This window comes from Astatotilapia calliptera, chromosome 6 (genome assembly GCF_964374335.1).
Source record: "Astatotilapia calliptera chromosome 6, fAstCal68.1, whole genome shotgun sequence".
NCBI classification, from domain to species: Eukaryota; Metazoa; Chordata; class Actinopteri; order Cichliformes; family Cichlidae; genus Astatotilapia; species Astatotilapia calliptera.
The window spans coordinates 32,359,748-32,470,921 of NC_137427.1; the positions used below are offsets into that span (position 1 = coordinate 32,359,748).

Sequence of the window (111,174 nt, forward strand, 5' to 3'; positions counted from 1 at the left end):
CTTAACTTAGTAACATTTTTGCCCTTAAGAACTAAACACTGGTTAAACACCAGACCCTGCTCTCTGACTTCCTCCTGAGGTTCATTCGAAGAGTTCCTGCAGTGGGAAATTACCTAAGTTAAGCAGATTTCTTGGGCAAAGTTGCAAAAATGAACCCATCCATGTAAAACAAACTAGTTAATAATGTAAATGTAAACTAGTACGCTATTTTATAAATGAAGCAACCCAAGGAATTATATCACCTTCAGCTTACTATGCACACACAATTACTTTTTTTTTTTTTTTTAAGCAGCAACATTTTGTACAGCAAGAATGGCAGTCATTTAATGTGGAGCAGCACACTCTGGGAGCAGTGGGCCGGACCAGTCAAACGCCCTTTCTGTCAGTGTAAAGATGTCCTGTTTATTTTTTTTGTTACTGTTGGCCTAATGTTTAAAAATATATAGTGTAAATTGAAAAAAACAAACACTATAAGCACTGTTTCCTGTCATTGTCAATGGGGGATGTGTCCATCTGTAGGCAAAGCTGTAAAGCTAATGTGAATAAAGTTAAAAGTACAAAATCTAGCATGCCAGTGTATATATTTTCCAAAAGCCGAGTGGGCCGGATTGGAGTCTTTGCCGGAAGATTCTGGGCCCCGGGCCTTAAGTTTGTCACCCTTGCTGTAGAGCAGTATACATGTGGGATCTCCATCCTTACTTTAACCCTTGCTTGCACAGCAGGCAGTGATTCGTTACTAATGGAAAATTTCGAAGCGGAAAAAACCCCAGAAACGGGATACAGTTGGCAGTCTCGAGGCTGCTCCGCCCCTCCGTTCTGCGAGCTGCAGGCAGACGCCGGTGCTCACTGCAGTCACTCCGCAGTGCATCCAGCATCAGACTGCAGTCTCCTCACACCGCGCCTCCCTGCGCTCCCCTGGCAGGTGGACACTTATAGAAGCACGCGGGGTCGCGACCATGTAAGTATCATCTCGAGTATCTTCTAGTTTAAGAAACCGTTCGGTGATGGTGATGTTTGTGATAGTAGTTGACTGTTATTTTGCAGGAGTTTTTGCGGCGTTGCGCACAGGTAAAGTTGATTTGTTTGCGTCATCGTTTATCGGCTGCAGGAAAATGCATTTCAAGCTGCTCTAATACATCAGTGTTAATAATAATAATAATAATAATAATAATAAAAACAACAACAATGAAGATCACCGATGAGCTCATTTGGATACAGTCCGCCCGGTTACTACATCACCTGTATCTGTGAAACGCCCTTCCTCTTTAACGCCTTTTTTGTAAAGTTGGAATAAAATTAGGATCTGAACAGGTTGTGATCACAGCGGGATGCGATGAGCTGCCGATCCCGGTTCTTCCTTGACCTCGAAATGCCTTTGGATTGATTTAGAAAAGACCCAGCCTGATGATGCAGCAGATTCCTTCGCTCTCTCCCTGTTTGCGTCGCACTGAGGCAGGAAAACGTGTCCTGTTTCACCTCCGCAGTGCAAACACGCCGGGATGCAGCACAGCAGGCCAACTCCGATTTCTGCAGTCTAGCACCTTTAAAAAAAAAAAAAAAAATCTGTCGTTATCATTGTCTTTCATTTTAGAACAGCAGTCCTTTGATTATTTAGAGAAACTGTAGAGTTATTTTACCCACACAACATCCTTTCGCTACAAAATCATTAATGCTGTTTCTTTCTTCATCACTCTTGTACACAGACAGTTCTCTTAGTTGTTTCCCATCAAATGATTCTTTGATACTCATGAGACTTTTTCCTCTTTGTTATGTAAATCATTTGCAAACATCATTGCCTTGTGTGTCCTCCCACAGGGCTTTCATCTCAATCTTTGCTATTCTGGCCCTTGTGGTCTCAGCTGAAGGCAGTGTTGGGTAGGTGGAACGCTTCGTGCAGATTGCATTACAAACCTATGATGGCACTGAAATGTTCCGGTTTCAGTTCCACGCTATGGTTTTCAAACATGGCTTTAAAGTGGAGGTTTGTGTCCTCTCAAGGAGGAAACTTTATTCTTTTATCAGTTATTTACAAGTTTCTGACCACTTATAAAATGTGTTCAATGTGCTGCCCATTGTGTTGGATTGTCAATGCAACCTTCTTCTCCCACTCTGCACACACTGATAGCAACACCGCAGGAGAAATGCCAGCACAGGCATCCAGTATCTGTAGTTTCAGGTGCTGCACATCTTCACACCGTAGACAATTGCCTTCAGATGACCCCAAAGATAAAAGTCTAAGGGGGTCAGATCAGGAGACCTTAGGGGCCATTCAACTGGCCCACGACGACCAGTCCACTTTCCAGGAAACTGTTCATCTAGGAATGCTTGGACCTGGCACCCATAATGTGGTGGTGCACCATCCTGCTGGAAAAACTCAGGGAACGTGCCAGCTTCAGTGCATAAAGAGGGAAACACATCATCATGTAGCAATTTCAAATATCCAGTGGCCTTGAGGTTTCCATTGATGAAGAATGGACCCACTATCGTTGTACCCCATATACCACACCAAACCATCACCTCTGTTGTTCTAACAGTTTTGGAGGGATCCATCCAATGTGGGTTAGTGTCAGACCAATAGCGGTGGTTTGGTTGGTTAACTTCACCATTCACATAAAAGTTTGCCTCATCACTGAACAAAATCTTCTGCATGAACTGAGGGTCATCCTCGTTGAGATGCTGCAGTAGCTGGAGTTTGTAAGGGTGCCATTTGTGAGTAGCTAATATCCGCTGAAGGGATGTTCGACTAATGCCACTCTCCAGTGACATGCGGCGAGTGCTACGCTGTGGGCTCTTGCTGAATGAAGCTAGGACAGCCACTGATGTTTCTTCATTAGTGACAGTTTTCTTGCGTCCACATTTTGGCAAATCCAACACTGAACCAGTTTCACGAAACTTAGCAAGCAGTTTGCTAACTGTAGCATGGGAGATGGGTGGTCTCGTAGGGTGTCTTGCATTGAAATCTGCTGCAATGACCCGGTTACTGCGTTCACCAGATATCAACACAATTTCGATCCGCTCCTCACGTGTTAACCTGTTCGACATGTCAATGGCTGTGAACAAAGAGAAACTTGTAAATAACTCATGAAAGAATAAAGTTACGTTGAAACCAAGCACACCATTGTTTTTCTTGTGACATTACCAATAAGTTTGATGTGTCACATGGCCCTCTTCCTATTGAAAAAACAAAAGTTGTATCCAAGATGGCCGACTTCCAAATGGCCACCATGGTCACCACCCACCTTGAGGAGTTTGCCCCCTCACATACACTAATGTGCCACAAACAGGACTTTAATATTACCAACCATTCCAATGTTATTATGGTGTATCCATATAAATGGCCCACCCTGTACATTGAATGTTTATGGAGCTTCATAGTAGGCACAAGTCAGCTGAATTCATCCCCAGTTTCTTTATGAACCTGACTTTTTCTGACCACGTAGCGCTGCTGGACAATTAATGTAATTTATCAGTGTTCTTGTTGCAGACCCAGTACCAACAGCAGCTACTGCACAGAGTCAAAGGAATGTCTGGAATATGAACTGATCTGCAAAACGGATGAATATGAAGTGAGTGAAAGCTCTCAGCAGACAGCAGTGCAACACGCGTTTCCGACTCGTCAAGCTCGTATTTCTCACATACCGTGTGCTTATGCGCGTTCGTGTCCAGGTGCGGCACTACAGCCCCACTCGCTGGGTGTCAACAGATGCTGAAGCCTATTTCATGGGAGTGGGTGCGGCCATGGCTTTCAGGAGACTCTTCCAGTATATTACCGGAAGCAACGAAGGAGGTAAGAAGTCGATATACAGGAGGTCAAATTGAGCTTTGATGAAGTGCATCAGTGTTTGGAATGATGATGACGGTGGTCATTCAGGTGTCCAGATGGACATGACCGCTCCTGTCCTGGTCAAGATCCCAGAGAAGACCAAGATGTGGGAGCCTGCTATCTACACGCTCAACTTCCCACTGCCGTCAGCCTATCAGGACAACCCTCCAGCACCCACTAATGACAAGGTAAGCCCTCGAATTGCCCTTGCCTCTACTGAGGTCAAACGCTGTTTATCCTGCCGGTAACTGTGTAATTCAATCAGTGATTTTCAGCTTTCAGATCAATAGAGATCATTGACGAGTGCGCGGTACTTAGTGCGGCTGGCCCTGCTGCTGCTCTCACTCAGCAGAATAGAAATGCATAGTGCTGAGTCAGCAAGGCGCCAGTGCTCTCTGTGTTTTCTGATTCTTAACAGACGAATCAGCCAATCACATGGCAGGAACTCATGCGTGTAAGCATGTAGAGATGGCATCCGAATTTAAGTGAGCCAGACTACTTCAAGCTGACAGGAAGGCAACAGTAACTTAAATAACCGCTTGTTACAATCAAGGTTTTCAGAAGAGCATCTCTGAATGTACGTCACACTGAATCTTGAAGCAGATGCGCTATAGCAACACAAGACCACACCTGAAGTGCCATTCCTGTCAGCTAACAAATGGACACTGATCTGATCTCTGATCTGATGAGTCTCCATTTCTGCTGTAACATTCAGATGTTTGTTGTAAAAAAACACGAACACATGGATCCATCCCCCCCTGTGTCAGTGGTTTAGGGTGGTGGTTATGTGTGGGGGATACTTCTGTGCTGGAAAGAATTGGGGCGCAGTATAAGCAAGGTGTACCTACTAAGGCTTCCAGGTAGTGTGTGTGTATAACGTTACAATGATCAACACACTTGTTTCAAGCAGTTTATTTTTAAACTATCGACTCTGTGTGCTGTCAGTGACAGCAGATGGTCGTCTTAGTTCCACAGCTCTTGAGGACACGGGAGGCTTTTTAAGGCCCAGTGTAACAATTATTTTGAACAGTGTATCGTGCAAAATTTCTCTAGTTGATCCCACAAATAAAAGGATCAAATTGTATATAAGTGTAAGAGTTTCTATTATATATCTAAAGCTACTCTGCTGCCCTTCCACTTTGTTTTCCACATGTATTTCACTGTGCTGGATTCTTCTCTGCATCCATCGCACAGCTGTATTTCACTGAGATGCCAGAGATGGACGTGTACGTGAGGAGTTACGGAGGCTGGATGCTGTCGGTCACCTCCAGACTTCACGCCCACCTGCTGACCAAAGAGCTAACCAGAGTTCGAGCTTTGTACAACCACAGCTATCACTACGGAGTCGGCTACGACAGGTGCTACGCATGTCTCATTTCTAATTTTCTTTGAGGGAATCGCTCATGACTGTGTCATCATGTGGTTCTTTTTGCTCTAGTCCATGTTGTGCACTCATTAAACAGTATTATCTGGACTTGTACTGCTGCACAAGGCATCGTCGCCTACTTCCAACTTTTATGTTCATGTCTCTTCTTCGTTTCTTGTGCGTAGCCCCTTGAAGCTGTTGAACAGGCACAACGAGGTGTGGTACGTGGCCGAGGGCGAGCCAGTTTGCTCAGATCCACACGAGCCGACACCTGCGCACACACCCCGTCCGACTCCCACCAACTCGCCCACAGACTTCCCCTTCGAGCCTCTCCCAGACAGCCTCTCTGATTCCCCCTCACTCACTCCCTCCGACCTGTCCTCAAACACCACGTCCAACTCCACCTCACAGATGCCCTCTGACACACCCACTCTGTCCCCATCAAACACTCCACCCAGTTCTCCATCTGATCTGCCTGCTCAAGCTGCATTCAGCAATCCCCAAACGTCCACCCAGAACCTGCTGGAACCGGCATCCAACTCCTCCGATCCCACCTCTGTGAGCCCGTCGCTGGAGCCCCAGTCTGGCACCACTCTGTCGAACAGCGTGGCTACCAGCCCCGAGGAGACACCGGCCGACACTGAGCCTGTGGTCGAGCCAAACGATGCTCATTAGCAGCAGTCAGATGTGATTCAAGCAGCTTTTCCAGATATATTTCTATGTAATCTAAACAGAAAGCAAACAGTGGAGGTGCTTGAGTCTGCGTGTGACAGACGGACCTGCTGTTCCTCTCCTTTTCCTCCTTTTCTCACTATACCCCTACTTATGGCACCGAGTGTTTAACTGTGTGTTCTATCGCAGCTTTGCACCTGCAGCTTCTCGAATCACTGATCACGTGCACTTCCACTTTGTCATTCCAATCTTATCCCACCGCTCCAGCGTAGATTTAAGTGAAATCTATGTATTAGTTAGAAGGTTAGTAATCTGAGTTATTGTGCTGGTTGATAGATGAAATGCTGGAACGAATTAATAGGCCAGACTTAATTATCTCAATGCTCAGTTTCACACTGAAGTTCTTAATATTTACTGCCTGGGTGCAACTTTCTAAAAGTTCATGCGTTCAACTTCTTCATCACTTTCGTGATGTATGTGGCAACATATTCATTTTGCATTTTCATTGGGATCTTTCTTGCAATCTTAGACACTAACTAATAATACAAACAGCTCCCAGATTATGACTTTGTATTTCACTTTTCTTTCCAGTATGTTGGCCCAGAAGAACCCCCAAAACTGCAGCCATATGATTTGTCAGCTCCAAACTTAGATCTGTGCAATCAAATATTTACCAAAAATACCTTTCTTTTGCAATACATTTAACCAGTATGTTATGGGAATTTATAGAGTAATCAAATTTCAACATTTATACCTGAACAGTATGATTGTTGAAAGTAAAACTGGACTCCTTGGCTCTGGCCTTTAGTTTTTCGATTAATGTTTCAAAACCTTTAAAATTACTTTCCCTGCTAAACTTGACCAAAAATAAGAAATGTTTTGTATGTTCTGTTACTTTAAAGTGGTCAGAAGTGTTTCTCACCACTAGGGGTTGCTGTAGAGCAGTGCTACGTCTCAAACTCTCTGAGCAATCTTGGTTCTGACAAGGTGGAACTACTGAAGTGGCCAGTTAGTGTATTTCTGGTAATCTCTACACATGTCCATATAGTACATGGTACTGTAAGCAAGGGTGATACAACAAGAGTGGTAACGGCTAATAATAATAATATGCCACATCTTTATCAGTAAAGAAGAAAGTCACTATCATTATGTTAACGTAAGCAGCTATTTAGCTTTGTGTGTGTTTTAGGGAGTAGGAGATCAGTGTTTCAGCCATCAAGGATGTAAACGTCTTGGTAAGAAATACTGAAAGTTAAAACTGTGTTTATCTGTAAAGGAAATTGTTATATTTAATGTAATTTAGCACTGTGTAGAAATTAAGAAGTTCAGTCTGCCCTCATGTAAAATCTTGATTAGTCATATTTTCTCTAGAAAATCACTCCACAACCACGTTGCTGTAGCCATGTCTGTGTGGGTTCTCTCTGTTTAGCTTTTAGCCCAGCAGTGGCACTGCTTTGCGTCTGCTTAAGTGTGACCTACAGTTTCAACCAACTGCAGTAAGACTGCTCCAAAGATCTCAAAGAATCCCAGTTGATCAAACCAACGCAATAAAATTGACATGTTAATGAATTACATCCTCTATTGATGCATCTCCGAGCTACGTGCTGTATATATACACAATATATATACATTCTGTTTCTGATGAAGATGCAATAAAATAAACATGAACTCATGTTGGACTCATTTTGTTGCTGATGGTCTGGACTCCACTGACTAAAATGTTCAATTTTCCTTTTATTCATTTGTCAGTGAGCACAACTGAAGGGGAATCGACCCAAATGGTCTCCCACATGTATTCTGGTTCTGTTCACATGGAACGGCATCTCCCTTGCAACCAGGAGAAATGGATCAAAACCTATAAAAAAGCAAGGCTGGAGCGCACCTGCAGCCCTGTAGCAACTTTGTCAATATTTGTGAATGAGAATTTTATGAATGAATGAGAATAGTATTATATCGTTAGCAATGTATTGTGATAATATCATATCATGGGGTGTTTGGTGATTCCCACGTCAAAGCCAAGCACTGAGGTTGGCAACCTGCGGCTCACGAGCCACTGTACCGTAACCGTAAGCCTATTTATACATTTACTATGTATCATTAATACATGTACATTAATCTATCCTGTCCTAATTACATGTAACATCCTTGTTACCCGAGATTGCTGCTCTTTTTCTCCCTTCATTTGGAAGGAGCCACAACAGCGCTTTTGAAGCTGAAGGTTGCTAATGGCTGGCCTAGCCAATAGCGAGGCTCTAAAAGAGCCAATAAGCGACTTTAGGTCAGTTATATGAAATGATCTTGTCTTCTCAGTAAGATGAGGTCACATGCTGTAAGTGTGAGAAACGACAACAATGAAAAGTTTGATCAGTGGAGTTTAATCCAGTTTGTTATTTCATACATGTATGCTGGTTTGAAAGAGACCAGTTTCACTGTGTGCACTCAACCAAGAGCAGAGAACCGTTTCAGTAACATTCAGTCCATTCTGACTTCACCTTAACAAATGCTTTTGAATCCCTAATGAATCTTTTTAGGTGTTTTGGTGCTTAAACATACTGCCCTGTGACATTCATCAACTGTATAGAGATTTTCCTTTTTTGCTGCAATGGGAAGTTTCTACTGCAGAAGGTGTGTCATTATAATGAAATGACTGCTGGCCATCTTTGAATATGACAGACCACGTGTGGTGTAAAACCAGCAAAAGGTAATTCACTTGTCCTTCTCATAAAACAAGACACGAGTTCCTTCTTTAATATTATGAACAGCAGGTAAATATTTAAAGCAACGGTGTCATCTTGCAAATAGTGCGTTTCACTGTTGTTTCTTTGCTATGTAGCAAAATTGCTCTGCTATGTTCATTCTCGCAGTGTTCAATCGTTTCCCTGAGTCACTGACCAGGTTTCTGTCTTCTAATGTCCATGTAATTGTGTTAACTATGGAGGGACAAGGAAAATGAAGTGTGGTGTGGTCTGGCCACCGGCCTTACACTTGTTTTATTTTATTAAGCATCAAATATTTAAAATGGGGTTTAAAAAATGTTTATTTTTAAATTAATACTGGGAAATTTTTGTTGTTTTTTTTTTTTTAAACAAAAGAAATGGGACACATCTGTGTGGGCTCCATTAAAGCTGAATGATATATACAGACCTTTTCCCCATTTTCAAGAAAGACCTTAGAGTTTCTCAGTCAAAGAGTGGTCCGATTGCATTAATAAAGCATGGCTCCACGGTAGAAGTTCAGGTGGCTTAGCTGGCCTGCCTGCAGTCCAGACCTGCCACATTATGAAACAAAAAATAAAGAAAGAATAGAATAGAATAGAAAAGAACAGAAAATATGACAGAGGCTCTGAACTGTTGAGAAGTTCAAGGTCTACATCAACCTAGAAAATATTTTGCTTCCAACACAGTTCAAAGAGCATAATTTATAGATGAGCTTATGCAATGCAACCCACGATTTGTAAGCAATTTCATTTTTTTGTTATTTAGGCTTTATGCATTTCTTTATGCGTTGGGTGTCAGAATGTGTGGCAGCTGATGTGATCTAGTTGCAAAATGGTCTCCAGTTTATTGTTAGTTTCACAAATGTGAAAGACTTTCTTTATTTTAATGAAAGATTCATTAGGGAATACAAAGATGGCAACGCTTGGAACTCCAGTCTGTATCAATCTCTTCCCAAGAGCACAACAATTCAGGTATTTCTAGACATAAGCTTGTTTATGACACGCCATTCTCAAGATTTGATAAGTCCAAATATACAAAAGTTGTTTAAATTGGCATCTAATGCTCACATACCATCAATATAGTTTCATCAAAACCACAAGTTTCCACTGTGATCTTATTTTGAAATAAGCTTATACCACGTACAGTAAATAACCATTCATGCTGTGGTAATCATCTCTGAGAACCGCTACACATTTACAGATGTCCAAAAGAAAAAGCTCGCCTCTGCTATATGTATCACATGGTTATGGCTATCTTTCATCTTGCAAAACAAATGTGCTTTATCCACCCACTAAGAGTTACTGGTAGAATTAACGTCATACACAACGAAGGTCCCGTCAGACACTCTGACGTGAAGGCATTTTCTCTGTCGTTTGGCTTTGTGTAAAAAACTGGTGTTTTACTTAAGGGGAGGACTGGCTAGCAATCGGTAATTTCATGAAGTTTTTCAGGAAACAACTATTTTCTTTCAAAAGAAAAAAACATGTTTGTATTTTCAAACAATGAAAGTGTACGTAAGGAGACTTTTTAAAAGTAACTAATCCTTGAGTAATTACAAAACCTTCCTCTGTGTCAGTGTGCTGCTCCTGTCTCAAAGTTGTGCTGTTGACACTTTCGTGCACATGAAGGGGAGTACAAATCGCTCCAATTTCTTTTTTTCTATTTCTTGTAAAATCTGAGGCCAACAGAGGTAAGGTGTTTTTTACAGGCCTGTCAGTGTGCACGTATGTTTTTCGTGTTTCACTTCAGTTTGACTGTAATTACAGTGTATTTAGAGTGTTTTCATCATCCATGTGCCACTGTGTGTACTGGATCTCACTTGGAAGTGACAGCCTTCTTAGTAACACTTGCTCTCCTGCTTCCTCCACCTCCCGCTCCTCCTCCTTGCCAGAGATGGCTGGGGATGGTGAAGGCGTCCACGCTCATGCCCATCGTTTTAGAGGGGATGGCACTAAACTGCTTCCTGTCTGAGCTGTATTTGTAGATGGACTCCACCTGAATGGAGCTAACCGTCCGTGGGCCCACCCCAGCCAATCGCGCAAGCTCCTGGGTGTCAGGGTTCATGGTGTAAACGCCTCGAAACTGGCAGCTGGAATCGCGGAAGAGGATGAGGAAGTGGTTGGCAGGACTCTTCTCCATTTCCTGAAGTTGGAAAAACATGAATAAAAGATGCAGTAAGCACATGTTGCATCTGTGAGTATGGTCTACACCAGGCATGTCTAAAGTCTGGCCCGGGGGCTGATCACAGACATCGGTCAGATTTTACACGGCCCTCGCTGCTACCTTTAAAATGCATTATTTATGGCCTGCCACCACTAACAGAATTAATAAAGTGTCATTTCTTCTCACCTCAGTGTAGCAACCTCAGTAAGTCACTGAGCTACTGATATTCAGCTTCAGGAGATAATTCTGTTATTCTACTCTCTATATGTGAATGAAAAGCAGATTTATTTTGTTAAGGCTTCAAAACCAGATCACCATAATGAAAATGTTTGTGTTAGTAAAGTAAAATGTAAAAAACAGCACAATGTTTATGCTTCAAAAAAGGACGTGAAGGATTATGGGTGATTTTAATAAATATGGCGCCTACAGTTACAGAAATAGCAGAATTCACAATGAGCTTGATTAAAAGTGAAGTAAAATGAGTCCTCTACCTCAACAATCTTGTTTTTTTGAGACTCGTTGACCTTCCCTGCGAGGCAGCAGCGAGAGAGCGCGTTGTGAATGATGAATTTATTGGACTTGAAACTTGGTTCCTTGAAGAGTTTTGGACCTGAAATGTAAAAAAACAAAACAGACACGCTGGTTTTTGCAGACCAACTACAGCTGAAAGCACTTGGCTATTGCTTACAAGTACAAAGGAACCGAGTGATCGCGTTGGACCTGCTTAACGTTGTACCTGAGTATTCTGGGGCAGGTGAAGTTCCATTTGAACCACTCTCCGAGTCCTTCTCTCCATTTGTCAGTCTGCTTGGTGTTACACAACCTGAAGGTGAATCAGGGCGGGTGCTGCAGAGAAACCAAGAGTGCCCTGGTCGCATTATGACATCATAATAGACAGCAGAGGTAGGCAGATTGATCCAAATATCGTTAGTATCAATATGAATGTTGATACTGTATTTAAAATCTCGCTGTGTTGATAAACTGCCCTATAAGACGCTCGTGAAAAAACAACAAATTGTTGCATTATTGATGTCAACAGATTTGCCAGCATCAGGAAGTACAGGTAGTATATTTTCTAGCATGCTGGCTACTTCCTGATGGATTGGAGCAATGTATTGAACATAGAGGATAGAAACAAACTAAATTATTGAAAAACTATAAATAAATCTGCAATCCACAACCAGAATTTTCTTTTCTGAAAATTTTGAGTTAGTAAGTTAAATAACTCAAAGGTAGGTATCAATATTTAAGTTAATAAGAACAAAAACAAATCCTATTTTTTCTGACTTTCTAACTTTATCACTGGAATTTCTGATATTTCACTCGGATGCAAACACCTGGCCAACTAACCAATGCTGCAATTTCTTAAGCTATGCTTGTGCTGCTGCGACCTGACAATGCAGCAGTGTACCTGCGGAGTCGCTTTGTGGGGTCACCACCATTGTTTCCTGGTTCGTCTGTGGCTGCCAGGTTGAGTGAGGAGTGAGAATAGACTCTGGTCAACTTAGTACCTGGGGAAGCAAATGGTAGAACATAAAAATATTTCAGTCATTCAAATAGTGTAGAAATACTTTTTTCGAAACTATTTTGGCTTTACCAGTCGCTCCCTTGGCGGGACTCAGAGATAGCTGCGTTTCCTCTCTGGTCATGCTGCGAGGCCGGGAGCGGCTTTTCTTAGTGGGAGTTCGTCCTTGGTTAGTCGATTTTTGCTTAAGAACTTTGTCCAGGTCCTCCATGAGTCTGAGTTGTTGCCGCCATGCGTACTCCCCCCGTGTAAAATCTCCACGGCGAGCTGGAGTAGCCGGAGGTGTAGGAGAAGGTGAGGTCGTGGCTGCAGGAGGTGTGCTGGAAGGTGATGCCGCTTTTTTTTCTGAGGATGCTAGTCTAAACCCAACCAAACAAATTTAGGTTAATTTTACACACGTGCAGCTCAAATTTGGACTTGTTAATCAACAAATTCAAGAAAAGCAAATCTGTGGGGATTTACTTTGTATAGTTGCTTTCACAAATTTATAGAAACACTACCTGATTTCCCTTTCTTGCTCATTCCACTGTCTCCTCTTCTTTAGTTCCTCTGTTCTCTTCTGCTGTCGTTCTAACAGTACCGCTCTACGTTGAGCCATCTCCCCTTCACTGTGAACCTCGTCCTACAAACAAAGAAGCATGTAATTCATGTGCATCCAAAATACACTTTTCCTTGTCCATTCTCTTTTGCAAGAACTCACCTTGAAAAAAAATCCAATTCCTCCTTTGGCTCCCACTTCGTTCTGCTCTTCACCTGGTTCTAACATCTCCGCCTCTCTTGCATCTCCGCCTTTCGATCCAATTTGTTCTTTTGGCACATCGCTGTCTTCTATTGCCAAATTTAGTCGCTCTATTGGATCCAAAGGTTCGGCAGGGAGTCGTTCTGCAGGTTCCACAGCGGATTCTGTGTGGTCGCTCATGGAATCGGAGGAGAACTCCTGCCCCTCATCAGTTGGTTCATCGCTTCCCCCCTCTGGTCCCCCAAGAGATGATAATGATACTTCAATCAGGCTGCATTGCTTTCCCGCACCCGCGGCTCTTCCTCCTTCACCTCCTGTGCTGTACGCAGCAGACATGGACAAAGTCTCACTTTCAAATGAGCACTCAGAAGGAGCACCAGAGCTGCTCCCTCCAGCAGCTCTTAGACGATCTTGCCTGGGTTGCGGCAACCCTCCAATGACCCCTGTGTCTTCCTGCTCCAACTCCAGGCTAAACTGGGTGGGTGTTTCACTTGAGCCTGTGTCCGAGGTGCTCTCAGCGGCCTGTGGCTGCTGGGTAGCCTGGGGAGACTCCTGGGGAGTCCGGGGTCCACCGATACGGAAGGAAGAAGAGGTCTGTACCTGACACTTGCTGGGCGACACGCGCCGCAGGTGTGGGAGTGTGTCCACAGTTTGGGTTGGTGTCAAGACGCGATTGAGCGGAGGGAATTTAAGTTCGGAAGGCCGTGGGTGAGGCTGGTGTTGGATACGTGGATGGTGTTTGGGGCTACGGGGAGTGGACTGACTCTTAGTGCGAGAAGCTGGGCAGGAGGAAGATATAATAGTTTTTGGTGATGTGGAAGAGGAAACAAGATGAGACCGGCGTGATGGGGAAGAAGCAGATGGAGCATTGGAACCAGCAGGAATCACCCAAGCTTTACTGGTAGTCCTGGTTGGGGTTTTTGTCGGAGTTCTTGGTGGTGTTTTTGTTGGAGTGTGAGGAGGGGTTTTGGATGGTGTTTTGGTATTACTTCTAGTTGTTGATTTTGGAGTTGTTCTGAGCATATTTTTGGGTCTTTGGTTGCTCATGAGTTGCTGTTGCTGCTCGGTAAGTTTCTGCATGTCCTTCTGTAGCGACTGCAGAGCCTCACTGAGTTTCTGCACCACCTCGTTGTATTCCACTAAAACGGCTTCCCCCACTTTCTCTGTTCCTTTTTCTATCTCTGATCCTTTCTTACTTTCAATAGAGAATGTGACCTGTTTCTCTAACCGCGGAGGATTGGAAACAGATGGCTTTTCTTTCTCCTCCTCCTGTTTCAGTTGTTCCTCCATGCGAGTGAGACGCTCATCAAGGGTCAGATTATCATCCGCTGCCTCACCTCCTCCTTCTCCTTGCTCTCTTTTCAGTTGAAGGAAAGCAGTTTTTCCAAGCCGCTGCCTGTGCTTGGCAAAAATAGCTTCGATACGTCTTTTTTGAGCTTCGATGCTTTTGCGTTTTTCCTCAAGACGAACTCCCAGTTCCCAGGCCTCAGAGCCAGGTTCCGGACCTCTGGGACCTGGGCTGTCCTGGCACCCTACTGCACCTGCTGGGGTGGAGGGTGTGTTTGGAGTTGCTGGGGTTGTTGGAGTCTGAGCAGAAGCCGACTCTTCCCCAGTAGCAGCAGGGTGTCTTCTTCGGTTGTCTCGTCGCTCAGCAAAGCTCGTCATGCGTGGACTGTTGCTGGTGCTGTGGTTTCCCTGACGACCGCTACTGGGTCGTATGTTACCCGGGGCGTTTCTGGGCATATCGTCCGATGCTTCCGAGGAGTCGACGCTGCCATCTCGCAGTACAGAGTCGTCATCACGTGACATATCAGAACGTCCTGACCTCTCCCGGCTTTCTCTCCTTCCTTGCCTTTCATTGCCGCCCACTTCTCCTCCAACTGGCCGGTAGAGGATTCCGGAGCGACACGGAGCAGAGCTGCTGAGCTGGGGATTATCCTCTTCAGGCGAGTGCAAAAAGAAACCTGCTGGAGCTCCTTCAGGACGTAACCTGGGCTCTGGCCTGTCTGCCAAAGCTCCTTTCCCACCTTTCTCAGGTACCCTTCCCTTCTTCTGGTCTTTGCTGCCCGGTCTATGGACGACCTGCATCGCCTCCTCAATGGTCGGCAGCTCTCCCATTTGTGCAGTGTGTGCATATGGACCCCAGGAAGAGCGCTGCGATGGGGCTGAAGCGCTGACCAGGTGGCTGAGATCCTCCGGAGGGCTGTACGGGACACGAGTCATCCCTGCTGATGTCATCGGGGACGTCATTGCCGGGATGGCGGTGGCGAGGCTGTCAGTGCTGACGGAGCGAAAGACAGAATCTATTGGGTTTCCCATGACAATGTCAACATCACTGTCCAGGCCAAATGGGATGCTGAAAGTCACTGCTGACAGAGGACGACTGCAGAGAGGTGGGTGACAACGGAATGATGGATAAATGGATGAGTTGCACCAACAAGTATGGAAAAGCAGAGTCCACGGAAGCCAAAGTAAGAAGATTAAAAAAATTAAGATAAAATATGAGAGCAACACAACACTTACGATAGAAACCACATAAAGGGTTTAAGGATATCTACCTGATTTGTTTCTTTGTCCAGCTTTTGTTTTCTGCAAAGAAAATAACTCATAAGTCTCACACAACGGCTAATTGCACGCAAATGCAAAATAGCAATAGGCATAAAAGATGCGTGCCCAGTAACTGTTACCTGGTGAAACTGGAGAGGAGATGGGTACAAATGGTTGTTTAAAGATGAAAGAAGGAGAACCGCTGAAAAGGGACAACAGTGTTACACAACACAGCCAATTTTTGTCTGTGGCCCATCTGTTTGACTCAACAAATGGCTTGATTAGGTCCTGTTTGACTGTATTCAGATTTATTTCAGTTGAGTGTTATTTCCTACCCTGTAGTAATTTGGGTTTAGTGACTGGTCTTTTTTTTAATAATATTTCTAACCACTTTTTGTATATGTACTTGTATGTGTGGCATGCTGGTACCTGTTGCTGTTACCAGTGACGGGACTAATACAGTCAGTTAACCCTGAGACATCTGAAAGGTACAGAATGCAGTGTTACAGTCAGTGAACAAATGTGCACAAAGCCAGTAAAGCAAAGAAGTTCTTATTAACGTGGTGAAGTCACAAACCTGTGAGGTCAATGGGCTGTACGGGCTGGACAAAATCAGGTTTCTTGATCTCAAACCACTCCAGCAGCTCTGCTATGAAGCTCATGATGTTAAGCTGAGGAAAAGAGTGTGTTAGCGTGACATATGGACATTATGAAGACAGCATCAGCACTGAATACATTGCTTTAATGTCACGCCTCAGATTCAAGATAACTATATTACTATAACGATAAGATAGACCTTTCAGACATAACATTATGACCACCTGCCCAGTATGGTGTTGTTCCGCTTTGCTGCCAAAACAGCCCTGACTTGTTGAGGCACGGACTCTACTAGGCCCCTGAAGCTGTGGTATCTGCACCAAGATGTTAGCAACAGATCCGTTTACTCATGTAAGTTGCAATGTGCCTCCATGGATCAGACTTGTTTGTCCAGCACATCCCACAGGAGCTTGATTGGACTGAGATCTGGGGAATTTGGAGGCCAAGTCAACACCTCAAACTCACTGCTGTGTGCCTCCAGCCATTCCTGAATCATTTTTGTGACAGGCCATCAGGTAATGTCATGCTACAATGCTTAGGTACCTGGTACGAGTCAAAGTAACATCCACATGGATGTTAGGACCAAAGGTTTCCCAGCAGAACGTTGCTCAAAGCATCACGTTGCCTCTGCCGGCTTGGCTTCTTCCCTCACACACCATCATCCACTTGATATAAAAGAAAACGTGATTCATCAGACCAAGCCATATTCTACCATTGCTCCATGGTCCAGTTCTAATGTTCATGTGTTCATTGTTGGTGCTCTCAGTGGTGGACAGCGACCCTGACTGGTCTGCAGCTATGCAGCCGCATACACAACAAACTGTGATGAAGTCTGTACCCTGACACCTTTCTATCAGGGCGATTGTGGCTTAAGAGTTGGGAGTTCGCCTTGTAATCGGAAGGTTGCTGGTTCGAGCCCCGGCTTGGACAGTCTTGGTCGTTGTGTCCTTGGGCAAGACACTTCACCCGTTGCCTACTGGTGGTGGTCAGTGTCCGGCAGCCTCGCCTCTGTCAGTGCGCCCCAGGGTGGCTGTGGCTACAATGTAGCTGCCATCACCAGTGTGTGAATGTGTGTGTGAATGGGTGGATGAGAGGTTGTGTAAAGCGCTTTGGGGTCCTTAGGGACTAGAAAAGCACTATACAAATACAGGCCATTTTACCATCAGAACCAGCAGAAAGTTATTTGGCAATTTCGTAATGGACTGGTTCTTATACAGTGCTTTTCTACTCTATCTGATATTAGGCATGCAGACTGTAGCAGATCGAACCAACAACCTTCCAGTTAGTAGGTGATCCACTCTACCACCTGACCTACAATAGTTCGTCTGTTGGATCAGACCACACAGACCAGCCTTCACTCTTCACATGCATCAGGTGGCCTTGGCCGCCCATGACCCTGTTGCTGGTTCACACATTTTGACAGATACTGATCACTGCAGACTAGAAACACCCAACATGAATTTAGATGCTTTTTAAACCCTTTTTAAAGTTTAGCAGACGCTGTGGCCCAATCATGCAGCCATCACAATATAGCCCTTCGCTCAAATCTGTACCCTTGCCCATTTTTCTCTTGCTAACCCATTAACTTTGAAGCCAAAGTCTTTACTTCCTCTCTAGTATATCCCACCAACTCACGCTATGATGAAGAGACGATCGGTTTAATTCACTTCACCTGTCAGTGGTCATAATGTTATACCTTTTCGCTCTAAAAGCTGGCTTCTGTTGCCCTCTAGTGGTTTAAATTGAAACCAACTGGTTTACATTCAGACCACAAACATTTTTCAGCCTATAGAAAGGATTAAGTTAGGAGTAAACACCCATACAAAGTTTCTCTGTTAACTAACAACAGTTTAATGTCAGAGACCGTGACGCTTACATGCAGAGTCAGTGGCGCGTAGAGCATATCCTCCACAGCAAGGGGGCAGCAGCTCTGCAAGCTGCTCTCACAGAACTCTTTGATCAGCTGCAGGTTGTAGAGAGAGTCAGCTACTGACATGGTATCCTTCAGACACACATCTGGAAGGAGTAAACAATGAAAAACAATGGAACAATGCTGCTTCCAGATGTTTGTCAAAGAACTTTAAATATATTTGCTTCAAATCAAGATAAAAGATGCTTTTTTTTAAAGGCAAAATCTAAATAGAGAACATGAGAGGCACTATTGCGTTTTGTGACTATACTGATGTACTAAAAGTTACACGAAATGCATTAACAAGCAACATTTACAGGAAATTGTATTTTAAATTACAGCCCTATCACTTAAGCTGTTGAGTATTTTGAAGCGCACATTAACTAAATATAAATATTTCATCATCCTATCTGTACATCTATGCACATCTATGAATGTGTGTTAGTGTCTGAGTTAACGTGTACCCTCTAGAGGCAGCAAGCTGGGGCAGTAATAGTGCAGCACAGCAGCTATTGCGCAGCCGTTAGACAGATCTTTGACCGCAGAAACCAGAGGGAAAGTGGGAGTCAACTTAGACTGCACTTTGTCCTTCCTATAGCGGATCTGGATAAGAAAAGAGAGGGAAGGAGAAGAAAATTGACATAGGGGGGAAAAAGAACGTTTTGCAAAAAAAATAAAATAAGTGAGACTAAGAGTATACAGGCAGGGAAACGGGTTGTTTTTAAAGGGATTCAGAGAGAGACTCAGAAGTAGCAAAGGAAATATAAAATCAGCCAGCGTTGTGTTTCCGTCAGACAAGAAACAAAAGCATTGACTTAAAGTGTGAAGCCAGCCAAACGCCAGGAAAAACTGCAAAGAGAAGAAAAGCCCATAGAAACAAAGCACAAGACCAATGATGCCTCAAGTTTGTACACATATAGACACAGCAACCAGAAGGTGCAGTGCAACAATTAAAAAGGGACATTGCAAACAAAGAAAAAAGACTGAAAGAAAGACGTGAAAAGGAGGATGTTTGTTTCTCGGTGTCCATGCAGTGGTAATGGGCACTGATGACACTGTGAGCCTTTGCTTCTAATTGGCATTGATTAAATGAAAAAAGTAAAAGAAGAGAAAGAAAAGGTGAGTCTCGCAGCTCAGACGCCGCATCAGTCTTTGACGTCCACATGAGATAAACAAACCCAAAAACAAGGCATCTGTAACGTAAGCTGACTGTTCCACAGCCTTGTTGGAGCAGGACAAAGAAGGCGCGTTCAGCTTCAAAGGGTAGCACGCAGTGGCGCCGTGCCTCCTATAACAAGGCTCTGTAACACACAACGATAACTATGGAGAAGTTGTGTTAAAGGCTAATGAGTTTTAAAGTGATCCATCCAGCCTCGAGGTTGGAGTGGTGGTTAGCTCGCAGTCAGCTGTACGGTCAGTCACTGGTCGACAGCGTGGTAGGTGAGGTGTGGCGATTGGTCGGTTTGTCGGTCAGTCGAGTGCAATGGTACGGGAAGCGGGGGTGGGGGGAGAGGGTGAGAGAAGAGCGAGGTGTTATACGTTACCACTGGCGGCTTATTCCCCGACTCCTTCAAACAAAAAGCGATAGCATGCTGGATGGGGGATGGCAGAGAGAGGGAAACAAGCATAAATGACAAGGGGGCCGCTCATCATGGGAACCGCCACACCAAAAAACGTCTGCTCAGGGGGGAGAGGACAGAGCGATGGAGGAGGAGGAGAGGAAGGGGACAAACCAAGGGAGCACAGATGTCTTTTAATAACCACTTAATAAAGGTCACTTCACCTCTGTCGCCTCCTTCTTCAGCAACTCCTCCTCCACCTCGCCTCTAAAAATCTGGCTCATTTTGAGATGAAACTGATGACTGAATGTAGCAACGTCAGAAACACCCAGTGTCCAAAACAGCATCAGTTGACAATAATAAGGAGTTTCGGGACATAATGGGGCAACAGATCGGTCAGCTGGTATTAAGATAAGTCTACTGGACACTTTTTATGAGGAGACAGGTAAAAGGTATGTGTGGGCATTTCCAGCAGGCACAATAATGTCAGCCGTAGCAGATGGACAGACAAAGAGGACAACAGAGAAGAGAAGAGTACACTTACGGGGACTAGTTTCCAGTACCACCGGGTGGACTGACACTGCCAGAGATCAAGGAGTGACAGAAACAAACCGAGGGGAGAAAACAGAAGAAGGGCAAGGTCAATGTTTGAAGCTGCAGCAACATAGCAATGAGGCACATACATGCTTTATTACAAGTCATCAAGCATGTGAGTATTTATGTGTTTGTTGGCGGTATTTTACCGAGTCCTGAACAGGCTGCAAGTCTGTGCAATTCTGTGACTTAGGCGGCTCTTCTTCTTCTGTGCTTTCTCTTAGCTTCTGGTTCAACTGCAAATGTAAGACAAACACTATTACAGTAGAACTCACATGATTTCAAAGTTACAATGTTTTATCACAAGAAATAAAATGTTTCTTAGCCAATGCTAGCTAACGTGCTAGCATTAGCTGATAATGAAATTATAATGATAATTTCTTTAGCTTAATTAGCAAGTTTCACTATCCCAGCTGTCATGGCGTGAGAGATGGGGGACATCATGGACTGTAAACAAGTCTGCCCATTTTACAAGATTCGTTCATTCCACGAGTCAGAAACAACAATTATCCAAGATACGTTCACAGGCTAACAACATGTGATTGACACGTCGTCCTCCCCTCTCTTGTCACGCCCAGAATCAAAACACCATTCAGTGATTGTGGAAATAGTGATGCTTTAAACCAGTAGAAACCAGTGGTTGTCATCATAGTAGTTATGTCCGTCTCTTGACAGCATCCATCTGAGGATGAAATGGTCATGTAAATCTGCATAACTTTGAATCTCAATACAATTTCATCTAGTGAGGTTTTTTTATGTCTTCTCTGCTACAGAGACCAACGCTTCTTTGTGTCAGGTTGTAAACGTGTTTATTTTTGTTGTAAAGCTGGACATTTTAACAGTCGGTGTGGATTGATTCGCTTTTGGAGCTAACCTCAGGTTGCCACTGGAGACAATGCAGAGTCTGTGGTATTTCAGCATTCAGATTCTCATGACTAGTCCTGTCAGTGATGTTGTGTTATGTGTGATAACTTAATCTAAGGCTTTAAACCAATAAAAACCATGAACTGGGACAGAAGTTGAATCTGCTGAGACCAGCAGAAATCACCGATGTTGTGTTCTCACCCTGTTGACCCAGAAGAGCAGTCCATTCTCCCACGGCGCTCCAACACCCATCTGCTCCGCCTCCACCGCCATTTTCACCTGACCCACCGTCTCTTTGGTAGCCAGTGACATCAGCGAGTCAATAAGGGCGAGGTGGGCTTTCTGCACCAATCAGGGAGAAGAAGGACCATTTAAGCACCTGAGTAGCTGGTATGACTGAGACTGAAATGTTGGCACAGTTGGAAAGGCCAGTCTGAAGATCTGACTCTTTTCCTTCCTGTAAATGATCCAATCTTACATTGGAAACCTCCTATAAAAAATGTTTTTAAATTGTATTTAAGTGACTATTCAAATGCTACCTGAGATGCTGAAAGCATTCAACCACTTGCAGGTTGAATTTAAAGTAGAAAATACGCCATCATACAAATACACAACACACACCGTTTTAATAGGGCTACTGCTAAGGTCCTCCTCTGTGACATCGGCATCCTGGACCTTCGGAGCGAAACCTTTCTTAATGAGGAACTGCAGGAGGGCAGAGTTATCAGCTGGAGACCCCTGCGATGCTGGCTGAGAGACCCCGTGTGCCTGGGCAAGCAGTGCCTGAGCTCTGCAGTAGATCTCCGGGGAGAGAAGCAGCTTGGAGACAGCCGGCTTGAGGTGCTCTTGTTCATACTGGTCCTTATAGAGCGGATCGCGCAACTCCACCGGAACGTTCTCTGAAAAGAAAAGGACATTCTCACTTTGGTTTTTGGAAGAAGAGTCCATATTAGCAAATATTAGCAGCCAACAGGTCTTCTCCTGTTGGCTGCTCTCTTTAGGGGTCACCACAGTGGATCACCTGCCTCGCTCTCATTCACATGGTGGTCAGAGCTCACTTCACAGGCCAGATTTACTAACACACTGTTCCATCACAAACTGGGTTTTTGTTGGAATTTACTAAGAGAGCACAGTGACAAGAGGTGGGAACGTAGAGCTTTTTGCAACTGACCCTGTCGCATTTGTGATTCTGGAAGTTACTCTTTCAAGGCACAAAATATAGAGAAGGGACTATTTAAATCAAGCAGATATTCTTAATTGTACAGATATTTAACACTGAATCACACCTATTACAAGGTAGCTGTAGCTAAGGAGGTAGAGCAGGTCATCTGCTGATTGGAAGGTTGGTAGTTTGATCCCTGGCTCCCTTCAGTCTGCATGCCAAATATCCTTGGGCAAGATACTAACCCGAAGTTCTTTGCTGATACATCCAATGGAGTATGAAAGCTAGTTAAAAAGCATAGAAAAAAACGTATTTGAGATTTGACTTCCACGCTATTTTGGCCTGTTCAGTAAATCTGACCTTAAATCTTCTTACAATTAGCATATTAGCTTAATGGATGCTGCTAGCATGCAAAGGTAAAGAGAAAAATTCTTTATGAAATATTTTTAACTGCCAGTTTGACCAGTAGCAGCTTTTGAAAAAGAGGTTTGAGATTAAAGCACCAACTTCTAGCTCCTCTTTACACACCGATCAGGCATTACATCATGACCACGTGTCCAATAAGGTGTTGTTCCCCTTTTGCTGGAAAAACAGCCCCGACCTTTTGAGGCATGGACCACTGAAGGTGTGCTGTGGTATCTGGCACCATGTTGTTGTCAACAGATCCTTTATCCTGCTGAAAGAGGCCACAGCCAACAGGGAATGCCGTTTCCATGAAAGGGTGTACCTGATCTGCAACAATGCTTATGCTTAAAGAAACGACGCTAGATGCAAAAGATACAACTGTGTTTAGAAATTCAAAGGACGGTCACTGAATGGTGCAAGCTGTACACTCATCTATTATCTCCAAGCCGAGATCATTGAGAATAAGAACTTGTCCACTTTATACAAGAGCTACATCTCTTAGGTGCATGTGAGCCGATATATATGAGGAGAAAACACTGAGCTTTCCTGTGCTGTGCTCTGGGAACGGTAAAAACTGCCAGATGGAATTCTGATGCAGAGAAAGGCTTTATGAAAACACTGCCCAATGTAAAATAAAGGCCGCAGCAGTCACACAGGCTGTTTGCAGCCAGCCTTGTCACATAAACTGTGGAAAAATATAAATAACTTATGGAACACACTGAAGACGTATTCCCACAATGGAAATCTGTGACGGAAAGCTACAGAATCTGACTGCAGGAGGCAATAATGTCATCATCTTCATGTACAGCTCAGCTAGGTTACCCAGACAAGAGAGTGTGTGTTTGTGAACATGTCCAGTCCACTAGGAGTTGGTCAGTTCATAGACACATACACACTGTGACCACAAAAACACACAATTCCCTGACTGACCCATATTCCAACTTGGCATGATCTGGAAGACTGGAGTAGATTTGAAGGAACTCTCAGAGCTCGCATGACTTCCGTTCACTCTGCAGTCAGTCCCTGATCTCTTTAAGTCTCTGCCATTATTTTCTACCCCCTCACTTCTTGATCCGTCCACACACATTTTCAGAGTGACCTGCAATGAGCGCCACAACTACTCTCCACTGTCGTAAGGCTTACTTATGTAACTGAAACTCCTCCTTCCTATGCTGTGGCCCATTTCTCTGAGGAGAGGAGACAAAAGATTTGACGAGCACATCGATTACACTGAGCACACACTGCAGTGCAGTGTGACACACGCGCACTGTTTTTGGGGTTGGACCCCTTTGCCTTTCAGACTCTGTAAAGAGAGCTGGGAGGAAACAGGACTTCGGTCACTATGGGAACGATGAAAATGGAAAGTGGCCATTTGTCCCAATCACAGCTGAGGCAATGAGACTGGACTGCAGAGTAGGGAACATTACAAACAGGACTGTGGAGCTATCCATTTAAATCTTTCTACCACAGTGCAAACACGTGTTTAGGGAAGCAGATATGGATTATTTTCTCCATGGATTGACCTGCTAATCATTCTAAAAACAATGAACAATGTCCAGGATAGATTTCCAGAGCCAATCTCAGACTCTTCAGACTCTTCAGATTGTTTCCTTGTGCAACCATTATCCCAGAACATGAAAAACATCCTGTTCTATCAAAGAAAAGCAGAATATTCCACGAGTTAAAATGGGAATTTGTAACATATAAGCTTGAAAACTGAGAGAAGGTACTAATGTGCTTGAATTCAAATGGTTCCTCTGTTTAGACGAATTTAAATTCATGTTGAGTTAAAGTCCACTCATCATTTCAGGGTTACATTTGCTGAAATTGATGATTTCCTTACTACCAGGGAAACCTATGAATGTCTTTCAGGACATAAATTTAAGTCACCATTATTTTGGGTTGCATCTGAAAAAGTTGAATGGTTGCTAAATCCCCAGCACTCACAGAAGGTGGTTCAGTTCTAGTTGGTGTAGACCAAACACAGAGCTAAAACTGATGTGAACACATACGCATGTGGTGACTCTCGGTTTGTCACTTCTCGTGAGTTAGAAATATTTTATTGATGATGCGTGACTCCTGCTCAGACAGGACAATCCTGCCAAAGAGGACTGACTCTCAGTGAGGCCATTTCCTGGTTAAATAAAGGTCACGGAGTCTTTACTAGAAGACTATTACCTAACTTGACTTGGAAACCACATGATACCAAGAAAAAAATACAACTGGTTTCATAATGTCTCTGTTTGTTTTAAAGTGACACAATCATTAGATAACAGCTCTCTGCGGTCCTGTCCACTGTTTGGGTGGAATAATAAACCTCGTCAGTGTGAGGACTGTGACCGGTGCATGAATCTCATGTGCGGCTTTATTAGTGCCATTTTCTTCGGGGCTTCCATTAAAAATTCGACAAGACACCCCAGTGGACATTTTCCAGTTGACGGATAACAATGAAGCCTCCCTGCTGAGAGGCTTACAGCTCATCTCTCCTCCTCTCTGCTGTCCTGCACTGACGGGGAGGCCAGACACAAATGTGATATGAAATTCTGTCTAAAGCCATTACTGCAGCAGATAACCTGGATTATTACATGCGCAGGTTTACTACTGCTTAGTTAGCCTGCTGTGTGACATCACTGCATTAGCCAGCACAGTCTGAACCTTCCTACATGCACATTATGTGAGATTGGGTCTTGTCACATTTATCATGCTAACAGGAGGCCGGAGGTAGCCACAACACTAACCAGAGCAATAGCAGCTGGCAGGATACTGAACTGCTTCAAAATCAAATACGGTTTTGTTTTGGTCGGTTGGTCTGATCAAATGACAAAACTGCTGATTGCAGACCCAGCCACGCAGCATGATGTCATCCGATACAGAGCAGGCATAAAGTGCACAAAGACCAAAGCTGACCTAACATTTCTTTCACAGTGTAACCAAAATCTAAACAACGTGGTCTTCGTGAGAGGTGGTTTATCGCAGCAGGATGCTGCACCTACACCTGCTTACAGCATTCAGAAACCCTCTGCATTCTTTGGCCTGTTAATGCAGGGAGGAGGTGGCACTTGTGCCGGGTTTATTCAGAACTTCTTCAGGGAATGAATGCGTGTGGTGCAAGAAAGCCATCCATTGTCTTAGCAGCCCCACTGTGTCACCTTCACCACACCGTGCGTGCGTAACAGTGACACAAATATTATGCGGTCTTGACCCATTTAGAGCAGGCCCACGCATGAGCTATACATACACATTTCCCAAATCCACAAAAAAACCCAACAAATAAATTTGCCCGTCGTTACAAATCTCTCCACAGGCCTGACTGAGCCCGGCTCTGACAAAGGCTTTGTTGTCCGGTTCCTCCACGCATCACGCACCACTGAGGAGATTCCTTCTGACAAGCTTCGTGCTCACGTCAAATAATTGGCTAATATGATAACCTGCACGCGCTGTGGAAACTGCACACCCGATAGAGGGGGGAGACGCTGGCCCAGGTTGACCACGAGCATCGTCGGGGCAGAGGATGATAATGATGGATGACGCGGAGAAGGGCTTTCCTTTGAAGGCAGATAGCGGGGTTAGACGGACTCGGAGCTGCATATGGAGCGGGATACAGCGGGATAAATTATTAAGCGCCCCACCCAAGATGCGCCTCAGCTGTGGGTAGAGGCTGGAGGGTACCTGCAGAGCCGTAGGATTTCGACAGCAGCCACCGAACGCTGGCGCAGATCTTGGCTCGATTGAAGTCGTACTGGTCCAGCGGTTTGATCTCCGGCACCGAGAAGGTCTTCTTCATCGCGCTGGGAGAGTCCACCATGGCTGCGGTGTACCGCACCGAAGACACGGAGGCAGCAGCAGCAGCACCGGGGAAATGTGAGGAGGAGGGATGGAGAAGGAGGCGGGGGAGGAGGGGAAACGGAGGAGGGCTCTGCGATTTAGACTGAAGACAAACAAATGAATGATAATAAATCAGTTATCACAAACAGAGGGTTGATAATAGAAACGTGGTCTGCTGACAGATTTGTTTCTTTTAAAAAATAAATGTCACACTGGTGCCACCAAGCCGGCTCCACGCCCCCCTAAACGTCACAAATCAGCCAATGAGGATGTTTCTCAGATCGGCGATGCTCTCCGCAGCAGCACAAACAGCACTAACAAACCTCCGCTCCGGTTCACAAGAGCACATTGATGGAATTACCCGACGCCACTTTTCAGCCTGTAGACTCGGCATAAACGCGAGTAACAGCCTCCTTCCTCCACACGGCGGCGCCCTTGAGCAAGGCATCAACTCGATCACTCACACGATCACTCACTACATCTGGAAAGTATTCACAGCGCTTCGTTTGTTCCACATTGTGTCATGTTACAGCCTTATTCACGTTCATTTTCACACCGTATTCTAACGCAGTAACCTCAAAGAGAAAGTGAAAAGTTTGCGTGAAATTCTTGCAAATTTTACCCAAGCGTCACACAAATGAGTAGCTTTACCAAACCAAACTACAGAAACAAACAAAAGATTTTATGATAAAAACAAACTGAAGCACTCTGACACCCCCATGAACCTGTGAACCGAGGGCTAGACCTTACATAGATTTGTCACCCTAAGACCCTTACATGGTCCTGTTATTGATAAGTTTTTCCTCCCATGTGATAGTTAACCTAAAAACCACAGTCTGATGCTCTTATCTGGTTGGGCCCTTGGAGGTTGAAGGTTTGCATGACCACAAATTATGAAACAGCTGCCTGCAGACAGAAGAAAATGCTGAAATTCATTCAGTGCCAGCTCGGCACCCTATGAATTTAGACAACCAAAACATTTTAGCGAATATAACCAGTGTTAGGTGTTACAAACTCAGGAAACAGGAAACCACCCTGACAATCAAAACATCAGCAATGTGCTGCTAAAAAAGCCATGCTGCAGCACAGCTTAAGTCTTAACACACAAAATCTCAAAGAATCTTCGTTTTATGGAAGCATTTCTCTTGCGGCATCCAGGAAACACAAGAAAACCGTTTAAGCTTGAATGTTTTAGAAAGCTTTTGCACTGTGTAAGAAACTGCAGGAGCTAGATCTCGTGTGAGCAAACATCATGCCCAGAAACCTGCAAACTGCATCAGGAATCTGGTTGAAATGAAACTGGGTGACTCTGAGATTTCTGAGCAGAGAGGATAAAGCCGAACAAGAGAGAGTGAGAATGTGAATGATTTATCTTCTGGATCAGCGAGCTTCCGTTTTATTTCAGTTCAAACCTTCTGTGACACAGGACCCAGGGTGAGGGGGTGCTTGACATTGTGCTCAGTTGTTGTTGAAGTTCATCCAAAAAGAAAAAAAAAACCCAAACAGAAAAGCACAAAGTTCAACATTGATCCACAGGGCACTCCGGTTAAATGTAAATGGACAGTTGTGTAAGTGCAAAACTGTAATCAGCAAACATACATGTCATATTCATAAGTGTCCATAATGGATTTTTAAGAGGGAGACATGCCTCTTTGACATAGCAGAAACACAAGCAGAGTCAGCTCTGGAGAATGTCACAGAACAGGTTGGTTCTTCCAGGTTTTTCTGTCTGTGTTTGGTGCATGATCACATGAAAAAAGCCCAGTCTTTGTCACAGTCAGGAGGACAGCGGTGTTATCTGATGTTGATTCTTAAGAGACTTTCCATAAGGGTAAGTGTTGTGTAAATGTTCGTTATAAGCAAGTCTCAGGTTTAAACTTGGCACAGACGACACAGAAAGTCATCCAAAACATTTGTTCGGTCTGACTGTGGAGAGCACTCGCGGTACGTAGACTTCATTACCCTGGCTTTCTGCCTGGAGGTTTTAGTATCAGATAATATAGTATGAAGAGGAACTGATCTTTGTTATACTTCTTTTACCTTTTGAAATATAAAAGTTGTCAGTTTTGATAACTCTTTCTGTTGTACTTCTACTACCAAAGCTACTTATTGTATGTGACAGTCATTGTTGCAAATAGCAGAGACTGAAGTGATAGTCCAGAGTGGAGTAACATTAGTTTGAACAGTGATACTATTTATATGTGCATTTTGAGTGAAACCTTAAACCCTAACCCTAAGTAAATGTGACAGGAAAGTGTAATCAACACATCTTCAATGTGTGGTTTCTGGTCTGTGAATAGTATGGTAATTTCCATATATGGCTTGTGAAATTACCATACTATTCATATAAATCACCAAACTAGAAATTTAAAAGCACACTATATTTCTGTATATCTACACCTATATAAATACCTATCTATATTTACACTGGTCAAAAAATTAAAGGAACACTTAGACATCAGATCTCAATTGTAAAAAAAATAATAATAAAATCTTCTGGATATCTATACTGATACGGACTGGATCATGTGTTATGAAGGAAAGGAAACTACAGAGGGCTGAAGTTAAAGATACTGAATATCAAAGTGGAAAAACTATGCAGGCTAGTCCACTCTACTGAAATTTACTTGCAGTAACTCAAATTTGTCTTGCCCTCACGTGCTTGTACACATGCCTTATAACATTGTAGCATGCACCCAATGAGACAACAGATGCACCCCCCCAGCTGGATCAGGGCATCACTTAGCTCCTGGACAGTCTGAGGTTCCACCTGGCTCCAATGGTGGAGCTGCCACTTATGGTATTTTATGGTAACTGCCAATCAGCTGTCACAGTGCTGGGCAGGAGCCCACTAGAGGATGTTGAGCCTTGTTGGGCGTCTTTACCTTAGATCACCATCATTAATTAACTTTCTCCTTGACTGAGAACTAAACTCTGTAATATAATCAAATTAACCAGATGAGTAGGTAATAATCAAATACAGCCCTTTTCTAAGACCTAACACTGAAATACATTTAACCACCATCAGCTTGGAATGACCCTGCTGATGTTTTCAAATTTTGCTTATCCCAAAACTCCAAATATACTTACACATTCTTACCTGGATGACTGCGCATGCATCAAGACACAGTTACACGTTAGGAGTTTTTATTTAAACAATCTTAAAATCTAGCTTTCAAATTGTTTAGGTATTATGTATGAGGTATATTTATAGCTGTGTTAAACTGTTGTAAAAAGCTGCCAGAACAAACTTGTGCGTTTGTGCTGATCACATTTTACTTCTTCCTGCAGGTCAGCAATGGGTGGCTCCTCCTCAAAAACAACCATCTTTTGGCCGAAGAAGAAGAAATCACCTCTGAAAAAGACCTGGAGTCAACTGAAGAGGGTGCTGCCTCATAAGAAACGCAAAAAGAACGCTCTGTCGCTGGACAAACTGAGTGTGAAAAAGTCGAGGAAGGACAAGCATTCCAAGAAGAAACCGTCACTGACAGCAAACAAGAAAGTGCCGACATTGCTGAAAGGACTCTCGATGGATTACACAAAGAAAGAGACGAGTCAAACTGGTTCACCGGGAAGGAAGGAGAAGGACAAAGGGGGGCTGGAAAGAGTTGGAGAGCAAATAAAAAAGAAACTTTCCAAGGATGAGAAGAAAGACATTACCAGTCAGACAGACACTGTTCCTCGATCTAAGGAAAATAAGGCAAATGATCCAACAAGTGAGGCAAAGGTGCCTAAAAAGAAACTCAATGAGATCATACGATCCATTCGTCCAGCTGCAAACAGATAACAACCGCCTCCAATCTGGAAGGAAGACGTGACAACTCTGTAAACAGGCCACAGTCAGCAAGATACACGTTTTTAATGGCATCACTCAGAGAGCAGATTATAATGGCAGAAAACATGTTACAGCCGTCAACGGTTCTTTTAAACATGTCAGTTTCTCCCAAAAATCAATATTAATCAGCTGCAATATTTTACTCAAAAGCTTTACTCACTTTACTCAGCAATAAAAACATTTGTGGATTATCATCCTGCTGACAAATGATGGGCTTCATCCCCCCGTAAATTACTACTGAATACTGTTACAATATCAACCATTACAATGTCATTGCAAATTTAAGTTGTATATTTCTATGACAAACATTGTAAGTGAACATTGTTTCCACTGAGCAGAGACAATTTACATTATGCAAACACAAGCAGCATGCAGTGAGTGGAAAAAAAAAAACTATAAATAAAAACAACAACTTGCATCTCATTCTTATATCACACTGGCTGTATATTAAAAAGAAACGCAACATTTGTAACCACATTTTTCACTGGCTGTAGATTTACAAGGCACGGCGCTCATTTTGACGAATAAAAGAAAACGAAAACTGTGCGTCATAACAGGCACGTATACCTTGAGGGATTTAAAAACAACAACAATCCATATAACATTTGTGACAGGAACACCATCTACAAATGTTAGCAAGAGAGAAAAAAAAAAAAAAAGGTGCTGCTGATTGGACAAAAAGTGTAAGAAACCCACTAAAATAGTTTTAAATCTTTGAACTAGTTTAAAAATATCAAACCTGATTAATCTATAACTTTAATGTTACTAAAATACTTATTAATGCCCTCAGAGTGGCCATTGGGCCCCTGTCTGAAACTATATCTGCATACACAACAGCTGACTGTTTACTCAAAATAACACAGGCCAATAAAATCCATCCTCCAGGACTTTACTGTTTACTTTTTAAATCAATCCACGTTATAAAAGTCGTGTTTCTAGTATTTTATTCACATTCTCTCTCTCTCACACACACACACACACACACACACACAGCTTTCTGGTCATGCAATTAAATAAACACCCCGGAATTTATTAAGGAGGACTTACTGCACTAGTGGTAACAACTTGGATCACATTAACTTAAGCTAAGAGTAGCCAGCAAACTACTCTTGTGTGGCTCATAACTAAAGCACAGAGCGCATTCTTTATGATTGCACATTTTCACACATTTATTCCACGGTCTGCTGTGTAGCTTTCCAGGTGTTGCTCTTCCATCACTGTTGTCACTGAGGGGAAAAAAAAACAAAAAAAAACAAACAAAAAAAACAACAAAAAACTGCCGAGTCACTCATGTCTCAACAGGAAACTCTCACGTGTGTCTCCCATGTTGTCCAAGTGATCCCAACAATGTGTACGCGTCTGTGCAGGGGAGGTGTTGATGGCGGGCTTGTGTTTAAATGAGAAGATCAAGCTGCTGTTATGAAGCTTCCAGCCAAAGAGTGTATCTCTTCTACCAGTAGCTGCAGAAACTGTAAACCCACAGCAGAGGTAAAACCCTTTATATAAAAAAAAAAAAAAAAGAAAAAAAAAAAAAAAAAATCTACATAATCCTTGAAGAACCAGCTCAAGGCTCATTTTTGTGTACATACACAGATAAGTTCACTTAGATATGTATGTGTGCATGCCTCGAAATTTCTCAGCTGGTCTCAGTTAATCAGACTTGCAGGGATGTCCTCTGAGCTGGCACGGATGAGAGGCGCCCCGTTGCTCCTCTCTTTCGCCTTGGGGATACGAGACTTACCATTCTAGAGACAAAGGTGGAGAAACAGACAAGAGTGTGAGAAACTGAAAATGAGGTCAAAGAACCAGGAGGGTGAAGGGTTTAAAAATTATTAACAAAAAAAAAATCATGACAATGATAAGAAATGGGGATTAGATGCAACGGGGAGAATGTGAAAAATAGAGAGGGGGGAGGTGGGTGGGTTAGTCATATGAAAACTAGCAAAAAATAAAAAATAAAACCCACAAACAAACAAGCAGTTAGAAAGAGATGAATTTCATGTTCATACCCAAAGGAGCGTTTCCACACGACCTGCCATGTTTCTAAATTGCAAATTTCAGCAGTTACCGCAAAGCAACAGACACACACACGACCAAACAAATTGCAGACGTACACAGATGGTGCATTTATTCTTATTAGTTGTAACAATGTACAAAATTTAAAACAAAACAAAAAAAGCCCAAAAATCACGTAAAAAACTTCCTGAATTGCTGGAACAACACCAAGGAAAAAACAAAAACAAAAAAGTACGCCTATAATATAACAATCGGTTAAAACTTTGATTCAATTAAAATCTAAATGACAAGAGGTATAATTAGGATATATATGTATAAACAGACACAATGCTGTGCTCTTTGAGAGCGCTTACAGTTAACGCGCTCTATTAAAGATGCAACTTCCTTTCAGTGGCCCAAATGCCTCTCTTTGATCTTTATGTCCCCCCCCCCAAAAAAAAACAAAGACAATGTTTCTGTGAATTATTTCTCACTCAAGAATGCATGTGCACACTAACAAGATAACACACTCCTTGCAGCACTTCCTCTGTACCGAGAATGTATTCTTTGAACACACATGCCAGAGTAACAAGTCAGAGGAAATGTGGCAAGAAGCATGACCCGCTAACCACCAACACACATCTGGACTGGTTTAAACACTACCACAACATGAGCTACAAAACACATGGATTAATGAAGTGCACGCAGGACACAGAAATGTTACGGTCAGCATAAACTAGAGTAATAGTTGCATCAGGCAACAGGATAATTCCAGGCATTTGGGTAATTACCAAATCTGTTTATAGCATAAGGCAGAGAGGTGATTTAACCTCACTGATTGGGATTTTGAGGAGCTATGTGAAGGTCACTCCTTGACCTTCGGTTAAAAAGTTGGCCTGGAAAATTTGGTGGCTGGATAAAAGTGCATATGCATGGAATTATATTTGTGGCCTTTATTCTACATGAATGATGGGACACAGTGTGAACACAGATGTTTTGCGCATACACAACCAAATTTTGAACAGGTTAAGACAGAACTGAAGGTTCAAACCGTAATTCTAAGCTTTGAAGTTTGCGATATCGAGCTTAAATATTAACGACGGCAAATCAGAAACCTAAATGGGAGGGTTAGGGTTAGGGCTAGGAGTTTCTTACTATGCAACAAACTTTGTGACGCAAAAATAAAGTCAGTGCCGAAGTGCCAAAAACTGCAGTTCTTCAAATGGACACTTGACGCCAATTCCAAGACAGTAAGTCCGCAAAGACTCCAAATTTAAATTTAAAAAAAAAAAAAAGTTGTGTTGGTGGACTTTTGAATGGAATAATCTAACAACTAGCATGACTTGCTGTGCAGTTAATTGCACCAATAGCCTGAAAGTCTGTCTAAAATCATTGTAGCAACTTAAAATCTATCAGAATACATGTTTGCCTGTTTTATTTTTCAATTTTGTTTTAGTGTCCATGTTTAACAGATGTTGAGACAGAATTTCAGCATGATCAACAATTATTAATATAATTTTTGGCACTCCTATAAGACATCCAGTCAAAGACGCTTATTTCAGCACTACTGACACACAGGAAAGCTTATACAGTAATGTCCCTACTGGTGGCAGTTAATTAGCATGCTAAGTGGCTAATAAAGTGGCTATTTACAAAATACTTTATTTTATTTTTTTTCACGGAATGATTGATTTATTTTGAACATGACTATGTTGACTATAACAACAAAATGCACTTTAAACAATAATGAGACAAAGAAAGGGTTGGTACAGACTTAAAGGTAAACTCATTTGATCCTACCTCAATATGCAATATACATGTATAATTACATACAATTATATAAGTCTACAAACAGATATCACGCATAAAAATCCTAATAATGATGAAGCTAAACGTTGGGTTTAATTGTGCCTGTCTGTAGAATAAATGAAATGTTTTGAATATTAAAAAAAAAAAAAAAAAAAAGGTCATGTATCTCATTTACAGTGACAGAGGTTTTTTTTCCTTTTTTTCCCCTTCACAAAATACTTTAAGTGTCAATTTGTGAATTATGTTTGCGTCTTAATTTTTGAATTTTGTTTTTACACAGAAAAACTGCCTACAGCACTGTGTAGCTATTTAGGTAAATCTTTAGTTTTCCCAACATTTTGTAGAGTCAACTGAACAAGGAACAAACTCAACATAACATTTTTGCAGCCCTGTTGTTTCTGTCTTTAGCTCGCATTCAAAAACTTTCATCGCTCTTTGGCTGTGTGCCTCTTTCTTCCCAGCTTCCACCCACTTGTCAACTCTTCAGCTCTTGACCTCCTCCATCAACAGCATCACACAGCAGTGTGTACTCTCTCAACACGTGCGGTACACATTCGAGCATGGGTTTAGATGTCGCACGTTTTCAGATTTAATACCAAAGTTAGCAAAGTCGGCTTACATTTGACAGTGAAACGGAAGGTAAATGCAAAGCAGTCGCAAACAAGACCCCACATAAATCATAGTTTAGTCTGATTTGGCCAGGTGCAACGCGCACACACAAAAGAAGTGGGGGATTTCTGAATGATGGTGACGAGTCTGCAGCTGTGAGCTGAACAGAAACAGAAAGGCCATTTGCTTTACCAGTTTCCACATTACTGACTGACACAGTCTGCCACAAATCCACACAGAGAATTTAGTGGCAGGATTAAAGTGTGAGAAACAAGAACTGAAAGAAGCACACAACCAACAGATCCTAGATTAAAAAATAATAATAATTAAAAAAAGAAACATTGTAGAATATCAAAGTTTAAGTTATGGAACATTTGACACAAAGTCACTGTGTTGAATGAGTTCTGTGTTTTGGACCTCTGTTGGAGGTTTTCTCTGAATGTGTTTTTTCTCACATCCTTACTAAAAGAAATTCTACAAGTGCAGTGTTTGTTTACGCCTCAATAAATGCTGTGATGTGACCAATCGCCATGAACTAAACCATCTCTTGGACCAGTCAACACTGATACTACAGCGCAACAAAAAAAGCACATTTGTTTACAATCGCTCAGACAGACAAGAACACAATAACTCACATGTATGCAAAGTGCACATTAACGCCGTGCTTGTGGCTTCTGGTGCACTTCTAAAGACTAATACAATTTTCACATAATACAACCATAGACAAGCTCTCAGCTGAATATATGAAAAAAGAAAAAACAGCACAAAGGCTTTGACTGGGGAAGTGAGCACTACAGTGAAGATACGTGATTTTTCCTAATAGAAACTTCCCCAAAATATGCACCAAAAAAAAAGAAAAAAAAAAAAAAAAAAGGAAAAAGTAAGCCACAACAACAATAATACTAATAATAATTAAAAAGTTATCTTTCCGCAACCCAAGTTCTCAGTATAACTGAGTGGAGACAGTAATGTGAAGCACTTTACAGACTATCCCTGCATGCTGCATTTACAGTTTTATGCAGCTGGCTCTGATCAAACTGCTTCTAACCTGTTGTTCAATTTTAACTGGAGGGAGATGTTGAGAGGTTCTGCAACATTTTACATATAAGTAATTAATTAACGAGTCTTTTCAGCTCTTTGCAGTAAGAAGCACTGAAGTGACAATAAGAATAAAAACAAACAAAAACATCGGACACCTAACTGATCAGCCAGCCTGCGCAAAGACTAGCTGTGTCTGCTCTTCCCTGATTTGTGTCGCATGTTGCCGATTTGCCAGGTCTCACTGACAGATGGATGAAACTACTGGATGCAGTGTGTAAACTGTGTGTATATAGACTGAAAACCTGGCACAAACTGGACTTTTTGCAGGCATGACATTCAGGAAATTAAACAACAAATATCTATCTATCTATCTATCTATATGGATATTAGGGGTGCAACGATACTCATATCGATATTGAACCGTTCGATACAGTGCTTTCGGTTCGGTACGCATATGTATCGAACAATACAAAATTTTTAATTTATTTTATCAACTTTTCTTCTTACGATACTGTCTGTGTTGGGAGCTCAGTGGATCTGCGTTCAACTATTCCGCCTAGGCTGCACTGTCGAGCGCAGATCCACTGAGCGCAGCGCAAGCTAGCAAGACAGAAGCTAAGCTCGTTGCAACATGGCAAATTGAACCTCCCCCACCCTCAGTCAGATCTGGCCTTTGGAACTATTTTGGTCTTCATGTGAAGTATGACCCTGAAGGTAAGCGCGTCATGGACAAAAGTAAAACAGTATGTCGGATGTGCCACGCAATGCTCAATTACATGGGTGGGAACTACTGCGTTAGTGCAGTTTGCGCCAGCCCCACACACGGGGCGATCCGCGGTAGCTCGTTAACGGAGATTTGCCGTGTTGTGGCGTTAACGTCATTCCAGTTCCCACTAGTGCTGACAGCACTAGTGGGAACAAAATTAATATGACCGCACATTTACGTCGACATCATCCTAGTGCAAAGACAAGTGGAAGCAGACAAAAACAACAAGCACGCATGCTACAAACTTTACCCGAATCATTTAGACAGCCGTTAGCACAGGATTCTCCTTATGGGGACCTGATATGTTTAATATGCTGCTGAGAATATAGCCCAGAAGAAGCGTATAGTATAGCTTTTATTTTGGAAAGAGCCATTTCTCTGTAATAAACTCTCTTTTTCCAAAGATGAGTGATTTCTCGATCAGATAGATTTATTATTTTATCCCTTTGTTGTTTCAGCAACATTAAATTTAAAAACTGTACGTTTGAGTTAAAATATACATTTAGAATTTTAATAAATGACAAATTAAAAAAGCATGAACATTTTTTTGTATTGAAAAAATATCGAACCGTGACACCAAAGTATCGAACCGAACCGTGAATTTTGTGTATCGTTGCACCCCTAATGGATATATAGATAGATAAAAAAAAACAAAAAAAACAAAACAACAACGAGCCACATTCAGCTACGCTGCTGTCGCACATCTCTCTCAAAATATTTAGATGGACAGATCATCTGACTACAGTCAGCATGATACCAAGTGGCCTAAAATCATAAACAGTCCTTAGAGCATGTGCTTGTTTTGATTGTGATTGCTGTCATTGATTCCATTGCTCTCGGACAGTACCTCTTGCTCCACGGTGTGAAATTTAACTTCAGAGAAGCCTCTGTTCTTGTGCCTCTGAGACCAGTTGCAGCACAGGATCTCCTTGAAGGTCCTCCTCATGTCTTGGTCCCTGAAGCAGTAGATGATGGGGTTGACGAAGGAGTTGCACTCTGCCAGCACCAGACAGTATTTCTCGGGGCCTAGCACCAAACTCCTGTCACAGTTCAGACCATCGAGCAGCAGCACAACCAGTGCGGGTGTCCAGCAGACCACAAAGCAGCCTACAGAGTCAGGGGGGAGAAAGAAATTCTTTACAACTCTGTTAATTTCTAAGGGTAGGGGGAAGCATATGAGGGAACACACACACCACACAGATTAGCCAGTTCAGTAGTCTGTTCTGTATAATATCTGCAGACTTTGGTAGCATGCTCAGCACTAATATATGCAAAACTACCAGCTGCAAAAACAGTTAAAGGATGTGAGACCACACACTCAGGTGCATAGTGGCTTTATGTGTCTCTCAGAATGATAAAATGAGGAAATGTCCTCACTGTCTTGATGATGTTGCTCGCAGGTACAAATTGTCAGCAGTGTCATGCAGGCAGAAACGAGCAGTTTTCTGTCATGCTAACAAAACTATGCAGCTCCCTGTCAGGACATGCTCTGGCTTTTCCTCAACTTCCTTACATGCCAGAGCAACTGAATCCTGGCTGCTGAGTGACGGGACAAACACTTGTGGGGTTTTTTTTGTTTGGTGTTTTCTTTTTTTTTCTTTTTTTTGGGGGGGGGGGGGGGGGTAAATTTGGAGGAATTTAATTGAAATCAAAATAAATCAGAATGAGACAGTGAGAGTAGAGCAGCAAAGGAGAAAGACTAGATTAGAAAATAAGAAGAAATCAGTACCAGGAAGAGAGGAGGTAATGTGTGTGTAAAGCCTATTTTTACAGGAACAGACAAGAAAAGAGACGAGCTTGCACGGGCCGAGAAGGCTGGCTGTGTTTGATCAAGATAAACGTTTCCCGGGAAACTTTATCCTCTGCAACTTTCTCCAACTAAACTTTCAGTAGAATTCAGTAGATGGCAATGGTTTGCACTGCGATCACTTAGTCACTTAAATTATGTACACTTAGTGTTCATAATTTTTATCATCAATAGAATTTCCAGGCACAGCCATGGTTGTCTCAGGATCTCATCTCTGCCTTTCACAGATGCTGTTGTGTTGGCCATCAGGTGGTGACCTTCAGCTTGCACTGTGATAGTTTGCAGTTGATTGCAAAGTGATCAGGATGAGAATCTACACCTCCAAATCTGAAGCCGTGGTTTTCATCCAGAAATAGTTTGAATGCTCACTCCAAGTTGCTACTTCAAGTATGTCAGTGTGTTGAGTGAAGCAGAGGACAGACTGGTGTCTACACTGTGACAGAGTTAAGCGTGAGAACAAACTGAACTGATTTACAGGTCAGTGATTTTCAGCCTCGTCCCTTGCACACAGAGATTTTTAATATTCGGGAGTGAATTAGCATCACATCATTTGGAATGTTTTGGTTGGTTGGTTGTGAGTCCTTCACAACAAATGTTCAGCACACACACACCCCATTATTTTCTCAAAAGTAATTCAATGTATTTATATAGCACCAAATCACAGTCACCTTCAAGGCGTTTCATTTCATATTGTAAGGTAGACACTCTACAATATATATTACGGTAATTACTTGCCAGAGAGCAGTCTAAAACTTGTTATTATTATTTTCATGTTAGTCCATAATGCATTCTCATAATTACCAGTTAACAATACAAACCTTAGGCTACAGTGCAATGCACTGACACAAATCCCTGTCCTAATGAGTACACATGTAAGAGCTTTCTTTTAGTGTTTTCACAAAATAAGCAACACAAAGAAAATCTGAAAACCAGTTCAAAGATATTTTAAAGTGATCTCCATGGTGATTCTACTGTAGAAACATGAACAGGTAGAAATGGAGGATGCAGCCCGACTGCTCATCGCTGCTTTTTTTACCTGTTCAAAAGCAGTGAACAGGTAACAGGAACCGGCCTGGCTGCCGTGCTGAGGTCGGCACACGCTTTATCATCATTTTGGGTTCTTCAAAAGCTTTTCTGTTAGCGTGATGTTTTTAAATGAAGCTAAAAACGCAAAGTTATCTCCCAAACATAACTATTTGACTTGATATGTATTGTGTGCACTCCCTTACCCAGGATCATGGAGACTGTCTTCATCAGGTTCATCATGGTTTCTCTCTGTCTTGTCGTCGAAGTGTGCTGTGACATCTGCCTGCCCTTGTGCCTCACATAAAGAAAGATCCGGGTATATACGGCCACCATGATGGAGAAGGTCATCAAGTTAAGAACGGCCCAGAATATCAGGAAGCTGCGGTGGTATAGCGGTGCCATGGTGGAGCATTCACTTAGATGGCACGTGCAGTTCCAACCCATTTGGGGAACGAGGCCCATGATTATTGCCACCAGCCAAATTAACAGCATGACTATGAAAACACGCCGAGTGCTCATGCTGCTGTGTAGCTGGACGTTGAAGATAGTCTGGTGGCGCTCCACAGCCACGAATAGGAGGTTGAGGACCGAGGCTGTCAGGCTGGTATTTATCAACCCCTGACGAGTAAACCACTGGTTCGGTGATAGCTTTATAGTCCAGGGACCAGTATGAAACATCATGTGGAGATACGCAAAACCTAGGAGGAGGAAAGTGAGGAGATCTTTTAAACAGAGGTAAACTATTTACACTGTTACATTCTGAGTAGAGTCTATCGTTGTTACCAGAGCAGGACAATGAACAATCTTTACATGAAATATGAGGATGTCAGAGACTCATCGCGGTAACATGCTATCGCTGTGATCAGTACAAACTTAGTTGAAATAGTCAGGAGTACTATTAAATCAAACTCAAAAGGTTGCCTGACTGTCCAAGAATCCCCAACTTGGCATTCATGGTTTGCGTTTAAGAGATCACTGTTGCTTTTCAATGGAAACAACTGTGAGAATGTGTTTCTATTTTGCTCTACTTTCTCTTTGTGAAGGGTTTTCTGTGAACTTAAGTTATTTCACAAATGGTTTTACAAAAATAAATGGAAAAAAATTTACCTGCAAAAAGGTCTGCCAAAGCCATATTACCCAACAAGTAGTAGATGGGAAAGTGAAACCGTCTGTTTTTGAAAATGGCCGCTACTACCAAAAAGTTGGAAAAAATAACAATGAAGCAAACAATCAAGCCCAGCGTGACAATAAGAACGTCACGCTTTTTCCATTGAGTATTAATGGCTTTTCCACTGTTGTTGTAGAAAAAGTCGATGGTCTCATTGTCATGGCAGGTACCGGTTATGTTACCCATCCTGAGGCGTGAGCGGGGTGTGGGATGAGAAAAACGTTGATGAGTAGAAAGAGTAGGGTGGTGTTGCAGACGCAGAGTAGAAGGAGGAGGATTAGGGCACCACTGACACTTGCCACATTGGGAGGTTTGGAGATCGGCATGCCATTAGCTGTGCAGGTGAGGACTGGAGTTATCCAGACGTCTGAAAGCCTGGGGACTTCTCTGGATGCACATCTACATTCTGGAGAAAAAGTAGTAAGTTTGAGCAAACATTAAATTATGCATAACAGTTCAAAATCAGTGATAAGCATTTATTAACAAACTACAGAAACTGGTCATAGTGAAATGATATCCAACATAGACAGCAAATATTTAACTTAAAATTTTTAGCATTTAGAGAATAAACATTTAAAATAATATAGTTTGACAAGATTAAGGTAAGAAGGAAGTAAAGCAATATTTGGATGACAAAATAACCAAGTATTTACCAGGTCTAAAGATGAGGTAAATACTAAGTAGACCTTATAACTTAAAGTCATGATTTGCCATTTTACTTTATTAGTCTCTCACATCACAGTGTAGGAATTTCTTTACATGGTTGTTTCAGTTCATTGCAGCTTGCAGGCAGTCATTTCCGCTCTCTTTAATTCCCGGTCAGGTTGAGGTCTGGACTTTGACTGAACCATTGCGACACCTCGATTCTTTTTTCCTTTTCCAACAAAAGTAACCGGCTGTGCTTGGGATCATTGTGCGGTTGCATCACTCAGTGCTGGCTGTCATATGACCTCACATTTGACTCTAGAATACTTTGGTATACTGATGAGTACGTGGTCAACTCGGGAACTGCAAGGTGTCCACATCTAAAAAAAAAAAATAAATCAACACAACTCCACCACCACCGCGTTTGAGCAAATACATGTTTGGTTTTTATCCATATGTGGTTCTGTGCATTATGGCCAAACTACTTTACTTTGGTCTGCTCTGCACAAAGGACAATTATAGATGTTAACAGGGGCATTTTACTATGGCTATAAATCAGACTATTACTGGAAAACAGTGACAAATATGTTTATCATGCAAAATAGCTGTGGCTTTTGTCCCTTGTAGCTTATCCCGGTGTTGCCGTCCATCACAGGTCAAGCTCAAATTACAGTCAGAACATCTATGCATTTGCGCTGTCTTAACAGAGTCAAACACCAGTGCGAACAAACCATTTCTAGACGCCCTTGTACAGAGATATACAGCACTATAGCGGTAAAAGCACTGGACTCCCCCCCCCCCAGGTTGGGGTTAAATCACCAGAAAAGCTTTTTGTATCTAGTGGCCAAACAAAATGTGATACCTAATATGGAATGAAAATTGTAAGGTATCAATAAATAATTCATTAAAATCACCTAAATAAACTAAACACCCCTACTGAGCGTTTAAAGAAAAGAAAACATCCTGCTTTTTGCCGTTATATTCTTTCACAGTGAAAAGGTAGGGCAGCAAGTTCAAACTGACTTTGCACCAATACAAATGAGCACTTTATTAACGCCACTAACCTTCATCAAATCTATGTACTGAAGGCAGCATCTAAATAGATTATCCTGACATGTGACGTTCCAATATTATCAAAAATACAGAGGCTCTTCTTCCTGTTAAACTAATGCAGACATGTTGACATGACTTATTACAATGCACTACAAAGCATGCACTCAGAGGCCAGTTTCCGAACACACACTTATTTTATAATCCTAGAAAGATAACGCTGTTCCCAAACAGGGCTAAGCTGCGATAATAAAGTTGACCCAGCCAACAAAGATAAAGCAGTATGCAAGATTTGCCCCCACGCAAGCTGTGGATAAACAGGTCACCTCCCCTTTCAGTCCTCTGATGCTTCAGTGTCGTGCTGCAGAAAATAAGTTTGAGTGCACAGCAACTATTTTCCTGTTCAATTGAACTGAAATCAATTTACATTATCAGAGAAGTAATTGCTGGAAGCGAGTCGCATCACTTTTTTGTTGTTGTTGTTCAGAACATCTCAGACTACGTGCACATCTAATCAGCTTTGTTGAAATACGTGAGTGGCATTTCTTGCATTAACTATCTGATTAATCAACTTATCTAACGCATCCTTAGCTACTGAGCCGTCTCCAGCACGTAAGCTTTAAGGTTAAGGTTTGAAGCCCCAACGAAAAGGTTGTTAGCTTTTTTTTGGCAAAAAATAGAAATAAGGATCTATACATTTACCACAGAATCACATCGTAAGTAACTTTGCCCTGTACAAGCCAGAAAACCTTGATTTGTAAGAAAAGCAACGTTATACACTACGTTCATATACTACGACTGAGTAACTCCTATCTGACATGTCACAACAAGAACAGGCAAGGCTTTAAATGATTGTAACTGAAACCAAACACAGCCCAGATCAAAACGCAGCCAACAACTGACTAATCCCTTATTTAGGGTAAACCTGTACATGCTGCACAGTGTGCTCTTATTGTTGAGTCAGCAGCACAACTTCGCACAGTCTCCACTCTCCTGTGAAACGCAGCACTGCACGACAACACCGCAGTGCCGTCAGTTCCAAGTTCAACTCTCCCAACAATGGAAACAGCAGAGCTGCTCCCTGCAGAAGAGACACACCTCACAATTACACAATCCAGCTATGTAACTCAATCTTAATCCAAACACACACACACACACACACACACACACACACACACACACACTTAGTGACCCGTTCTCCTACCAAGGATGTGTGGAAAGAAATGCCAAATTAAAAATGTGAGAAATGCAGCGGGAGTGCAAACGTCACAGGTTGGAAATGAAGTGATGGATGAGACCACTGCAGGAAAGAGGGTTCAATTTTTGATCGAGGCAACAAATTAAAACAGGTGAGGAAATTAAAAAAGAAAAAAAAAGCCTTTCCACATTCTATCCCTGTGGTGACAGAATGTGGAAGGATCCAAATGGTTAAAAGTAGTGAAACAGTGGTGTGCATGGGAATGTGTCTGAAACTCACCGAACAACATCACAAATTTGTGGCGAGCAACAGGAAGGTAAGAAGGATGCTATTTCCTTTATGAATGCAATACTACCTCGACTACATACGACCAGCAGCTGCAGCTTTAAAAAAAAATAAAAATAAAAAAGTTCTCATTGTTGGATTTGTGTTTTAAAGTCATACTTTAATTTTACCCATTGTACTAAGTGGACAAGTCCACTCCTTATTTTAAATGCATAATCACATTGGCCAACTCTGTAAAAGCCCAACATTAGTCTGCAATTGACATCGAAATGTTTACATGTGCATTGAGCCAAAGATATTAATAAAAAGACGAGCTCTTAAGTCATAATTAGATGTCCAACTGCCATTTAAGTTTCACCTGCAAACATACCTTGATTTCAGAAGGCACCTTGAGCACTACGGCTGACAGTTCTGCGAATTTGTATTTTCCTATTTCAAAAAAGCACAAAACCACAACGCTTCAGTGCAAAGTGCATCTTAAGCTGCACTAAGCAGCTGCTGTCACATGATGTGCCACAACTGAAGTGCTCATCGCATTTTCTACACCGTTTTAGGCACAACAGACATGCTGCTATGTGACCAAGGTTATACAGAGGACACACAAAGTAAGTGACTAGTCAGTGAGAAGTTACTGAATAGTCTGCCTCAAGTTGGCGAGAGTGAATATCTGGTAGACAAATAATAAAAATAAAAAACTTGCTGCCTAAAAGGAAACTGACAGCATTTTCAGAATTAGGTAACTAAAAAAATACCACTAAGTTGATAATACTTCTGTACTGTAAAAGTGAAGCTAAAGGCACACTGCTAATGCTCACCAACAAATCGTGTTGTCTCATCTGATGTAAAGTGTAAAAATAAGATTTAACACTTTTTTGTATGTAGGACAGTTTAATGGCCAGACTTTTTGTGTCATTTCCCAAAATATCAAACTGATGCACTAATAAGAGCTTGCTACTCACACAAATTGAGAAATAATAGTAAATCTGTTGCAGCAACTCTGGTCTAGGTTGTAGACGGGTACATAAAGGTTAGCTCAACACAATGTTAGCTGGCTCAGCAAAGTCTAAAACCCTCATTGGAGATAACATGCAACGGCGGATATCAACTTCATCTTATAAGCTGGGCTTTCCTCTTCAGACTGTCTGCATGTTCAAATTAAAAAAAAAAAGTTATCAGATGATGGGAAAATGGTGATAATAGAAATGTTGAAATTTACCGGAAACTGCAACACTGTCATATCTTGTAAGACAGGAAGTTAATGCTGCAAAATATTACTTAGATTTGTTAAAAATATAAACATTTTAAAACTGGTCATTTTACTGTAGCATGAATGCTCAGTGCTGGTTGTTTCAAAAGCTGCTGACTGCACATTAGACGGCTGAAACATCAAACAGAATACAGGGAGTGCAGAATTATTAGGCAAATGAGTATTTTGTCCACATCATCATCTTCATGCATGTTGTCTTACTCCAAGCTGTATAGGCTCGAAAGCCTACTACCAATTAAGCATATTAGGTGATGTGCATCTCTGTAATGAGAAGGGGTGTGGTCTAATAACATCAACACCCTATATCAGGTATGCATAATTATTAGGCAACGTCCTTTCCTTTGGCAAAATGGGTCAAAAGAAGGACTTGACAGGCTCAGAAAAGTCAAAAATAGTGAGATATCTTGCAGAGGGATGCAGCAGTCTCAAAATTGCAAAGCTTCTGAAGCGTGATCATCGAACAATCAAGCGTTTCATTCAAAATAGTCAACAGGGTCGCAAGAAGCGTGTGGAAAAACCAAGGCGCAAAATAACTGCCCATGAACTGAGAAAAGTCAAGCGTGCAGCTGCCAAGATGCCACTTGCCACCAGTTTGGCCATATTTCAGAGCTGCAACATCACTGGAGTGCCCAAAAGCACAAGGTGTGCAATACTCAGAGACATGGCCAAGGTAAGAAAGGCTGAAAGACGACCACCACTGAACAAGACACACAACCTGAAACGTCAAGACTGGGCCAAGAAATATCTCAAGACTGGTTTTTCTAAGGTTTTATGGACTGATGAAATGAGAGTGAGTCTTGATGGGCCAGATGGATGGGCCCGTGGCTGGATTGGTAAAGGGCAGAGAGCTCCAGTCCGACTCAGACGCCAGCAAGGTGGAGGTGGAGTACTGGTTTGGGCTGGTATCATCAAAGATGAGCTTGTGGGGCCTTTTCGGGTTGAGGATGGAGTCAAGCTCAACTCCCAGTCCTACTGCCAGTTTCTGGAAGACACCTTCTTCAAGCAGCGGTACAGGAAGAAGTCTGCATCCTTCAAGAAAAACATGATTTTCATGCAGGACAATGCTCCATCACACGCGTCCAAGTACTCCACAGCGTGGCTGGCAAGAAAGGGTATAAAAGAAGAAAAACTAATGACATGGCCTCCTTGTTCACCTGATCTGAACCCCATTGAGAACCTGTGGTCCATCATCAAATGTGAGATTTACAAGGAGGGAAAACAGTACACCTCTCTGAACAGTGTGTGGGAGGCTGTGGTTGCTGCTGCAATGTTGATGGTGAACAGATCAAAACACTGACAGAATCCATGGATGGCAGGCTTTTGAGTGTCCTTGCAAAGAAAGGTGGCTATATTGGTCGCTGATTGGTTTTTGTTTTGTTTTTGAATGTCAGAAATGTATATTTGTGAATGTGGAGATGTTATATTGGTTTCACTGGTAAAAATAAATAATTGAAATGGGTATATATTTGTTTTTTGTTAAGTTGCCTAATAATTATGCACAGTAATAGTCACCTGCACACACAGATATCCCCCTAAAATAGCTAAAACTAAAAACAAACTAAAAACTACTTCCACAAACATTCAGCTTTGATATTAATGAGTTTTTTGGGTTCATTGAGAACATGGTTGTTGTTCAATAATAAAATTATTCCTCAAAAATACAACTTGCCTAACAATTCTGCACTCCCTGTACATTTAAAAAGTAAGTGTTACTATCCCGCAGTCTAATAACGGACATGTGACAATGGCTTTAGCGTGGTTGGCCGATTGGCATAATTTTTGAGTCATCAACCATTAGAGTATAATTCAAATGTTACTCAACAAAACTGCCAATGAAAACAGTACGTTTCTCAAAAATAAAAAACTTAAAATGCACTGTTCCAAATTATTACGCACAGAGTTTTGAAACATTTTATAGGTTGTAGAGAACTGAAAATGGTCATTTGTTGAATTTGCAGCATTAGTAGATCAATTTTACTGAAATCAAAAGCTATTTCAATCAAAAACATCTTAAGAGGTCAAGTTATATATTAACATAGGACCCCTTATTTGATAGCAGTTTTACAATTCTTGCATCCATGGAACTTGCAAGTTTTTGGAAAGTTTCTACTTGAATGTCTTTGCAGGATGTCAGAATAGCCTCCCAGAGCTGCTGTTTGGATGTGAACTGCATCCCACACTCAATTTTTTTTTTTTTGAGGATGCTCCAAAGGTTCTCAATAGGGTTGAGTTCAGGGAAGACTGGGGGTCACACCATGAGCTTCTCTCTTTTTATGCCGATAGCAGCCAATGATGCAGAGGTATTCCTTGTAGCATAAGATGGTGCATTGTCTTGCATGAAGATGGTTTTGTTGCAGAAGGCACAGTTCTTCTCTTTCTACCATGGAAGAAAGTGGTCAGTCAGAAACTCCACATACTTTGCAGAGGTCATTTTCACACCTTCAGGGACCCAAAAGGGGCCGACCAGCTCTCTCCCTGTGATTCCGGCTCAAAACACTCCACCACCTCCTTGCTGACGTTGCAGCCTTGTTGAGACATGGTGGCCGTCCACCAACCATCCACCACTGCATCCATCTGGACCATCCAGGGTTGCACTGCACTCATCAGTGAACAAGACTGTTTGAAAACTAGTCTTCTTGTAGTTCGAGGCCCACTGCAGCTGTTTCAGCTTGTGAGCATTGGTTAGGGGTGGCCAAATATAAGGTTTATGCACAACTGCAAGTCTCTGGAGGATCCTACACCTTGATGTTCGCAGGGCTCCAGAGGCACCAGCAGCTTCAAATATGCGTTTGCTGCTTTGTAACGGCCTTTTAGCAGCTGCTCTCTTAATCTGACGTATTTGTCTGGCAGAAACCTTCATGATTGTCGCTTTATCTGCACGAATCCATGTGTGTTCTGACTCAGCCAAAAATCTCTGAACATTATGGTGATCACACTTAAGTTTTTGTGAAATATCCTTTTTCTTTCCTATATTGCTTGAAAATGGTGGTCTGCTTAATAATGTGGAACATCCTTCTTTAGTAGTTTTTCCTTTAATTGGGCTCACCTGGCAAACTAATAATCATAGGTGTCCGAGATTGATTTCAATCATCCAAAGAGCTCTGAGACATGATTCCATCCATGGGTTTATTTGAACAACAACGTATTTAATCTTTATGACACTTAAACACAATTTGCATTATAATTTGGAACGTGGTGTAAAGGTGAACACTGCAGTCAGCTAACGATCAAAGCAATAACAAGAAGGTTCTTGTTCCTAGTGTTAGCCAGCAACCTCCAGCAACTACTTGACAACCGGTCAGGGAATACATATTTTCCCATGTGGTCATTAAGACTTTAAAAAAAAAAAAAAAAAAACCATTTTAAAATATATACTCAGTAATGGTACTCATTCACACGTGACTACTTTTGTCCTTTTATGTCAAACTTCTGGACGAATGTTCAAGAATGTAAAAATTAGGGGTGGGAATTTAATGCGTTAATTGTGATTCATTTGAAAAAACATTGTGTGAAAAAAAATTAACATATTTAATCGCACTTTACATTTCAAGCAAAGGGGAACTTTTGTTAATGCATGATTTCCTGGTATACCGATTACAGTGACACACACAGCTACAAAAAACCCCCCCCAAAAAAACCCCAGCAGAATCAGAAGAAAGCGTGTTGCTAGGACTGAACGAAGGCAAATTTCATTTCTACAGTCTATCCAACAGAAGCCTTGATAAAAGCGTGGTTTTGTGCAAACAGTTTGCATAGCACTGAAGCACTTTAACTTTATGGCACCATCTAAATGCAGCACAGAAACTGTGGGAGCTGTTAGAGTTAGCAGTTTGAGTACCAACAAAAGTTGTCGGCAGGCCAAACTTGATGAAATGACTGGCTTCAGGACCAAAATTACTAAGTCAACATCAGACAAACTTACAAATTCTCTTGACTGTAGACTAGTATCAGTGGTAGAAGACAGGGGGTTAGAAAGTGTGCTACTGATTCAGATGAGCCCTGTGTTCCAGTCGAGCAGGGACCTACCCACAGATGTCAGTCCTGGTCTGCAAGTATTTGGTTAGTCCTGCCACTTCTGTCCCATGGGAGAGACTGTTCTCACTTGCAAAATACATAGTAACAAAAAAGAGAGATCTGCCTTGAGCTCTGAAAATGTGAACAGGCTAGTTTGTCTAAATAACTGGCTGAAAGAGACAGACAATAAATAAGCATGGAGGTATTGTGAGTCCAATGAGTTTGTTGTTTTTTTGCACTAAAGTGTTTGATGATCACTGTTTTAGCTTAATTTACAAAAGAATGCTGGCTAAGGTTACTCGGAGTTTAAAGGTGAAGCTGGTCAAATAACCTTTTGTTTCTGCCTTTAAGAAAATAAAAATGCACTTTATGTTGAAATTTTTATTATTATTATTATTATTATTACATAAAGATAATACAATTATCTGATAAACACTACAAAAATAAAGTATTATTACAGGCTCACTCTAAAGACCAAAAGTAAAACTTGGTCAGCTTAAGTCGAGCTTAAGCTGTAACAGCAGCTACAGTTCTGAACACACACCGAAAATCGTTAGGCATACGAGTACGTATGCCTAACAAATACTTGACATGTGAAAAGGAGAAAGAAGCTGATGTTAGGAAGTTGTGGGTTACAGTCTCATACCCTCCCCCTCCATTCACACATACATTTAGCAGTTTCCCCTTCCCACATTTTCTGTTGTCTTAGTGGGTTTACAACTGATACTTGTGACCTGAACACACAAGTTCACGACAACAAACCAGCTTGCATTAGAACAAAGACCAACCAACTGTCACCACCGGCTAACATTCAATTACAGCATTTCCTGCACGCCTAATTAAGACTTTTGCGCATTCCTCTAAACTTGACCACTGTGTGTGTGTGTGTGTGTGTGTGTGTGTGTGTGTGTGTGTGTGTGTGTGTGTGTGTGTGCGCGCGCGCGCGCAGCCTGTGAGTTTTCATGCATCGTGTGTCTGTGTTTGTGCGTGAAAGGACTCGACGGGATCAGTAAACACCGGTTTGAATGGAAACTGGTCATTACCAGGGGAGCCACACCCAAGGCCTTTTCTCCCTCCTCCCCTCAGTGTTGCTCTCTTTCTCCCTAAAGAAAGAGTCTTAGCTTATTGACTTCAGCCAGCCTTTCTTTAGAATAGGAAACAGTACTAGGAAATGCATGCACCCCCACAATAGCTGAAACCAATACGACGGTGTAGGCAGACACAATTGATTGTGTTTGTGACCTCTGATTCCAGGTAAAACTGAGATTGTACTTCTCTCCACAGGACCCCCTCTCTTCTACTGTGAAGTATTGACACCACTCACCATGTGTCACCTATATGGAGATTACCTTTAGCACTTTAATCACCCAGACACACGCACAGACAGCTGCTTGTTTCTCCTGATATGACTGATCCAGTCTTTGTTTCACTTTTAAAACTTAAGCTGTTTTTAACCCCCCCTTAACCCTTGTTTTTCTTTAAATCTTCATTCCCATAATTAGCATTTCCTGTAATCTTATTTTTGTTTGTTTTTAAAGCCCAAGTGAATATCTTGTAATAAAGACAGAGGACATGCACTGCTGATATGCATAAATAGTGAGACTGGATCAGGAATGTCATTTAAAATGTATATACAAGTTTGAGGTGGTGTGTGTTTACTGCATGTTTAAGACTGGGATTCAATAGGTTTGTTTCTTTTGGTGTTTTCTTTTTAACTTGTGAAAAACATGCTTTCGATGCAGTGATCATTAGCATGTCATGTCAATTCAAACCTCAGCTGACAGGCCAGGTGTAATAAAGTGCTTGAGTAGAGTAGAAAAGCACTATACAAGAACCAGTCCGTTTAACATTCACAAAATAAGGTTTGTCCTGTCACATCTTTCATATGAACACTGACACAGCCGTTCAAACTCAGTACAAAAACAAATCAGTGCTTTTTCTATACCTCTGAATTGAATAATGTGAACAGCCCTCCCTCCAAAATAACTTAGTCAAACTAAACAGGAAAAAAAAGAAAGGTTTAATACTTTCTGACACCTTGTTAGAGTGTACAAATGAGCGATGGATCAGAAAATAAGCAGACCAGAGATGTTAACTTTATGGTGGTTTATGAAGAGGCACAGATACAGTTTTACTTTGTCTCAGTACTCGGGTCCTGAAGTGAAGCTTTTCGTATGCAGATTTGCTGCTTTCGCTTTTTGGGACTTACTGTAAACTCAACACTAACTCTGTGAAGTGAACACGCCGTAACACTGTGTCCACAGACGGAACAGTTTAACTTTATTGCAGGGCTGATTTCCTGTAGGCGACACCTGTGCTGTAAATGTGCGTTTGGCGTTTTCTTTCCTTTTCTATTTGCATATGCAGTGTGCTGTGTAGATATCCGGGAAAATAAAGGCAGAGGGAAGAAAAATGGTTGTTTTACTTTGGAAGAAAGTTAACACTGCCCTCGTAGTAAGCGTGGCAAAACTGCTTAGCTGCATTAAAAAGAAAAAAGGGAACGGCTGCTTCTCCGTAAGGTAATGAGCTCCAGACTCCTTCCGCGCAGATACCTTCGCACGCTCACGGGAGTCGCGACCTCCGCACGGAGGAAACAATGAAGCACCGTACAAACATTTCTCTTCTCCCCGGGCGCGCATTTCAAACTCGTCGCCCTCCGCTGAATTTTTTTTAATACAGAAGAAGTGTGAATGTGGAGCGGGAGACGAGTTTGAACTCACCTTTAGTCGTCTGTGAACGCCTCCAGCAGGTATAGTTATCCAGGTTAGATCTTTGCTTGTTTTCGCACCTGAGAACTCCTCCCCAGCTCACAAAGCAAAAGTGAAAAAAAAGGAAAAACCCCACAAAAACAAAGGGCCGAAAAAACTACTATGATATGGGTTTTTTTCTGTTTCTATCGAGGCTCAAATCCACCTTTTACTTTTGAGTCTCACAAAGTTAAATACGCTCGGTCTTCTGCGTCATCTTTACTCGAACTTTTGTTTCGCTTCCGGTGGGCTTAGCATTTGTTACCTGTGCGCAGTAACTCTGTCCCAGGAGGCGTACACAAGGCGCGGCAGCCGCTCCCTCGTTTGTTCCAACTCGTTCTACTAAACGAGCAGCTTGGAGCTTTTTGGTCGTTCCTTCTGCCAACCTGCGCGTTTTTGGTATCCACCCTGTTTGGCTGGCGGTGGGGCATGTCAGCCAATGAGAGCGGAGCGTCAGAGTGATTGACAGAGTGGGCAAGGACGCTACTCAGGCGGCAGATAAAAACCAGGGATGTGGAGCTAATTTTACATCATAATACCCGAGATATCTTCATGTAAGAAAAACAACTGCAATGTGTAAAATTACACAAGTTCAGGTAGCTTGTTCATAATGTTTTTTCTATAGTGGAACATTTGCAGAAACGTTTCTGGCATAATTAATCAATAGAAAAACCTGTGAAACGTACGACAGAAACAGTTAAAAGTTTAAATTCTATTCCCTCTTTCACATTAATAATAATAATAATAATAATAATAATAATAATAATAAAAGCAAAGCTTTTCAGTGGGCCACATTGTAGTCTCTGCTGAGCTGATTTTGGCACCTGGGCCTTATGTTTGACACCCCTGATATAAACTAAAGTAGCAGGTGAACTGTAAATGATCACGTGGTTTGTAGTGAGCTTTAAGGCTGGATGTGTCTGTCACGTCTGATGTATTGTAGTAGTAAAGGCTCAAAGTAATCAAAGCTGTGTAAACCTCAGTCAATCTTTGCAACCAAGACAGCTGAGTTCCTCTGATTTTTTTTCTTCCTTTGTGAATTAGTTTATTATTTTTGATCTTTCTCAATTACTTTGTTGATCAGTTTCAATTCAGTTTTTTTTTCATTTGTTCCAACAGGACAAAATGCACACTGTGAAAGAGAGCCAGAGATTAATAATAACTAATGATTACACGCTTAATGATTAACTAATGATATTATATGTATATAATTTTAGAATGTTTAAGCATGTTTAAGCATGTTATAAGAATAATGTTGTATAATGTATGTTCCTAGCTTGATTTATATGCTATGTTTGTTTTAGATATCAAATAAAGATTCTCAGTTGTTATATGTGAATGTGTTTTCTTTGACTGAAATATATGAAAAGATTTTTAATTAATTTTCAATTGTATTTTGAAATATATTTTGAAATGTATTTCAAAATATATTTCAAAATATATTTTGTTACCGTATGGGAAGTCATATGCATGTTGTATATTTACTCAGTCTCAAATCTATAACTGCAAATTTGGCCAAAGTGGAAGTGGCAAAAAAAAACTGCAGTTCCTCTGATGACCACTTGAGGCTGGCTCCAAAAGAACACCCCAAAAAGGCCCCCAAAGTATTTGGTGCTAATTTGTACTTCGTAAAAACCACACAGGATGGGATTTTTTTTAAAAGCTCACCTTTTTAATGCTTACCAAGGCTTAACATTTGCGTGCTGGCCACTTTGATTGACTACTTTGACTTGCAGTGTCTGCTAGGCCTCACCTTTATAATTGAGCTGGAACTCTCGCTTGTGTTTGTGATATTGGTCCAGGAAGTTGGTGCTTTAGTTTTGGTGAGTGAAATTCCAGGAATTGCTGTTAGTTAACACTAATTAGCAGGTGTGTGTTGCAGTGTGTGTGTCACACCCATACAATATATGGATGTCGACCGCTACATCCATATATTGCTAGTGTTACATGCTAGGGTTAGCTAAAAACTTAGCACTCAAACTCTTTGAAAGTAGAAGTTTTGAAATTTCTGGTTTTTGAAACCCTTCAAAATATGGAGTACAAAACCACTGGATGATGTCACAGGGTCTACGTTCATGTTTCATATCTGCAAAACCTCGAGGCCTCAAAATGAGGCCTTTAGTAGCGCTTTTTTATACAGTCTGTGGATTAGCATCCCGCCTTAAACTTTGCATGAGCACATTGGGCGCAGATCATACTTCCTTTGACCTCTCAGTTCATCTAATAAAAAAGTATTCAAGTAAAAAAATGGTACCTTGGATTACCTCAAGTTTCTGTTTTGTACAGTTATAATGAGCACAGAAACCTCCACGTACACAAGTGGGCTAACAGGTTAAGTGTATGTTTCTGGCTTAATGCCCGAAACTGACTAAAGAGTGTCAGAATGTCTTCTGCTGTTTAGGAGTAGACTAGGCGAACGTATAGCTGAAGATCAATTGTTTGCACTGAGGATCACTGCATTAATTTTTTTGGTGCTCCAGAGGGACTATCAAAAGTACAAACAACCTTATAATGAAAATAAGATGAGAATAAAGAAGGGAAAAGATAAGGAGGAACTAAAAGAAAGACTGCACAAAGACAGAGACAGAAGACACATGGCAAATTGAATACCCCTTCCTGTTTACACCAGTGACCCACTTTGTGGTTGGTTAGGATGTGAGAAATGGTTCAGACATGTTTCTTCAGCATGTTCAATCTGCTTTCCTTATTAGGCGGGTTGCATTTCACAATGTGTGTCCAGTGTGTGGTTGTTCCAGCACTCACAGTTTCCAGTTAGCTGTATTGGGCTCCTCCATTTCCTTATTTCCTCCCAGTGTCAGAGGCAGTTGGCCGGAGGCTGGGTATGCCGTAGTCATAGAGAAAAGGATGCCGATTGCCGTCTGTTTCTTCCGCACCTGTTTAACAGTGTGCAAACTCTAACAAATCTCTAATATTATGGTGTAACACAGAGCAGGCCAAGGTTACCAGCAGGCCAGAGCAGTATGATATTAAATTTAATGGTTGAAATTTTGTGTTACTGCACTATGAGTTATGTTTTACAGCAGATTTCCTGGTAAGTGGACATTAAACAGTGGCAAGAAAACAGGGCTTGTCTCACAAATTCAGCAATAAGATTCATTCACAGCTGATTGAAATTTTGGGGAAATGTGATTATCGCACATATCCTGTAAGATCTCTTGGCTCTTCAGCTCTGCAGTGATAATAGCAATTCTGTGCCGGTAACCAATAAAAAGCAACCAATCTCAGAGTGGTAATCTTTTAGGATATGGAGAGCTGGGGAATCCAGAGGGAGGGCGACCTGATTGGATGTTTTGTGCTTTTCATACAGTTTTTTGATGAGGTATAAACTGTTTTGCAGATAAAGTGTGGATTTCAGCCAGTATTGTGTTTATTATAGTTTAAACCGAGGCTGTTTAACTAATTTTGTATTTTGGGGCCGTAACAGTGAAACTCCCCTTTCACACAGTGTAAAGAAATGTAACCATGCATTTAACCCCTGCAATATCTTAACATAAGAAAAAGAGGTTTCAACAGTATGTTTTTATACATAACAACAGTACAAACGCTGCTGGAGTTAATGAAAGAAATCTGTCAGTGTGACTTTTTGGACTTTAAACAGGACGTTTTTGTGAATTCACAGAAAGTTTCCTGTGGAAATTTCATACTGTGGACACATTGGGGAAAAAAGAGAACTTTCTGTAGAGGATAGTGAAAAATAGAACTTCTGTACTTTAATTGTTTAGAAATTGCTTTAATGTAGGATGAATGCTCATGGTGGAAGTCTTTATCTGGAGGTTCACCATTGGCATCCTGTGCTTTTCACCCCTGTGACAGGTGTGAAAGAGTCTGGAGACACCATGGAGAACATTTTATTGCCTAACATCGTTCAGTATGACCAGTTTGACCAGTTTGTAATTGATTGTCTGGGGAAACATATCCATTGAGGGACACGTAGACTAAGTAACAGCACTCCCGCCATAACGTATTGGGATGAAACCCTTGGACCCTTGGTCCCAGAGCATCTCTGGGACATTATGCTTTGTTTCATCCGAGGCACCTCAGACTGTCCTGGAGCTTATTGGCGCTCTTATCCAGATCTGGGCGGAGCTCCCCCAGGACACCATCCGTTGTCTAATTAGGAACATGCGCTGATGTGGTTCAGCCTTCTGTAACTTGATGATTTTCATTTCTATCAAACAACCCAACATTCTTTTGTGCCTAACACATTACCATATCAATATAGATATCCTGGTATCCATTAAAAATGATATGCATAACCATGTGTCTGGTGGTAACGTGGCACTGAATTAATTCACCAAATATTCCTAAAACTTTCAACAGGACAGCACGAAAGAGGACTTCATGTGAAATCATCAGTGGTTGTCAGCTGTTTAACTTTTGATTTAGTGCATTGAAATCACCGTCACTCATGTTCTTGTCACAAGCTGGTCATGTGCACTTTACAGAAGGGGGAAATTTTTAATCTCAGTGGGCTGCATGTGAATAAAGTTGTTTGAGACATGAGACCAACCCTTGTTTATGTTTACAAGGCAAGTAGCAGAACTAGTACAATGTTTTACCTTCCACCACCGATAGATTTTTACTAGATTATGGGAACTTTATACAATTTGGAAGCGATAACATAAACACATCGGGGCACTGGTTTAGGTCAGCGTGTTGAGTGGGCGCCCACATGGCTGAGAGCGGCCGGCCCGGGTTCAAATCTGACCCGTGGCCCTGCACAACAGATACATCAGAATACTAAATATATATTAATGTGGTCATCTTGTCTGAAAATCTACATTTCCTAAGAATAAAGTGGAAACTATGGGCAGAGCAGTATTACTTGCTCTGCCTGTTTCTTTAGTACGGACCTCATCACCAGACATCCCCAAAATATTCCATATTCCAGCGGTTAGCCTCCTGATCCCCACATTGCCTCCAACATTTAGAGTCTCCTCCTGAAAAATAGGCTTTCTGTTTCTGTGTAATGAAGGAAGAAATTCAAACATTTCTATCAAAAACTTTGCTATATTTGAGAGTGTACATTTCCATTGTAATTTAGTTCCAACTACTGTTTTTTGCTCGTAACTGCTTTGTTTCTCCTCCTTTAAACATTTTTTGTTGGTTTTCTAGCCCTGGCACTGGTGTTCAGGGTATCATCGTGTGGTTTTGATTGGTGATATTTGTAAAATGAATGATCCTAAATCTTTTGTGCAGATGTTTAGTGTTACCTCACTGTTGTGTCCTTTTTTGTACGGAAAACGCCAAGCTGTAATTACTTTTTCAAAGACAAGGCTAGAGAAATATGAAATATGAACTTTGGTTTAGCTTTTCTGGGCTACATGCTATGTGCCAGTGCCGTTTAGGTATCATCAGGTAATGCAAAAGCAAGGCCAAAAGGTTACTTGGAAACGAGCCCTGTGTTGCTAAAAATATCCAAGCAGGAAAAAAAGAGAAAGAAAAGAGGAGCTCTATTTAGAACAGGATGGAGGAAGAGGCGGAAAAAGGAAAGGTTGTGTTGATCCCAAGACAACAACCTGGCAAAGACAGCAGACATGCTTGAGAGAGATTTATCGAGGAGGGTGTAGACCTTTTCAGCCAGTGTGTGTGTGTGTGTGTGTGTGTGTGTGTGTGTGTGTGTGTGTGTGTGTGCTGAAACAGCAGATCACCTCCCACAAGCAAACCATGTGCAACACAAAGCAGAGCATGAGAACTAGTTGCGTGTAAGCAGGAGAATGCATTAGTGAGTGTGTCTGTGTGTTTTTGACAGAACCATGTGGGGTCTTGTGCAATGTGTTCAGCTCTGGATCGTGGCTGGGTGTTTGCGTGTCCGTAAATGTCATATGGACTTGTTTATTGTCATCTGGCATCAATTTTGGTAGAACCTTGATGTCCCAATGACTTCCCTTGTAATTGATTTCCAAGCCTGAGTGCTTTTAATGTCATTAACGGGAAGACTGAGGCAGTTCTTACTCAATCTGGGTGTGGGGGAGGAAACCATACATGTAGGGTAGAAGTTGTGTGCTGAATATTTGTAAATCCCCACCCCCGCGCTAGGACACACATGCCCCTTACGTGCAAATGGAGCATATTTCCTCTAAAAACACGACAGGTGTTTTGTGAAAACTTTGCGATTAACGTACAGACTTTGAACAGCTTTGAACAATCAACAGCTTTGACACAAGTATTACATGAATTGTTTTGGAATTACAGGCCCCAAACTAATTGGATAAACTGAAGTCACTAAAAATGGGGAAATCTGCAAGTTTGGAAACCCCAAACTTCACCAGAAGTCTCCCTCGAGTTGTCTTGCAAGGCCTTTACTGTGGCTGCCTTCAGTAGACATTTGTTTGTGGGTCTGTGCTTTTACATTTTCTTCTTCATATGAAAGCACTGTTAGCTGGACTGAGGTCAGGTCAATGAAATGAATCTGTCTGTTTTGCAGCACTGGACTGAATCGAAGCTGTACACCCTTCTGAATTCATGCTGCTGCTTCTATCTGCAACCACATTGTTAGTAACCACTGCAGACTCAGATCTACCGTCAGCCATCAAGCTATTACGCATCTTCAACCGTGTTTGGGAAAGGATGTGGTGTGCTTTAGATAGTCGTCTCCTCTTTTACATCTTAACACTCTTCATCGTTCTAAATATGACGTCTGCTCTGAACCTGGTGTTCTCAAGTTTCAACTTTGCTCTCAACTTTAGGACAACCCCGTGTGTTTAAATTAAGTCTTTTGCTTTGTTCCTGACTTTGCTAAATGTTGTGAAGTGCTTTTTCCTTGCAATGGAAACAATTCTGTGATCATCTGCTTTAGTCATATCCTTCAAACCTTTGATGTTGAGTTCACTCTCTACTGTTTGCTGTTTTCAGTGAGTGACGGCTCTCTGGGTGAAAATGCCTTGCTGATTTCAGACAGAAAATTTTGGTAAGAGCAGCACGGTGGAGCAGTGGTTAGCACGGTTACCTCACAGCAAGAAGAAGGTCAATTTCACCATCAGACCAAGGCCAAGGTATTTCTGTAAAGAGTTTACATGTTCTCCCCGTGTTTCCATGGTTTCTATCCAGGTATGCTGACCCAAGGCTACAATTCACCAAAACTGGACATGGAAGACTGTAAAAAGGTTTCCTGGTCTGATGAGTCTCAGTTTCTGAAATATGAAACATGGATGGTGTGGGGGATATTTTCTTGGCACACTTTGGGCCCAATAGTATCAACTGAGCATCGTTTAAATGCTGACCATTTCCCTTGCTTAATGACCACAAACTAGGCATCTTCTTAATGGCTGCTCACAGCGGGATAATGCGCGGTGTCACAAAGCTCAGATCATCTAAACTTCTGATCGAGCACCTTTGGAATGTGGTGGAACGAAAGATTAGCATCGTGAATGTACAGCTAAGAAGCCTGCAGCAGATGTGTATGAGTATTGTCTCAATATGGACCAAACCTCTGTGGAATCTTTCCAGCACATTGTTAAATCTGTGCCATGAAAAATGAATTGTTCCGAAGGCAGAACCACCGACCTTCCAATTGGTAGATTGGTAGCTCTACCACCCGAGTCACAGTCGGTGAGTGTACATATAATCAGTTACAAGTGCTTGGCAGTACAAAGGGCCCTGTTTTACTGGGCCAAGGGAAAGTTTGGGGAAACACTTCTTTCAAGATGCCTTAAGAATATCGTGCAAAGGTTTCACAAAACAGCACTAAATCAAATGTAAACGTAAACTTGTGCCTCAACATGCTGAGTAAACATGTTTCATCTTTTGCAGAAGACATAAAAATGTGCACATGAGCAGAAGAGACAAAAATGCAAAGGGCTGTGCTCCTCTGGTTCATAAGTGGATCACATGACTTGTCTGCGACAACATGCAGCTTGCCTGACTGACTCAGGTTCTTAGAATGTGTTGCCACATGTAGTAGAAAAGAGCTCTTGCCGTTCCACTTTAATTAATTTATTTACACAAAAACACTCCAAGACTGTCCTTTCAAGATCCCCACTTTCACTCCTGCTTATCTGGAGGTGCACGCAGTTTGTCCTGGGCATCCCTTATTTTTATGCTAACTTCTTGTCATCCTCTCACAGGTATGACTTGTCACAGGTATGACTTGTGTAAATGCAGGAAAACTTGTCAGTTTTCCTGCATTTACACACACTGCCCTCTCTTCCAAGTGGAGTATTTGGAAATGCGTTGGTTTCTGTCCCGCCCTGAATTTAATTCAAACCATTTAAAAGCTATGCAACACAACGATTTGAAAGTCAAATATGCAGAGGACAGGAAAAGCCTTCTCCCTGCTCAGTATGATAAAGAAACAAAGCAGATCCTTGCTGCAGCAGCAGGTTTATCAGCTGCTCAAGGCCATGGGAGACTAGATTTAGGATACAGTTTAAATAAAACTGTCCACGTTATTTTATCCACACAAAGGCTTCAGATGTGTAGTACTGGAGGGCCAGGGCTTGATTCAAACTGTAGAGCAGAAGTGTTTGAATGCTGGCTCTGTCGCTGACATAGCTGTTAACTTTAACAGATGTGAATCACAAGTTGTTGTGCTATAAAAACTAATTCAGACTCATTTAACACCTTAAACACACTGAAACTACATCTCCCTGTATGTATTCAGTTTACAGTTGTGTCGTACTGCCATAGAGTAGTGGTTAAGGGTCGAACTAAAGGATGTTGTATCAGGAAGAGCAGCTACCTGCTGCAGTGACCCTTGTTCCAAGAGAACAACTAAAAGTAGCACAGTTTGTATCTGCGGTCTACACTACGAACAGCCATGTGCATTTGTGAGGTCAGACAGTGATGCTGGATGAGAAGGCCTGGCTTGCAGTCTGCTGTAATTCATCCCAAAGGTGTTCTATGGGTTAAGGTCAGGACTCTGTGCTGGCCAGTGAAGTTCTTCCACACCAACCTCGCTCATCGATGTCTTTGTGCACTGGTGTGCAGTCGTGTTGCAACATGGATCCTCTGTGGAGGTCATCAAGAGCACCAAATTCCTTGGTGTTCTGGGAGAGAACCTCACCTGGACCCTCAACACCAGCTCCATAAGTAAGAAAGCGTCTCTACCTCACACGGGACCTGAGAAAAGCCCATCTCCCAACATTCTCATCACCATCTGCAGAGGGACTATCGAGAGCATCCTGAGCAGCTGCATCACTGTGCATGGTAACTGCATCGTATTGGATCACAATACCCTACAACGGATAGTGTGAACAGCTGAGAAGTTCATTGGAGCATGTCTTCCCTCCATCACAGACACCTATCGCACCCGCTGCATCCACAAAGCCACCAGCGTTGTGCACTTCTCACACACACTCTTCACCCTGCTGCCTTCTGGCAAGAGGTACCGGAGCATTCATGCCCTCACTGCCAGACTGCGAAACAGTTTCTTTCCCCAAGCCATCAGACTCCTGAACACTCAGTGACTGGACAGACACACATGCATACCCTCATACACGTCACTACCTCAAGCACTTATCTGCACAATGTCATACACACACATGCACATCTTCATACACGAAGTTACTTTTTGCACAATGCTCAGTCTTTTTGCATAACCCACTGTCATTGTTGCACTTTTCTATTGCACTGTTGTGTCTGCACCGTTCTGTTGTGTCTGGTGTTTTTGTTTTTTGCACACTTGCACTTTATGGAGGCCTGTGTTGATTGTCCCTTATATGTAGCACCATGATCTTGGAGGAGCGTTGTCTTGCTTCACTGCGTACTGTACCACTGCACATGGTTGAAATGAGTTGGGAGCATGTTCCTTTCACTGGTGCTAAGGGGCAGAGCCAAACTCCGCTCGGCCATAGAAACCCATTCCATGAAGCTCTCTACGCACTGAAAGTCTTTAGTGATGTTGGCAACCTCTGTGTACTATGTGTCTCTGACTTTATGTAACCTATCACTTCCACATTGTTAAAATACCACTGACAGTTGACTGTGGAATATTTAGAAATTTCATGACTGGACTTGCTGCGATCCTATCACGGTACCATGCTGGAATTCACTGAGCTCCTGAGAGCGACCATTCTTTCCCAGATGTTTGCAGAACCAGTCTGCATGCCTAGGTGATTTTTACATTTACTTGATTTTTTTACACCTGTGGTCGTCAAAGCGATTAGAAGATGTGAATTCAGTGATTTGGATTGGTGAGTAAATACTTTTTCTTGGCAATAAAGTTTCTCTGGCTTTCACATTCACAGAACTAAAACTGCAAAAATGTATTATTGCTTGATTTTTAAACAGTTGAGACAGGATGGCTGCTAAGGGTTTCACTTGTGTTTCTGTGTATTTGTGCAAGTGATCATAGCAAAATGTGTTGTTGTCACCTTGCGTCACAGCAACCTCCACAAATGCATTTTTGAGTACTTGACAGGTTTTAACATGTATGTGGAAAGACTCCACCAGTTTAGTTGAGTCACGTAATGTTGAAATAAAATTGAAGGCCAACTTCTACACAATGGTGACAGTAGATGGCAAAATTAGCCACAGTCATTCTTTTCGTTTGTACATAAGTGTGACTGTGCCCGCTTTAAGGTTCTGGTCTGTTTATTATTTAAATGTCACTATGCAATTTTCAACAACCGCCAGCATTAGGCTAATATAAACATTCAGTTTCAGACAGTTCTCTTTCAAACCCTCTTTTCAGTGTCTCACTGTTGGGAACACTCTGTTAACGCTGCACTAAGCACCTGCAGGTTGATCACTACACTGATTTGAGCCTCAAGTGGAGTCTTTCATTATGAAATACAAATGCATTTATATTTTGGTATTATAAATGGATTTATAACACCAAAAAAGAAATGCAGCATCATTCACATTCCTCCTCTCTCCTGAATGGTAATGCAAGTGTTCTCTTAGCAGACGCTAGCATGGGTTGTGTCTGCACTGCTTAGTCTCTACCGAATATTCAGGTTGATTGAGCTCCAGACAAACCTTGCCTTTTTGCAATAGTAAAGAACATAGCTCCGCCCTGACACAAGCATCACAGCTGCCAGTCATCACAGCTGAATCTTGTAACAGGTGTTATGTTTATCATCATCAGACAATACCTGATTGGGACCTTTTTAGTCAGGCTATATTTAAAAAAAAATAAAATAAAAAAATTTAGAATTGCTAGAACTGCTACAGGTTGATGTGAACACAACAGTCTATCTGCGTTGGCTTTGCGACCTGCCCAGAGGGGAACCTTTCCCCCACCCCACCCCGATAAGAGGTCAAACAGACATTTGGAATGAGGTAACTGGGCCAAAGTGTGAAGTCTGCATAGGACATAAAGCACATGTACCATCCAGGAGGTGCACAGAGTGGAGCTGTACTGTAACAATGACTCTTCAGTGAGCAAAATGATGGAACAGCCCCCCCCCTTGGCAGACAGTGGATAACTAAAGTTCACTTGTTTGTAGACTCAACCAATAAAACAAAAAACCATGAACACCCAAATATTTTTTAAATATTATTTTAATACTTTTCTTTAAAAAACAAACAAACAAACAAACAAAAAAAAAAAGATGTTGTACTCCATAATCTGAACAAGATGAATCTATTGACCTCAATGCCTCACTCACCAACATACCAACACATTGTTCTGGGTAAAAGAAAAAAAAAACATAGCAAAGGGAAAAGAAACTTAAAAACAGTTAAATATGAAAACGGAAAGGAAGTAGAACATTAAAAAAAGGAGAAGAAGAAGAAGACGTGATTATAGAGTCAGAAACACTCATGGATCAGTGGGCCAACCAACAGACAGTCGGGGGGAGGGGAAAGAAAAAAAAAAAAAAAAAAAAAGCTCAGTTTCCAAACACAATGGCATACAACATCCCAAAACTGTTACCGTGGATGATAAAAACATCTCAGAAATAAGAGCTAAAAACAACAGAATCAGAACCTATTATACAGACTGCAGAAGCTGGGAACGAGATAGTGGAAGATGAGACGGCAAAGAGACTAAAAACATGAACATGATGAATAAAAATAACAAATCCATAAAAGAACACAAGTAATCAATGAGTCAAGAGCGGATTCATCGGACAACTGGAGCATGATGGGAGGGGGCTACTAAAGTAGTCGCATAAGATGATTGGTGGAACCGCTTCAAACTAGTACAGAGCAAACTACTGCATGGTTTTTAAAAAAAAAAAAAAAAAAGGGGGGGGGGACAGGAAAATTAAATAGCAGTAAAAACAAAACCTTTCATATAAAGTGAAAAGAAGTACACATAAAAAAAAAAAGAAGAAAGAAAGTGAATGACGTTTCAGCACTCGATAGATTGGTTTTGGCATAGAGTTAAGAAAAACAAAACCAGAGGAGAGAGAAAAAAAGGTGTGTGTGAGAGAACACATCTTTTCAATAGAATCATAAAAAAGTTTTTCTTCTTCTTTACAGTAATTTCTACAAAATCAAAACCAGAGCTCAGAGATGAACACCGAGACGAGCTTTGCTCCCCGCAATCCAAATCCTTCTCATCTTCCTTTTTCCTGTTGACTTTTCATCGTATAGAATATATATATTTATATATCTATATTTATACGTATTTGTTTCTATTTATATATATAATATGTATAATTTGTGGGGTGCAATCATTAGTTTACAGGCCGGAGCACTAAGGCGAAGGACACGTTGAAATTTTTTTGTTTAAATGTGGTGACTGGCTCTTTCCTTGCTGCTCTCTTCAACCTCTTCTGTTGGTAACTGGAGAAAGAGAGAAGCTGAAGGATGTAAAGGTCTTAGAAAAAGGGTTTGAATAGAGCCATGGCGGGGGGGTTTCCCCCATCCCCACGGTGCCTTAAGAAGAAACAACAGATGACCGCTCAACCTGGCAAACGTGAGCACCCCGGCCCGACCCTCCCAGTTAAAAAAAAAAAAAAAAAATCCAACTTAAAAATAAAATAAGAGACAAGATCCAGAGAGAAAACTAAAAGCATTATTATTCATTCATCTGTGTGTTTTAACCCCATCTTTTCATACATGCTTTTTACTGTTTTTTTTTTTTCTCTTTAAATATAGATGCTCAGTCCCCTCCTTTTCATCATATCCTCATATGGGGTGGGGGGCAACCATTTGGACCTGTTGGCCATGGTGATCAAGAACCTACAACCAGAGACACCAAGCCGGGGAAGGGGGGGACAAACAAAAACAAAAAACAAACAAACAAAAGGGGGGCTTGTTATTTTAATTTCACTTCCCCTCATCTCTCATTCACGACACAAACCAGCTGTTTCAACTGCTGAGAGAAAGGGACAGTTAGTACTGAGTCTGTGTATGCAGATGTGTGCATTTGTGTAAGCAGCGACCGTGTGCGTCACAGCACGGGTGTTTGGAAGCGATCTGCAAATCTGCTTCTTGTGAGTCTACGGGGTCCTGCTCTCGTGCCTTCCTCTCAGAACAGATTCTCTTCAAAAATTGCCATCAGGTCACTCTGGAAATTGATGTCAATGGTGTCTGCCATCTGCGGAGGAACCAGAGGACGAGAAGCAGCATGAAAGATAGATTCTAAAAAGAAATTGATAAAATAATTCCCTCCCTCTCCCCCCCCTTTTCTCTCCCATACCGCCTCTCTCCTGCGCCTCTCCTGTGCCTCACGCCGTGCCGTCGCCCTGTCCTGGTTGAGCGTGTTCTGTGAAGTGGAGGTGGGTGGGGGGGCTTGTGATTGTGTAGGTGGGGCCTGCGGAGAGTGAGTGGGAGGAGTCGAAGCTGGAGGAACTGGAGCGTGCGGCGACTGCTGATTTGGGCGACGGCGGTCGTCATCTGGCACTCGGCGAAACGGCTCCGCCGTGTCCTTGTCGTCACGGCTGCGACAACAAGCAAACAAAAAGTGAGACAGCTGGCAGTCAGCACTGCATGATGCCCATAAATGATTCCCATCAAGGTCACACTCAAATACAACCTAACCAACAGCAGATTCTTTCGTCCAGTTAACTTGAACCTCGTTTTGCATCGAGGGTCACATACAACCCACTTTGATCTTAAGTGAGTGAAACTCGACTTTCTGTCAGTTTAACTACACGTTCAATCCCTGCAATGTCTTAAGACAAGATGAAGCAGTGCAATGTACACTGTCCCATGTTAATAAAATAATATTTTTTATTGATTTTTACTTTTCTCCTTGTACCTTTCGTGCAGCTCATGCTTTGTAGTCGTTTCAGTATTCTGGGAAAACCCACCCAAAACGTAGCAGCTGATTCACAACCGGAGCAACCCACTTTCAAGGTTTCACATCAAAGTGTGAGAGTTCACACTTACTCACAGTTGACTTGTAAGTTTGGCGGAAATGTCTGACATTTACATCAGCTGGCAGGATACTAAGCTGTGTGATACTAAACCATTAAATGAGCAAAAGCAATAAAGTGGTGATGAGCGCGATATTTATGACTGTTTAAGTCAAGCTAAATTCTAATAGGATTACAGCTTCTGACGCGTTTCCCTGGTCACACATTACCTGCTAACCTCCCACTCACCGTAGCTTCTCTTGTTCCCTCCTGGCCTGTTCAGCCTGTGCTTTCAGCTGTCTCTCTCTCTCCTCCTTCTCTCTCGCGACCTGCTTGTATCTTTCAAAGCTGTCGCTTGAAGAGCGCACCGAGAACGCCGGTGTGGACTGGGACTTTTGAGCCAGGCTGGCCCAAGAACCCATGTTCTTTATCTTGACCTCCTATAAAAAGAAAAGAAACAAACAGAAAAACCAGGTCAAGTTTTAAAAAAGGCCAAAATGAAGGACAGAAAAAAGAAACCAGGAAGGACAGTCTGGTTTAATGTGGCTTATGAAATTATTCTCTCATCTCAGGCTTCTACACACCTGTGCCTTCTTGGGAGCGATGGGAGTTTTGGGTTCTTGCTTGATTTTGTTGTCCTGCTGGGAGCAGGGTGGTGCAGGCGAGTCTGCCAAATGCGAAATGGGACGAGAGCCATCCATCGGCTTTATATCTAACCCTGTGAGAGACAAAGAAAGAGTAACTCTATATACTACACCCTTTAAGCCACGTCGACACTAATTTCCATTTTAAAATCCAACAACCTTTGCGAGCTTTAGCTGGGAAATTTTTTATTTGGAATCTCCAGGATTAGTTTGTGGTGTGTTCGTTTGGACAGACATTAGTTCTGAACAGCTGTTAAAATACTTTGCAATGAAAACAACACTTGACTCAATGCTGCTTCCATAAGCTGGCTATAGGGAACTGTGGGAGAATGCATACAAAAGCCTTCTGGATTCGATATATACAGTGGTCCCTTGCTATAATGCGGTTCACCTTTCGTGGCCTCGCTGTTTGCGGATTTATTTATTTTTTGTTTGTAATTTTGCTGTTAACCATGTCAAATTCACATAAATCTTCGATGGCTAGTAGTGGTGCAACGGATCACGGTTCATCCGTAATCTGAACCGATCCCACTCCACGGTTTGGTACGCACGTGATCCGAAGATTCGAAAAAGAAGAAAAAAAAAAAAGTATGTGTATGGTGCGCATGGTGGGTCTGTCAAGAGATAGTTATGGCCAGCGCTAGCGATCCAAATGGAGGAGCAGAGGGGTTTGCGGCATTTAAGCAACCCTTTGCTGCCCAATCCGAGCGGGCTAAAGCTATTACAAAAGCTATTGGGGTGTTTAGCTGCAGACGGGAGGCCGTATGCCATTGTGCAAAACAAGGGGTTTAAACTATGATCAACGTGCTTGAGCCACGCTATGATATCCCGCTCGCGTCCACTTTAGTGGCAAGATCGTTCCAAGCATGTATGAGCGGGAAAAGATTTAGGTTGTGGCTGAACTGTCCTAGGCGTCTTCTGTTGCCCTAACTACTACAAAAGCTCATGATATCACAGCGGAGTGCGATATAATGAGCGTTATGTATTATTGTAGGGTCTACCTTACAATAATAAAGTGCCTTGAGGCGACTGTTATTGTGATTTGGCGCTTTATAAATAAAATTGAATTGGTAGATACAAAGACTGTACTGCCCTATTTTGTACCATAATTTCTTTTTAATAATTGCGTGGGATGAGTCTTGAGTTGAATGTTTTTAACAGGAAAAAAAATACTTCAATAAGTAAATGTTAAATTTGTCTTTTTTCGCTGATCTGAAAATTGATCCGATCCGTGACTTAAAACCGTGATCCGATCCGAACCGTGAGATTTTTGATCCGTTGCACCACTAATGGCTAGCAGTGTCAGTACAAGTGCTGTACTGTATGTTTGCAGGTTTTCTACCCAACAAACACAACAATGTTGACGAAACGTTTTGCACCATCACAGGTACCTCCAGTAGCACCCAAAAGGCAGAGGAAGATGCTAACCATCGCACAAAAAGTAGGACTTCTGGTAGAAGTTACCGTATGTTTCGGACCACAAGGCACACTGGATTATAAGGTGCATTAAGCAAAACAAAACAGTCAGATAAGTCAAACTTTACTCAACTCATTGTTTTTGCTTCCTCTACCTCCGTACCATTGACTCACTAATGTTGAATTCTCTTGCAGCTGCTCTATTCCCGTGTTCTGGAACTGAAAACAGGGTTTGATCTTTGGTTTCATTCTATAATACTAAACTTGTTTTTCTACGAAAGTTTGAACTTTGAGATTGTTTAAAAGTGTGAAAATGTTCATGCCTGCCTGAAAAAAAGTGTATAAAGTGTGTAGTGAGGGGTTTTACAGCCTTAACACATCTATAATAATTGCAAAAAATAAAACTGGCTACTTCGCGATTTCACCTTTCGTGGGTTATTTTTAGAATGTAACTCGATAAACGAGGGACCGCTGACCAATGAGGTTTGAGCACAACAAAAAAAATGCAAAAAGTTACCTGCAGCTAAATGTATGATTCTTTTTATTCACATACGACTGGATTGTAAAACAGACACATACACACTTTTGCACTCACTGTGTTTGTTGTCTGGTTTGTGTGCATCCTGACGAACGCCTGGGCTGAAGGGCGAGGGTGGCAGCACTGGTGACTGGGAAAGCTTTTCTTCTTTGATCCCCATGTTTGACCTCTGCTCCTACACAGGATGAACAACCACTTTTGTCAAATTGCTTCTTTTTAACATTTGAACTGATTATTGTACTTGTTTGTACTCACTCGTTCAAACTATACATTTAAACATAAGATGAGGAGAGGCATTAACTTCCAATCCAGACAGACAAACAGTACAAAGTCAATGCTAAATCACTTACATGCTTCTTGGTCTGTGGAGGCGACTGTTGTCCCATTGAATGGAACGCAGGCATCGGAGGAGAGTGCATCATCAGCGGAGAGGGGCAACCTGCAAAAACATCGGTGTCCCATCATTTAATTAAATGCCTCATTTAATGTGTGCCTACAGTGATTATGTCTAATCGGTACCAAGCATTAGGGTCGACACAACGTGCAGTGATTTGTAACTTTCAAGTATTGTTTTACTGTGCTGTTATGCAACAGGAGCAGCCTCATGTTTTCAGCTGTGACCACAGGTCACATGATAGATGCCTTGCAACATGTAGCAATGTTTTAAAAGACAGAGATTTTTTTTTTATTTATTTAACCTTTATTTAACCAGGAATGTCCCGTTGAGATCAAAGACCTCTTTTTCAAGGGAGTCCTGGCCAAGAGGCAGCACATTTCAAGACAAATACATTTTGCTCCACACTATGGCCAAGTGCAGATATGACACAATATGTTGGGATAAGTTTTACTTGGTACAGTTCACTGACAAAGACTGCGAATGGGCTGTGGTGAGATCTGTGGTCTAGGTCTGTTTGTGATCTGCTCAGTCTGTCGACAGCAGTGGAGGGAAATTGACTGGAAAGAAGCAGCTGTCAGCAGAGCAGCTATCTGAATGTGTGTGACCATGAGGCATTAAGACACCTTACCTGTTGTGAAAGGCTCCACTTTGCTTTGTGGCGATGGCTGCTGTTGGTGCTGTTGCAGCTGCTGTACCTTCTGCTGCAGCACCCCGCCCTTCTGCTGCTGCTGCGGTGTTGACGTGTGCGTATGCGGGAACGACTGCTGCATGTACGCTTGGCCTGAGCCGTGTCTCTGCGTCAGAACGGGGGCGGCTGTTGTCATGACCTGCGCATGCAGTGGCGGCCCCAGCTGCACGGGAGAATGCGTGTGCAGCGTTTGCGTGGGGGCTCTGGGCTGAAGTGACTGCAGGAGGCTGTGGACCTGGCTGAGCGGTGGGGTCTCAGAGCTGGTGGGCGTTGGCTCCTCGTCGTCCTCCAGCAGGGCTTGGGGAGGCTGCGCCGAGAGGGTGCCCAGGATGCCGTGGGATGGCGGTGACGGGACGCGAGGGCGGGGGACAGGCTGTGGGGGGAGGGTGAGAGGAAGCGAGGGCTGAAGCTGAGGTGAGGAAGCTGGAGGCATTGAAGGGAGGGAGGATGGAGGAGGCTGTGCAGGTTTGGGTGGAAGTGGCGCTGCACGGTTGCTAGGTCTTGATGGTTGCTGGGGAAGAGCATTATGGATTGCTGTAAACATAGGAGAGAAAAATGGGAAAGGCATGAATGTAAAGAACACAGGAAACAGGAGGATGTGTATATCATGAAAGCTCCAGCTCTTCAAGCTTCACCTCTCATTAGACTGAAATATTTCACCATTTCCCTACATATAGATTACAGACATATTTAAAAAAAACAACACACAACAACCTTGCAAATGTAATTATCTGCTCTTCCTTCCTTGGCTTACTCAAACACTTTAAACTACTAGACACTACGCAATGGCAGCATGTCACTTTGGAATAATTCAGCCATTTATTGTTTTAAAAGAAGCGATACTGGAGGAGAAGGTAGAGAAGAGGAAACTGCATTAAACAGAGCTGCTGCTGAAGGAGCAGAACTCCAAGAGAGAGAAGAAGAAAGTCCAGACTAGCAAGCGTTGATGTGTGTTTTGAGTAGCTGACATGAGCCTCCAGCTTGAAAACATTTACAGTTAATAGTGTTGCTCAATACAATAAAACCAAAAATACTGCTGCCCCCACTCCTCATTCTCATAGTAGATGATAGTAGATAAATTTAAAAATCTATGGTGATTTTCAGAAAAGTGGACCTCCTTGACCTTGAGGTCGAGGTCACTGAGGTTCGAACTTGTCTAAGATTTTTAGCAACTGTACCTATGATATCAATTTGAAAATCGTACGTCACCTCATTCTTGAATTATTGTATTCACAAGAGAAGAAAAACACTATGGACAGTTCCAGGAGTTTAGAATCTAAATTTTTATAGCAGTGATTTTACTTACTTTATTTTGACTGACGAAGCAAGCAGTCTGAACAATTAACAATTAACTGTTAAGTTGTAACAGAAGACGGCAGCTGTCTTCTGAATAAATGGAACAGTCATTTTTTGGTGATAAACATATAATTATCTCCAGCTATTAAAAGATGTACTGTCACAATAAAGGAGGCCTATTATGCACACTTCAAGCTATACGCTTTAATTCTTAGAGACTTAAAGAATAACTGGTATAAAATGATCCTCATTTAGTCCACCCTCTGAAACATCCCAATATAATTCCCTTTGCTCTCTCTTTAAGGAAGTTTTGCTCTGATTGGCTGCCCACTGATAACAAAGAGTAGTTGGGTGTAACCTCTTGCTCCACTCTCTGTAACATCAGAGTTAAAAGCATGGGAGAAAAAAGTGCCTTAAACAAATTATTTGAACAGCCTGACAGTCTGAAGCTTTTAGCACGCATGTAGTTCTTGGACAGACACTGAACTCATTACTCCAGAGTTGTGTTTGAGGATGCATCAGTACATAGATGGCCAAAAATACGGGAAAGCATAAAAATCCACCTTTTTTTGGCTCTTGATGAAGTGAATACAGAGTTGTTAGCAGAGTCCTGTTCTGGTGGACGTACCTGGAGAAGGGATGATGGGATGTTGGTTTAGGAAAGGGTGCGTCTCAGAAGGCGTCTGGTTGGTGGGCGCGTTGGTATTGAGGAGGCCAGAGGCAACAGGAGCACTGGCAGTAGTAATGGTTGCATTAGGCTCTGTGTTGGACTGCGTCAGGTGAGAATTCATGAAGTGGGCCAGAGGGTCAAATCCTGAGGCCAATAGCTGGGAGGAATCCAGAGAGGGGACAGGGAGGGAAATAGCTGGAGCCGGGATATATGGTGGTTTGGACTGGACCACCTGAGGCTGTGTCTGAGGTTGATGCTGAGGCTGAAGCTGAAGCTGTGTCTGAAGCTGTGACTGAGGCTGAAGCTGAGGCTGCTGTGGCTGAGAAGTGACTGGGCCCACTCCACTACCAATGAACTGGTGCTGCGGTCTCTTGGTGTCCTTGTTAGTTGAAGTCTTCTTCGGTTGCTTGGGAACCAGCCCTGTACAGACAGCACAATATGAAATGAAGAAATATAACATGTTGAAGACAAAACCTAGGACTCTGCTGGTGCAGACTGCCGAGTGTATATTACCACTGTCAGAGTCTTCACTATCTGAGGAGTCACTGCTGCCTGAAGATGAGGATCCCGTCTTCATCTTTGTCACATTTGGCATTTCCAGAGGCTTCTCTGCTGCAAAAAAGAGCCACAGCATTCAGAGATTAAACAGAATATTGTTCACATAATCCAATATAACAGAAGCAGCGACACATCTTCCAAAAGAAACTATCAATATGTGAAAGTAAGATTGCACCCAGATAACGTTAACTGGAAAGCATGGGGAACAAAGACTTAAAAACAAGAGCTCGCATGAGAATCTTTGGAATTACGAACCTTATGTGAAAGTGTTTTAAAAAAGGTTCTAAATGTGCAAAAAGCCTACCTGATGGTTTTTTCTTCTTCCTGAGGCAGCTTGAGACATACTTCTCTAGCTCTCTCAGCGTGGAGGGCTTCAGTGTCTCAAAGTCAATCTCAATCTCATCCGGATTGGAGTTTTTCAGCGACGGCTCACGGGTTTGGATTATGTGCACGACACGGCCCAGCTTGTCTCCGGGCAACTTATTGATATCGAGGCTCAGCTGGCGCTTCTCCTCATACGACATTGGCTTGCACCTGTCAGCAGACATGTCTGGAGGAGGACGCATTACAATAGGTTTACAATAGTCCCAGGCATGCATATCAACAAAACTCAATCATATGTTCTTTAATTAACGCACCGATGTCAACATCTTCAAGAGAAGCCGAAGGGACGAGAGGGGTCGGCCCAGGCTGAGGGGGCACAGCAGGCCGGGGATTTTTAACTCCTTCTTTTTTACTGTAAATGAGAAGTTCTTAGATGAGCTCCATGCAGTGCAGGTACAATAACCTGAGTTTTACGTCTGGAAAACCTACCTGGGCTTTTTCCTGTCTTTCTTTGCACTGATAGGTTCTTTACTACTTTTGCTTTTCTTAGATGCCTGAAGCATTGCAAGCGGGAGAGTCTCCAAAGGTTCCTCTGCTCCCACTTTTTTCTTGTGCTTTTCTTTCTTCTTTTCCTTCTTCTCCCTCTCTTTCTTCTTGGGCTTGCTGACCTGTGGCTGGGAGAGCGCTGCCAGCTGCTCATGGACAGCTTTAAGCTGAAACACACACACACACACACACACACACACACACACACACACACACACACACACACACACACACACACACACACACACACACACACACGTGTGTTAAAGAGATGATAAGCCTCTGCACATTTGATTCTCCAGCATTCAGCCGTGTTTTACTCAGACCATTCTACACGGCCAACCCAACTCTTGTGTCTAATTAGCCAACCTCCCCTTAACTTTCCCTCATCTAACCTGTTCCTGTAACTCAGCTAATCGCTGTTTCCTTTCTTGTTCCGAGTCTCCTCCTGAAGACTCTGATTCTGAGGAGCTCGAGCTCTCATCTTCCGAGGCGGCAGAAGGAGGTGGGACTTGTCGAGTGGAGGGGGCAGGGTGGAGAGCTGATGACGGGGTGGGAACAGGGACTGGCTCCTCTGGGTCATCGGGCATTTTGGCGAAACGCATCTCAAACACGTCCTGTAAGATTGAAGGACAGCAAGAAAAGCTGTCAGCTCGAGTGGAGCAACAGACACGTTCAGATACTGTGCTATTTGGTGAACTGGCCCTTTACGGGTTCAAATCTCTATTTTAGAAGCTCTTCTAAAACTGTTAAATCACACTAGCTTTTTATGCTGTACACCATAGACTTTTTTTTTAACCCTCTATGTGAATTTCCTCCATTTCTTTGTCGTAGAAGGTCAGCAGCTCAAACACAAGGCAAGCTTTATCAGATATGTAACTGCAATAGAGGATGCAACATGTAATATGTAAGCAGCCTATGAATAAGAGAAGAGCTGACTGCTGGAAGTCATCGAGGTTGTACTCGAGTTTGTGCTGCTTAATTAACTGCTGTGCATGCTAGGGCTGTTCGATATAACGATATATATCGGCTGACGATATAAAAACTATCGTTTCATTTTACGCTATCGTTTGTATCGTGGTGTCGCAAAATAAACTGTTTACGGCAATATTTTTTCATCGTTTTGATGGTCACTGTAGTGGCTATATTAATTTCTTAAAGTTCTCTCTTTCTCTTATATTTAATATAACCACACTACGGACGGACAAGCGCCTGTTTTTATGCGTTGCGGTTAGCAACAACGACGGTAAAACCATCGCGTGTCCGCTTGTTTATGTTCCACATAAACCTTTCACAATAAAGCTCAAGATCCTGTTGAGACTTTTCAAAATAAACTGAATCACGTGAAAAAGTATGCAGAATGTTTACGGATGAGAAGCAAAAAAGAGCCGCCGGGTGTCAAAAAAAATAAACCTTAGACTCAAACGTTAGAGCAAGCTTTTCCCCGCAGCACGCCGTGTAATAAATACTCACAAAGAAAACGGCGGCCGTTACAACCTGTCTAAAAATGTGTAGTTTCATGCATCGGTTAAAACACTCGACTCCAGCTACATGACGCCCAGCTGGAAACACTTCAGCTACCCGAGATTCACAGAATTTACAGAAAATGTTAAATTTTTGTGATTTATATCGTTATTGGGTAGATGTTTAATATCGGGATATGAGATTTTGGTCATATCGCACAGCCCAAGTGCATGCTCTTTTTCTCTCACTTTACTTTGGTGCTGACTTAAAAGTTTTCTACATAAGAAAAACTACTCTGTAACCTACAGCAGTCATCAATCAACACCAGCTTGATAGATGCTGCAAAGGTGTACTGCTTAACAAAGAAAACAATCCTGCAATCATCCACTTGGGTTCTGCAATGATCTTCAGGCCTGAATTTAGCCAATCCCAAAATCTCTGCTGTCTCACTGATAGGTCATCTCTGACTTTCTTTTTTCCAGCTTAATGTTTATGCTTTAACTTAAAAGTCTTTTACTTACACCAAAACCTCTTTGTTACACATATCAAGAGTTCAGATCAGCAGCTACAAAATGCAAATCAAACACATGGAATAAACAATAAGATGTTAAAACTCATTAAGATGTCATGATATAACGAGGAAATTGTCCACATCCACACACTGCAAAGCATGTCACCTAACAATCAAACCTTTGTACAATAAGATCAAAATTGTGTGGGCACAGAAGGTTATGAACTTTATGTGATTGTTCAAAACTTTTCTATGAGATTTTGGTAAGAGCTTTTTTTTCAAATTTAGAGGGCGGTCTAAAGACTTTTGCACATATAGGTTATATAATGTAGGTTACGGTTTGCAGTGTGTGAAATGTGTGGTTTACCTGTAATTTGCGCGCCATGGCAACCACATCGTGGTCTGGAGGGTTGTATTTGTAACAGTTCGAGAACATCAACCTGACGTCTGCTGCAAATTCTTGAGCATCTCTGTACTGTCTGTTGTCCAGCTTTTTCTGGAGGGGATTAAAAAAACAAAACAGTAGCGATCAAAATTCTGCAAATTTAAAGACACACGAGACATGCACGTTGGCAATTTAAAAGTTGACTTATCAAGCTGAAGCTTAGCTATTTATTTGGGATTACCTAGTTTACATCCTCTTGATTATTATTCACTGTCTGACGTTTGTGTGGCTCATTAGTTGTTTAAATGTTTGTGGTAAAAAGATTAAATAAAAGCAAACTAAACAAAGAAATCCAGCAAAATGTCAAAAAGCTTTGGTATCAAGAGCAAATTTTATCACAGGCAGACTCAGGCTGAAACCTTCCTAACTATAAAAACAGGTTTGTACATGTTGTAATAAAATCACCTTGATGGTGCTGAGATCCATGGGGTGCTTGATGATTTCATGGTAGTCGTGGAGACCGAGAGCTTTTGCATCAACAGGTTTGTAAAAAGGCCAGGCATATGCCACGTGTTTCTTAGACAGCATCTCTCTGACGAGGCGTGCACACCAACGTAACTGCTCCTGGCGCTTCGGTGTTCCTGACCCTCCCATCTCCAAGACTCCTCCAAGTTGATGCTGAGAGTCTGGCTGTGATGCTTCTCTTTTGGGCTGCTTTGATGGGCGGCTGCTGTCTCTGCGCGGCCGGGTCTCGGCAGAAATGGGAGACGATTCACTGAGCTGATCGTTGGCGGTGGGTGTCGTGGTATCAGCTTTCCTCTTCTGGCTCTTCTTCTGCTGTTGGAACAGAAGAGTTTAGAGGTCACAGTCTGGAAAAAGGAAAAAAAAAAAAAAAACACATCAGCAAGTGTCTTTGCAACAATAGATGTCGTCTTACCTTGATGAGAGCAGGCGAACTTTGCAGTATGGGGGCAGTAGGATGGAGGCCTGGGTGAGTCACAGTCGGAGGTGGAACTGAAGTCATTCCCTGGGCCAGGACGTCTGAAGTGGTGAGGGAGAATGGAGGCCCCAGATGGGGCGCATGGTTTGTGGTTGTTGGAGGCACACGGGGAAGGTGAGGTTGGGCTAGACTCTGGGCCAGAGTCTGGACCAGAGGCTGGGCCAGAGGCTGGGCCAAGGGCTGAGCCAGGGGCTGGACCAGAGGCTGGACCAGAGGCTGGACCGGAGGCTGGACCGGAGGCTTGACCAGAGGTTGGACCAGAGGCTGGACCAGAGGCTGGACCAGAGGCTGGACCAGAGGCTGGACCAGCACCTGGTCCAACCTCAGGGGTAAGGCAGGAGAACCTTGGGGGGCGGGTGCAGCACGGGTATGTGGAGTGGTTGAAGGGGACGAAAAGCCTCGTGTATGCGGGGTGGTAGAGGGGGATGATGAGTCATGTCCTGAATCTGATTTTGAAATCAGACCTAGAAGGAAGAACACGAGAGCAGCACAAAGACAAAACTTTAGCATAGCTAAACATTAGGTCAACAGGTTGTAAAGCAGATCACCAACAGGCATGACATAACCAAAACCTGATTTCCCAATAAAAGTTCCATATGAGGTGTGGCTGATTTAGTGGGTGGCGGAGAGCAGACAACAATGAAACCAAACATACCAGCTGAGCTGGCTAGATTAGCAGCATTTGCATATCACTGCTGGTGACGCATGGAAACTCTTCCATGAAGTCTTAAGTGTACACCAGGAAGTAGAATCACATCCTCTGGCATCAAGTTGGAGTACCAATTCTACTGAGGGAAAGCAGCAAGAAGAATTCTTCTGCTTCACAGAAAAACAAATGAACGATGCTAAAATAATACCCGTGTCCTGCCTGCCTCCTCTGCGTCCCTTTGTAACCACAGCAATCTCAGTCTCCTCCTGCGGCATCTCTGTAATCTTTTGGAGAAAGAGCTTTTCCAAGGCTTCTGCCATTAGGACAATATCATCCCCGGGCTAAACACACAAACAGATGAAAACCACAGAGCACATTAGCCACAATCCATGTCTCTTAATGTCGCTGAGCAGGGCAGTCGCATGTGTGCGGAAAATCTAATGTGGCTGACCTTGTTGTAGATGTAGCAGTTTGTGAACATGGTGTTAAAGTCTTGGATACACTCCTGGGCATTCCAGTAGTAGTTGTTCTCCAGGCGTTTTTTAATCGTGCCCATGTCCATAGGATTCTTTATGATCTTATAATAGTCCTTAAAGAAGAGCAGGGAAACGAGTATTAGTATTTTAGCTAGACAGAAGAATAATTAAGAGAGTTGAAAGAAAACATTAGAATTAAAAGCTCATCCAGTTCCTCAAGGGAATGACATTCATATGAAAACTGGCTATTCCCTGCACAAGTTTAAATACTATGCTAATAGGATCCTAAAGAATTATATTTACCATGTAAAGTAACTCAGGAAAGCTGCTCAGGATTATAGACTGAACTCAGTTTATGGGTTACTGAATAGACAAAAGGCTAGTGAAATTCCATTCTCAAGCCCGGCGCTCAGCATTTTCCTTGTCACCATCTTTGTGTTTTGAATTTGGATAATCCTCCTTTCCGACTCTCATAATGACTATTTACTGAATGAATGTGAAACTAGTGAAATAGCCCACAAAATTATCAGAGGTCAAAGATTAAGGGAGCCGAGCACCATTTTCCAAATACATTTTTAGAGACTTTGGAATCTTTTTTGCATTCATTTTAATGGACATTAAAGAAACTCTAGGTTTAAAGCACTTCTGTTTTCATACATAGAAGACATCCATTTATTTTCTTTGAATATTCCTCCAAAAATTACCTCCCATCTTTTTTTTTTCTCCAAACCAATTTTCCTTGATTTCAATGGAAAATATCTTGAGTTCAGGGAAAGGTTTTCAGGAAAACTAATATGAACTTACTGCCATATTAAAACTACAACATTCAGAAGATGGACTAAAAAATTGTTACAATAATCTGAATTATCCTGTTGCAGGTCATGTAAACCTCACTGAGCTTCACTGAGTGAATGGGTAAATGCAGAGAGGAATTTCCCCACGGGGATCAATAAAGTATACATTATTATTATTATAAACAACAACAAAAACAACAACAACAGATGAAAAATATCACTTCATTACAAAAGTCTCAATTTTTAAGAAAAAAAAGGAACGCAGGTCAGAGCGGAGCCCTACATAAACCTGCTTCTCAGTAATACCACTGTTACTGAGGACAACTGAACTTCTCTCTGCTTGGATCTGTTACAAACTAATATCTATCAATATACAACTACTTATGAAACAGTGAATGTGTTTTTAAACATACTGTGTCTAACTGCACTTACTGTGAAGTATCACAACAAAACAAAATAACCCAGACTGATGTGTGCTTTCAGTTATGTGGCACAGTAACAGTGTCTTAATTAAGAAATCAGAGGCTCAAGATTTGGAGGTAAATAAAGTTTTGTAGTCTTCTGCACATGGCACGGGTCAGCTGTTACTCACAGATTTCACGTTTATATTGTGAAATAGTTCATAATGAGATGGAGGCTTGATCCAGCTCTCCTCTGGATCAATCCTGCACTCCACCTGAGTCTCAGTCACAATGTCACACAGTCCTGACAGTTTCTATCAGCTACCCAAAAACAGAACGATCCTCCTTCGGCTGCCTGTCATTGATCTGAACTGCTGAACAGATCTGTGCTTACCCTGTAATACGCTTCTCATTAGTACATTACTCAGTCCTTCATGGTGTCTGCTGCTTCTTGAGCCTCTAATTTGTGCTTTTCTTGACAGAATTTTGGTTGCTATTGAAATAAACTGGCTGCTTCTTTGTATCTAAATCACTGCACTGTTAGTAGATCACCCTCCAATCACAGCATAGGGCTGGGCGATATGACCCAAAATTCATATCTCGATATTTTTTAGCTGGATGGCGATATAAGATATATATCTCGATATTTTTTTTTAAGCCATAAAGTAAGAACAAAAAGAGAGTTCTTAGTCAAAGCTGTGTCCCAGATGTCACACAGGCACTTTTATTAACATACAGCACAGATGTACATGAAAAATTACTCAAAATTAAATTATGAGCATTCATTAAATAATCATGCTCCATAAATAAAAGAAAACAAGGTTGTTTTTGTGCTAAACAAAGAGCTCACAATTGTGCAGTCAAAATATAAACTAAAAGACGCTGAGCGTAATAACAAAGACAGATTTCACAGCTGCTCTGTTCCCAAGTTTTGCTGTGTGACTGACAGCCTGGAGTTTGAAATCCGCTTCATAACCACGTCTCTTACAGGTGCCATTTATGGTCCTTATACACACACAATACGGTAATATTACGTTGATGCACAGTACGTATCACTCCGCGAAGCTCCTCGGTAGCCGTAATGCGCCGACAACCTATCAAGCGGTGCAGCTCCGTAGCTTACCAAAGTCGTACTCAAACATTTTGACAGATTGCTGAGCGCCGTGTACCACATAAAATCGGTTCGCGGCCATCAAGCACAACCAGAATTCATACATAAGGCGCGCTATCAACTTTTGAGAGAATGAAAGGATTTTAGGGTTAGCGCTGTTAGCTCGTTAGCGCGGTTAGCTCGTTAGCACGTTGACGCCGTCCAGCCCCACGCATGGGGCGATGCGCAGTAACTCGTTAACGGAGATTTGCCGTGTCCGTCTTGTCGCTGCCTGCACGTGAAGCGATGGGGGAGGAGGGGGAGTTGTCTTCAGTGAAGGCGAGGCGGAGTAACGTTACGTAGAGACAAAAGTGGACGAAAGAGAGGCAAACTTGCGGCTCCACAACTATAATTATAACGTAACATAGACTATATCGATATAAAGGATATTGTCACATCTTATATCTCGTATAAAAATATATCGATATGTTTTAAAAACTCGATATATCGCCCAGCTCTATCACAGCACATAATTTAACAACAGCAAAAACAGCAGTCACAGCCCTAGATGCATCCTTAACATCCTCCCTCTGAAAAACCAACACCTGCAGCAAAAAGTCAGTGCCAAGACTAAAGGTACTACCTTGTGTGTCTCCTTGGTAACCATAACTAGAAGACCACAGAAGACTGCAGGAGAGTTTTTTTCCCTACTTAACTGAAATAGTCAATGTGACGTGTCGCAAAGTGTCAAATGAGGAAATGCAGAAAAGAAAAACACACTTTCTGAAAAGCAGAAAAGGCAGCGACGTGTTTTACTGCAGGGTGCCACCATCACCGGGTCCTACTGTGTGAAACTTTGCATATGGAATTCATTTACTAGTTGTTACAGAGCTATCTTTGTGCTCAACTCTTATTGCACACACACTGAAACAAACACACACACACACACGTGACTCACAGGCAAATTGAGTTTGATGGCATCTACAGGAGCCTGGAAGGGCCAGGCAAAATTGTGTTTCCATAATGTCTTCAATACCACTTTTTGCAAGTACTGAAAAAGAGCAAAAACAAAAAAATAATTATACACACATTAAATAAGTGAAACTGACATTTCACTAGCAGACATGGTTCACAAATCAACGTCCTACTACCTGCAGCTGGTTGGTCTGTCGTTTGGGTCTGGAGGGGTTCCATGTTTCGGGGGGTGGAGGGTTGAAGGGGATAGGCGGTGGGGCGGAGGTAGGGTTCTGGCTGCTGCCTGCCTCCAGTCCGTCCCCCATCGCAGAGGTGGGCTGCAGTGACTGAGCAGACACTTTAGGCAGATTGGACCTGGCAGGGGCAGGTGGGACCGGGGGGAACCCCTTCAGGCCATTCCACTCCTCACGTGACTCTCTGAAAGAACCACAGAGGAAAACATTATCTCTGCAGCCGTTATGAGAATTTTGACATGACTTTCTCAGAATGTATCCCACATTTAGCATTACTGCCACACGTTGAATCTGAACTCCTATCACCCCACTATCTAGATCAGACCACTTTTTACACGTTCTGTCTCAATTATCTGTCTCACGACTAGGGATGGGTACTGGTAATGGCACCGGTTCTGACATAAACGGTAGTAACCAGACCGAAAAGCAGCGCACATGTCGGTGCTTTTTTTCCTGAGATGTCATACACTTTAGATTCTAGCCAATCGTTTGGCGTACCTGGGCCCGCCTTTCAGAGGATAGTAGGCGGGCCCAGGTACGTATGTTCTTTTAGAGCAGAGCTACAGAATAAAAAGTCTGGCTGTACTTCACAGCAAAAGATGCAAACTCAGCAGCCTGCAACAAGTGCTTTAAGGTGATACTGTGCAGGAGGTAACTCCTCGAATCTGATGAAACACCTGGCGACGTATAGCATTTTGTTAAAAGCCGAGAAATGCACCGTATTTGATAGCTTGCTGCGAGACCTCACACCGTGCACATCTACTGCGGGTGTGCTGCCTGTTATCGGACCCGGAGTTAGCAACATCCCCCAAAAACCCAAAGAGGAGAGTCCTGGCCCCTAGCCCTGCCAGTGTAGCAGAAATGATGACGGATGATGATGGCAGCAGCAGCCGTTCTTCTCTGGGTCAGTAGCTTAATGTTGTTCGTGTGTAATTTACATTGATTAGGCTAACCACGTTATTACATTAATGTATGTAAGGTGAACTAGCAAACACCGTTGTAGTTACATGCGGCTGTTTTCTTGTTTGATGGCAGATACTCCCTTCACCCTGGCCAAAAAGGCTAAAATGACCAAAGAAAAAGTGGGAAACAGCTAAACATGAGAGGTTTTTGGACAAAATTGGTGTTTTTTCCATTGATTAAGCACTGCTTCTAGCCAAGAGTGATACCATATATGCTCTATAGCTGCAGAAAAGGCTAACATTGTTATCTTTTTACAAAAAAACCCCAGCTGAACATGAGAGGTTTTTGGACAAAGTGTGTGTTCTCCATTCTTTAAGCACCGGTTCGAGCACTGTTAAGCACCGGCACCGTTTCAAAAGTACCGGTTTTGGTACTGGTATCGGATAAAACCTAAACGATACCCATCCCTACTCACGACCACACCCCGCTCAAGAAAACAATAAAGATCTCATCTTTGACACATTCACTGCTCTTTAAGCTGTGACTCAAACTCAGTATCTGATTTTGTCATCACGTGCTTGAAACTACTACGCGAAAACTGGGATCAGGCACTGAGGACTCAACGTGTGTTTATGTGCACAAACAAAAAGCATGCATTCCACATCAACATCAAACTCTTAGTTTAAAGCATCTGGGAATAAATATTGAATCATTGCTTAAGATCAAATACCGTTATGACTGTTAACCTGCAAAGTTTCTGATCCATCAAATGGAAGCAGAAAGTGTAAACACATTACATGCTTCACCAGCTATAAAATATCCACAAACAATGCAGAGCATTTACTTGTCCTAAAAGCACAAAGACTACAAAACAAATCCATAGCTTGGAGTATTTTTTTTTTTAAATCAATCATGCATTTGTAATTTAGGCAAAACAACAAAAATGCACTAATATTTACAGAAGGAATTGACTGAACAGCTCAACAGGATGAGGCAGAACTTCAAATGCATACCTTATCTAAGACTCAGGTTTTGTTAGTAATATCAGAAATTTTGTAATATTAATAATAACTATACACAAGGCAAGATAAAACTGGGGTTCAGGTTTAAGAATGCCTTGGTAAAGTCTGATTGATGGAAATGTTTTATGATAATGGCGACTTTTTAAAAGCTGAAAACACAATGTAAGTGTATTTACTTTCTAATCACAGATGAAAAACAAACAAACAAACAAACTGGTAATTATCTTGCAGAAAAAACTCATCATTAAACTCTCTCAACTCAAAGGCCAATTATTTTTGGTGGACTTACATGTTTGTAGCTGTGCAGCTGTGGTCTAAAGCAGTTGTGTGATCATATCTCAGTTGGGGAGGTGGCAACTTCCCAGGGTGATGTGGGATGTTTGTTAGTGACACGCTGCGGCAGCATAAAAACCACAACACACAGAGAGTCGAGTGTCACACCTGTGAGAGACCGAGATAACAAATTGAATTAGAGTCAATTTATGTAGTTTGTTAGATTTTGTTCGTGCAAACTGCCCTTTTTCAAAATTGAAACTGTCACAATAGAAAACAACACTTCCACATCACAAAACACAGAATTGAAAGCCCTCATCTGGATGATACAGGCACATCACTCTTCTTTATCCCAGTCAACATCTAGTACATGGAGCAGTTTGCAACAATAACTCAGGATTTCGGGGAGGGGGCGTCCTATATATGCATGTTTTCATAGGTCTTTTGTGCTACTGTTTATGTACAGCAAACTTAGAACAAATTAGGTGACAGGAGCTAATATGGTACTCTTTTGCATTAAAACTGAACTCTGCCTGACCTACAACCTTGGCATGCTTCAGATTACCTTTGGTACCCGCTGAGATCAAAGGTCAAAGGAATTTCTGAGTAAGACAAAATGAATGAATCAGAGACAACAGCTAACATTTAGTTTGTTATCACCCTGACAGTTTCTTCTACTAAAGACCAAAAGCTTTATTTACATCTCTTTCTATGCCTGTTACCCGTTACAGATCCATATTCCAGCTACAGATCCGTCATTAGTTTAAAAAAAACAAAAACAAACAAACATTAAATAAGTGAATAATTGTTCCCTACATTTACCAGTTAAGTGGATTGCATGTTGATAACTACCTTATCAATGAATATAGACGTGTAATATATGCATAATAATTCTAACTGGGCAGCAGTTAGCACTGCAGCGAGTGCTTGAGACAAAATAAATAAATATTGCGGGAAAATACACGAAAGACCAAGTCATTCTCCAAACTACGTAACTGCATAGAACTACACACAACATACACAGCACGTTAAGAACGCAGCAGTGTCGCAGGTAATCTGATCAACAACAAATCAAATATTCTATCGATAAAGCCACTAGACGTAACGATACTGCGAAATGTATCACATACTGCTACTACTTAGTATCTACCAGTAACCGGATCATAAAAACGACCCAATTTGTTGCAAAACAACTTTACTCCTCAGCTTTTCCTTTGCTAACCTTCCATGTCGGCGCATCGCCATTTCCACTATGCTCAAGTGACAGCTGCGCACGTAAACTGCGTTTCAGAATACAACTTTGACGGGATTGATATTCTCGAAATGACGTACGTCACATTTCACATGAGCTTCTGCGCCATAGCGCCTTTACTACGCTACCAAGAGAACGTAACTTGTGTCACGAATACGGCCTACGGGGCTACAAACAAACAGCCTAGCAGCTAGCTCGCTAGCATGTTAGCGACATGTAGCTAACGTGCACACTGACAACAGACAGCGCCCGCTGCTACAAAAACGACCTTTACGCGAGCGTTAAAAGGAGAAAGACACAACGCAGAATATGTACAACAACACCAAGTCGCTCGCGCCTAAAAGCTAAAAAAATGAGCTGTATCGCGTGCCCGAACCGGTGCAAGGCCTTGCGAAGACAGCTCATGCTCCGCTTCCCGAAGCGCTCACTGAGCGCGCGGGAAATATGCCACCGATGCCCGCTGTAAGCGTTTTATCTGATCCCCGGGGTCGTAAGCTTTCGTTTGATGTACGAACGTAAGCCACACGAAGGCGAAAAATGATATTTTTACCTTCTTCAGTCGGTTGTCAGCGTTCACAGACCTTCCTCGCCCCAAATCCAGAACAAACAGTCCCGTTTCACGTCAATGACGTCAGACGCACGGGGGGCAGGCCAACAAATGTCACCTACAACTCCTCCCCTCTCTCCTGGGTTAACATCACGCAATAGCTTGTAATCATTTCAGTCAGGAGACAAGTCGGTGTTCACTTTACTAAACGAGTGGGTCTAAATATATAACCGAGTAAAAAGTGCGCGTACACTAAAACCTGTTTTTAGTTAGTAGAAAACAAGCTGACAGCTTAAATGTGCACGGCACGTAGGCCACCGAGCTGACATCTGTTTCCTCTGTAAATACGTTTTCTACAAACTATAGAGAACACAACGGAAGTTAAAAGCATTTCTAAAACTTGACAATTTGTTATACAGCTTATCGACCTACTGCAAATAACCTTTTATTGCCCGATTTGATCTCAGGCCCGTGTGCGCACGGTTGTTGTGCGTAATTAGATGTTTAGATCTTGATGGGAGCGGGGTCTTCCAGATGTAATGCTGTGTGAGTGGCATGAGGGCTCATTCTACTGTTTGGTAAGTGTGAAAGTCATGAAGATGTCAATCCAGCTGAATACTGATGGAGATAATGGCGGTAAATTGTGCTTTTCTGCCTTTTCCTGTGTCCTAGAAGATATTATACCACTCATGTTTATGAAAACTGTTATCAGTGCTTGGGTAGGAGGGAGTAGGTACACCACCTAGTGGTTGGGATGGTGTTAAATTAAAGCACAGTATCAAAACAACCTCTGCAACAGGTTATCAGAATTGTGGTCAACAGTCTGCATCAAAATGTGCAAAATTAGCAGTGAATATGTACACATCACAAATGTGATAAGTCTGGTTGTTAGATGATGTGCTTTTGATACCCTGCTCAGTTTACGTTAAAGGTCTACACATGCAGTCCTTCTCCAATTCAAACTTACTGGCCACTTCATTAAGTATGTTTGTTCACCAGCTTGTTAACACAAATATCTCAACTAACCATATGGCAATATCTCAGTGCATTTGGGCATGTAGACATGGCCAAGACGACCTGCTGAAATCCAGACTTCAGTGACTTTAAACGTGGAATGGTTGTTAATGCTAGATGGGCATTGCTGATGGTCTGGATTTTCCCGCACAGCCATCTCGAGAGTTTACAAAGGATGCTCTGAAACAGAAAATATCCAGCGAGTGGCAGCTCTCTGTGAAAAACTGCCTTGTTGAGGTTAGATGTTTACGGCATGTGCAGAAGAGCATCTCTGAATGTGTAACATGTTAAATGTTGAACTACACTAGCAGCACTAACTTGTACACATCTTTCTTGTGTAAATGTAAATGCCTGTGTTATTATGTATTACACACAACGGAGAGATCGCAAACTGTGTTTCATTGTTCTTATAATAAAGACATGTAGAAAAAGAGAGCGATTCTTTTCTATTCAGAAGACCACACCAGATGCAACTCCTGTCAACTAAGAACAGGAAACTGAGGTCACAGTTTGCACAGGATAAATCAACAAGACTGGAAAAATATTGTTGGTCTGATGAGCGGATTGCTGCTGTGATATTTCGACAGGCTCGGAGTTTGGTGTAAACCACATGAAAGCACAGATCCATCCTGCCTTCTCTCGATGCTTCAGGAGGCTGGTGGCATTATAGTGTTAGGGTAATTTTTTTTGGCACACTTTCTCAAACATAATAATGAGCTCTCTGTACTCAAATCACCTCAACAGTCACCATATCTCAATCCAATAGAGCACCTTAGGGCTGTGATGTAACAGGAGATTCAGCTGCCATCATCATTATGAATCAAAAATCCACGAGCAGCGTTTCCAGCACCTCGTTGAATCGTTGCCACAAATTAGTAAAGGCACCTTTTAAGCAGCCACTGAGTTAATTTCACTTTTATTTAGGAATTAACACAAAGAAACTGATTTAGTCAACGAGTTTATTTCTTTCCCAGACCGAGATGAAACTAAAACGACTGAAAATATTCCAAATGATATTCAAAATGTTGCACGCTTATTCTACAAACAGTCCCCTCAATCATCTCAGGCAGCCCCACCTGCAGAGTTAAAAAGCCCTCCTCCTAATAGATTTATCCAAAAGCTTGGAAAACAGTCATTCATCAATACTGGGAAAGGCCTGAAAGCCATAACAATGTGTAAACTCTGGACCCCCCCCCCCAAAAAAGTACACAATATATCTCAATGTTACAATAGCCGCAATTTCTTAATTCTAAACAACTTACATTTTAACAAAAAGGCACAACAACAACAACAAAAAAATTTACTTTGACGTTTTCATAAATATGCTCATGTGTCTTCTTGCCAATGTTGAAATGAAAAGTCCAACAATGCCTCTCATGTCTGCACCGAGTACAAAGCTATTCCTGGGAACAGATCAGTTCAGCATTGAGACTGAGGAAGGGTAAACCACACGTCCGGTCTACTCTCATATTTAAAAAGAAGTCTACCCCTAACTTTGTATGCATGCAGAAGACAAGAGTTACTATTTTTGACATTTGCTTTCATGTAAATCTCTGCAAGAAAGTGAAGAAGAAGAGCAGTAGACAAAATGTGCAACTGCTTTTTATCAAACTCAAACAACAAGCTCAGACTGACAGTGAAACATGACGGGAGCAGGTATATGTAATCCACAATACATGTGGCAGTCAAACTGGACAGTACAGGTCATAGACTGGTCCAAACAGATGTTCAGATGGAAAGGTTACTCTCTCACTCTCTCTCTCTCACACAGTGCAGAAATCATTCATGATCATTGGCATCTTCCTCTTCGTGCACTGCTGCCTCCAATCCTTCATCTCCCAAGTCACCGTGTAATCCCTCTTCACCAATCTCATCATGAACCACATATCCCTCATCCTCTTCCTCCCCAATTTCAAAACCTTCCTCTTCATCCTGGTTCTCCTCATTCTTGTTCCCCTGCTCCTCCTCCATCTTTTGCTCCTCCTCCATCTTTTCCTCCCCCTCTTCTTCCGTGCCTGCTGCTGCTACTGCTGCTTCTTCTGATGCTGCTGCTGCTGCTTCTGATGCTGCTGCTGCTGCTTCTGATGCTGCTGCTGCTTCTGATGTTGCTGCTGCTTCAGCAGTCTCTCCTGCTTCTCCTTCGACCACCTCTTTGCTAATCTCCCCCTCAGGAGCAGGCTCATCTTTGGCAGGTTCTCCTTCCGCCTGGCTCTCTGCCGCTTCGCCTGTGACCTCCAACTCCGATACGTCCATTGCCATGCTGTCTTCTGGATCCTGTTCATCTTGGTTACCAGTGAACGGGTTCTCACCCTGACGAAATAAAAGAATTGAGAAAAATAATGACATTTTGACCCACTGCACTCGTGGTCAGTTATGCATGTTTGCATCAGACAGTTTCTGCACGCTACAACCCATACAGCTGATGCAAACCTCCAAAGTGTTATGTTATTAATCAGATTTTTTCCAAGTATAAGTTTCCTTTTTTCTTAACAGTGCATTTACTGACACGACTGGTCTTTTGTTCTTTGTGTTTACAAATAAATAAATAAATATATACATACAAGTAGTTGGTGCATATTTATAATCACATTTATTTCTGATGCAAGCCCACACAGGACTCTGTGCATACCTTGAGGTAGCTCTCCAGCTTCTTGCCAATGAGTTTGTGGTTAAGGATGCTTCGAGCAACCGACAGACTGGCCCGCTTGGACTGCTCCATCATACCCTTCAAATAAACAACATTTCCATGTCAGAACAAAACATCGTAAACAATAGCCTCAGCTCTGTGGCACCATTTATAAAATTAGTGCAGGACTTCGCAGAGTTACTGCATTTAAAAAAAAAAAAAAAAAAAAGGCACTGCACAAACGGAGTGGATGGGACAAACTGTTACCCCATCGTCTGACAGTCTGAAGTTGTAAATGTTTTCTGATAAGGCAGAATCAATATTAGCCAACCTCTGGCCTTCAGTGCTTCAGTGAAAAGGTCAGCAGCAATGTCTCTACAGAAATCAGGACCCAGTTTCACACAGCCTACAAACATTGCTGTGTAAGCAGCTTCATATACAAATCATTTTCTTCTACTGTCTACATCTGCCAATTAAATGAAACATTCTGCAGAATGACAGGACGGTGTAGTTGGAAGAAAACAGTTACTACATGAAACTGGTCACAACAACATTTGTGACTTTCTCAATGATGCTGAAATTATTATTATTTTTGGATGCACTGCGTGCTATTTAGATCCATTTATACGGCCGATATCTCCAGAACCAGACAAGCCACACCAAAATAATAACAATGATACCCGAAGGACGGCGATAAAAATAAAAGGGCACTGATTTGAATGTAGTATTGTACTTTTAAACATATAGGCTTGTGGGGCAGTCCATTTGCAGAAGACCTGCTGTACCTTGCGGTTGTAGTTGTGGTCAGGAGACTTGATGTGTTTCTGTATCAGGTGGGGCTGCATGGGAATGAAAAGGTCACATGCTGCACAGTGAGCAGCTTCCACCTTCCTCATAAAGTGCTCCATTCCAAGCTCTGTACAAGCGTGAGAGAAATATCTGTAGTGAGCAATCTATGCGCATCTTCAGTTCAACACACAGCAGGAGTTTCTGCTTACCCCTGGTGAGGTCCTGCTCTTTGTACACCTGGCAGATTGCAGCACTGTGGTTCTCCAGCTGGCTCACCCTCTCCTCTGTCTTCTTAAACTTATTCTGCAAATACTCCTACAAACGAAAGGTTTTTTTTCAGTTTACAGTTCATCAAACGTTTACCTCGCCCAATATCTTTACTCTTGCATACATGTATAAATCACGCGTCGGCTCTGGAAGATCACTGCATAAATATTTCAGCAGATTCAACCAGAAGTGTTTTTCCATTTAACCACACTCCAAATTGTTTTAGTATATTTACAACAAGCACTTGTTGCACTGTAACATTTCTAAAAGCCTATGATTGGCAAGTTTCTTCAGTTTCGGTTCTTCATTAATCATAAATATGACTTCCAATAAATTTGAGTTACCTGCAAAAAGTCTGTAGTGGGCTTGGACAACTGGCTGGAAAGGAACTTAAAGTGGTCCTTGTGGAAGCGACTCTCAAGATGAGCCTCCATTTCTTCCTTGTAGAACGAACGGAACTTGCACACAGAACATGCAAACATCACCCTGGAAAAATATTTAAAGTCTTAGTGAAAAAAGCCCATCAGAAAGAGCCACAGGTGAGATTGAAAACAAAATCAGCAAATGAGAGTTGAAAGAACTTTCTAGGAGTTTGTAAATTCACCTTTCCAGGAATCCTCGTCTCTTCCTCATTTTTGGGTGTCTGTCCTGACCCTGGGCCGGTGTCTGTTTGCCCTGTGGCTTTTTCTTCTCTTCCAGTTTGGATGCAGCTAATCAGGAGCAAGAGTGCAGAAGACACGTATAGGAACAACCCCAATCAAAAACAAACAAACAAACAAACAAACAAACAAACAAAAAAAACCCCACAAAAAAACAAAACCCCAAAACAAACAAAAACAGAGACAGTGTAAATTGTAAATAAATTATTTAACTGTATAGAAATAATTAAAGAAATAATGAAACACAATATCAAAAGATTCAGAGAATCTGGAGAAGCCTCTATATGCAAAGAAAAAACCCAAAAACTAATGCTGGGTTTCCACAATATTCAGTTAACTCAAACTAATAATTAAAAAAAAAAAAAAAATCAGTGAGGAGTCACTGGAGTTAAGCTTACCTTTATCACCTTCTTCAGCAGGTTTTGTCTCCTGCAAAGAAAAATATTCATTACTCAAAGAAATTTAAAAAAAAAAAAAAAAAAGTCAAAAATAGCTCCATCATCTGAACTTAACAGATGTGTATTGCTGGATGTAGTCATGCTGTCATAAATATTTGCAACACATATTCAACTCAAATCTGTGACATTGTTTGATCATGAAGGAAAAAAAGAACATCGCATTTAGCCTTTTTGTCTGTTTTGTAAAACCTCCTCATCCTCATCCTCATTTACATTTAAATTATTATTTCCATCTGAAACTGTACACCGGTTGCTTAAAGCAATTTCCTGGGACAAGTTAATTAGATCCTAAAGTAATACAATAAACCTTTAAAATGCCACTGTTGACAAAAGGCTGATCCACTAACCGCAGCAGCTGTTGTCTTTGGCTCACCACCATCGCCGTTTTTCTCTGGTTGCTCTAAGAACACGGAGCACACACATAAGACCAAGAAAGACACCAAAATATCTGCCAAGTAATGAGGTCTTTTGAGAATAGCACAGTCGACAAAAACAGTACCTTGCGTAGCCTCTGACTCGGCACTGTCCGTCTTGTTCATCTTCGACTCTGGCTCATCACCTGATGTCGGGGTCTGCTTTCTTTTCTTCTGAATATCCCGCTGTGGCTTCACCTGCTACAGTACACAGAAATCAGTTTGCACACAAATGCATTTAGTGATAATAAAAATAAATACAAACCTGGACAATACACCTTCAACTTAGAATTAAACACTAATAGATGCTAGACTTAATGTTTGGCAATGTTCATATTCTCCTCGTGGCATTTCCACATCAATAGTGTTAGCCTCATCTTAAGACAAGCCAGAATTGGGGCAAAGGAAAGAAAAGGGAAAAATCTATCTAAGCTACTTAATGAAAAAAAAAAAAAAAAAATCAACATCCGGACAGTTATCAGGGCAATGAATTGTGTGGGGAGATGTGGGATTTGTCGTTACTGTGGATGCAGGGCAGTTACTTTCTTCTGGAACTAGAAGGGCAAGTGATACTGTAAATATGTGTTGGGCACTATCTGTGACAAACTGCTTTAGGTAGCAAATAGCAGGCACAGGCAGTTTAGCAAGACTTGCCAGTTGACTGAGAATACAAAAGGAGGGAATTAGAAAGGGCTTAACTTTTTCCAGGTATCTGAGGAGGTCTTATTTGGCTGGAGGTACTTACTTTGTTAAGGGGTCTCTTGCGGCCTCGCTGCCGGCCAGCCCGTGGGCCCCCTCCAAAATGCCTCCCAGGAAAGTCGTGAGGCCCTTGAGTAGAACCCTGGAAGCCCCCACTCTCAGGGTACATGCGGTTGGACAGGAGGGAAGGGAGCTTTCCTCTACCACCTCCTGGAGAGTGGCCACGGTGGGACTGGCCACCGCTACCACTTCCCCGCAAACCTCCGCTTAATGGAGTGGGGTCTGACCTGCGGTTTCCAAACCCTCCAGTAGCTCCTCGACCCCCGGCGCTTCCACCCCTTCTGGGGGAACGTCGGCCTGCTCCAGCCCATCCTCCACCTCCAGAACCTCCTCCTTGGGGACTGGTGAAGGACTCCCTCATATTCTGTCGCATTTTAGCGACTCCATAGGAAGAGGAGGGGCTGTCAAAGCCTCCTCCTCCTCCTAGCCCAAGTCCCCCTCCGAAGCCCTGGCCTCCTCGCTGACTCAACAGCATGCTGTCCTCCCGGCCATCACCAAAACCATAGCTACCGCCGCCAGATCTGTAGAGATCTCGGGAGGAGGCAAAAGCGGAGGAGCGCGAGTCGAATGACTCGTACTGGTCAAACCTGCAGGAGGGAGGAAGAGGGTTGGTAGAGAAGAGCAGAGAGCAAGGGAGGCAGAGGGGCAGCCAGGTTTGGATTTCTCCACCTGCTATTCCTTCTCCTCTGTGGTCTCGCTTTCTCCATGTTTTCTTGTCACTCCCAGCTTCATTTCAGAAAACAAATTAGATCAAAAATTAATGATCCACAACAACTTAAACACTGTGCTTGTGGTATATTGAAAGGTTATTCCTCTTGTTTTTAAAATCTCAAGTCTACTGCAGATTAGGGAAATGCAGTTAATTTTTTAAGCCTCCCTCCTTTTTAAAGGATGGGCTGTAAAACCCTGAACAGACATGAACATGGTCCATCAGAATCCACAAGAAGTAAAGTGTCCTGGGAACTGACTCAATTACAATAAATACTGATGAAAAGGGGTTTATATACAAAAAAAACAAAACATATATACTGGGCATTTTTCAAGGGGAGATTGTGTTTCTGTAAATACATTGAGCATCCTTCAATAAACATTTCAGCTTAACAAGGCATTATCAGGGCACCTGTAAACCCATCTCTCTTCAGTAACCTAAAGCCAGAAGACAGGGTTAGGTCACACAGAGGATGAGAGAAACAACGTGTGTAAACACAAACACAAAGCCGGGACAAAAGCAATGCTCAGAGTTTTAAATAAAGATGGATTGGCTTTATATGCAACAATGTCAGTTTGTAACAAATGGAAAAGCTGGTCTGTAACTGCACCTCCAACAGGGGACCATGCATTTCACAATGTCTTTGGTTTAAAGGATCACATCATCATTTTCTTCTCAATAAATGAGGGATACTGCAGCATAGCAAATGGGAGCAAACAATGCATCCTCAGATGCCGAGGCATTCAAATGCAGCCTGGACGATACGATCTTCTCATCAAGCGGGAATTGAGGCAACTTGTTTCCAACAAGGATTGAGTGCAACAGTAATGCCGTAACAAAGACTAAAACAGCACAATTTACTGGTGCAACCTCAACAATTTCCAAAGGATATCAACTCTCCAAGTCTCTGCAAACAGTGGTATACCTTTGTTTGTTTTACCCCCAACCACTGTGAATAACTGTTCTTCAGAATCAGTGGAGAATCGCAAGCTAGGAGGGCAGCCAGGTGTGAATTGGTCCTAATGCTGGACTTTAAAATTAGAACGGCTATTAGAAGGCCTAAGCATTTACTGAGACAACTGTAGAACAAAGTGGTAACTTGACATCAGCCAGACATGACGTGACACTAAGAGACGATGCGCTCAAGCAACCAGAGGGCCAAATTTGTTATGCAAATTTGGCACATATTCAGGTGCATGGATGTGTGGGAATGATACCCTACTAAGAAAGATGGTATGAAGCATAAAAAGGAAAGTACTGTTACCTGTCACTCCGACCCCCTTTAAACCCCCCCTCCAACTGAGTGAGCATGTCCAAGCGCTGGTTAATCTTAGCAATGACTGCATCTGCATGGGTGCCCGTCGATGAGAGCAGAGATGCTCCCGAGAGCCCTCTTTTCATGTGGCTGCTGCCACCTCCATAGCCTCCGAGTCCAGACATGGAATCCTTATAACCTCCCCCGTGCATATCGAAACCACCAGAACCTAGTAAAGGGGGTGGGGCAAAAAGAATAACACACTCCCTGTGAGGAAACAAATTAATTAAACAGAATAAACATGCACTACTTACTTGCTTCATGAATAGCAGTAATTCAGGGCTGAGTGTACCAACTTACCTCTGCTTCCAGAACCGCCACCTCCCCAACTGGAGTAACCTACAAAAAGAGAGAATATGGACTGATAATACAAACGCACTGGGAATTTTATACTAACAGGTCCACAAGCATGTGCGGATTTATTACAAGGAGCTGTTCAATAGCGCAAATCGTTCAAAAGCATAGGAAGGTGGAATCCACTGCTATAACTATAACCATTTGACAATTGATTTGCAAGCTTTCTGTCTTAATAGAGTTGTGCAGTTCAGAAAGGAACAGCAATTAAATCCAAAGACTAAGAGGCATCTTCTCAGAGGCGGCCATTTTATCAGCTAGCCTTTAAACTATTCCGACATTGACTCCATTTTAAAAGAATAAGCTAACGAACTTTGGCAGAGCAAGTGACAAACCGCCCAAGGCCCATAAAGCCGTCTGCGTTAGCATCGCTAGCAAACAATCTGCCCGACAGCGAGATGGGCCGCGTAGCTAGCAGTGTTTCATTAATCGTGGCCGATGGGCCTAGCGTAACGCTGACGATTTTTTTTAAAATTTTCGCTAAAACAAACCTACTGGTACTTGTCAGATTTTGTAATAACTGGTAAGAAAATACAACACGACTACTGTTTAGCTAGGTATTTGTTTCAGGCTGCAACCGGCTAAAGGCTGGCTCTTATGCTGGGGAGTTTTTTTTTGGTTGTTTTTTTTTAAACGGCATTAGCTTAGCTAACGGCTAACAAACTGGTCATGTTTCAGGGGAACAAAGCATGTGGCTAACTGGGTAACTATCAATATCTATAGCCAAATGTGAAACAAAAGCTAAACAGATTATATTTACCAGAGCCGTAACCCCTGCCTTCCATGATATTTTGTGCGCTGTTTGGACGAAACAAGCAACACGAGCGGCTACAGATCCAAGAAAAGAGTAGCTGCTTGTAGCAAAATGTATCGAGCAAAGTCCGACACGTCAAAACCACGTGACCGACAAGGCCTCGTTACGTCACTGGTATGCCAATAATAGAATATGAAGGTGAATATATATTAAATATAAAATTGTTTTAAATATCAATAATAGATTTAATGAAGGCAAGAAGAATGTCACCACCGTATCCTGGTCTTGACCAAAGGCTACATGTGTAGTGTAACGCCCATAAATGTAGAGATTAATATTGAATAATCAATCTATCAGTCAATCAAAGACTCAGTGTACTATATACAGAGGTATACAGTTTGCCCTGAATTGAAACATCTTAACTATGTACATACACAAAATATGTTAAACAGAGTATTTGCTTCTGTAAATATAAATATTGCCAGTAAATCTTCATCAGCTGTCATTTGAGGTGCACAATAAAATGTCTAATATATGTATATGTGTATATCTTCCGACAGAAGACGAGACTGTTATCACACACATTTAAGATTAGGAAATCTTAAATATTTCATCTCTTCAAAGCACAAAGACCAGTGTTAAATTGACTCCCACAGAATCATTTTCAACACTTTTTCAGGGTTTACATAGTCCACACTCTTTAGAATTAAATCCACATTTTTAAAATAGTTAAAATATTTAACACTGTGCCAGACTTCATGTTTTAACTCTCAAAACAGAGTTAAAATAATACTTTAGAGACTGAATAAGTGACTCTGCTGAGATACAATTTTTAACCTTCTGTCTTCTATCTATTGTTGAAAGTTATCAAAAGTATATCAATTTTTAGAGATACACAAGAAGAAGAAAAATCTATAGGATTATTAGTTCAGGATGAACATACAAACAAAACAGACAATGCTTTGTTTGACTTTATATTATATTCTAATAGCAAAACTAGAAAAAGTGGGCAAATATTTAATTTGTCTTAATTGTATGAATTAAAATGTTAAAAAACACAGAAACAAATGAATATGTGCCCCTGAATGCAGCTTTAACCCTTAATATATATATATATATAAAAATACAACTCACTTGTAGAATCATCTTGATGATTTTCTGGATGACCTTCTGCTGACTGCATCAAGCGAAGCAACTCTGGTGTTGAAGTGAGCTTCTTAGCCTCTTTTATGGCATTTGGCCTGAAGAATGTCTTCCATTTCTGAAGCAACCTGGAGGATGTGTCGTCATCGAGCAGGAGAGTGAAGTCTTGCTCCACCTTTAAGAAAGAAAATTGTATTTGAAACAACTGGTAGCTCCAAATTCCAAACCATTTCAAAAAATGAATTCTAACTTACCAGTCCTTTTGTATGTAGGAAGCTTCTGCTTGGATCATTAACAAGCCTCTGACAGTGCTGAAAGGTCTCCTTCATCTTCTGTAAAATCACAGAGTTGTTTGAGCCTCCTTGCAAGCATCCCCATCAAGCTGGTGTATAACATTCACAGTCCTTTGGAGATTTGGGCCACCCGAAGAACTGTCTGTCAACCTATTAGGTGGTGTTGGAGATCCACGCCGAATCTGTCTTTGGACAGTTTTCATACGCCAAGAAATGTATCCTGCACCCCTTGCTGCTCCTGGATAAGTGAAAACACAACATATTTTGTCAGATTTAGCTCATAACAAAATATCAGATAATTTTTATGTCCATCATTAAATAATTTTGTGTTGTATAAATATTGACTTTTACATAGGCTTTGTCTGCATATGGATCCTTGAGCGAGGGGATCGGCATCACAATGCCCAAAGCATACTCCTCTCTGATTGCTTTTGGGGGAAGGTGCCCGAGAGGAGATTTTCAGTTTTTTAAATTTAGACAATTAGTATGCATTTATTTGGCACAAGTATAAAGAACACAACATACACTGAATACATACCCATGATTATCAATCATGTGAGCCACAAGTATGTTAACCATTTGTCATCTTGTGGCGTCCTTCATGGTGTTTGTTGCTTGGTATTCCTGTATTACTTTGTCACCACCAGACTTGCTTCTTAAGACAGTTTCAATTAACTCTTAAAAATGAAAAACAAACAAAAAAGAGAAAAATGAACATTGAGAAAAACCTGGCAATAAGGAATCTTTCTAGAAACTTGAGAGGAAAAAAACAAAGCACAAGTGTGAAGCTTTGTAGCAGCCTGTTTACTGTAGCAGTATTGTTAATTCTTTGTCTCTTGCATGAGACCTCATCTAAGATTATAGTTGAGGCACATGAGCTGAAGCTTGAGTTGGAGTCAGACAACTCAGAAGCAGAAGACAGGTGCGAAAATACTAAAGAAAAAGAAAACATCAAATAATTTGTTCAATTGAATGTAAAGTGCTCGATTATACTTTTTAGTGTGTAGCCTCACCATCATCGGAGAACACTGTTAACAGCACGTTGCCTTGTCCAACAAGGTCACTGCATCAACCTCTGTCCTTGTTGCATCCTTGTAAGTAATGTTTGCACCAGGTAGCAGGCAAAATCTCTCGATGACTGTGAAAAATGGTACAAAGAAACTCATTGTGCTTCTGGTGTTAGCACTGCTTCTTACTTGTGTCTTGTTGTATATGGTGCTTAACAATTTGTTAATACGAACAACACCTTTGCTAAAAACACAAATCTGAATCTACATCAATGTAAGAAGCTCCTACAATATGTATTAAAATATTATTGTGAACATATTCTTTATCCAAGATAAAGTAGCAATAACCTACACAGCTTTTACATTAAATTGCAGAAAGTCGTGTCCTTCATCATTATTTAGCTTCACATACTTTAGTTGTTGATTATACTTAACCTGGACCAACATTTTTCTGAAAAATGCAAGACTGAAATTTTAAGAGGACAAAATAAAATCAGAATCAGAATACTTTATTGATCCCTGGGGGAAATTATTTTTTGTTACAGTGCTCCATTTTAAACCAACATTAAGACAAGACAGACAATACGCTAACTAAGAATAGTACAATATATACATATATATACATACATACATACATACATACATGCATACATACATACATACATACATACATAAGTCACTTATAAATAAATATTTGGAAAAGAAACATGTGTAGTTGTAGCAGCAAACAGTGTGTTAAGTGGATGCGTTGTACAGGGAGATGGCCACAGGCAGGAATGATTTCCTGTGTCGTTCAGTGGTGCTTTTCGGTAATCTCAGTCTCTCACTGAACGAGCTCCTGTGACTGACCAACATGTCATGGAGTGGGTGGGAGGTGTTATCCAACATTGTCTTTATCTTGGACAGCATCCGCCTCTCCGACACCACCTTGAGGGAGTCCAGCTCCATCCCCACAACATTGCTGGCCTTACGGATCAGTTTATTAAGTCTGTTGGCATCTGCGACCCGAAACCTACCCCGAGTCAGTCACGCACTATATAAAACAGTGCATGTTTGAAGACTTTTTCTGTAGTTCTTTTGATGTTAAACTACATGTCAGAAATTCCACAAAAAAATCAAACAATAGAGGTGCATTAATGCCAGCCTGAGCAGTTTACTTTGGGTTTTTTCCATCACTAACAGCTTGAATGTGATCTGTAATACTGATATAGTTAGAGGCTATTAACAGTTTGCATTAACTCTTTATTGCTAGCGCCAAAAGCTAGCGTGTTTTCTTCGTTTAAATTGTTAAAATGCACAAAATACATTTTATAGCACAAGTTTCTAACTATCTTAGTAAGTCTGACATAATTCTGCTTACCCTGTAGTTCTACAGTACTGTTCTGCCCGCACTGGGGGTGTCTGGGAGGGCTGGGCTTAACTCCAGTTCAAAATGAACTATACAGAATTAAAGCTATTAAGTTAACTAATGACAGAGTTAACATTTTTAACCAACCTCTGTGCAGAGTTACAGTATTTAGAATTTTCTCTTTTAAGAGTTAAATCAACACTGATGGAATACATTTTGTCAAATAACTCCAACACAGAGTACAATTTAAACCAGAAAGTGTTTAAATCACACTTTGAGGGTTAAAATCAACTCTGAGACATTTACTCCAGCACATTTTAACTCTCCAGTTTTTGCTGTGTTTGATTCCACATATCATCACAGCACTTTAAAAGGCATTCTACTGAGAACTTTGTTTTAACGTTACACTGAAGGGGAGATCATGTCGTCATAAAGTATTTCTCATCACATCATCATCATCGTCATGATTTTCGTTGCAGTTCGGGGCGTATCTGCTATCGGATTGTGCGTTTTGCCAGTGAATTGTAAATTAAGATTTGTCCTCTAAGAGAAGGCAAGAAAGCTGTCATTAAAACCTGCATCCAAAGTCTAGTAAGAAAATCTCCATAAATAATAAAAAGAACTTTTTGATTTTTATTATTTGCACAAAAATCCTTTAAAAACAGCCAAGTTAAGATGCCATACAGAAGCCATACAGAGGCTGGGAAACAGTCCTAATTAAAGATGGTCAAACTCAAGTCAAAACAAACAAGGTTAATAAACTAAAAATGATAAACATGGCAATTAAAACATGAAAAATGAAACCTGAAAAGGATTTAATCACAACATGCAAAAATGGCTATTTATTTTCTAACAGCATCACTAATGTGTGAAAGTTGGCATCACAGGAAAAGCTAGTTACACTGAATTCACCACCACCACTGCATGATATAAAGCAGGAAGATGATAAAGTTATCTGTCATTTCTGTGACCTACGGGGCTCTTAAATACAAAACAAGCTCAACATATGTCACACATGTTAAGGTTAACATGTGTGTGTTCACATGAAAGGGGTGGTGCTGGCAGCATTTCACCAATAAAGATTATGGATTAAGTGTACTAACAGCAGAACAGCTGATTTCATACAACAACATTAAAAAATACATTATGGGAAAAATACGAAGAGGTTAAATACAAATTACAGACTCAAAGTAACACAGCTTTTGCAGAGCAATACGACTGGACAAAAATCAGCTATATTAATACAGTTGAGCTCATTTGAAGCCAGATACAGATACAGATTGTCAGTATCACAGCTCTGTTATTAAGAAACGAGGGAACTGGATGAATTATTATCACCTATTTAATTAAATTGTTATAAATAAATTGTTATTATTTATTTTAGTATTTATTCAATCAGCTGCAGCAACAGTGGTGCTTAACTGTCTGAGAGCACGTAAAGAATGACTATAAAACTATTCAAATGTAGGATTAGTCTACTTGCAAATTTGATATATCAGGAAGTACAAATAGGTGTTCCTTATTGGGATCGCATATCCATGCTTATAGAACAGTAAAATAGTTGTAAACTTATTTGGAGTCGACAGGAAAAAGTAACAAATAATGCTGTGGCCAAGAAACTATATTTGTTACTGGAGCTCACTGGGGAAACACAAAGATATTAGACACTGTTGAAAAACTGCCCAGGGGTACCAGGGCAGTGATTTGATACCTACAGGTTTCTAAGTTACCATGGTAATGTACCCCAATAAAAAGTGAAAACTGGTACAAAAAAGCAAGGGTCAAAGCTAAAGATGGCCTGGATAAGAAGAAATCCTGCTTTGGAGTACAGGCCTCAAGTTTGACATACTCTAAGTTTGCAGGGCTGTTTGTCTCTTTGCACATGCAGGATCATATTTTGCCAGCATGAATCTAAATGAATAAGATCAATTGTATTCAGATTATACTCTGCACACGAGAGGAAGAGGAAGTCTACAAGCTACCCAACCAGATGTTGCACAGTGTCTTCTTGCTTCTCTGCTGGTTTTCACTGTGCAGCAGGGTTCAGTTCAACACTCTCATACAGCTGGTCCATCTGAAAGGAGGACATGCAGATGACTGTGGGCACACTTTCATAAACAGTAATTTCAGAGTTTGACATATCTCATTACTTGTCCAGGTTGTTCCCTGTCACTTTTCTCAGCAGTGGCAGTCACAGTTTTCTTCTTCCTACATTTGTAATATATCAAACTCAAATTTTTCTTATATGAAAGAAAAGAGTTTTGAAGACAGAAGATATGACACAAAATCTGAAGTGAAGTAGTTTACCTTGTTTTCATGTAGAGTAGAAATACAACTGCAGGGATCAGCGATAAAAGAGTCATTTTCAATACGTTCAGCCTTGCTACGGTTTTCTCTAGAGCTGTAGAGATTGATGTAAGATGTAAGTAAACATTGTAGTAAAATATTTCAGAATAGTATAAAATTAACGGCCAGACTGCTATTTTGTTGGTTTGGTCCAGAAAAAAGTTGAAGTTTCTGCCTGCTGCTATCACTTAGCCTGCATTTCTCCATTCACCAAATGTAAAGGGAGTCAGAAAGTGAGCAGGATCTTTAACATTATGTCCTTCTTACCTTTGACAGTGAGAGCCTTCTCAGTTGAGCTAACGTTCTGAGGACTATTCACAGCACAGGAATAGTTCCCTTCATTCTCCTTGCTGACTGGGTCCAGGATCAGATGTTTAGTTTGGTGGCCGACTGGTCGACTGTCGAAGTACCAAATGTAGTTTGTGTCGTCAGTCAGAGGACAGCTGGTGCTGCAGGTCAGTGTGACTCTCTGACCCTCTGTCACCATTGCAGAAGGACTCACGCTCACTTTCACACCTCAAAGATAGTTCGATTGGATAGAAAACAAAACAAAACAAAAAAAAAACAAAACAGAAGAGTTTTTGTGCCTTTTGACAAAACTGACGTGTGATTATCAATTATATCTGACATACAGTTAGGTCCATAAATATTTGAACGAGACCATTTTTTTCCTATTTTTGGTTCTGTACATTACCACAACGAAATTTAAATGAAACAACTCAGATACAGTTGAAATGAAGACCTTCAGCTTTAATTCAGTGGGTGGAACAATGCATTTTTAACACAATCCCTTCACTTTAGGGACATTTCAGTAACTGAACAAATTAAATAACTGAAAATAAAATGTTTATTTCTAATACTTGGTTGAAAACCCTTTGCAGGCAATGACAGCTTGAACTTGTAGACGTCACCAGATGATGAGTCAAATGTCCAATTACTTTTAGTCTCTTTAAAAAAAGAGGGTGGCCCATGATAAGGAGCTGAAACTCCTAAACCTTTCATCCAGTTTGATTGTAGAAACCCTCAAATGAAAGCTGAGGGTCTACACACTACGCCCATGTCCATGATGTAACTATAATTGGAATACGTTTCAGTAAACGGGTAAAAAAAACAAAAATAAAAAAAACTTGTGTCAGTGTCCAAATATATATGGACCTAACTGTAAGGGTGGTTGTATCTCCTTCTGCCTTCTGCTTGACTGTCTCCAATTAGCATAAAAATTTTATGGTACAAATTCTGAACATCCAAAATGATTGCTTTCAAATTTTAGCTTCACATCTGAAAGAATAATGATAATGATATCAGGTAATTTGCTGTTATGTTTCTTTAAATCAAATCCTGTATGAAACACATTTTGTGGACCATCAATATGATATAAAAACATGCACTTCACTAAACACTGCAGGTGATTCTGTATTAAATCAATTAAACTTACCTGTGACAACTAACATCACTCTAGGTAAATGACAGAGATTAATATGTTTCTCAAGTCTGAATGAGTATTCAGCCGAGTCATTCCTCTTCACATCATTAATTCTCAGTGTGTGGTTGTCTTTCATGTTGTCGTGATGCTTCACACGGCCCGTAGCTTCGTCAAATACCTCCTTACAGTCATCCTCCTCACCACCAAGCTGTACTTTATACCACGATCCATACTTCGAGATGGAATGGCTCGAGTATTGACTTGCAATGTTCACAGAGGAACCTTCCAGGGCACAGATTCTCCTGCTGACGTAATTTACAGCCTTGCAGTTTGCATTGTCGATGCCTAAAACAGAGTTTAAACACATGAAATTTTACTTCTGCTTCAACCTGCCTGTTGTTTGTTTCGTACGTATGTTTGGCTCATACACGTACTCACAGGATTCACGAGAGAGCACATCTTCATTGCTTTTTAAGGCGCAGGAGAAGAAGGCTGCTTTGGGTTTCAAAATGGTAATGTCTTGATGCTCACATTCATTGTATAACTTTCTGTTCCAGTACCACTTATATGCAGTGTGAGCATCAGCCACAGGGCAGCTGGTGTTACAGGTCAGAATGACAAAGCTCCTGACAGGAGTTATTTGAACGTGCAAATCTGTTGGAAGAAAATAAATACTTTTTTTTTTGCTACGACCTGTGATATGTTTTGGGGAGAATGGTTTGTTTGCATGTGGAAACCTGTCGGATATGTGATGGAGCAGAACTGGTCCTTTGATTTCAGCTTCTCGGAACACATGCTGCTTTCAGTATAAGTCACACTGAAACAGGTTTTAGTTACAGAATCTGCACAAAAAGAGATGAAAATTAGTATTTTAACTTTAGAATTTGTTAATGGCTTGCCAGGATTTTGTAGCTTTTAACACTTTGGGGTTGTTTTTGGAACGTTACTCACCCACAGAGACTTGAGGGGCTCTGAGATGCTCGTAGCCTTTGACAGCACAGGAGTATGTGGCTGCTTCCTCACTGCTGAGCAGCTCTTGGTACCAGGGAGACCAGTCCTCATAGAGAAACTCTCTGTTCTTGTACCAGATGTAGGCTGCAGGCTTTTCAGTCAGAGGACAGCTGCTGCTGCACATCAGTGTTACTGTCTGTCCCTCTGTGGCAGGAATCACCTTTACCTGCAGCTCTGAGAGGATGATGGATAAAATAAGTGCGCATAAACTGAAGTGAGCAGTAATTTATGAATGGTAGCAGCTCTACCTGAAACACGGAGCTCAGTTTGGTTGTTCAAGCAGAATTGTGGGTTCTCTGTAGTTTCTTTGCAGCAGTAAAACTTTGCATCTATTTCTCTCAAAACTTTGATTGTCAGAGTAAAGTTATTGTCTTTAGCCATGCTGTATGTTCCATTGTCTCCATCCACAGAGAGCTCTGTCAGGACACATTTGGAGCCATTTGTGTGTACAGTGTACCAGCTTATGTTTGAGGTGGCATGTTGAGCGGAGCATGGCAGATCCACTGATGAACCTTTTAAAGCACAGATTCTGCTTTGTAGCCCTATAACCGCTTTAACAGAAGGAGAAGGACTTCATTTGAATACTGGATGTCAGATAACGTGTGTGGGTATGCAAAGTTTTGCTCTACCATTAAACATGTTTGTTTAAATCAGTGTATTTATGATTTCTACACCATTTTGACCACACAGGTGAGCAAAGGTGTTAAAAGTTGTTTAGATCGTTACTGCAAATATCTCATTAGCCGGTCACATGGTAGCTGCTCATTGCATTTAGGCATATACACATGGTCAAGACAACCTGCTGAGGAAAAGTGATTTAAGTTACTGATGGTTGTTGGTGCCACATTGCTTGTTTATTGGGATATTCGCACACAACTTTCTTAGAGAAAGTATGCCCGACAATGAGAAACTATCCAGCACTCAGAGAGAAAATGCTATAGTAATGATAGAGGCCACAGGTGAGATGCAGAAGGCAACAGTAACTCAAATCTATAGGAAAGGTTCTGAAGAAAAAAGAGGTGTTGCTAATAAAGTCTATATCAATGCTCTGTGTCTAATCAGAAGATAATCCTCATTAATGTTGTCAGTAAAACCAATCTTACTAAAAACATCACTTCATGTGAAATATCTAGCTCTAAAGTTTATAGATACAGATCTTTAATAATAATAATAATAATAATAATAATAATAATAATAATAATAATAATAATAATAATAATAATAATAATACCTGTTATGTGCAGGAGGAAACACATCACCGTCCACTGAGTCTTTACAAACAGCATGACTGCAGGAATGCTTCGGTTTCTATATTAACAAGAAAATGTATAAAATAACAGAACTTGTATCTGGTTTTTTAAGATCTCCTACTTTATATCCATAAAAACATAAAATTTTACTCACATGTTGAAATTAAGAGCAGTGTCTCAGCAAAGGCAAGTTTTCATCTTGTTGGGGACGATAAATACATCACACGCAGCCCTGAGATCTAGCTGTAACTTCCTTCCTCTTGAAATGCTTAATCAAAATAATCTTGTTTAATGGTTTTAGTGTTGTGCAAAAGTCTGTCCACCATGTTTTACAGATGTAGATACGTGCTTGTTGTAGGTCTCTGCTGGTTACCTCGGGTACAGAGCTTTGTAGGTCTGCTACTTACTGTTGTGCTCTACTAGTAGAGTTTCTTTATATGCGAAGTGACAGGATTAAGTCATACGTCCGTATTAGGTTGCTTCAGAAATAATAATAAAAAACCAACAACACTCTTATGAAAATGGTCAAGTTTAAGGACTGGAATGAAAAGGAGTGAAAAAGCAGCCAGACCTTCAGAAAGCCTGGAGAACTGTTGTATATAACTGCCTATAGAACACTTTAACACATGAATGTCTGGGTTGGAAACAGAATACATGACTCAAGACTTTTATTATTAGCTGGTCTAGTTTAATACACAGTAAATGCAAATGCTGAAACTACTTAAATAAATGAAGTAATGTAATATTAATTTAAAAAAAACAAAGAAATAGCGTAAGTTCATCTAACATTTTGTTCCATTTCAGTTCATTCAGCTTATTATTTTTGATCAGCTTCATCTACTTTGCATATTAAGTACCTGCTACTTAAAAAAATGTACCAATTTATCTAAATGGTAAATAGCCTGTATTTATATAGCGCTTTTCTAGTCCCTAAGGACCCCAAAGCACTTTACATATCCAGTCATCCACCCATTCACACACTGGTGATGGCAAGCTACATTGTAGCCACAGCCACCCTGGGGCGCACTGACAGAGGCGAGGCTGCCGGTCACTGGCGCCACCGGGCCCTCTGACCACCACCAGTAGGCAACGGGTGAAGCGTCTTGCCCAAGGACACAACGACCGAGACTGTCCGAGCCGGGGCTCGAACCGGCAACCTTCCGATTACAAGACGAACCGCCAACTCTTGAGCCACAATCGCCCCGTGGCAGAGATCTTTGTAAGGTTTTAAATTCTGGGATCAATTTGACCCCAAACATTAAATATATTAGTCTTTAGTTTGATACAACAGCTGGATTGATTTAGATTCTGATTTCTTTTTCAAACATTAAACAATAAACATTGTAAACATTAAAAAAAACTTTACTGCAGTGAATTTATTGGGGGCATTTAAAACATCTGCATCAATTGCAAGCTTTAAAAACAGCCAACCGACCTTTTGTTCAGATTTTTTTTTCATATTTTGCCTTTTCTCCTTCCTGCCTTTAGCTCAATCTCCAACATCTTTTCATGTTTAAACACATTAAAGTATCATGACATTTTGCAGAATCCTCTGTTTTACAAGTAGTGTAAACACCTTTCTGATGAAGATTATGATGAAGACGAGAAATCGGAGAGGTGATTTGTCCTAAAATCATCTTGTAATTAGCCGATTCATTTGTGATCTCTCACTCATTCGTTTAGGACGAGTCTGTGAAAGCAGATCTGAAATCATGCAGATTAAGGCAATAGGTTGCCTTAAGTTTTATTTTTTTTAAGTTCTGCTACTTTTTGGGGTTTGCAGTGTTTAAAGTGTACACTAACAATCCTTTTGGCGTGTAACCATAACTACTATCTGTAGCTGATATTGCTACTGATGGCAAATATATAACAAATCTCACTTCCGTGTAAAGAGTTGCAAGGAAGTGAGATTTGTTCATACGTCTTCCTAGAATTTTATCTAGAACACTGTTACTAAGAACACTGTCTTAGTAACCCTGGACCTGACAGCAGCCTTCGACACTGTTGATCACAACATACTGCTATCCCGCCTTCAACATTGTGTCGGTTTAAAGGGCACTGTCTTAAAGTTTTTCCAGTCCTATTTGAATAATAGGAGTTTTTCTGTTCACCTTGGTGAACTGTCATCTCCCAGAGCTCCTTTAACCTGTGGCGTACCTCAGGGGTCCATACTAGGCCCCCTGTTGTTTATTCTGTACTTGCTCCCTCTGGGCGATGTGCTCCGTAAACATAATGTGTCCTTCCACATCTTTGCCGATGATATTCAGATCTACCTCCCTCTGAGGTTGAACTGCAATGTTTCTTTGCAGCCGCTACTCTCCTGCTTGTCTGACATTAAGACTTGGATGACTCTTAACTTCTTACACCTTAATGAAAGCAAAACTGAAGTCATTGTGTTTGGGCTTCCTAAAGATCCCAACTTCTCTCTTGACTTTTTGGGACCCCTAACCTCCGATTGCACTTCTTCCATTAAGAGTCTTGGTGTTATTTTTGACAATGCTTTTAAACTTGATAAACAAATTAGCTCTGTAGTTAAGGGATCTTTTTATCATTTGCGGATTTTAGCCAAAGTCAAGTCTTACCTTTGCAGGAACGATCTAGAAAGAGTGGTCCATGCTTTTATTACTTCACGGCTAGACTACTGCAATTCCCTCTATGCTGGCCTAGATCGTTCCTGTCTACATCGCCTTCAACTGGTGCAGAACGCTGCCGCTCGCCTGTTGACCGGTTCAAAAAAAAGAGACCACATCACTCCGGTTCTCTGCTCTCTCCACTGGCTCCCAGTTGCCTTTAGGATTGATTTTAAAATCTTATTGCTGGCTTTTAAGGTTTTAAATGGCACTGCACCTTCTTACCTGTCAGAACTCCTTAGTACTTATCGCCCCAGGAGATCTTTGAGGTCAGCCGACCTGATGCTTTTAGATGTTCCCAGGTATAAATTAAAGACAAAGGGAGAGAGGGCGTTTGCTGTGGCTGCACCCAGACTGTGGAACAGTTTACCTCCTCACATCAGACTCTCCAAAAGCCTAGAAACTTTTAAAACCGCTCTTAAAACTCACCTCTTTTCATTGGCTTTTAGAAAGGTTAAATTTATTTGTTTTATATATTTTTATTTTATTTTTATCAGCGAGGTGTTATTACGAAATTGTGTTCTATTGTATTTTTATCTGTATTTACTGTACAGCACTTTGGTCAGCCTTGGTTGTTTTTAAATGTGCTCTATAAATAAACTTGACTTGACTTGACTTGACTGTAAATATCAAGTTTGCTTATCTGGCTTTAACATACTTATTTTTTACATTAAAACATTTGTGTCTTTATTTTGAACTTTTTAAAATTTCTGTTTCTCCAAATGTATTTGAATTAATATACTGAAGTAATATTTTAGCCTTATTACTTATAACTTATTACTGCTGATCAGTGATGTCGCATCCACAGCTGCTTCCTGTTTAAAACTTTGCATACTAGAGTTGCTTCGGTCCTACTCTGATATGTTGTAAGCCATCGCATCAAAGTGTAATATATCATATAATACAGTATTAGTAATTATAATAATATTTAATCATCCTTTTGTCCAAATTAAACTAAACTATGTCTAGTTTTTTGATGTGTGAAGTAATCCAAAGGTGTTACACCAAAACCAGTTATCATTATTAAGTACTAATGATGAATTTATCAGGGCTGTCAGGGCAGGCTTGTTTCATATAACTAGATATGACAACAATCATTGTCTTCCTAATACACAGATTCCTCATCTGGTCCATAAAGTAAATTTCATTTATTGTTTTATTTCCAAAAAACGTACTTTTAAAGTAGCTGACATTTAGTATTTCTTTTTTTATAATTTTTTATTCTTCTACAAGGATCATTACATGATAATATAAGAGAAATAGTGAATATTTCACTAAAAGTGATAATTGTAAATCTGATTAAACAGGATTAATTTATTGCAATTCATATATCAGGATTGAAAGTATCACAAAGAATATTTTTTCATGGAGATCTGGAGGTGATCACACTACAAGACAGAGAGAGACAACATAACATGACAAGCATCACATCAGCGAGTTTGTAGTTTGTATTTTAAAAACTACTCATCACTTCACTTCTGTGCTACTTCTTCAATTCTCTGACCAAATGAATCAAATTTGTCTAAGCTGCTGGTTTTTGCCTTGGAGAAAAAGAAAATATAAAGTGCTGTAAGAAATATCAAATATGGACATTTTAGAATATTTTTAGATGCTTACATGTTGTTTGTTATTACTTCGTAAGTATCATGTTGTCAATAGCATGTAGAAACACTTCAGCACAGCTTTTGAACACTAAAAAGGCTGGTGTGAGGAAAAAATGACCCTGCAGGGTGTAGTGTTTTCCTGAATCTCCGTGAGAGGTTTTTTGTATAGTTTTGCTTGGGTCTCAGAAACATCCCTGCTAATGTTCACACAGGATCTCCTCACATCTATGAATAACTATAACTATAAAAGACGTGTAATTTATGAAATGGGTTTGCTGTAGATTGACAGAACAACCTTTTAAGGTGTTTACAGATTTATTTTATTCTTAGTCCATACTGTACATGATTGGATTGCAGAAACGACCATACGTTATTTTTTTGAATAAAGTATGATGAATGTGTGATTGGTCCACTTGGATTTTTTCTATTTCCTGTTTTTTTTAAAATATATGTTTTGCAATGACCCTGATGAAGGCCACAAACTAAAACATGTTGGTCACCTAATAAAGTTGTTTGCTAAAACTCGCTGGAGTATTCATGTCATAATACTTTAATTTTTAACATTTTATTATCAAAAAAGGACATTTTTGAAAACTGACATTTACTACCACTACTACTACTGCTACTGCTGCTAATAATGTCTAACAGGTTTGTGCATCTGATAAGTGACTGTCATCATCCTTGTAATAAGTATGAAAAGCAAAGAGAATGGTTTAGTTTAGTTTACCAAGTTCCCCATTAGCTCCTGCAGTAGCAGTAGCTATTCTTCCTGGGCTCTGACGAACGTTTTAACAATTTTCTTTTCATACATAAAACACGTATGGGAGACAAGAAAAGGCTCATAAACAACAGAACAACACAATTAAAAACAATTCTGGGGGGCGATCGTGGCTAAAGAGTTGGCAGTTCGTCTCGTAATCGGAAGGTTGCCGGTTCGAGCCCCGGCTCGGACAGTCTCGGTCGTTGTGTCCTTGGGCAAGACACTTCACCCGTTGCCTACTGGTGGTGGTCAGAGGGCCCGGTGGCGCCAGTGACCGGCAGCCTCGCCTCTGTCAGTGCGCCCGAAGGGAGCTGTGGCTACAATGTAGCTTGCCATCACCAGTGTGTGAATGTGTGTGAATGTGTGTGTGAATGGGTGGATGACTGAATGTAGTGTAAAGTGCTTTGGGGTCCTTAGGGACTAAGTAAAGTGCTATACAAATACAGGCTATTTACCATTCATATACTCTGATAAGACTGATGCACAGGGGAAGTCAGGGTTCAATTTGTTGCTTAAACGATTCCTCAGCACAAGGGAGGAGCTGAGATCAGACCACCAACCTTCCAACTGGTTGGTGGCCACTCCAACTGGCCACTCTACCTCCCTACCTCCACCCCAGTGGAATGGACTGAAAAAAAATGATTTTCCTGGAGGCCTGGAGGCCACGGCCCTTACTCTGATCCTTAAAGTGTTTACATTATAAAGTGATGAATTAGACTGCAGAGACCTTCTTCCTCAAAAAAAAAAAAAAGAAAAAAAAAGAGCCAGGTCACGACAATATAACTGTTTTAGGAGATTTATGTCCCTGAAAGAGGAGTGATAAAAACACGCAGCCACTTTGTAGTTCTCAGATTCAGCACACATGTAGCCCGCCTGCACAGTTTTAGTTTCAGGGAGGAAGGTCAAAGTATTCATCATATTTTCATGTGAAAATTAGCAAACAAAAGCCATTTCAATACAAGAAATAAAAGTTAATCAAAAAATGTTTTTTTTATCTGCAGTTCCCAAAGCAGTCAGCTTTGCTGCCCTTAATTTCTCTGGTTTTCCTGGTTTTGAGCTACAGACAAATGTTTCGGAGAATTTTGTTATGAATTTGAAAAGTGTTTAAAAAGTATAGGATAATATTGTAAAGATCTAATGTCAGTGCAGTCCTTGAGACCGATATTGCATGTCTCACTATCTGAGCATGAAAAAGCTGCAGTGAAATCTACTCACAGGTAACTGGTGCATATTCACGGTGCAACAATG

The 111,174-nt window shown here is 41.6% G+C and overlaps 6 protein-coding genes and 2 long non-coding RNA genes across 15 annotated transcripts; 3 read left to right on the top strand and 5 right to left on the bottom strand.

The window, feature by feature from the left end:
• Positions 1-748: 748 nt before the first annotated feature.
• On the top strand, positions 749-7,533 carry soul5l (heme-binding protein soul5, like). The gene is made up of 7 exons (XM_026171718.2): positions 749-958; positions 1,816-1,875; positions 3,485-3,566; positions 3,667-3,787; positions 3,872-4,011; positions 5,018-5,181; positions 5,375-7,533. Coding segments are annotated over exons 1-7 (1,059 nt in total). The 5' UTR covers positions 749-956; the 3' UTR covers positions 5,865-7,533.
• A 1,887-nt stretch (positions 7,534-9,420) lies between these two features.
• Positions 9,421-26,641, bottom strand: LOC113024519 (calmodulin-regulated spectrin-associated protein 3-like). Of its 4 annotated transcripts, none has more exons than XM_026171669.2 (19): positions 26,312-26,560; positions 21,697-21,974; positions 21,277-21,417; positions 20,361-20,447; positions 20,162-20,197; positions 19,603-19,650; positions 18,523-18,661; positions 18,026-18,165; positions 16,130-16,223; positions 15,982-16,033; positions 15,693-15,754; positions 15,564-15,594; positions 12,967-15,388; positions 12,767-12,888; positions 12,339-12,625; positions 12,153-12,252; positions 11,478-11,587; positions 11,233-11,351; positions 9,421-10,720 (listed from the first exon to the last, which is right to left on the bottom strand). In XM_026171669.2, exons 1-19 carry the CDS (start codon positions 26,445-26,447, stop codon positions 10,394-10,396), a joined length of 4,731 nt encoding a protein of 1,576 aa, XP_026027454.1. In that variant the 5' UTR covers positions 26,448-26,560; the 3' UTR covers positions 9,421-10,393. The 4 variants fall into 4 exon arrangements, with proteins under 4 accessions (XP_026027454.1, XP_026027453.1, XP_026027457.1 ...); XM_026171668.2 differs by lacking the exon at positions 26,312-26,560 and adding an exon at positions 23,573-23,785; XM_026171672.2 differs by lacking the exon at positions 19,603-19,650 and having other exon boundaries at positions 26,312-26,641.
• A 1,472-nt stretch (positions 26,642-28,113) lies between these two features.
• On the top strand, positions 28,114-30,725 carry LOC145429526 (uncharacterized). The gene is made up of 2 exons (XR_013909771.1): positions 28,114-28,298; positions 29,759-30,725. It is a non-coding gene; the product is annotated as an uncharacterized LOC145429526 (long non-coding RNA).
• Positions 30,726-31,518: 793 nt separating this feature from the next.
• On the bottom strand, positions 31,519-52,082 carry LOC113024533 (lysophosphatidic acid receptor 2-like). 3 transcript variants are annotated; one of them, XM_080303163.1, is made up of 6 exons: positions 51,703-52,082; positions 40,463-40,929; positions 39,559-40,053; positions 37,370-37,629; positions 31,928-32,047; positions 31,519-31,798 (listed from the first exon to the last, which is right to left on the bottom strand). In XM_080303163.1, exons 2-5 carry the CDS (start codon positions 40,707-40,709, stop codon positions 31,949-31,951), a joined length of 1,101 nt encoding a protein of 366 aa, XP_080159289.1. In that variant the 5' UTR covers positions 40,710-40,929; positions 51,703-52,082; the 3' UTR covers positions 31,519-31,798; positions 31,928-31,948. The 3 variants fall into 3 exon arrangements, with proteins under 3 accessions (XP_080159289.1, XP_026027493.1, XP_080159288.1); XM_026171708.2 differs by having other exon boundaries at positions 31,632-31,771; XM_080303162.1 differs by lacking the exon at positions 31,519-31,798 and having other exon boundaries at positions 31,854-32,047.
• Positions 52,083-64,635: 12,553 nt separating this feature from the next.
• Positions 64,636-85,108, bottom strand: LOC113024520 (bromodomain-containing protein 4-like). 3 transcript variants are annotated; one of them, XM_026171675.2, is made up of 22 exons: positions 84,998-85,108; positions 83,212-83,363; positions 80,941-81,181; positions 80,748-80,840; positions 77,480-77,617; positions 77,237-77,369; positions 76,317-76,843; positions 75,845-76,213; positions 75,362-75,490; positions 73,415-73,636; positions 72,963-73,186; positions 72,788-72,885; positions 72,454-72,699; positions 72,105-72,203; positions 71,550-72,011; positions 69,566-70,159; positions 68,891-68,979; positions 68,598-68,715; positions 66,527-66,660; positions 66,192-66,382; positions 65,285-65,525; positions 64,636-65,182 (listed from the first exon to the last, which is right to left on the bottom strand). In XM_026171675.2, the coding sequence occupies exons 3-22, from the start codon at positions 81,067-81,069 to the stop codon at positions 65,114-65,116; spliced, it is 4,305 nt and encodes a 1,434-aa protein (XP_026027460.2). In that variant the 5' UTR covers positions 81,070-81,181; positions 83,212-83,363; positions 84,998-85,108; the 3' UTR covers positions 64,636-65,113. The 3 variants fall into 3 exon arrangements, with proteins under 3 accessions (XP_026027460.2, XP_026027459.2, XP_026027458.2); XM_026171674.2 differs by having other exon boundaries at positions 72,105-72,200; positions 75,845-76,216; XM_026171673.2 differs by having other exon boundaries at positions 75,845-76,216.
• On the top strand, positions 65,416-68,426 carry LOC145429527 (uncharacterized). Its single transcript, XR_013909772.1, has 3 exons — positions 65,416-65,548; positions 67,974-68,087; positions 68,198-68,426. It is a non-coding gene; the product is annotated as an uncharacterized LOC145429527 (long non-coding RNA).
• Positions 85,109-86,953: 1,845 nt separating the features above from the next.
• On the bottom strand, positions 86,954-95,408 carry akap8l (A kinase (PRKA) anchor protein 8-like). The gene is made up of 13 exons (XM_026171690.2): positions 95,118-95,408; positions 94,304-94,342; positions 93,953-94,172; positions 91,966-92,566; positions 91,307-91,421; positions 91,155-91,207; positions 90,748-90,778; positions 90,295-90,400; positions 90,035-90,176; positions 89,633-89,738; positions 89,420-89,550; positions 88,638-88,733; positions 86,954-88,318 (listed from the first exon to the last, which is right to left on the bottom strand). The coding sequence occupies exons 1-13, from the start codon at positions 95,140-95,142 to the stop codon at positions 87,788-87,790; spliced, it is 2,196 nt and encodes a 731-aa protein (XP_026027475.2). The 5' UTR covers positions 95,143-95,408; the 3' UTR covers positions 86,954-87,787.
• Positions 95,409-99,512: 4,104 nt separating this feature from the next.
• Positions 99,513-105,156, bottom strand: LOC113023445 (uncharacterized). Its single transcript, XM_080303165.1, has 11 exons — positions 105,087-105,156; positions 104,914-104,990; positions 103,931-104,233; positions 103,623-103,856; positions 103,409-103,513; positions 103,110-103,325; positions 102,684-103,016; positions 101,516-101,764; positions 101,210-101,303; positions 101,053-101,110; positions 99,513-100,976 (listed from the first exon to the last, which is right to left on the bottom strand). Exons 2-11 carry the CDS (start codon positions 104,966-104,968, stop codon positions 100,929-100,931), a joined length of 1,695 nt encoding a protein of 564 aa, XP_080159291.1. The 5' UTR covers positions 104,969-104,990; positions 105,087-105,156; the 3' UTR covers positions 99,513-100,928.
• Between the last annotated feature and the right edge of the window lie 6,018 nt (positions 105,157-111,174).

Bases quoted from the DNA above. Each gene is read 5' to 3' on its own strand.
- soul5l (XM_026171718.2), top strand. The intron at 3,567-3,666 runs GTGAGTGAAAGC...GTTCGTGTCCAG, and splicing joins GCAAAACGGATGAATATGAA to GTGCGGCACTACAGCCCCAC. The intron at 5,182-5,374 runs GTGCTACGCATG...TCTTGTGCGTAG, and splicing joins TACGGAGTCGGCTACGACAG to CCCCTTGAAGCTGTTGAACA.
- LOC113024519 (XM_026171668.2), bottom strand. From the start codon at position 23,729: ATGTGTGTGGACGGATCAAGAAGTGAGGGGGTAGAAAATAATGGCAGA. The intron at 15,389-15,563 runs GTAGATATCCTT...ACCTCTCTGCAG, and splicing joins TGGACAAAGAAACAAATCAG to TCGTCCTCTGTCAGCAGTGA. The intron at 12,626-12,766 runs GTAGTGTTTCTA...GGTTGGGTTTAG, and splicing joins GAGCAAGAAAGGGAAATCAG to ACTAGCATCCTCAGAAAAAA.
- LOC113024533 (XM_080303163.1), bottom strand. From the start codon at position 40,709: ATGGGTAACATAACCGGTACCTGCCATGACAATGAGACCATCGACTTT. The intron at 37,630-39,558 runs GTAAGGGAGTGC...CTGACTCTGTAG, and splicing joins GACAGTCTCCATGATCCTGG to GCTGCTTTGTGGTCTGCTGG. The intron at 32,048-37,369 runs GTACTGTCCGAG...CTTTGTCTCTAG, and splicing joins TTCACACCGTGGAGCAAGAG to AATGGTAAGTCTCGTATCCC.
- LOC113024520 (XM_026171673.2), bottom strand. From the start codon at position 81,069: ATGGGGGACGGACTGGAGGCAGGCAGCAGCCAGAACCCTACCTCCGCC. The intron at 73,187-73,414 runs GTTAGATGAGGG...TGTGTGTTTCAG, and splicing joins TAGCTGAGTTACAGGAACAG to CTTAAAGCTGTCCATGAGCA. The intron at 70,160-71,549 runs GTACGTCCACCA...CTATGTTTACAG, and splicing joins TCCCATCATCCCTTCTCCAG to CAATCCATAATGCTCTTCCC.
- akap8l (XM_026171690.2), bottom strand. From the start codon at position 95,142: ATGGAAGGCAGGGGTTACGGCTCTG. The intron at 94,343-95,117 runs GTAAATATAATC...CTCTTTTTGTAG, and splicing joins AGGCAGGGGTTACGGCTCTG to GTTACTCCAGTTGGGGAGGT. The intron at 88,734-89,419 runs GTACAGCAGGTC...GTTTATTTGAAG, and splicing joins ACCACAACTACAACCGCAAG to GGTATGATGGAGCAGTCCAA.
- LOC113023445 (XM_080303165.1), bottom strand. From the start codon at position 104,968: ATGCTGTTTGTAAAGACTCAGTGGACGGTGATGTGTTTCCTCCTGCAC. The intron at 104,234-104,913 runs GTATTATTATTA...CTTCTGTTAAAG, and splicing joins TTTCCTCCTGCACATAACAG to CGGTTATAGGGCTACAAAGC. The intron at 101,304-101,515 runs GTAAGAAGGACA...CAATCTCTACAG, and splicing joins GAAGGCTCTCACTGTCAAAG to CTCTAGAGAAAACCGTAGCA.